Source organism: Gavia stellata, chromosome 9 (assembly GCF_030936135.1).
Source record: "Gavia stellata isolate bGavSte3 chromosome 9, bGavSte3.hap2, whole genome shotgun sequence".
NCBI lineage: Eukaryota > Metazoa > Chordata > Aves > Gaviiformes > Gaviidae > Gavia > Gavia stellata.
This window is the reverse complement of record NC_082602.1, coordinates 29,564,926-29,709,104: the sequence shown is the minus strand read 5'-3', so window position 1 is coordinate 29,709,104 and position 144,179 is coordinate 29,564,926. Positions and strand designations below refer to the sequence as shown.

The window sequence follows — 144,179 nt, the reverse complement described above, 5'->3', positions numbered from 1 at the left end:
AAAATAAAGGAAGATGACCTTGAATGCCTGGCTTTAAATAAGGATATTGGCAGCACATGTATCTGGAAAACTTTCTAGAAAGAACTAATTAGTAAAATAGTATTATATCAGGTTTAAACAGTATAAATGTCAGAACAGTTCATGCCAGAAAGGGAAAGATAAGTAAGTGACTCAAGTTCTCAGAAGATCTATATAGATCGACTGTACCAAATTAAACATTTACCTTTCAAAAGGGAAACCACATAGAAGTGAGGAAATTCGTTGAAATCAGCAGCTAAAAACAGTAAAGCACTTGTAGATGATATGAGATTGTTTAAAGACACTCTACAGCAGGCTCAGCATCAAATAAAAAATACTCAAAGGAAAAAAGTAAGCCAATGTGATTAAACCATGTAACACTTCTGAGATGTAAAAATTAATTCTTCAACAAATAGGGAGTTAAGGAAGATGAAAAAGAACATGAAGTCTGACAAAGTGGATGTGAAAGTACAAGAAAATGAAAAGCAACTTGCTAAAGGCATAAAACTGAATGATAAGACTTTTTCAAGCACAGCAAAAGCAGGAGGCTGTCAGAAAGTTCACGGGGTCCATGGATGATCCATACATAAAAGGAGCACTTGAGAGAGACAGGCCATAGTAGAAAATCAAACCAAATTCGTTGTGTTGGTGTTCCCAATGGAACTCCCACGCTGGATTACTCTTTAAGGAGGATCACTCTTAGGAGGCAGTTTCATGACACCTTCAACAGGACCAGGCTGAGGCCACTGTGACTCCTCCCTTCTCCTTGGTCAGGATCTCTTGCCCAGTTCCTTGCATCAGCGCTGGTCATTGCCTGATCCCATGGTGAGCTGGCTCAGGCAGTGAAGGCAGACCCAAGTGAGCCACCGAGGGTACAGGCAATGCTGCACACAGCCTGGGATGCCAGGTAGCAGAGACAGGCTCCAGAGCCAGGGACTCCCCGTCTCCGTGTTACCAACTACCAACTTTCCCAGGGAGAAGTTTGATGAGGGACTTCCAAGACTGGGAGACGCAGAGGGAAAAGCCACCAGCTGGAAGCTCAGCCCAGCACACAACAGCAAAAAGACATTATGAAGGAGCTGTGAGAGGGGCTGAGACCTTGGACATTAATGTAAATATGTTCCCGGGTCTCCTCCTTGCCAGAAAATGGGCATCTGTTGGAGGAATCCCAGGACTATGCCATAAACATACGGGGGTCCACTGCTGCATGCAGGAGCCAACAAATCTCACCCTGCTGAGCAGAGAGCCAGAGCAGCCCATCAGGTTTCCTCACCACCCTGTGTCTGGGTAGCACTCAGCGGGCAAGGAGGGGCAACATGTTGAGGATGTGAAAATGACATTTCTGAGCTGTATGGTTCAGAGACAAAGCAGGTGGACGTTAGTCAGCCCACTGAGATGATTCACAGAGGCTGGTAAGGAGTCTTATCCTTTACCTCGTACCGAACTGACAAAAAGCAAAGCATTCACTCTCCATCCCTCATTGAACTCCTATAGAAATTAGGATAATACCCACCTCATGAGGTTGCTTCAAGAATTAATTGATATGGCCAAAGCTTTGAGATTCTTAGATGCACGCACAAATTATTTAAACAGCTTTTAAGCAGTTCTCTTTTAAATGCGAAACAGACACGGTTACGTCAAGGTCCTTTCAATTGGATATGTGACCAAGATGAAAGTGAGGGTCTGGAGCTGATCATCTTCAAAGTGGGAGCACCTGGGATGGCTGCTTTGTGTGGATGCCAGGCACCGCACAGGCACTGGCAATTCAAAACATTCCAGCTGGTGATTTGTTACACCAACTTTTTTCATCTAAGCTAGATCAGGCTGTGAATCAACATGGCACAGACTTCCTGCGATGGACAGAACCATGCTGCAGTCATTTAAAGTAGTGGCATACTAAAGTTGTATCCTTTTCATTTCTGAGCATTTCTGCTTATCCAATAATTAAGCAATTTAAAAACTTTCAGTTTTCCCGTAAAAATCTGCCACAAGCAATTACATTTAGCCATGTCTCAGCAGGTCTTAGTTCCATGAGCGGTTTTTTTTCCAAACATTTCTGTTTTTTTAATGGTAGCTCTCCAAGACTTTATTTGGAACCATGTCGTGCTATCTGAAGGAGAAAGAGAGACTTTGTACTTTATCCAGACCCAAGAATAGGATTCTCTGAAACCAAGCACAGCCAGAAATCCAAATAGATGACTGTCACAATATCTGACATGCTAACACTAATTAAAACAAAATTAAATGAAGATAATGAGCCTTTGATGATTGCCTCTTTTCCTTAAATGCGGTTATTTGGCATTTCCTAGTCACATGGATCTTCCAAACTGAAAATTCAAGCATTCCTTTTCTTCCTCAAGTGTTGGCGTGCTCTGTCTGTGGGCACTAGAGACTTTTCAGGGAGGTGTGGTTGGAAACACTGTCTCCTATTTGTGCCAGTCAAGCTCCTGAGCCACACTGGTACGGAGGGCCCGCGAGGACAGTGTTCAGATTCTTCTGAGTGAAGCTGGAAATCTTGGCAAATACTTCGGATGCGCTGGGTGCTTTATTCCTAAGATCCCTCCCTGAAACATCACATGGTCCAGTCATGCCATATGGTCTAACAAACAAGCTTAAGGTTTAGGTTGTTGTTGCTTTTTCAATCAGACCTTAGGTCACCATCCATTAGGCCTTAGGCACTTTGAAGCTCATGCATGTAATTAAATCCAGTTAAATAAAGGCTAAAATCCATCTTGTCTTTATACCATCTTGAGTGCTGACCTGAAATAAGCTGATGTTGTGTTTGCACTTTACACCACTCTGCAGCGGAGATCAAACACATCCCATTTCTCATGCTGGGATTAATAAGTGACTCCCAGCTAATTGAACTTAGCTCCCAGCTTCCATGATACCAATACATCCAACACTCTCATTTCCAAATATTTTAGTCACTTTTGTGGTTGCCATTACTGTGGTCTCCAATCAGTCTCATAGTCCTGAATGCATATATACCCATCACATCTCTGACTGACAGCTGCTCTTTTGCCAAGAGTACAGACAGACCTCTCTGGGCCAGAGAAGAGAAAATGTGTCCCACACCATGGCAGACACCCTCCAGCTCCTTGGAGTCCTCGGCAGCCAGCACAATCACTGCACCAACTTTTCTTTCCCGTTTTCCCTCTAGCAAAAGGCATGGGCCAAATCCCACTGGCATCTATGAGCATCTTACAATGGACTTCACAGACCTTCTACTGACTTCAGCAAACTTGGCTCAAACCTAATTGCTCCTGCCAGCCTTCCTGTGTTCCTGGACTTCGCAGGGTAACTGCTAAGGACAGAAATAAATCCGTTGTTTACTCTGGTAACTGGAGAGCTGCTTTAACCTCTGGCTAAAAACAGGTGCATTTTCCTATCAGGTTCATGAGTCACTCATCCCAGTAAAGACTGGTGAACTTGGAAAGCCCAGCGCTCACTGAACAACAGGAAAGGATGACTTTTCAATTGAATGGTGGCAAATCTCATCATCTGGTTTTCCTGGGTGGCTTTTTTCTTTTTAAGTCATGTTAAGTCATTGGTTTAACACAGCTCAAGCCTGTTCTTCACAAATTCCTTTTCTGTGTGGTATTTCAGCATCCTATCCAGTTTGGGATGGAAAACACTACTGGTGTTAGACTCCTACGGGAAATAGCAGGTGTAATGTGTGACTACATAAACAGTGCAGGCAATTAATACCTCTGTAATAGATTTTGTGCTTGGTCCAGCATAATCAGACCTTTCAGCACAGGGACTTGTATTTCTTTTTTTTTTTTTTTAATGTGAAAACAAAGTGCTCCCTTTCTACAGAGCTGTTTTCACAGAAAACAATATCGCTTCTCACATACCGTCTGGCCTGGAACAGACCCGTGACCTTCAAAGGTGACTTCTTTTTGATGAATAAAAAAACCTAACCTGCAATATCTTTCCCCTCCAATTTTAACACTAGAAATTCAGGTCTCATCACCCTGCTTTTCCACAACTGAAGACTTATGATGACAGCCCGAGAAGCCGCTCTGGGGATATTTCTCCACTGCACAGTTAACTCACGTTCTGACTCAAATTAAAATCAGTGGCTCTTGTCATATACAGAGGAGAAACCTCCGACCCGGCCAGGATGTGCTCCCAGCCCAGCCCAGTTTACCTGGCTGGCTGTAGAGGGAAGAACCTGGGAGTGGATTTTACCTGTTTTGCTCTGTGACTGCAGACAGGAAAATTAAACAAAAATCACTTGAATTCTGGTGTTTCTCCAATGCACCTCCTCTAGCTCCCCTGTGGCAGCCAAGCAGCAGCAAAAGAATCCTACAGCTTCTGAGCACCGAAAAAGTCTGTCTCCGTGGCCAGATACACACAGATTAGCATAGCATCAGCAAGGTCACAGAAATATGGACAGGTCTCTGCCTGAGATTGGGCCAGGTTAACTGTGCAGTGAAAACAAAGCTTGGTGGGGGAACTGATTTTTGTGTTAAATCTCTGATGGTTTTGCTAGTGCCTCACTAAGTTAAGCATCTTTGAAATAAGGAGAAGTCACCTGGTCCCTGCATGACAGGTATGTTCAAAAGAGTCCTTTCTTCACGTCAATGATGTCCTGCGAGGAAGATCAGTGCATGAATGGTGAAGAGAAGGCTTGACATTCTTGGCACTGCAAATGAAGCACATAAGTATATCTTCAGGGTAATGGAGAAAAACACATATATAAATCCCTCTCAACAGAGCTATACAGAGGAACATGAGCAAAGCATCTCCCCCTTTATTAAAATCAAAGGCTTTCTTCTTTGTTTTATACCATAAACCACAAATATTTCCAGTTCCTGCCCACCCCTACCCAATTCCTCTCTCTCTCCCCCTGCCCTGCCCTGCTTCAGGTCGCTTTGAATGACACTGGCACTACTTACAAAAACAGAAAGTCGGTTACCCACATATATTACCGTGGGGTTAATTTTTAGCCTCTTCCAGCTGCACAGTCAGCTGGCTTGGTAAGATGTTCCTCATTCTGGAGCTACATCTATGGACTTTTCAGTTGAAAAACTCTTTTCTGCTTTCCAATTGAAGAAGAGCTATGACCAGCTCTGTGAAACACCTGTAACTGGGGAAAGCCCCAAGTGCAAATACTTTTCCCATAGATGTAGTTTGGAACATAATAGGATCAGAAAAGCATATGAAAAAAAAATTCAAAACAACCAGGTCGGTGATGCCTGCACAGGCAGCGAAGCCTCAGCCTCCAGCCCTGCTTCCAGCGGACAAGCTCATGCATGAGAGTAACCCTCCCAGATAGATAAGGCTGGAAGGGGAGATTTTAACAATTAACCTGCCTAAACAACAGCCCCAGCACTGCTAGTCCAAACTGTGTGAGAAGTCAAGAGCAAAATTCAGTAGAGTAGGTGAAACAGAAGTGGCGATGGAACCATGCTCAGACGTAAAAATGACCATGTGTTCTACTTAAAAATAATTATTCTGATCTCAGTTGTCCTTAGTACCACTAGTTAGAAAGCTGGTTACGTTATTATGTGTGTCTTTTATAAAAAAACCCCAAACTACTACTACTGAAAATATCTCTACCTCTGCAACAATTTAATCAAGGCTTCTCAATTCTCTTCCACACTCCTGAGCCGTATGGGATTAGACCACTTTTAGGGCAGCCAATGTAACATGCCATACAAGCACAAACAAAATTATTTCTAGTTGCCTGCTTTGGGGCCGATGTACTCAGAAGTCAGCTCAGCCTGCTCTGAGTCCGTCCACCCCAGACACTGTAAACCAGGTGTGAGAATCCACTTCTGCTTTCACCACCCTCCCTGTTAAACCAGCACCATCTCTCCTAATGGCAGAGAAAAGGGACCAGTCAAAAGCAGGGTGAAAGAGGATCTTTCTGCCCTTCCAGCGTTACAGATTGAAAGTGCCAGAGAATGGGAAGGTGATGGTTTGGTATGTTTTCACAGCAGAGAGGGGAAAGACGTCAATAATACAGAAAAACGCACCCTGCAGCTCTTGTGGTACCAGTGCTATAACATGCATGCATTTCTGGGCCATCTAATAATAGCAGAATATTGATAAATAGAGGGCTGGGACTAGGGAGGACAGGGAGCGGGGAAAGCAATGATGACAAAGGAAAAGCGGTGGGGGAAGAGGCAGGAATTGATTCATATGAGAAAATTAGAAGCATGTAGTTAGCTCCACTATCAGCTGTCCACATGCAGGCGAAGGACATAAGTGGGCAGGCTGGCCAAGGTGACAGCCTGGCTGCAGGAGGTATGGGGTGCTCGTCACCGTGGAGGTGACGAGTGTCAGATGAGGGACTGAAGTTTGATGGGAGGCAATGGCTTTTGTTTCTACCCTGCTCAGTTCAACCCAAACCAGGCCGAAACAGTGCAGCCCCACGCATCCATCAGCAGCTGGGCTGCACTGCAGACCAACTCAATGGTCTGTGGTCCAGCCCCCAGCAGAGAAAGAGAAAACAGCTTTCTCACTGCCACATACCACCCGCTGCCCTCCACCCTGCACGATGGCTTTTACACAAGTGCTGATTTAACAGGATTCTCCACCTTCACAGGATCTAGTCCTTCAGAGGTCCACAGGGTGAGGCCATGACATACAGGAGCACTTTGCAGTGAGAGAGAGAAAATCCAGCAATGGGGAATCCTCCCTGCCCCTGCCAAGCAGGAGAAGTGGCATGGCCTTCTCTGCATGCCCATAAGTGCTTCTTCCTGGGAAGTAAATTCCTAGTAAATAAAGCAAAACATATGTCAAGGCTTGTTTTGTGTTTTCCAAGCTTTTCAAGCACTTGGCAGCTGTGAAGAGGGATGGGAGAATCTAGTTTTGGTAAGGAATTAGTGAAATCTCACAGTTCTTGTTTATGTGTCAGGCTTTGAGGAGCCAGTGCTGAGCCTGGGCTGTGCACAGCCATCAGCAGGCCACGAGCAAGCCGTGACTTCACCACCGCAGGGGAGAGCGAGTCGGAAAAAAAATCCCTCGTGGATTCCCAAAATGGCCACCAGCTGATCTGGTCCTGAGGTGACTAATAACAGTTTGGACTGATTTGACACTCTGTGGCTTTACTGGAAAGTTAACTTTGTTTTTCTTTTTTTTTTTTTTTCCACTGCAGCCTAAAGAGGCTCCCTCCCCTTGCTGGGTTCCAGGCAAAACCAGAGGAAGCTCAAACAAAATAACAATTTACTTCAATGCTGTAAATGTCACAGCGATGCTCATGAGAGGGAAGTGGGGAATTTCGTTTGATCTGTGCTAAAATGTCCTAACTAGATCATGTTCAGATCTGGCATCTCAAACAGACCCCACAGTAAAGAAGGCCAAGAGCAGAGAACAAAAACACACATTGAAGAGGAGAAATTTAAGTCAATCTCTGTCAAAATGTAGTGCGAGTTGGGCCTCGGTACACCTTGCTCTTGTTCAGCTTTGCTAATTATCCTTCCTGGGTCGGTTGGTGCTTTAAAATATTATTTCCCTGGTCTCTGGTTGAAACCTATTACGCCTGCTCTCCAGGCTTCATGGAAGCATTATCAGCCTTCATTCCTCCTTCATGCTCCTGTTCCTGCATCACAGCATCCTCTGCCAGCCCAGAGGTGTCAATTAGAGGATGATCCCAGGGCAGTCATACGATGCCATCAAAAAGCCGCTGTGTCACCTCCTCACACCACTTCCTTGGCATTCGTTACTATGAATCCCATTTTGCTGGAAGGGAGGAGCATGAAAACAAATGTGACCTGCGCTTCTCCAGGACATAGTCACACCAGCTCTTTCTGTCAAATTAGTAAAAGGAACCGGCAGAAAGGAGCCTGTTATTCCAGTTCTGCTGGCTACCTGATGACAGAAGCAATTGATCCCAAATGCAAATAAAAATGTTACAAAATGAATAAGAGTCAGTTGTCCTTAAAAAAAATTTGCAACCAGAAAGCTGCGTTTTTTCTTTCCTTAGTAACAAGTTCAAAAACAGAAATAAATTAATCAGCTGAATCATTTGCTTAGTCTGCAGGCTTCTCGAAACAATACTGAAGAATGAGGTTTTTAAAATTTGGAGAAGAGGGATACAACCAAGTTGGCCCCTTCTTCTTCCCCTTTTCTAAGCATCCTTACTTGCATTATCAGCAGAGGTACAGAAAACGTAACAGGGGGAATTATAGAGCTCAGAAATGTTACATTTTTTCTATAAAGGTCTGAATTTTCCAACATGAGTCTTTTCAAGTGGGATGAAGAGAAATTTCTATTTTTTTCTTAAGAAATAAATAAGCAAAGCCGCCACCCACAAAGCAGAACACCGCAAGCCATCCAAGTCGTGGTTTCAAAGTGAGCATTTCATGTAAACCTAATGTCTAGTTTTCTGAAATTGCTCCTGAGAAAAGCTCTAAGCCACAAATAACTCAGTTATTTAACATTTTCAGACCTGCAGTTCTCAGGATTCATACTGCTTTGGGGCATTTGCATTTTCCCCCTCCCTCACTTCCTACTTCGCTACAGCAAATATTTCAGGGCAGTGTTTAAGTGCATGTAAAAGTCTGCTTTCAGTGCTGACTATAATTTTCAAGTACACAGTATTGAATAGGGAGGGGAGGAGAATCTATCTCGATTTTTTTGTGGCTTTTTCCTGAATCACAAGACCGGATGGGTAATTTCAAGCAGAATGATTTTTATGCCTGAATGGGAAACACACAGAACAAATGAGACCAAAAGCCAAGCCTCCTACGTAGCAGGTCTGTCCTATGGCAGTCCTCAGAATGAAACATGAAAAGCATCCCTGCCCCTGCAGACCCCTCAGAGATGGAAAGCTTCAGAGCACTGCAATGCCTTTTTAAAAGACACTTCATAGCTATGTGCACCAAATTTATAAACCTGTCTGTTCCTTCACAGATGATATAGGATGGATGAACAGTGAAAGGCAAAGCTCTTTTTCAGTCTGTTAATATAAACGTGGCCAATTCTTTTCTTCTTATGCAGAGACTCGTGTGTACGTACTTGGTGTGCAAATAAGACAGTGTAACATTATTCTGACTCGGTCTTTACCTCTTGCCAAATGGCTATAATAGAGAATAAACATTTCTATGAGTATATCTTGCTCCACTCTCTAGTATTTCTTCCCATCTCTTTGCTATGACTTACTTAAACAATTATTTCTACACTTATACAATCCTGATGTTAACTGACTCACCTGTACTGATTAAACCATTGTAAAGGGATTATCTCCATTTAATCCTTGGTGTCTTATAGATACAAATTAGAGCAGCACTTGAAATGCACACAAGCCAACTCAACCTTTGTGTTTAACTTACAGTTTCCTTGCTTGTTGAGGTGTCTGCAGCCTCCCTTGCCTTAACAAATACCTTCCTATTGCTTCCCTTTCCAAAACTCAAACATCACATCCGCACCTATACAATTCATCTGTTCTTGTACTGTGCCCCTCCATATTCCCTTCTCCATCTGTGTCTGCTCTTTTACCAGCTACTCAGACTCCAACACCCTTTCACTGTGCAAATACCTCTGAGCGTCTCATATACTGAACCTCATCTGGATTTGTACCTATCCCTTCAGTATAACCAGAAGAGCACCCCTGCTCCATGAGCTGCTGCTCTGCTGGACACCCACTCCAACCAGGGCACGGAAAGGAAGCAATCAGTCCACAATGGCAAGGCCTCTTTTGACTGTTAATTTCTTGCAAATTTGCATGTTTAGGAAATAAAGACAAGCCTGAAGCTGTATGACCACGGCCCCATCTTCTGTAGCTCTTCCTCTTTAATGTGTTACATGTCATGTATTAGATTGCAAACTCTTTGGTCTATGCAATGTCTCTGTTCCCAGTTTTGTAGTTTGACACGATGAACCTCCAACCTTGATTTCAGTCTTAGTGACATGATAATAAATAACCAGTAACAAATCGTAATAAATTTCCACATGCTTACTGAGTATATCTGAAGGATATAGATGTAGGCTGCACAACAGCATCCCTTGTGACTGGTTGAAACCGGTGGATCTAATTTTCCAAGACTTCTCTAAGCCTGGAAGTAAACAATCTCTCTATGGCACCACCCTGCACTCCACCCACCAACTCTACTTTCCAAAAATAATGGGCAGTGAGTGAAAATGAAAGGGTTAATTTCTCTCTGTCTCTGGTTAACCTTTCCAGGCTATTCAGTTTCCTTTCAGACTCCAGCCCATCGGAGGCATGCAAGGTGAAGGATAGAATTACACACTGGGCATGTTTCCTGTACTTAGTGGGTGGATAGAGCATGACTTCCGCACTAATAATGTCAAGGTAATTAGGACATCCTGCAAAACCTGTAACAAGGAAGAAATAACCATTGTTTATTGTCATTTCTATTGCTGAGGTGGTGGGCTCCTCTCCCAACTCTTCTTGCCTTTCATTTTGAGCCCATCTCTACCTTAGCAGAGACACAACTGGGACAAATACAAGAACCCCAGGATTCGCAATATGGACTTGGGATAAAACCTGATTTTTTTTCCCAGCCCCACCACTCCTCCCAGCCCTGCCTAAGGGTCTGAAGCAGTCACTGAAACAGGCACCTCTGTCCCTCATGCCGGCCCCTGAGCCACCGGGCTGCAGAAGCACATCTCTGGCTCAGCAGTGAATTAGTTTAAGCAGTATGACACACTCCCAGCAAGATGGGTCAAGAGCACGTCTCGCACACCCCCTTCTTCCACAAAACAGACTCCTGTCTGGTGGTCAGGACAACCCTCAGGCAGATGAGGCAGGGCTCTAGAAAAGCATCTCCCCTCTTGAGAAGAGCCCGGTGTGCAACAGCTTCTTACTGGAGTAATTTCTCCTCCCATCTTCTGCTGGAAAGAAATGCTTCTTGCTCAGTTCTCAAAAGAAAAGGCACCAGCACTGACCTTCAAGCATTACAAAGCCCAACAGCCCCCTCCCAGGCCACAGGGCCACAGAGTAGAGTAAGATTTTAATAACTGCTCAGTGTTTGCTACTGGCTCCCTTACAAAGCTCCTTTCTTTGATGTAGGCTTTGGTGAATGCTGTTTAGAGGAGTGGAGCTCTTCCTCTGCCCTTTGGGAAGCCAGATTCTGGAAAGAAGTAACAAACTTTCCTTGGGGCCAGTGAATGTAGCTGGAAAAAAGCAGACAAGCTTTGGGTAACTGAAACATTTTTTAGATCTCTGTTTCACAAGATTTTTAGCAACAGACAACTGACCCTACAGGTTTGCTATGAACTGCCTCTCCTCTCGCTAAAAATACACCAAGGATGATTTGGTTGCATGGGCAGGATATTGGGAACCAGTTGGATGTGCAGCCCAGGCCCACAGCCCAGGGCTCCACGTTCACTGAGGGGGATGGATGGGAAATGAGACAACTGCGAGACAATGCGCAAGCCTTTGCCTCTCAGAAAAAAAAAAAAAAGATCCTTTGCTTGTCTTTTCTGGCTGCAGTCATCACAGCCTGTGCATGCACACAGATGCCAGCACAACCCGTCCCGTATCACAGGAAGCATCTACGTGGTCAGATGCAGACAGTCATATGGTAGCTCAGCTTTGCTGGAGAGCTGGGGGCTGCTGGGTTCCTGAAGCCATTTAGATGCATTAGCAAGGACCATCTCAGTATCACTTAAGCCTTGGCAAGGGAACGTGACTGTGCAGACGTACCCTTGACCGGGGCCGCTAGGTACTAATTCGTGCGTACACTGCCCAGCTAAATGGGCCTTATGTCCATAATGGAATACAGATAATGATCTGTTAAATTACTGCTCTTTCCTTTCATAAGGTTTCCTGGCTGCTGGGTGCTGATGTTCGTAAGCACTTCAAGGAAAGCAACATTGATTTTTCCTCAGGTGGAGAATTTCAGGATGCCGCGTGTCTCTTGTTTGCTCTGCCAAATATATTTCCGAGAGTCGTGGTTTTGCACACATTGCAAGCACAGCCTGCATCAATATCCTGGAGGGCACTGTGATTCTAATTAACGACAGAGTCCTTCTAAAGGTGTCTCTATTAAGCTTGTACATAAGGGCAGTCTGCTAGGAAATTTCCCTTCCCTCTCACGTGGCACAAGCTGTTGCCACCTGCAAAAGATACTGACAATAACGCTGAGCCTGAATTGTTGAGTGCACTGCTGCTGGGCTTGTGGGGAGAGCCACATGTTGTACAAGACCTGTCTGAAGGGGCTTGTGTGTAATGAAATTCTGCACTTGTTTTTCAGAACTTCCAGGTTTTCAAATTGCACTTGTGATTGCCATCAAATTCAGCCTATAAAAGAAAGCTGTGCATTTCCTATGTGAGGGAGAGGCAGGGAAAAAGGATCTCGGGTCCTGAAGTAATTAAAGATGACTCTGAAAGACTCTGAAAAAATGAGATTGTGAGAATAAGTAATAGCATAAGTCAACATAAGATTTCTAGCAATCAGAAGACAATGGTTGTCTGTAACAATGCTTTTCACCCTACAAAATAACATCGGTGTCTAAAGACTGGTCTCCACTCAGAATTTACTAGCATAATTATACTGCTAGGAACACCAGTATAGCTCTGTTTGGACACACTTATTTCAAAACAAGAACATTCATACAGGGTGGAAATACTGGTGTAACATGAAGTATAATTATTCTGCTAAACTTCTCCTCCCTAAGGAAAAAAAAACTTGTCTGGTTCATTGTATGCACTGATTTTAGAAGCAATCTCTGACCTGCAGACAAAAGAGCACACCCACCCAAAAGACAGGTCCCACAGCCTGTGTGCTTCTCTGTTGGCCGGGCTAGAACCAAAAAGCTGAGACTTACAGAAAAATCCACCTTCCACAAAAGTCTGGAAGGAGGAGGTTGGTGGCCAAAGTGACTAAGTAACAGCGATGCTGTCTAGCTCACTGTTTCCTCTTCTCTGCTACGACGTGGGAACGAAGCTGTGGGATAACTGGGGGTGGGAAAGCTGCAATGGTTGGTCTGGGCAGTGCCTTTCCCTCAGAGACTGAGAATTTCATATACAAAGCAGCCTGTGCCTCTCAGCCTTCTGGAGGAGTGCAGGCCGGCAGAGGTTAACAACTGACCCTAACCCTTCTGCCTGGGAGTGGATTGAGCTGAGGCAGAGGCAGCAGAAATTCCTGCTGACGGGTCCAGAAGGGTCACCTAGTGATAGACTTAAGCTCTACATAAACTCTGAAGAATGTCCCTGCTTGCCAGTCTTGCTAGGCCACTGAAAAGGTGGGGATTTCATGGGGCTGCTCAGCTGCAGGATTTTCCACCCAGTTTTCTTCTGAAAAGGAAGATCTCAGCCACTGGACCTGGGCACTGTAATCCTGAAGGTCGTCTGTGAGCAGTCCATGACCATTCCCTGCCTCAGTGCTTTGCCCAACTCAGCTTGCAGTGACACAAGTTTCATGGGTTTCAACCACTTCCTTCGCAATGCTGCCTCATAGATATCCCCATGAGGAATGCCATTTCCTTTTGCTAAGCTTTTCATGCTATTTCTAGTCATGCCCAAGTAGCTATTCTGCTGGCCAACTTACTCAGCCTTTGAAGACACACAGCTCCTAAGAGAGGCAGGTGCCAGAAAGCGCTCATAGAAGGAATCCAGCATTAGGACATGAACACTTAATTGCTGCAGGCCCTCAAGTCCCAAGCATGTTGCACCAAATCCACTAGCAACTACTAATAGCAATGAAAGAAATGCTGTCTTTTGCCCTAGAGACTCTCTGCTACTTGTTTGTTGCGGAGGGCTTTTGAAACAAAGCAGAGCTGTCATGGCATGGATACAGACCAGAGTCGGTTCTGCTCATTGACTGCCTTCAGTTCCTCCCTCGGTCAACTTTCTAACAGAGAGAAGCAGCTGCCCAAGATTCAAAGTTCTTCAGATGTTGATTTAATCTGTGCTCAGAGCTGTGTCTGCCCACAGGAACTCGGAGATGTCGGATAGGTATAAGGAAGAGCTTCTGGTGAAGGAGTTTGGAGCAGCTCTGCTGTCTGCTCACAGCTGCTGGAAAACAGAGTGGGGCAGGACACAGTGAGTGACAGAGGCCTACAAAATAATACTGGTCATAGTCACTTTGAACAAAATGTTGTGAATTTACCAGTGGAAACTCTTCAGGAGGGAAATAGTCACCAGAGAGCCTCACAGCAGGCTGCAGACATCACCCAGCTCTCAGGGAGGAAACAAATTCCCTTCACTGTGCAGTGTCGTGCAACCAGCACATCTGCATCTGGGGACAAGCATCAGGTCAGGAAAGAGCATCCAGAAGGGATGACTGGTGACAAGCAAAGAAACTGAGACACCTTGCTAGGACCCTTCTTTAGAGGCCCTCTCATATTTTGCATGGTTTTATAGGACCCCGAATGGAGCACATTGCCTTACATGATGCTGTCTGATGGAGGAGACCAGCTGGAGCACTCAGAAACTACATGGGGCCTCACTGAGTGGCTGAGACCAGTGTAGATAACCTGTGCTGGAGCCTAACTGCCAGATGGCAGTGGGATTTTCATCAGACAATGAAAGGTCACACAAAACATGTACATATTTTAAAGTAATCATTTAACACCCTCAGAACAGAGGTGAAGAGTCTTTTCTACACAGCTATTACAGCTTTGTGTAGCTCCACTTGGTGAGAAAAACCTTAAAAGTGCTCTTCTCATAAAAGCAACCAGAGAAGAAATATTTCCCATCTCAGCTATCAGTCTGTGAACATCGCAGAGCTCGGACTTTGCTTATGAGATACCCTGGATGTCAGGAGTGAGGTAAGTCTACTAATTCCCCTAAATCATGGCTCCTGATTCTTCAAAGAAAACAGCAGTCTAACTAAAGACATATTGCTCAATGTCATTGAAATTTTTCACGCAGAAGAGAAGCAGAGCCATTCCCCACCAGGTGACCCTGTAAGGGACATCCTGTACAGACATGCTAACAGACCCCTACCCCAGCTCAACAGACACCTTGAGTGATCATGAACCCCACAGGCGCCTTGTCCCAAGTCCAAGTACTTGAAGGATACAGCAAATGGCAGAGATTCCCTCCTCCAGCTCTGCATGGGAGACTCATGAAGTCATGTCTGCACCGAAAAGCAGCGTCGGCTGGTTTTTTTCCTTAGTTCACCCTAAAACAATCCTTTGACTTGATCCTAAACCAGTCTCATTCCTGTCAGGACACAAGTATGTTCCAGCGCCATCTAGCCAACTTGCCTTAGAAACACACAGCAGCACCTGAAGCACGAAACCCAGTGCAGAAGTCGTCCCTAAAAGCACAAACCTCTCACCACCAAACCCAACACTGAAGGTCATACTGCCAGCTCTGGTCCCGCTGTACAGCTTGGCTTGGTAAGTTTGCCAAAGGCATCTTGAACTAAGTTGGCCAATAAGTTCAGTGCTACCCAGAGACTGAGTTTCATACGCCTTTGCTACCAAAAGAAAAAAAGATAACAAGCTTCAACTAACTTTCATTTCAGGTTTTGTAGTTCCTTTGAATGAGAAGCAAGAAGTGAAACCTTAGGGTGAGAATGCAGTGTAAAACCCCGGATAGATCTAATTAGACGAAAACTAGAGTCCCCGTTCAGCTCTATAATGTGGCTTGACGTACATCAAAGCTGGACCTTAGTGAGAGGGAAGACGTTGCAACAACTCCAAGCAGGAAACCCAGCCAGCACTCGGAGGTAGGATGGCTGTGACATGCATGGAAGGAGAACCAGTGCTAACACAAACTAGCAGCTTTCATTAAAGGATTTGTTTTCATGATCAGTTTAAGCCAATCTGAGTCTGCTTCCTCCCTGCCATACATTGCCATCAGCTCTGTTGTGTGGGTACCGGTCATCACAGGCTTAGGTGCAGTGCCAGACTGGCCTGCTGATCCAGTTGAAAACTAAAATCCTGAAAAGTCTTCAGACAGGTAGAAACTAATCCTTCTCCCCATCCCAAGTGCCAGCACCAAGAAGGGAGGTGGCAGGAAGATGTAGCCAGATGTTCAGGGGAGGACAGGACTGATTCTTGTGGCCACAGTGCAAACCTAAAGCATAAATCCACACTCTTAGAACTCTAGAGAAATCATTTAATTCATAACAGCTAGCTAGAGTACATGCTCAGTGTCCCCACTGAGTACACTTAACCTCAGAGGTGAACTTTCATGTGAAACATTAGAAGATGACATAAAGGAAACCAGAAACTGAACTGCAGTAGCAACATAATAGTACCACCTGTAAGGTGACATGTCTGAATGCTGACCTTTTCTACTGAGAGTTCATTCTGCATCCGTCACACAGAATAATAAAAATAGATATTTGCTTCATCAATTGCAAACCAACCTGCTTTGTGTGAACTGAGGATCCTCAGCATTGATATGATACAAATAAAAAAAACCCCAAGGTAGAATTGTTTATTTCTTAAAAATTAACTGAGCCAATACTATTTGGGGATTAATTATACACACACACATAAATATACATAAAAAATAAACAAATCAGTACACTGCACAATTCCTTCTGGCCTTCACCCATGTGGGTGAAGGCCACTAAATTTTAGTGGAAGAAGTTTTGTAACAGCAGATTTTTCCTTTGTAGCAAACACTATGGCGGATGTCAGCACGGGCAGTTCTGTAAAGCTGGGCTGGTGTGAAGCACTGAACATCCCAGTAATGAGTTTCAAAGATTACGGATTTGTGAATGCCTAATTTTAGAGAACGTGGGAGTGGTACCCCTACTCCACTCACCTGAGCAACATCAAATAATCTCACGAGTGTTCTGTACTTCTGAAAAGAAAGATCAGCCTCAAGTTGGTCCACCTTCGTTCACCAGTCACTGGAAACTGGCCACAGAAGACTGTAGCCTAAAGCTGCGTGTCCAAATGAGACACATTTGCTTCCCAAATGGGCAGTTCATCAACTTTAGAAGGGAAAGCTTCAAGGGAAACAGAACAGCTACTTCTGCCTTTTGAAACCATAAAGAAATATTGTAAACACTCAATTCAGGGGCTTGAGCCTGATGCCCTCTACCTATACGCTTCCCTGTCCAGCAGCATAAGCACCAGTTGAATGTGGGGTGTCCTTTTAGCAACCATCTCAACCCTGACGGGATGATCTCTCCCAGCAGAGACTTTCCTTAGGCAGGAGCCATTCAGACATTCCTCCCCAAGCCTCTAGCACAGATGCCAGTCAGTGCAAAGGGCATAGGCGGTTCCTGGCAGTGTGGAAATGCAGCTCCCAAATGCCAAGTCATGGAAGAGTGACTTGAAATGGCCAGTTTTGCTTGTCCCTAGGGCCACAATTTCCTCACTCCAGAATGTGGACGAGACTACTTTTGCTAAACCTCTCTCCAGAGAGACAAGGTAACAGTTCAACTTTCACCCATTGTCCAAATCACCCCATCCAGAAGACTCACTGGACTGGCAGAAAGCAATGGCGTGATGTTACTTACTTGGATTATAACCCATCACACATTTCAGAATTTAGCCTTTTGATTTGTAAATGTTTTTTTATTTTCATTTGAAAGGATTTTAGTGCAATTTGGAAAAGCAAAAGGCTCAAAGCTTCATTCCAGGCCTATCTCTAGGCCAGAACTTGGTGAGGAAACCACTGACAGGACCCAGTATTTCCATTTTTCAGATCTTAATGCTGACAACAAACCTTTCCCCCTCCCTGACGTTACATGAACTTTGATACAGCTGCTTCAATAGGCACAAAGAAGGCAACAGCTGAATTGCAGACCTTTCTATGTTACTCCTGCATCACCTGTGACTGCACTAACCATGGTAGGGCTGGACTCTTCTTCTCTGGATTTTCTAAATGAAAACAAGGATTCTGAGGGATGTGATTTTTAAAAAAAAAAAAAAGCCGGAAGTTATTGAGCTCAGTGCAAGGATAAGCAAGACAAAATTCTCTCTAAAAGCATGTTTCAAGTCTGAACAGTAGCGGATCATTTCTGTGTTATAAACCAGGATAATGGGAACACAAATGGGGTTGCTTCTGAGAGTGATCCAGCGAGCAGAAGTGCTGTACCCCTGATTTTGCCATGAATATTGTATCAATCTGGTCTGCAATACCAAGAGAGCCAGGAAATCTCTCCTGGTTACACATTTAGTTACCAACCTCCCCAAATCATCACTTGAGGTAGCAACATGGCAAATGAAGGAGTGATTTGGTTGTCACACCATGAATCAGGTAGAAGTTTATTTAGGAGGCACTTATGTAAAAATAGGCTATGTCCGGAGCAAGTCTGTTAGGGCCAGTTATTTGAAAGTTATTAAGATCACTGAGCTGATGTAGAGAAGGGCTGATATTTGGATAGATTCTCTCTATTTAGCAAAGACAAATACAGAAGAGTTGGCCCTGCAGCAGCCTTTTCGATATAATAACATCACAGTAACAGGAAATGCATGCTGTTTTCCAGCATTGAATTTCTAATTCTGGCATCATGCTTCCCTCAAACAATTTTTGTCATGTATGTAGCTGCACTAAAGCATTATTATCTTTTGAAAGCCTGGTTTGCAGCTTTTTGTGCTATAGTCGAACATGAGCCGGTTTTTGGCTTTGTAAAGAGTAGTGTATTATTGCTCCATCATTGGGAAAAATTGAGAAATTTATTTTGAGGCAGAGAGGAGTTGCAGAGGGAGAGAGGGAGGAAATATAAGTCTGTAGCTGGGTATGGGCTTGATGGAGATGCTCTGCTGTTTTTGTCAGTAGCTGTACAGCTCTTATATAATATTTTTGGGCAATGGCCAGCTCAGCCTCACAGAACTGTTTTGATCAATGTTTTTGGGAAAGTAGGAGAGGATTTGAATATATCTGATATTGATGGATAATGGAATGAAAACCAAAGATGATGCAGTTAAAACTGCAGCTCACATGCATGGCTTCTACACGCAATCTTTGAGAGAGGGATTTTATCAGCAACTCTTCCCTGGCTATGTATGGTAAAAGTAGAACTGAATGCTGTGATGGCTAAGAATCCTAAAAAGTACTCAGGGCAGCCCTACACAGGGAGATAATACTTTGCATTAACTGGCCTGCCAGTACCACTGGTGGAGTCCCACCTGTACCCAGCAGAGAGGCACAGTTTGCAGAGCAGGAAGGGAATAAGCATCGTGTCATACAAAGAATTCCTCTTACTAGTACAGCAGCATAAGCGTAAGAATCTTTACAACCCTCCTGGTTAAAAACAAAACAGAAGCAACCCACACACACCTAATCAGCATAGTTACACTAGTACCACATCCCCCTGCCACCTACAATGGGACACCAGGATGGGACAGATGAGCACCTTGCAGGGAGGCCTGTGATTTGACATGCCAAACAAAGTATTTGGAAATTACTGGATAGCAGGAATCCCGAGCTTAATGTATGCCAGCCACCAGAGACAAAAATACCCCAGCGTTACATAATACCTATAGCATTATTTATGGTGTACATATTTACCTAGGGGTAAAAGGGAATTACTTCTATTGTGAAATATTTTTCCTGCTTCAAAATTACCACTGTTCCAGTAAATGCTGAAAAGCCACTGGAGATGCCCCTGTTGATGCTCTACTCTGTTAAACCTGCTCTGGTGCGGTAACTGACTGCCACTGTGTCTAAAGGTGGTTAGCCCCTTTGCTTGTCCATTCAGGCAAATTAAGCATGTGGTACTGTAATTTTGGGCTTGCTGAGCAGATGACTGATTTGAATAGCCTGAAGTCTGTCTCTAATAACTGCAGCATCAGTATCAAATTACACTATTCTTGTCATTCCAGGAAACACCTAAAGCAACCAGCTGCTTTCTTGGATAGTCCCTTTCAACTGCACCTTCAACTCAATCCAGTGCACTTGCCATCACTTCAGGTCCCATATTTGAAGCTGCTGTGCTGATGCGTGCATAGGGCGCAGTGTCATCGGGGACTCCTCAGTTCCCAAAAGTACCAGCTGACATCAGGAAGGAGAAAGAAAATGGTGAAAAGTCATTACTCCTGGTGGCATTAACCTTGAGATTGATTCATGTGAACACAGAATCACACAGAATCACTAAGGTTGGAAAAGACCTGTAAGATCATCAAGTCCAACCATCAACCCAACACCACCATGCCCACTAAACCATGTCCCGCAGTGCCATGTCTACACGTTTTTTGAACACCTCCGGCAGTGGTGACTCCACCACCTCCCTGGGCAGCCTGTTCCCATGCTTGACCACTCTCTCAGTAAAGAAATTTTTCCTAATATCCAGCCTAAACCTCCCCTGGCGCAACTTGAGGCCATTTCCTCTTGACGAACAGCCTCGTGAAACCCTTTGTGCCTGCCTGGGGATTTGTGATTTCAATTTTTCATTTATGAGCTGTGGCCAAATTTAGTTTCAACCTATGACACTCCTCTGTCATATTTGTTCCCATCTATATTCTTGATTCATCCTAAATTAGCCTATGGCCCAACCTAGACTGTAACAGTCAAGGACTCAATTACAACTTGTGTTGCAATCAGGTCTGGGAACAAATTATTTCCGTTTTGTGGTGTTGATGGGAACTGTGCCCATGAAAACTTGAGCCCGGAGAAAGCCAGATGGTCCCATCAACTCCCTTGATGGGAGAGAGGAGCGGTGCTGGCAGAGCTGTTTGTGCACTGTTGTGCTGGACTATTATGAGAGCAAATTGCTTTCTCCATCCTTTAACCCAAGCTCACATAGACATTTTTGGTGGGTGGCACATCTGGCTCGCAAACTTATTGTTTCTCTGACTGACAGTTGGCAGAGGTTGGTAGGTGATTTTCATGACAAAAAGGCTTTTGTTTGGCGCTCCTTTACAGCTAGCAGATGAGAAGCAAAGACACACAGCAATATTCAATGAACACAGCGCAGCACTTTCCAGGGATGTTTTCTTTTTGAGCCTTTTCTGTAACAAAAATAGCTTTTCCACTGAAGTCCACACATTTCTGGAGAATGAAAATAGATAGATATATATATATATTATTGGTGTTACTCCTCCAGAATAAACATAGACATTTTATATTTTAGCCTATCTGCTGGGAAAACTATTCCATCTGAACAGCCTCCTCAGAAGAATCTCAAAAATTAACTGAACAGATTGAACTCAAGTCTCAACCTCAGATTCCTCTAACCAGTCTAAGCAAATTCAGCTCAGGCCTGAATCTTATAAATCTAAACCAAACAACATTCCCCATAATGCTCTGAAATAGGGAATGACTGCCTGCATTATATAAAATATTATTTCAGTCTTGCACAGCAATCGGTTTGCCCAAGGTCACAAGACTATTCTGGCAGAGGCAAGAATAAAAATCTTGATTTCTTGTCTCCCAATCTGCCCTTTAGGCAACTGAAACCAAGCAATTGCCCTGGGGAAGGAGATATGCAAGCACCATGCCAAATTGGGAAGAGGAGGGGAAGAGAACTTGACATTGTGACAGGGCAAATATTCTCTTCCTCATGGGAACTGTATCTCTAAGGCCCCTTCCAGCAGATGCTGGAGCTCAAAGAAAAGGTTGATCTTTGTTCTTGTACCTCGGAAGTGCTGGGAGCCCACAGACAAGCCGTAAAACCAGAGCACTGACATTTCCCATCCCTTTGCTGACATCCCAGGAGAGTTCACATCTGACACCAATTACTCCACTCGCGCCAGATGGTTTTCAAATACGTATCAGCAAATATTTAAGGTGTGTTTTTCCTTTTTAGCAACCGCTTTTCTCTATGGCTTAAAGAAATGCCCATTAATGAATGGATAAGAGAGAAAATCAACAGAGGAGTCAGAGGAGTGTGTGATTTGCTCCCACACCTTGCTTCCCAAATTGCTTCGAGACCTTAACTGTGAAATGATTCTTCAGCACATTAAAATGAATTAAAGCAAAGCTTGATTCCAGGCTTTAGTTGCCCAGTGGTGTCCCCTCGGGTCTCCCAGCCCGCCAACCCCAGCAGCTGGCACCCATCGCCCCAAGTTCTCCCACCATCTCTGGCTGCTGGCACCGCACTGACTCCCTGTGCTGCCTTCCCTTCCTTGCTGTACCTGACTGTGATACAGGCTGGTGGTAAAGAGGAGGCTGCCTTTGTGAGAAAGGCTGGAAGAACAGAAGAGGTGCTTCTCACCTTTCAAACCCAGGAAGGCACGCCATCCCCACAGCACACCTGGCTCTGCACTTCTGTGCAACCCAGCCATCATCTACAGTCCAGGAATCCTGCTTTGCAGTGGGGCCCTTGTGTGGCAGCAGGCTGACTCCACCGCCACGGCAGAGTCTGGAAGATTTATTTTTTTTTACCTCCCTCTGAAAAAACCTCCACAAAATGACCAAGTAGCACCTGCCTGCTGAGAGGAAGAGCAGGCTGGTAAACCTTTATAATACCGTGCTTGCTCAGAAGCACCCTTTGACAGAGGACTGACAGGCGCTGACAGCACACTGGTTTTCTAAGTCTGAATCTGGGAGGGGCTGAGGGTATGCACTGGGAGGAAACAGGTGTCTAAATGTGGAAAAGGCATGTGAACTGTTAGACACCACTCTGTCAGGTGAGTAATCAAGACTGTCCAGGGCTTGCCTGGATTACCACTGTTGCAGCAGTGCCTAGAAACACCGGTCCTGGGCTAAGCCACCCCATGCCCCTCAACATGGTGCAAACACAGAACAAAGACTGTCCTTATGCAAAGAGCTTAGCAGAGGATAAGTGCCCAACCCACGGCACCACCAAAGCCACTCACCTCCAGTCACTGTCAGTACACTGGCTTTTTCAGGTTACGAAAAAAAATCCATCTGTAAAAGCCTGTTGGGATATTTGGACAAGACCCAGAGCCCCTCCTACATGGCATCTGTAAGAAAAAATAGGTTATATTGCATTGGCCTCTGAGGATAAGTCCTCATAATAAAGCCTGGGCCTGCTTAACTTAGCAGGCATTAATACTGACAAGAGTTCAGGGTTCATCAGTCAAGCTAATTTGTTGAACATTACCCTGCTGTTGCTTATCTGGGATAATCTTTCCTGCTGGAGGAGGGCAGCACCAGGCTAACGCACTTGGTCCCCCTTTGCATGAACTAGTTTCATCTTCCAGCCAGTGTCCTGCTCTATTATAGCATTTCTGTTTAAAGGTGGCCACAGAGGGAAAAACGTGTATCAGTGTCCTTCTTCTTTCTATTTCATGATGTGCCAAGGAGACAAAGAGGGCTTATCTCATTATAAATACTGTATCTGTGCAGTTTCAGCAGCAGTACCAGAGGGCTGATATCACGATAGGGTGAAACGGAGGGTTTAGGAGCAAATCGGTTTTGAAAAGTCTTTGCGAAACTTGTTTTTGATAATCTTGATTTTCATTTATTTTCCCAAATCACACTTGGGAGAAAACGCTGTGTGGGAGATATGTCTGCCTTTTCCACCAGGAGCTGAGAAAACTTCTACTCATTGATTCACTTGCGAAATTCTCCAGCAAAAACAACTGCCTGAAACCTTTCAAAAACACAGAATGTCCAATATTAGAAGGAATCTGAAAATAACCCTTCCCTTGACAAAGCCTACAATGAAGACAGAGTAAACTGTGAGACCAGACCGCTTTAGCAGGGAACCATCAATGGAACGGAGCTGGGGAAGGGCTGAGGGACCGCGTGTTCACTAAAGCATGTGGTTACCAATTTGCTGGACAGATGTTGTATTCCCCACAGGGCACAGGAGGACTTTTGGATTAAAGGGTGTAAATCATTGGTTATCACCATAGAATTAAGTTCTATTCTAAATGTACAGAGTCTAAATATATACCTTTTTCTCCCTAGAGATCTCTTCCCCTGGTCGCAGCTCAAAAAAACCACCAATCAAGAAAGAAAATGAAAATAACTGTTCACACAGACTTTCTTCCCTTTATTATAATACTTTTTAGGGGGCAGGGAGGGACAGAAAAGGATGGGGAGAAAGTAGAAAGATAGAAAAATGTCTTGGGACATTTTATCCCATAATTTTCAGAGGGCCCATTGATCACAGATGTGCTTTTACACCACAGCAGCACCTAATTATTTTTCAGGACTGTTGCAATACATGTTTAGGAATCTCTGAATAATAGAACCATATGGTAACATTGTCAGAAGGAGAAAATAGGAACACAGTAGGCTGGGGGGAGGGAGAAGGCATTAAAATGTGCTGGCTGTAAATAGAAAACAATTTGTCAAACAAAGAATGAGGAAAAAGCAGGAATGTGAATCGTTGAAGATAAAGATTATCTTCATGTTCTCTGGAGAAGATTCCAAAAGCCTCATTCTTTGTTTGCCAGCCTTTTTGCTACAGTTGTTCCCAGAACATCTGTTCTGTGAGACTGGGCACGGTGCTGTCGCAAAATTTTTGGAAGATTGAGGAGGAGCTTGTATAGTTGCTTTACACCAGGGCAGGAGACCTGCACATGACATGCATGGGGAATTCTGGATGTGCCATCGGTTGTGCGAGGTCTGATGCTTCTGTGAAAGCTGCTCTTGGTGTCCTGAAAGGTGCTGAAGCAGCTACAGAAATATGGGAGGCTTTGCCATGAAAGCTTTTCTATTGGGACAGTGTCTGTCTGGACAGAGGTTGTCCAGGCAATCCTGGTGTCTCCAGCTTCACAGCCACACGAACACAGACTTGAGGCTCCCACACTCTTTCCTGAAGAAGTTAAGCCAGGACCCACTGAAGGGTTCATCTCTCACAGGCACAGTGAAAGAGCTCCTTTTAGGCCCAAGAACTTCCACCTCTGCCTGGAGCATCTCAGAGAGAAATAGATGTGTATATAATGGATAACACACACAGGAGGGGGTAGTCTGATATGTCCATGATGGTGTCAACTCTATTTTACATACACTATAGTTATGGTTCACCCAGAGCCTGGGACCTTCTGATGCTCCACACTTGCAGCTGGGCTGTGAGATATCCCAAAATCCCAAACAAATATCCCAAGTCCTCAAAATCCTCCCGCATAAAATGCTCACTTAGAAAGAAGATAGCTGCCTGAGGAAAACCCATGCCCAATAACTGGTAGGACCGTGCTGGAACATTACCACAGCTGAGCTCTCTTCCCCTAACTTTATCTACATCCTTACTGCAAAGTGGGCAGGTCAGAGCTCAGCTTCAGAAGCAGCCTGGGTTCTAATCTGCCTCACCAGATGGACAAGTAAACACATGCTAAAAGAGTGTGCACCCTGGCGTAAGGGCTCCCTGTCTAAGTGGTTACAGGATTGGGAGTTAAGGTAAGTTTCCAGGATAAACCTACAATGCAGCACCAAACACAGGAGACACACGCACACACGCAGCTTGAGGTGAAATGACTCCACGTGCTACTCATCTGAGTGGGCGCTGCAGTGCAGGAAATCCACCTGGCTGAAATCAAGGCATCAGAAGGTGACTGGGGCTGTGCATGGCGGTGGAAGGAGCCTCTCCTGAACAAAAGGATGCCACTGCAGTGTTCACAACGTCCCCAGCATGAGGCAGGGGCAGCTGTAATTGTGCAAAGTGCTCTTTATTCATTACCCTTCACTGAAGCTGTGTTCTTGATTGTGCCCCTCAAAAAAACTTCAGGGCCGCTTCTTTCTTGTCCTCAGCAAGATGCCATTTCCTCTCTCCTCCTGGAAAGTACACTTAATCTTTCTGCAAGGGACCAACAAGTTTAATTGGCCCAATGAGCTAATTTTAGACCTTAATTCCTGACTTCAGGTTCACTTCAAATACACTTTATGAAGAAGAAATATAAATGCTAACAATTTTAGGGTCACATTTTTCCAAGGGGCCCAGAAATCCTCACTGCAGCTATGTTCTTTTGCATATATAAATAGCTAAAGTCACAAATGATAATTGTTAATTATCTGCCTCATGTGCAGAAAGCATCAGGTAGCCAGATCTCCAGAGGGCATTCACTGCAACCACAGCTGACTGAAGGAACAAAATTGGAAACTGCTTCCCACACATAGGCCTATAACGTCACTGAAGGAGTGGAAAGGGGAAGGAAATGTGTTTTTCCCCTCAAAACTCCCCAAACCTAAAGAAACCAAAGAAAAGCCAAGAGAACTAACTAACTACCTAGCCTTTGACAAAACCAAAAATGACTACACAGTCTATTCAAAAATAGCTACAGATGACGTTAAGACATGTTGCCATCATCCTTGCTTAAATAAGTAAGTTTCAAAGAAATAAGAATAAACTCTTCATGCTTATTTCTTTTATTTTCTTTAGCTAGCTATAAAGGAACTAGTCTGGGCACAGGTAATAATCTCCCTACACACCTGGAAACTCTCTACAGGCTGGTTTACTCTGCTAAGACTCAGTTTACTGCTGATGATTAAAGCAGTGTAATGTTTTGCATCGACCTGTCATTAATCTTGGCCCATGTAAATCCCTCTGGATTGCCTCAGGTGCTGGCTAAGGAAGGTAGTGACCATGTGTTAGCCAGGCCTAGACTCAACTGTTTCTCCCCATCAAGACCCAGACCTATCACTCTTCCAAACACTTCCCAATTTGACATTATCTTTCTGCTTTTGCTTACCATTGCCAGCTTAATCTCCCTATCCTTTCTGGCTTTCTTTAGTGACTACCATTTCCTAGATTTCTCTTTTTCACAACATGAGTTTTGGATTGTTTTCTTCCCAGATTTAGAAGTCTGCCCAAGCCAAACCTCAATGTTGATTTCTGCCCAGGTTTTCAATCCTCCTAAATCAATTTGTATTGTCTTTTGTCAACACAGGTTGTCACAAAACTTGTCCTGTCTTGCCATGATCACCTTTTAAGTACACTGCTTTCAGACTAAGAGCAGAGTTTCAGTTTTCATGGCTCATTTCACCATTGACTTACCACTTACTTACTCTTTTATGAGGTGATCACAGCAAGTGCCAACAAAAAGGGTATTTTCTGTAGATGTCCATGGAAGAAGAAAAAGATCCAGAGCATCCTAGAAAAGAAAATAAAATACATGAATAAAGGCTTGTTGCTCCAGACACAATGGGGCAATAAAAAACCAATACTGTAGACTGTAAGTAGAGAACTTCATGGGGTACTTTGTCTTATTTAGGTTTCCCTATCTGCTTGCAGAGACAGCCCCATTCTCTGAGCAGCCAGTATACACAAGATCGCAATGAACTGTGCGGCTATAACACAGCCACCTTACATAAAATGCAAGGCTTTCTGGATGGAGCACAGTCAGTCAGGGGAAGCCTTTTTAATGATGATATGAATTTGAAAACACTAATTTCTTAAAACTGTGAAGGTGACAAATGGATTCAATTAATTCAGCCTGTGATCTTCTATCAGCTGTCCTTGGCCTACACCTGCTATCAAAATTTTCTGGGCAAGAATAGCCTTCATGGAGCTGAGGCTGGGGGCTTGTACACGCTCCCTTGGGATGTTGGTCTTGAAGTCCAATAGTCACTGAACCCACTCTTGTCCAGCACTCTTTGTGTCCCAAGACGATAATTTGAGGCTCAACTCTAAAAAATGGTCACATAAAACTCTGTAGATGGCACGTATTTTCAGTTTCTGCCATAATGCTAGTGAGTAGTGGGGATGCAGCAATGGATTCACATTTCCATCATGTCAGCTCTGCTTAGCATCCTTTCACAGTTTCTTTTTTGTTATACCACTGACTAACCTGACAGAGACTAACATAGCATGAAGCAAGGTAACATGATTGAAGAGTTTGTGAGATATTAAACCAAATAGATTGCAATGAAATTTGTACCACTCTAACTGCTTTCCCTCCCTCCTCTTTTTTCTTGAGAAGAACGCAGGTGGGGAGAAATGTGGTATTCAAAACCAGAAAGGGCCTTAAAAACAAATCATGTGAATCCCTCAGTCCAGTAACTTGAAAGCTGGCCTTTATTTTGAAAGTTTCCAGCAGTGCCAGTAAGCTGACAGAGAGGGGAAGAGAGGACCTCGGTCCTAACCAGGGCCTTTCCCATGCTGACGGTATAGGCACTGCCACTGTTCAGTGGAGAATCCCCACAGATGACTCAACGAGCTAGACAACACTTATTAGTTACAACCTTCATTTTCTTCCCTTTATGCTAAACCTGAATCTGCTCTCTCCCCAGAACTGGTCGGAGCTGGGCCCTTCCCTTCTTTTCATTTCCTCCCTTGACGCCTATTTTGAATATTGCTGTTAAAGTACGATGGCCTAAAAACTTCTCTTCATTTGTACCCATAAAGTCATCCACATTTCGGGGCATCAGAAGGAAAATGATGCTGCTATCCACAGCTTTCAACCCTTTCCCCCACCTGTGACTCAGGTTATCCAGTGCCATTCTCCATTTCTTTCTTGGCTCTTTGGCATCCTTGGGTGCTTTATACCCTGTGATGCAACCAAAGAACACTGTTCATGACACATTTCTGGTTTAAGTTACTCCAGTTTTCTTAGCAGGCCTTTTGCTGAGGAACTGCTAATTAGTGTCAACCTTAGTGTCACAAAGATACTGTCTTCCTGAAAGAAAGAAACAAAGGAAAGAAAGACAGAAAGGACAGAAAGAAAGAAAAAGAATACAAACAACTTGCTTAACATTACCACCAAGATATACTTCAAAACTACACGAACTCCTGCACCAAAACCTAGCTATGGTTAACGAAAACAAAGCTATTCTGTAGCATTATTAATGACAATAAGGGGTAAAATTACAATCAAGTTTCCACTGATTCCACAGTACTGCAGCTCCGCTACATAGGTATCTTAGTAAAGACACCTTAGACATCTATTTAAAATTAATCAATTTTTCCACAGAAATACTCTTATGAAATGTCCATAAAATTAGAAATAATTAACCAGGTGTGATACTGCTACTTTTTTGCTTTTCATAGAAATGGGGTCTACAATGTCTGTTGGGACACAGAAAATACCAGATTTTCTAACAAGCAAACCTTTTCATTTTTCTCTCTTTATGAAGTGGTTTTCTAACTCAAGCTAACTTAACGATATCTTTCTACTTCTTGCTTTTTAGTTTGATTAAAGTTCTCACATATGCCTTTAACTTCCTGACTTGCCCTGAACTTTACATGTCCTTTTTGAGGTTTCATTTCAACCTACTTTCCCACCTCTGATATGTCAGACTCTTTCCACAGCGTAAAAATACATCTTTTTTGGCGCTACCCGTTCAGAACATCTTCTAGTGTTCATATTGTTCATCCACCTCTTTCAGCGTTGACTCATCTCTGTGACGTCCACTATTATCTGTCCTGTCATTTCTAATTCATGCCTTACAGCATTATGATGTGTTTTCCCTTTCACACTGATGAACAGATATGGTTTGAAAGAGAGAAGTGATAGAAAATAAAGGGCTTTCCTACTGATCTCATGTCAGCTGGGTTACTCCATGATGGCACAGGTTTCATCAGAACCCCCACCAAAACCAGAGGAAATCTCTGTTCCCCCAAAATATCAGCCTTTACTTATCTAGATGTCCTTAATCACCATTTGTTAATTCGCTGCATCCCCACTCAGTACTGTTCTATGCACATTTTCGTACTTGTGTAACTTTAGCAGTTAAATTTGAGCCATTTCTCTTTGAAATTTCTATAAAACATAAGCTTTAAAAAGGTGCTTATATGTCAGGAATAAGTCATAGTGACGTAAGGACCTCTATTGCCATTTAACTGCACCTGTTACCAGAAGGCTTATGCCCTGCAGATATGCCCACATGTACACAGGTCTAGCCATATTGGCACGGATGGTGCACATAGACCGGGCACAAATGTATGGCAGACACCGCCTCTGGCCCTTGAGCCCTCCTGTGACAGGGTTGTCGAGGGTGGCTTTTGCCCCTCAGAGCTGGGGGCTTTAGGGGTAACTGACCTCATGAAAGAACACAACAAATAGCTACACTGAGATGTTTGACTGAACCTACCCATGCCAGTCATTGTCCTTGGTAGTTTCATGGTTTTTGGCAGAAATCACGTGAATGCCCATGCTTGTGTGTCTGTTATCAGAAACCAGACTAACCCAATAGGTTCTGCCTTAAGGAACAGCAATGCACTAACACAAGGAGTTTCTTTACATGAGATAGATGAGTGGATAACAGGTGGTACTCAACAGACCTGAAATGAGTACTGAGAGAGTAGGATGTGATAAAAAGGCATTATTTAGGGACACAGAAAAGAGACCAATCAAATAATTGACAACAGTAATCTGAGGACAGATAGCCTGCCCAGGAAATAACAACAGGAAAACAGCATTTTATGTTGGCACCTACTGTTGTCCTGCAATCACCTTATGGCTTCATGCCACTGCCATCAGCAGTGACCTGTGCAACTATTAGCACTGTTGCTAGCTCAGCACTCTGCTCCCCGATTTCCTGCTTCAGTGCAACAAGTACTTCATGCTCTGATCATAACTCAGCAAGGAGGTATGTTGCTCCCACCAACAATTCTGATGGAGACGTCTTTCACAGTTCTCCTGGATATCATATCTGTAAAAGATATCCCGGATATCATACCCACTGATATAATATTAGAAGAATTCCTGGTAAAAATCAAGTAAAATTGATCAAATAAAAAAAAATCAAAGCAAGCCTGAAGGCATCACCCACACTTCTCAGTGGCCTATAACACTGGGAAGGTAAATCATTGCACACTAACATCACGTTTGGCTCTTCCTGTGAACTACAGCGGTGGCAGCCTCCCAAAGCTAGGGACAAGAGCGGAGAGGAAGACCAGCAACACCCAGCCCACTCTCACATAGGCTGCAGACCCCCGTGAGAGCAGGTCTGTGACAGGGGGAGTTTCTGACCTCCCGTCTCGCACAGCCCATGGTCGGTGAGCACCACCACACAGCCCACTCTCTCCTCAGCTTGAGCTGAATTGAGGTTTCAGCCACACATTTGTGTTCTGCTCCAGGTCCGGGGAGCTGCTTGCTGTTTTGGAAATTTGAGGGCAAAGGAACCAGCAGCCTTTGGAGACTGGTTAGGAATACCGATTCATACACCCAGACAACTGGACTGATCCAAGACGGACCATGTTTGGGAAAGGGAAAGCTGCAGGGAATCAGCTTTGCTCAGCAGCAGGTGATGTAATGTCTCTGGAAAGCAAGATGGGCAGAGAGCTCTGATGCATCCCCTCTCTGTCACAAGAACAAGAACTGGGGATGGAGGATATTCATACAAACGTGGCAAAAAGCAGAACAGAGGGAGGAAGGAACAAGCAGACGGGGAGGAGGAGGTGCTGAAAACCGGCAGGGGAACAGCTCTTTCTGGGAGAGAGTAGAAAGGATTTTGTGTTGAGGAAAGCTGTCGCCAGTTATTTTTGTACAGATTTTAAAGTTCACCGAACCCAGCTCTGGAAGTTGCATGTTGTGTTTTTGGCTGGCAATATCAACATACCATATGGAGAAGCTTCAGTCTGAGCTTTACAATATTGTTTGCATTTGATATTGACGTATTTTCATTACTGAACCTGCCTTGAATTGTATGTTCTTTTCTTTTGATATATGATGGATGAAATAAACCCATAAAACAAAGACGTAAAAACTAAAAACAACAAAAGAAATGCACAGGGAAATTCCTGTATTTTGAATTAGACCTGAAATTCATTGACTTTAGCATCCTGTCTTTAACAGCATCTACCAGACACGGTAGATTCCAGACAAGAGAAAGGCAAGAAATACTATACTAGTGTAGATATCATGGATGCTGTTTCTCCATCTGTTTGTCCCATTATTATTGGACCGCTTCCCTGTTTTAGGGATTTGCTGAACTAGTGGGGTAAGGAGGGGAACAATCTAAAGATAGTTGTTACATTTACTGGTATAATAAGAAATTATTATTTCTTATAACAGCTCCCACCTTCTACGCTCTGAGAAGATCCCAAGCAGAAAATAATCTGGAACAAAAACTTGGAATGGATGAAAGCATGAAGGCTGAAGGGAGTGAAAGGTACAGGGAACAGAAGAACCAGAGGTCCCAGAGACACGGGAGCTAAAACCACTTTCTAGTTTTTCTATTTGTAAAGCTTTTCTCTTGTAATGTTTTATTCTTCTGCTGAAATTGTGCCATATGTACTTTGAAAAGCTTAGGGCTTTTGTCACTCCAGACCACTGATTGCAGCTGCCAAAGGCAAGACTGTCAGGTAATTAAATGCCACGCAGCTAACCTGCTGACCTGATCACAGCGCTTGGCTTTGGAGGCTGGGGACCCGCTCCAAGGTGAGAACAACCATGGCCTTTCAGGTCAGCCCAGCTAATGCCTGAATGGAGCTGCTGAGGAAGAGCAGGAAAAGTCAGAGGGTGGGTGCAGGTCTCCAGCCATGAGAACCACTGTCAAGAGAGAAGGGCAGCTTACTTTGCAGACCTGGCATGCTGTAAGGGTATCAGTTAATTACATGGGCTGTTGTCCACAGGGAATATGAGAATCCCAAGAAGCAGCCTCTGAGCTGCATGAAGGAGCTGCAAGAATACAGGGGAAGTCTAAGGGAGGCCAGCTTCATGAGGCCAAAACCGGCATTTGTATATCTGAACCTGGTTTTGGGTTTTTTTAATAATGTATTAAGATTACAAACCTTTTAGAATGTGAATACCATTGACTACACTCTTGTTGTGCTTAACACCTTGTGTCCTTGTCCTGGACAGGGTCTCTCATTGCTACTGTAATATGAAATCCAACATCCAACAGCATCCAGCAAATACCCTGTACTAGATTTGAACCTGACAGTGTGCAGTGAAAGATTTTGCATTTTGTAAACCTCTCTTCAGTCAGCCACTGTCCCTAGCTTTTTGCTACAACCTGCATTTTAATAAACTATACTTTCCTCTGCTAATTACCATCAGCAGCATGAAACAAGCAGTAGTAAAAGGCCCTCCTACGCATCTCTTCCTCCTCCTTGCAGCCCATGCCGCACCAAACCTCATATTTGCATTTTCAGAGACTGCTTGCCTGAAATGTAATTGAAGACATACAGATCATCTGTTTACACTAACAAATTACAGTAATTTCAGCAAGGCTTTCGTGACAATTTCACTCCTAACATGGCTATTTTTGATACGCAGTTAGAACACAAGAAAGATGATGGTGAGATGATCAGAAAGCTTGCAAAGATATTAGATGAAGAAGGAATACTGTAGTAACCTTTGCTATAGATATAAGGAAAGCTATACTGAAAAGAGAGCCTCTTTTCCCTTCCTGGAACTCCAGATGAGGAAATTACAAGTACGTAATTGCAGCACTGTACTACTGTGTGATACTACATCGCTGTAGCCAGTGTGGGTTGTGCTGTGCAAGGGAGAACCCTGCTAGGCATGATCCTGCTCCAAAACCTCTCTAGCAGCAGCTCCTGTACTCTTCTTCCCTTGACATCTCTGTCTATTCCTTAGCCTTTCTACAGACTACAGAGTATATCCATCTTCCAGGTAGGTGCAGGAGCCATGCAACACAAGTTCATGCTGCCGCTTGATTCACCTCATGAGATTTTCTACTATGGTTATGGCCGCTGGTCTGCATTTATTAGAGCCTGGTGACATGTGCCCAGCACTCTGCTGCAGAGCCAGAAACATGAGAACCTTTTTCACTGGTCTCCTGTCACCACAACTTGCAGAAAATGTGGTGTTGGTAAAGATTTAGAAAGAAGCGTGGACAGCAAAGGGAGTTATGCCACTGTGGTTGGAATCAAAGGATCCCTGAAGAAACAGCTTGTTCATTGCACTTGCAGAGAAACTTAGAAACCAGTGACCAACACAGAATGGGTCTCTGATCTCCCTGTGGATATTCACTTCAGGGAAAAGCTCCTTTGGATTCAATATTTTCAGGCTTTTCCTGTACAAGTGGGGAAAAAGGAAAAGGGAAAGGCGTAGAATCGTTTTTAATTTGCACTGAAGGTCACAATTAAAAACTGAAACTACACCTTAGGGAAAAAAGAAAAAGAAGAAAAAAAGAAACACTGCCCTTGATAATATCACTGATACCACTTACTTAGACTTTAGTTGATGTGACTGATATCCCAGTAGCCTGTCTACACTCTGCTGCTGGTGCTTCTGAAAATTTTTTCCACCTGTGCTTGTGCTGGAGTTGGAGCAGTGGGTGGAGAGAGAAAAAAAATGCTGCTGAAAACTCAACACTATCACTGTGCCCTCATTTCTACTTGTATGAGCATTTGTGCAACACTAACGCAGCTCTATCATCTCATAATCTTCAAGGGTATTTATTACCACAAGCACTGCTGAGGTAGGAAGCAGTCATATTGTTCCCATCGCAGAGCAGATCAGATAATTTGCTCAAAGACACCTTAGACAACTCAGGTCTGCCAAGCCAAGGTGCGGTGCTATGCCACCTTCTGACTGGTTCAGCTGATCTCTGTTCCTCTCCATTTTCTCCCATGCTTTCAGAATATCCACCAATCTATTCTCAGTTTTAAAAGAAATTAAACCAAAAAATTATTTCACAAAGAACAGTTTTTCTATCAGAAATCACAGCCGAGTACAAAAAATCTTGAAAATATTAAAAGTAATTCTGGAGCCCAAATACTCCCTGAATTTCACTAAATGCTTGTTTTTAAAAATGAGCCAGAGTCCAAGTCCTATTAAGAGATTACTGCTGTTAGCAAAATTCTTTCTTTTCATCACATGAGGAAGAATATGAAGCGTTAATGAAATTATGTAGATTAATAGGATATAGTATGTATTACTCAACTACTCTGACCCCATCAAAGTAACCCACTTATTTTTACAAAGCTATTGATCAAGCAGAGACAGCTGGAAAACACAGCTGACATTGAACACAAGTGGCTTCCATGTGCACAACTATTGATTAATTTAAGAGACTAAATGTCCATATAAATTAGTATTTTTTGCAGGGATGTATCTATAATGAACTGCAAAAAGTTTCTGTATAAAAGAAACAGTAACCTGACAGAACAGAAAAGCAGCATCTTCTAGGCAGAAGACAGCTCTGGAAGAAAGATACTAAGTTCTCATCAGAAAGATAAGACTTCACATCTTTTACCCCTCAAGCAACAACAGGTTATATGCAGATGAGATGTAAACAGAAAGTTTCTATCAAAAGCCTGGAATTGTCCCACTTATAAGGCAGATGAATCGACCCAGGGGAAATTCAGGTCAGCAAAAGAACAAAGCAGCCTTGCAAAACTGACTATAATTTTCAGATTGGTAGATTTCAGTTATATTTTTGAACTTCTTTTCCCCATCTCTGACCTTCTGGCCAGAAATAAAATACTGACCTTCAGGAGAAACAGCCAGGTCAACCCCCCTGCACTTATCTGAACCCTCTTGGCACATGGGAGGAAAGATGGTTCTGTGGTTAAGTCAACTGAGAGTTGGATTCTGTTCCCGGCTTACTCTGTGACTGTGGGTGCCAAAAAATTATAAATCATACCTCTGATAAAAGAGAGGCTGCAGAGGAATTTCATTCATCAGCTGTGCAAGCATGCTCGGGTACTCGAGCTTTAGCATATGACAAAGGCTGTGCAAAACATCTGCATGGTACAACTACCACTGCATTTGAGTTCACCTCATAGAATTTATGCCAGATCTCAGACACTCCTCATACTCAGGTATGCTGTTGCAAAGACAGGGTCAATGCACACAGTGGGATACAATGTGGATTGTACTGTTCTGCCACAATTAGTCCCAAAGTTTTCATTTGGCCCTCATGCAGGATTTTACTTTGGAAAAAAAGGTAATAAAAAATCACTCAAGCGAAGAGAGTGTCAAATGGAGATACTAGCCCGGCAGACAAGGCATCACTGTCTATAGCCAACAATGTCCTTTACAAACATGTGAAGCAGGAGGCTGTGAAGCATATACTGCTTCCGCTGTATCTTTACCTGTACTGCCTACAGGCATTTCAGTTTCCTATCTCTCACCTATTTATAATGTGTCTACAAGAATATGTGAGCTGGTGGCAAGCTCTGCTATCCGTCATGCTGAAGTTGAAAGGAAATCAGAGATTCTCCTACAACAAATAAATTGAGGTAGAGAAATCCTTAAGATGAGCCAGCACTTGACAGACAGAGCCAGAAAACTCCCCTTTCTCTGCCTCTATTTCTGCAGCCCACCTCTAAAGAGACAGCTCTGCTCCAGTCCACTGCAGAGTTCATTAGGAAGACACTGCATGATGCATCAGATGTAGGTGTGCTTGGGAAGCAAAGTTCATAGTTTCACAAAGCATTTTGCAAATGCTTTTCTAAGCATGTGTAGTATCATATGCCTCAGCTGTTCAAACCCTTGCATTCAGAGCTCTGCTCACTAGAGTACTTCAAGCTACACAAGAAAGATTTAATTAAAGCTTCATAAATATTTCTGTAAAGAAAGCTAAGTGAATTCTGTGCAAGCAAAAGGAACCAAACTGACTGAAATCTCTATGAGCTGAATTCTCTGGTTTACTTACAAAGCAGTCCAAGGGCAAACACAAAGCCAATTTTCCTCCTACACAATATACATCAACCTGAGTAACCTTCTAGGAAAGGCAGGAAAGAATGCATCCATTCAGTCATTCATTCATTTTCTGTCCTAAGACAACCAGCTAAGAAGATAGAGCTGGGGAGGGGGAAGGAAAATAAAAACTCTGTGTGAGGCAGACCCCTGCCTATTACAGGGGTGATGAAGGCCACTCAATTATTTTAGATGACCTCTAAAAACCAAAACATACAAAAAACAAAACCAGGAGGCATTCAAAAGCAGGCTTTCTAATAGGGAAAGGATACACACACCTACCTATCCTGCTCCTACACGCTTCCTTCAAGAAGAGAGATGGAGAACAGCACAAAGAAAACTTACATTGCTGCTAGAGCCATATGAACCTTTTCAGTAGCATGAGTGCTTCAACCTCCAGATACATTAGGAGGGAAGTGACATTTATAGCCCTATTGAAAACAGAAATAAAGAAATGCAATGAAGAGACCAGTTGTTTCCCCTGCCTGCCTTCCTTCCTCTCTCGCCTCCTCCTAACTCATATACCCTCCAGGAAGAAAGATTTGACTCTCCTTTGACTTTTCAGAAGAGCTGGTCTCTCTCTAACAAATGAGATACCCAGAAGAGGAAACGTTTAGGAGTGGTCTTGCTACTGAAGAGACCCATCTGACCTCAGGGCATCGCCTCCCCTCTATTGGAGAAACCCAACCCTTCCTAAATGCCGAAGTTGAGGCATTTCCCCACAGCAGTTCAGGGAAATCTCTGTTTTGTGGGATGTATATTGCTAATACTTCTCATCATTGCTCAAATCTTGCTCTCTGTTTCATTTGAGGAATGCAGGGACAAACCAGTCACTTCTGTTTTGACCATTACACCACTGACAACATCCGTGAGCCTTACATGCAAAAGGCTATGATTTTAGGTAGAAATTTTAGAGTCGTTTCTAGCAAGCAGTGTTTTCTTACTTCTTTAGAGATGTGTCATTTGCTTAGTTATTTAAGTGGTGTTAGGTTTCCCCTAAGCAAAGGGAAGCAAGAATTTCAGATCAGAACAAATGCTGATGCATTTCAAACCAGATTCATAAAAAGTGCTTTCATGTCAAGTGTTGCAATGAGTGGGGAGAACCCCACCATTCTGCACAGCCAAGAAGGACCTTCAGAGTTAATAGAGAGAGTAATACTGATGACAGGCTATCCACATCATTGCAATAGTACAAAATGAGAGCTACAAAAAATGCCAGGGCAAGCAGAGGGACACTGTATTCATTAAGGGTTGCAGATGGTACTTAAAACCCGTCAGCAAAATGCTGTGTACATTCCTTAAGCAGCTCAGTTCAAATAGCAAACACAAACCACTACAGGAATGGCACGTTCCTCAAGTCATTTCCAAAGCACTGGCTTCAGCTAAAACCAGCGGACCAAAAACTACTAATGAATGTGCAGATGGGTCTTTGAATGATGCTCCACACTCAGTGTCAGAGGTGATATAGGGTCTGCAGCAATACTTATCAGAAACGTTGTCCAGCCGACTGAATGACAAAGGGGGATGCTTTAATTATTATTGACAGCAGCCACTTTTTTTAAGAGCTCCTAAGTTTCTTGAAATTGTACCCAAAGCCTATAGATTGTCCAGAGAAGTCACTCTTTGAAATGCCTCACCCTGAAGCTCCCAACCATAAATCCACCTCCACTATCCCTGCATCCAGGTGGACAACGTGGACATCATTGCGTCAAGTCACTGAACTCTATACCCAGCTCCTATTAGAGATGAGTTTGAAGTGGCAAATTTAGATCTTCATGCTGCTATAAACTGGCAGATATTCAGATGCAAGATCTGAGCCCTGTCTCCTATTTCCAGCAGATGTGTGAAAAAGCTAGCTTGAGAGTTAAGTGGTGGCAATCTTTAGTTCAAGCATGTGCTGCCGTAACATACCATGAAATTATCATCTAGCAATGACTTAATCTGTGACCCGAAAAGTATCCCCTTCCCCAGGAGGGGTAAGCTACACTGTCCAAGCAAAGGCTGTCACTCACAAACCAAGAGTAATTAGCCAGAGGCATGTTGCTACTGATAATAACTATAATGAATTCCAAGCAGACACCTTCCCTGGCAGGCTGCTGTTTGGGCTTGAAAAACAGTTTCAGAATAAATAAAACAAAACCAGAAGCCATCACATTAGCTACTGATTTTTCACCTCCTACTCAAGCACTCCATAGAGATCCACTCTGGGCTCTGTTAAAAGTAAGCAATTACTCTCAATCAGAGATATCTGGCATGGAGGGAGTGACTTAGTGCATTCCTTGGGGTGGGTGGGTATTTTTTATACTAATTCAGATAATGGAGCTGGCTTGCCAAGTGGGAGAGGACTACTCATTTCCAAGACTACCTCCCAGCCCCCCTTCCACTCCATTCCTTGATTTTTAACATACTCCCACTGCTTTATGACTGATGCATTACACATAACCAGCTCCTGAGGTGACTGCTCCTGGGTAATGGGAGAGAATTGCTCACATTCCAATGTTGGGTGAGTTGATTTTCTTTTTTTTTTCTTTTTTTTTCTCATATTGCATATAACAACATAGATATTACACTGCACTGCAGCAAACACTTTTTTTCCCCCCACCTCCCCTCAAATCACACTATTTAGAAAGGTAACTGAGAATGCCAGGAACAAAGAAATCAGATGATGCCTTGTTGCAGAAAGATCTGGCCACAGCTTGTGCTCAGCTTTGCACAGCTGGTCTCAGAAGGTACCAGACTGGTGACCAGTTATCTCAGCCAAAACCAGGACAGGAAAAGAACTGATGTCTGACTTTCAGCTGACATTTCTAACGTCTTTGGCCAGGCCCTCCAAGCCGATATCCTGGGCTGACGGCTCGTCTGGGCATGTACCAACTTCTCCCCATTTTGCTAAGCCAGCATTTGTATTTCTGGTCCCTTTCACTTGTCAGAGGACAAAGTGAGTCAAGAGAAGGACTGTGCTGGCAAGTCGAGGCTGTTCCAGGCACATTCCAGGCATACTGCTGGTACAGGCAGCTTATTCCAAAAGACAGCCAAGACCTAGAGCTCCCCTTCCAACTTCCAGCTACCCCAAACCCGTTACTCCCTGCTTAGGTCCATTAGACTGTGTGTAAATTGATGTTGTATCTCTACAGTTTCGCAAGAATTTGATGGTGTTCGTAAAAAGCTTTTTTTGTTACAAAGTACTAAAGAGTAGTGCTGTACAAAGTAACTTACTTGCTGGTAAGTTCTTTTTGTAATCATGTTAGTGCAATCTGGGAAAAGAAATACAAGGGAGGTATTTTAAAGTTATTCCCTGATATGGTACTCCCCTGTTAAGCACAGTAGGTCAATTATGTCATGTTACCAGTTATAATATGTTAACCACTGTCAGCCTCATTGTCTAGATGGCATAGAGGTGCTTTCCTGGAAGATAATTTACTAGACCTTTTTTAGTTGAACCCCAAGGTTTCCCTTCCTTCCACTTTTGAGTACACATTCTCCAGAACAGAATTAAAGAAGTATTTATCCCAAATCATTGAATGACAGTATTTATTAGTGAAATGTCTTTCTAGCCTTATCTGTGCTAGACACCTGGCAACTGTGGATGTCTGTGGCATCCAGGTAGAGATGTTTTCAGGGGCTGCTATTGACAGTATGCTGCAGCACGAGAGCCTGCAACGTAACAGGGATTTTTTTTTTTTTAGTACAGAGTATCTCTCTTGCAAAAAAACCATGTCCCTTGCCAGCATAATATTGTCTGCTGTACACCAACTGCATAAGAGCAAATAAATTACAGCCGCACATCCAAATCTCAGAGTTCACTACAGGGAAACCTTGTCAGCAAATTTCCCTTATGGAATATACAATATGGTCTTCAAATACATTATCACTAATAGTAGACAACTGGAAGTCAAACAGCAGCTATAAAACCCTTTGAGATACAACAGTGGCACCTTACAAATGGGTATTGTTCAACATCTGTTATCATTTCTACCACTTTATTTTCTCCCCCATTGTGAATCACACTAGTTTCCCTGATAAAATGCACACACCGAGCGGGTAAGGTAGCTGGCCAAGGAAAGCAAATCTTAGCTCTGTATAATTCCACTATGAAGGTAATTAGTCACATCCTTGCTCTTATCATGTAAAACAATGCAGAAGAAAGGAATGACCTACCTACCACTGGAAGTTTATTCAGATTAAGATAGATGAGACTTAAAGACAATAGTAATCTTTGAGCAATTTGGTGTTCAAACTTAATCCAGAATAAAGGCAGGACTGCTGTGATTACCTTCTTCAAGGATTTGACTTACAAGTAAAAGAAGTTAAATTGAAAGAAGTACCATTTCTCTAAAATATTACGTTATTATTAAATATTAAAACATTAAATTATCATAGAATATTGTGCAGATAAATCCTCAGATTTTCAGAAAAAACAGAACTCTCTACTATGAAAAAGAGAGGAACAGTTATTTCTGAGGTAGCATGTCAGAACAAATATGCAAGAGCAGGAGAAGAGGAGAGAAATATAATGGAGAAGGAGAAAAGCTTTTAAATTTGGCTATGCATAAGAAAACAAGAATTACTCACTTCTCTCAACCTAAACTATGCTGAGTTTTTCTCTGTTATATAAATTTAGGCTTCCAATCAAGAGTCAGACCTACATTAGCATCGCAACACTGAGTCACTCAGCTAACTGACGCAGACATACTGAGTTCTCCAGCTGAAGAACTTAAGCCTTTCCCTATTAAAACCAGAAACAGTCTTCCTTTTTCTTTTTTTTTTTAAACATATCGGTCCTCTTAGGAATATCAACAACTTTAAAATGGTGTAGTCTAAGTGTTGTAACATAGAAACTAAATTCTCTTCTTGCACAATGACCAACTTGCAACCTGAAAACAAATGTTACCTTCCGTGGTAACAGCCTGGTTCATTTAAAGTTTAACACCTTTTTTACTCCTTTGTGCAACTTCCCACCAGTAAAGTAGAAGCCTATCCCATGAACTGTGGTCATGGGAAAAGCCGCTGCTAAAGTACTACGATGCCCAACCACTGCACATCAGTTTTAGCGTGAAAGATGATTAAGAAATAATCGCCATTGCGCAAGTATTCCTGGAACAATTGAGGCCTGAAAGTGAGTTAGCTGTGAAAGACTAATCAATATTGAAGGTACTAACAAAAACGCATTTTGTAACTCACTTCAAGAAGTTCTGACCACAGTAGCTGCCATAATGATGTCTCATGTTATCGTATATTTCAAATGAAGAGGATTTAAATGAAAAAATGCAACCCAATTGCGTATCTCACCACTGATTAACCCGCAGTTTGTCTTTTAAGCCACTATTAATAAGCAAGCTCTTCGTCATCGTAGCAGATGAGAGCACTTTTCCATTAAAAACTCACTTGCCCATAAATCAGAGCTTATCACAACCAACATTTGACGTGCGCAAGCAGAGGAGTAAGAGAGGAACTCAGAGAGCAAGCAGCAGACTGAACGAGCGCACAGAAGCATGCTATATGCTGGACCAAATGTGCATATCCCACAGAGATTCAGCACAGCTAATGACATCTTTTCTTGCCAGGCATTAAGATCCCATTAACTGGTGAATCATTCTACCATCTGCAAAAAGCAGGTCCTTCCTCCCCCCTCCCCTCACTCAGGACAAGTAAAGGGGAAGCTTGAAAACAACTTTCAGCTCTTTTAATTTGTCCTTATGAGCAATTTCATTGTCTCCCTTGGTGATATCATTGCTGATATCTCCAGTTCTCTCTCAATGAGCTTTTACTACAGTTTAATGTAACACAGAGACCAACAGGTCTCCAAGCTGCGTATACACCAGCATTCAAAATGACAACCAGAATTGACACCTTTGAAGACAGCTGCATAGACAAATAGATGATTTCATGTTCATTGCCATTAAGCAAAGCAGCATTCATTTCAAAGCCAGGATTAAAGAAATACAAAATATTACAAGAGAGGATTAAGTTGGGAGACTAACAAATAAAACTGAATCTAGCTACCTGCTAAGCCCCCAGTCATCTTGCAGTTTCCAGAGATCACAGGAATCTTCTGGCAGGCCAGGTACAAAGGAGGGAAGTTTCCTATGCAGGTCAGCACCTGCCACACAAGTTCTACTTGGTGGTTTGGTGCTCTGATGCCATACAAAAACCTAGACAAAGAAGGAACTCACATCACCTGTCTATCTTGAGCTGCCAGTTGATAACCACATGCCAGGACTGCTTCTCTTCTTCGTTCCAAGGAGGCCAATTAGTCACTCATCGGGATGGCCAGACCTAGGACCGTTACAGTAGTGAATTATTGGTTCAAAAGTTACTGTGAATGTGGTTCCCCAAGAATTTCCTTAGTAGTAGTCCACATCCCGCATCGTTCCCACCAGAGCTGGCATGGGTGTTTGGACACCCACACTGGCAACTAGACACGATAACTGATCCAGATGCAAAAAAAAAAAAAGGTATTTTTTCTGTGCTAGCATCATGGGGAACCTGGCATGAAAGCTGGTTAACATGACTTCAGCAGCATTGCTGTAAAAAAGCAAAACCACAGCCAAATGATCTGGTTTAGCAAGGAAGTTGTTTGACTTTGGTTTTTTTTATAGCTAATTTTCAAAATAGTTAAAGCTGCAATTCAAACTCTGCATTAGGCAGTATCTCCTCCCTCACCATCTTTTTTTTTAAACACTCATTTGACTTCCACACCAAAATGAGAGTGCCACTAATGGTCTGGAAATTAGCTTAGGGGGAAAAAAAAAAAAGCACCAACAAACCAATTCAGACAGTCTAACTGATTTCACAGGCATTTAGAGAGACTTTTTCAGACTTACAAACAAGAGCCCACAACACACCATTGCCCCTCGAGTTACCTCTAAGTCTCTAAAACCTAAGGCTGTTCCCTCCCCACACCTGGTCAAGAACAAGGGGGAATGGAGCCAGTCCAAACACCCTCCCACCGTGGTCTGTTATTCACATTCCGGCTCCAATTTCTATCAAGATAAAGACATGGAGTTGGACTAGATGACCTTTAAAGGTCCCTTCCAACCCAAACTATTCTATGATTCTAAGAGAAGAGCATCACAGTGCTTAACACCTAGTTTTTCTAGTCATTTCCCTTAAGTCCCATATTTAAATAAACAAGAATTGACACAGGAGAAGGGGGAGGCTCAAGCTGCAGTTGCACTAATTTCAAGGGCTTCACCCTGCATTGAACACTCGTAAAATTGGTGTTAGCTGCCTGGTGCACCTGAAGGATGATTTCTATCTCAAGAATGACTTTTGCAGACCTTGTGTTTTTGGGACTTACTTTGGTTTTCTGTATAGAGGCAACAACTAACTTAGCAAATGGTAGAGATTGTTCATCTAACATGCAAGCTTGCCCATGCTTCATTTTGGCATGAAGCATCTAATCTTTTCTTCACTTTACATTATAAAGAATGCATCCGTGGGTTTTTTTGTTTTGGCTTTAAAGAGAGCATCATCAAGTGCTGTGCCAAGAAACCTGATTAAGACACTATTTTAACTTGTAAGTTCTTCTAAACAAACATTCAACTGACAGCTTTAAGTAGATGACAAATGAACTCCTTTAAAAGAACATTTTAAAATCAAAGAGGTAAACCAATTCTACCCTGCAAGAAGAAGAAAAATTACCGATTCATGAAGACTAGTTTGATATACATTCACCCAACAAAGAAATGCAGATTGTCACAGCTGTCTTAAGCAGTGATTACAAATGAGTTATTCAGAAGTACAATCCATGCCTTGGTAACAGTTATTTAAGTTATTTTACTACTGTTGAGTACAACAGCAGTGCACTGACAGTCTCCTGATGGTTCCTCAACACCCGCAGCAGCTGGAAGTGCCAACTTTGCACCTTCTGACAGAAAGCTCCTGAGAATGGGCACTGTGAGCTATTCTCAGAGAAAAATGACATACTAAAACTTTACTGAACTCTCTGGGAACCTGGGGTTTCCTTTGGTTTTTTTTTTGTCTTCTTTCTATTTCCTTATTCTAAGATTCCACAAATAATCCATGAATAACTTATTCAGTGACTTAAGTTCCCTTTCTTAATCACCACTTCTATATTTCATGAAGAGTGCTGCCAGGAGCAGCTGCTCAGGCAACTTAGAAAATGCTGTTTGTGCTCTCTGATGGGATGAGCACCTCAGCACTGCACTTCATGGCAATCATCACTGAAGTCACTGATGTGCCATGGATATCACCTATTCATAGGATTTCTCCTTCCCTTCCCTGCTGTGTCCTCAATTACCTTCAGCTTTTATGCTTGCACTTCTAGTTTCCAAACGCTGCCCTCACTGTGGCCATAACAGCAGATGGAAGAATATGGGGGGAAGCAGACATCTCACTATTCTCTCTGCATGTCGGTGTTTCCCTCAAATCACTATTTTGTTAACTGCACGGCAGCTAAGCTAATGCCTCTGTATTAGACTCACGGGATATTAGAGTTATATAGGGAGAAAAGGATATGAGTAGCAAGAGAGATATTAATATAGCGTGTTTAAAGCAGGTCTTTCTGTCCTCTTGCATCAGGTAGGTGTAAGTAACCCAACAACATTTCTCATTTAAAAAGAAAAAAGCTGCAAAAAACCATTTTTTTTAGAAAATAAACTGTAAAAAACACTGCAGGGAGCAAACAAACAACTTTCTGTGCAAGTGTATGTGGCAGCTCTCCCTCTGGGAAAAGTTTTTATTTTTCTCTTCATGATTTATCCACAACTCAAACCTCACGTCCTCCTCACCCTTCAGCGGCTGCCAGTTCACATGGAGGCTTGCAATGTGATTGTCACTGATGCATCTCACGAGGCTTTATAATGCCACCTTAATTTTCCACTCTGACCAACTCTCTCCCCCTTTAAACTTCCCACAGGGCAGGAATTTGAAAGAAACAAAAGAGGAGTCAGTCACCTATCTTCACATTTGCAATGAGTGGCTGCAGCCTGAGCTGAATCAGAGCCTTTTGAAATTGAGTCATTTTGTCTAGTTTGCTCTAATGTGATAAGCTAGACGGGATAGAAATTCTATATATTATTACACAGAATTATTTCAAAACATGGAGCTAAGATAAAAGCAGAGTCCAGGGAGGGCTAATCTGTGCCTGGCAGCCCACACTTTAATCACATGCCGATTACTTTGTTAGTCATCTCTTCATCAGTGCTCTCAACCCACTCCTGCTCCTCCTGCAGTAAACTTTAATTAACCAAAGAAACACTGGAGTTACTCACTGAGAACAGAGAAGCAGAAAAATGGAGGAGCTGAATGCCTCTCATCATAGGTGAGAGTGAATCAGTTTGGAGGTAGAGGAAAGGTCAACTCTTTAAACCAAAGCAGCAGAAATACCTGTCTACGAGCGAACATTTTGAAACAATCCAAAAGGAAGATTTTTGTACCATTTCCCTTCCATGTTTCTTTCCCTGGCATATGTTTCGGGATAACTGCTGGTCTTTTACAATAAATTAAATCGATAAAAAAGCAAATAGAACAACACATGAGTCACCTGCGTGGAGAGTTCACTAAAATCACTGCTGTTCATCTGCTGTGCATTACCCTTACTCTGATGGGACAATTGTTAGCTAAAAGCCAAAACCAAGCAAGTCACATAATGGCAATGTTTGTACTTTAGGCTGAGCTTTCAGTTCTTTCTAATTTTAGCGAGCTAGCACCACCCCTACATGTCATGCCAATTACCACAACAGTAACAGCATCTGTCATGCTACTAGCAAGTAACATCCGAGGTGTTATGATTTTGTTATGCTCTTAGGGATAATAATTAACCATTGCTGGAAAAAAACCCACTACAGTAAAGGATGATCCTACTGTACAACTAGTTGAACAAGTTGTCATGACTTGCCAAAGAGAATCCGTGGCAGAGCTAAGGTTTTATCCTCCCGGATCGCCATCCTTGCACCAGCGCTAGCACTCACCCCCACCCCATTAAGCCAGGCAGCATGAGACCTGGAAGATGATTAAAGGAAAATAAGGTCCTGGCTCTTCAGTTGGGCACATTTCCATACCAGTTCTGGAGTGTGAAAAACCTACTAGATTACTTCAGCTATTAGGAAAGTATAGGAGAAACAAAACAGTCTGGCAGGTCCCAGACAATACTGGGTTTTACAATAGCAGCCAGTACTCAGTCACAAGGAAGAGCTGTGCTTTGGATGAAAGCTGCCTATTAGCCTTGCGTGCTCATAAGAGATTCTGCATAGCATCCTGCACCCAGCATGCACCTGGCACATTTGCATAATTTGCAGCATTAGAGTAGAAAGAGGATTACAAAAACAATGACTGAGGCAATAGTCAGCTCCAAATGGATGTGCTGCTACTACCCGGCCGTAACAGGCTGCTGACAGAACTAGCTTTAGATAGATTTGTCACTTCCTTGGCCTTATTGTCCCTTCACTCTTCTCCTAACCTCTGTATTACTTCATTAACGCCTCTCCCGGCTTCTTTTTCCTCCCACTTCTCACCACAATCTACATTTTGCCCATCCATAGCACTGCCACCTCACCGCTCTCTCTCTTTCTCCCACTCATGATGTGACGCCTCCCTCAGCGCCAGCATCTCTGCTTCAGCCACAACAGACCAAGATCAACTACACCAGCATCCTGCTTTTGACAGTGACTACCAGCAGATACCCGAGAAAGACAGTAAGAACCAGCTTCTTTTCCCTTCACTTGTGGAGCCTCCCCGCTTCTTCTGCCCCTCACCTTGCTGTCAGTCAGCACTTGCTCTCATGCCTGATCATGTGAGGATACAAAAGATCGTAATAACTAGGTTTGAGAAGAACAAGAGCAAAGCTTTAGAACAGCTCACCATCTGGACAGTGCTTGGTATAGAGCTGTCACTCAGTGCCACGTTCACATGCCAAGTCAGATCTATCATTAGAGAAATGCCTGTACGCATGGGCTATATTCATAGCTGAAGCAGGGCAAATGTCAAAGAATTAATCTCCATTTTTACACACTCTCTTTCATCTCAGCTAATGCTGCAGAAGCAGCGTCCCTGATCTGGCACTTCAAGATGCTATTGCTGCATCCCAAACAGCAAAACAAGCACCAAAGGTAACGAGGGCTTGCTCCTCCTAAGCACAGTGCGAGAGGCAGGAGATTCTTTCTTACCATTAAGGCTCCTGTTCCCCTTAAACAATTTCGATTTTGCTGCAGCAAACTGCTATCTCCCTCCCCTAATCCAAACCCACAGCGGTAAGTGCACTTACCCACCTCTGTATTTCACAGTCTAGAAAAAGAGAGAATGACTGTTGTGTTGGCACAGGAAGGATATGCAGGCAGCCACGCACAAACCCGCTGACCTGGCACAGCATTCAACTGTTATGCAGAACTATTTTCCCACGCAACTCATTGTTGGCGTTTAATTGCAAACACTGTAGAAGAGGCTAAGGGATTTGGAGGGAGGTTATGGGACAGAGGCAGAGGCTGCCTGGATAAATGGGGAAGGCTGAGAGAAACCAGCACCATCCAACAGCCTGTCTCCAAGCACAAATAAGACTGGATTGCCACTGAAATCAAGTTTCATAGCTGCTTTCATGCCCACTATAAAAGGTATTTAAATCACATCAGTAATAAAACAGTAATGAATCATGTAAGTATTGCATGATTTGACTCAGGGGGACCAAAGGGAAAATTCAGCATGGTGTCTGCAGGAGAAGATTGAAGTCCCTAACCACAAAGGGGTAGCTTTGGAGCTGAAGGAGCCCATGTTTTCATGAGCACTCACTTTAATTACTAACATGTAGATGTGCAAGTCATGCGATTCAATGCAAGCATATAAATCAAATGTGAATCAAATTCAAAACTGAATTTCATTAAAATCACATACCAATGTAAAATAACCAGAGTGTAAAGAACTGCTAATTTGTTGTCAATTATGTCAAGTTCAGACCCTCTTTTTGATGTAAGGTTTTCAACTCAGATACAGATATGTCTTACAGTTTGATTTATCTCAAGAGGTCTCATCTCCTCTAGATTGCTCAGAGGAATTTTGATAGTTGAATAATTACTCACACATTGAAAGAACAGACTTCATCATGCCTTCTGTCATGGTGTCTTATAACTCCTAAGTCCAAATCACTGATAAATGCTGTATCTAGTACGCTTGTAACTGCAGAAATGCAGTAATACCTGTACTCCTTTCCTGTTTCCTTTCATTCCCTTATGCTTTGATAAGAGTTCTAAAATAATAATACAGCCATCAGAGAAGTAGATCAGAGACAGAAGTTTCAAAAGCCCCTGCTCCTCCCTGTGCAAGAAGTTCTTCTAAGCACTAAGTTCTTCTGCTGGTTCCCCTTTGTACCTGTCTGAAGCCCCACTCATTTCTGAAACTCTAGTTTTCTGTTTAGCTAGCATGAGACTTCTTAATAAGGACTGAGGTTTTTTTCCTAAATCTAAGATAGCCTAAATCAATATATGATCCATAGATGGCAGAAATCTGCATCTAGGCATTTGTACCTGCCAGCTGGCAGAGAAGCTACTCTAACACTGTACAGTTAAAAAAAAAGTCTTAACTAAGCTTCACAGTCCCTTTACTACAAATAAACATCATGCTTCACTATACCATCTCGCCCATTGCAGTCCCCTTTCTTTCAGCTCAGTGGGACCCTTGAATCCTTTCTGATACCAAATTCCTACCAGGAGCTGTAACTTATCATGTCACCCAGATGGAACCCTGCTTAGGATATTAAAAAGCAAAAATATATGCTTCTCAATAGCACTCTCTTGATTACCTAATTGATTTTTAGAAATTAACAATAATAATGCTAAAACACCCAGCAGCCTAATTATCAGCTGCTTTTCATTTATACTCCCATTAAATTCACAGCTGCTTTGCAAAGTGACAGGCTGCTATATGAAGACTGCCTTGTATGCTCTCACTTAAGCCCCTTCCATTTATTCCACAGAGAATGACGACACAAATAACTCAAATGCCTGCTTGATATTTGGCAGATGCCATTCACATATGACACACTATTCAAAAAGCAAACAGCAAGAATGACGTGACATTCTGAAGGAAAAACCAGGGCATTTTCTTCTTCTCATGCAAATAAAACAGTTAATTTTCAAGTATCTGCTAATCTCTTCACTATCCAAAGGAATCTTACTTTGAGACAAATCTGCCAGCTTACCTGCCTTGTAACAAACCATAGCTGAAAACTGCTACACTGAATATGTGTCAAGTTTATGCAGTGAGATGTTTCAGCATCTTTAAAATGTATTTGCAGGTGTATTTCTAATTTGCCAGGGCATTCTCATGCCAAGCATGTGGGCACGTAACTGACAACACAAATCTACACCAAGAACAAGTCTGCATCATCTCAGCTAAGAACTTGAGTAGTTTTACTAGACAGAACTAGGCTGCTTTCAGGCTGGATGTTATAAGGAAACACAGAGAGGTGTATGATATCCATACATTACACAGGAACAGCCTTGGTGTAACTCAATCTGCCAATGTTTTGGCCCCTGAATTATTGTTGCCTATAAGGTGGTCCATCAAAACTGATGCAGTTTTTATATGCACATTCCTGTCCGCTAAGAAGCAGGCTGGGATTTGCCTACCTGTTTCAGGTTTAGCAAAAGGCTCACACCGTAAAATTTTACCTACTACGTATTCCAGTTGGAATCATCCAGATGACCTAAGGACAAATATTCCAAATAATGAACCCTGAGGCATTTTGTTTTCCAGGATCAACTAATCACAGTCCTCCTGATAGCTTAATTCAGTGTCTCCAACAAAAGTGAGAAGCACAACTGAGATATCTTCAAGGAATTACATTTTCACAGCAACCAATCTTATCACCGTATAAAATGAAGTTATTTCTATCCATTCACACTACCCATAACTAAAGCACCAGGGAAAATACAGAACATGTGAAACACTGTTTTTAAAGCAGCCATCAAAGGCCAAACACAACCTTCGGACTCAGCTGATGTTTGCCTATTCCTGATTTAAAACAGCGAGAAAATGGGACGTATTTGGTTTAAAAGTTCTCTAAAACAGACTCCTCAAAGCCAGTCACAGGCTAGAGAACAAGACATATGGACCAAAACGTTGGACATGCTCAATTTCTGTAGACACTGATTCTATTTAAAGAAGAGAAGTTTGTCATGGAAGAATGAATATGAAGAAAAGGTGCTGGACTCAAGCAGGATAAAAATTAATATACAAAAACAGTTTGGCAGTATCAGTTGACATAAAAGATGACAATTCCACATTTTAGTCGTTAAGAATTGTAAAAAAGCATCCCCATTTAGATCACAACCCCTGCACCAACAGCAATACTCCCTGTACGTTTATCTGGAGCAGAGGTTGCTACATTTTGTGCACAAAAATCTTGGGACAGGTGCAGTTTATAAACCACAAAACAACCCCAAAGTACAAGATGCAGCCTTAAACACTAATTTGCAGTAAATGCCACAACCTGAGCTGAAAAGAGGGAGAAAGAAAATTTGCACTTGTTATTTTAGGGGTTGACTCAGCCAAAAAGCACACAAAGCCACCCTGAAACTGTGATTTTTGTTAAAATTTTCTGACTAACTCATTTTTTTTCTTGTTATTTTCAAAGACCAGCTAAAAACCTGAAACAATAAAATATGGAAAAGCATAATAAACCTAACAGCCTTGAAGAAATTTGCAATAGGATCTGCATGCCTTGGTTCTCATTTTAGAATAAATCAGATGTCAAGTTTGGATTCAGCCTAGAATTTTACGTGTTTTTTTTATTATGGGGTAACCAAACTATGAATAATGTACTTATTTTAAGTTCTGTTACCAAGTTCATCAAAAAAACCTGTGTGTCTTACAGTCTCTTCTAACTACCCTCAGCCAACATACACAGCTTACCAATTATATAAACCTGATGAATTGCATCTGTTTTCATCATCATGCAGCTCATAAATCACAAAGCAGACCAAAAGCACGTTTTTACAAAATAATCTGGAGTCAATCAGGTTTCAGAGTTTTAAGATTTTGAACTTGGAAACACAGCAAGAATCAGAAGGCAAACACATGTGAATTTAAGGCAAAGGCCGTGTTTACTACAAATTATGTTCCCTCTCTTGCATAGCTATAAACATTTGCATGGCTTATTTTTGAAGGGGTAAGGAACAGATGATGAAATTAGAGTCAATGATTCTGTTTGTTACAGAAAACAAGATGAATTTATTTATTGGTGCTCTGGGACCTTTCCTGATAAATGCTTCACTAGCTGAGTCACAGCATGTGCAGGATTAGTCACGGCTGCAGAAGTGTCCTAAGGTTTCATTTACATCTGCAGATTTACCTGATGTATATTCATTTCTTCTGTAAGTTGAAACTCTCTGAAGTTGCGTGCTTCAGAAGCTCCTGACTCCATCATTTCCTCCACATCACCACACACTCCACCTGCACCATTTGAACATGACGGTCAGACTGCGATAGCACGCAAGAAAGAAGGCGATATCTGCCGGCCATGTTAGGGAAGAGGAACGGAGGGCTCACAAATTGTACATCATCGTATGTTATGTATGTGGGCCACAATAGACCACAGCATGCATCACGCTGACTTAACACTGTATTAAGTGGCAATGGGTAAACTAAATGACTTAGACGAGTGACCAAGCACCCTCCTTCCATTATATGCTCCAGCGGAGAAGTCTGAGCGTCCGGCAGTACTTCTGTGTGTATTAGCTTCTACCCTGTGGTATTCCCACTCTGCAGATGGGGAGCAAGGACAAGAGGTAAGTAACTTTGCCCAGGGTTAAACTGCAAATCTCTGGCAGAAAAAAAACCCTATCAATACCTCAGGCCTCCAGGGTTTAAGTCACCCTTTCCATGTAATCCCTAAAAATCCTCTGCCTGGAAGAGGCATCATCTGGCAAAGCCCGGCTCTTCCATGACAGGTGTCAATAACTGCCTACATCGGATCACCAAACAAACACCAGGCACCTTATCTCAGTTACCTTTCCTCACAAGCTTGAGGAAAGTCTGAACATGGTGTATGCATGAGTTAGCCACGTGTCTGTTCTGAGAGGCTTGCACGAAGCAAAAGGAAGATCAAACCTGACCAAGCATGTACAAAACCAGAAACGTAGGATTCCTAAAGCTTAAATGTGTAGCCAGTCTTTGAATCTTAAGGCTTCCCTTTGAAACCTTAGGCACCCAGCTTTTCTGCACCTTACATCCAGCTTTTACACACACCTTAAACATGGCACTATTTAAACACGGAGAGCCCTTCCACTGGTGCCCACATCCTTATACTACCTGCGTGAACAATGCTGCTTTCTCAACGGGCAGTTCACTTTCTGCCCAAGGGACATCTCAGAGACTTGTCCCCAACCAAGTGAACTACAGACACACTTGAAGTTACCTCAAATGGAAGCCTATCTTAATGGAAAAACATTTGAAAAGAGAAAATTGTAAAGTAAAAATTATTTAAACTGCACTTAAAGAGCGTTTTATTACAGGAACAGCCCCTAAATAAACTTACAATGTCTGTTAAATAAATTTTTACACAAAAGCAAATCACAGTGAAGCAGACAAAGTCTAAATGATGGCACTTAGCTGCTCTATGCTGGCTTACATTGTTTACAGCTTCAAAGACAAATACAGATGCCAATTCGCCTAATGAAAACAAGCAACTCCACAAGACTATTCTGCTTCTTGTGAGGTGAATATACATTTTATTCAGTTTAGCACATCCATGTGGTATGCACTATACATTGACTCAATTTTGCATTTCTTCCTGCAGCAGAAACCAAATTGTTAACTCTCTTCTGTAGGTTAAACCACCCTAATTTCCTTCCTTCTATTATTCTATATTCTCCTTCCTCTCTTCCTGTTTCTGTGCTAAGGATACTGACATCTACTTAAAACAAAATTTTCCTCCTCACTTTCAACAATTCTCCAATCAACAAATTGCTGTCGGTTCTTAACTGGTCTTATTAGACACACGTACTCCTTTCATACCATGTAGATGCAAATATACTATCTGAAAGCTCGACTAGCTCCAAAGAAGAAGTGAATCAATATCTACTGAATACTCTGTACTAAAAACACTTATATTATTAATACAACTGATGATAGGACTAGTCCACAGAGAATTATCTAGTGATTTAAAGTTTCAAAACTAATAGCGTTTCCCTGCTCAGATCTATACATATGCTCCAAAGAAATCTAGAAAGATTATTTCCTAAGAGGTTTCACTAAAAAAAAAAAAAAAAGTATTAATATAGCTGATCTAATATTTCAACCACTCTGCACCACAGTTCCTGACAACAGCTCCCTCAAGGTTAGCCTTAAAATTATATCACAGCCTAATTTGGCCTTGTTTTACATTAGTCTGAAACCATGTCTATATTTTATTGAACTGTGATTCTGTTACTGGTTTTCCATATTATCCAGATTAAATTTTTAAGATGGTTTCATGGTTTGAAAAGCATCATCATCTACTGGTAGGAGTTTTTAGTGCAGCAGGAAATGGAATTAGGAAAGATCTACTGACTTAATTGAAGACGCCACTAAAAGCATTTGTCAGCTGCAAATATCCTGCCCTTCTGATTTCAGCAGTGATCCTGGGAGGAGAGTGTGGAGCAAACTACTCTCCAAGCACAGGGCAACTCTACTGTAGAGAAGTCTGTGATATAGAACGGGCCTGCCTATGTACATCAAAGCTAGGGGTGTCTCTACTGCCTTTAGACCAGCTAACGTTATCAATATGATTTCTGGATGTGCAATGATTTGATATGATAATTGTGCTATGTTGTACCTGCTCTCTAGCTCCTAAGGAAACGCCATCTCTGGAAGAAAAACGTAATTCAACACCACAAAAACCTCTACCTTCTCCACTGCTGCAATGTATATTTGAAACCCCAAAGTGACTAAAAAAAGCAGAAATGTACTATGAAAACTCATCTAGAGATACGCAAATGGTATTTCCTATGCTCATTATTCTGATTTATCAGGCAGTTGCTGTCTTCATTCTATTACAATAAAAGGGAGGTGGAGATCTCAAATGAATGCCCTGAATCTAGAAATATTAACACCATGAGTGTTAGTGAAATAAGTCTGCTTGGAAATATCTCCAAAAAAAGGCAGAAGAAAAAAAACCCTATGTTTGAGTTTTGCTACCATGTTTTCTCCCTGTGGTTTAAGATATCAGTGTCATGACTCACTCCGGTGATTGAATTGCTCCCTGGGCGACACGACCTCCTCATACCAGCTTTGTTCCTCATACTAGTAAAAACTGGTCATTCACAAACACTGAATGAAGAAACTTCCTTATTAGTCATATCTGGATCTATAAAACTAATACCAGAAAATGATGTTTAAACAAGCCCACTGCCACTTCAGGTATGTGGCCTTCCAACATTTCAAAGCTAAATAGTTTTATCAGGTGTGGGAGGGAGGATAGAAAAAGGAAAAAAAAGTTAGATACATAAGATATCTGATTTGTGGCTCTAGATAAAATCTATGGATCAGCACTGCTTGCAGCAGTTTGGATCCATATTTAGCTTTTCATGTTTATTTGCTTGACTGGCAAATCCCAAGATTTTGAGACTGATGCTTAAAAAAAAGCAAACATAAAAACCCACCAAACCTTCAAACTCAGAAGGCTCAGCTCTCAGCTGCACTTCAGCTGATCAGCTGTCCATCCTTACTTATGCTGTAAAACACTGTGTCTTCCCATATTCAGTTAAAAATGACACATCAAATCCTCCTGCCGAACACAGGAAGAACAGGTGTTTGTCTACACATGCTCTTGCATGCACCTCTTCTGGAAAAGTTCAGTACATTACTGACCTGGTACAAAATTAAAAACTCACAGAAAAGCAGGCTGCATCTCAATAATTAGTGTGATTAGAGGCTCAGTTGCTTAATTCAAAAGATACTGCAATAGTATCAAATAATACCCATTATAATGGTCACTGACAATAATCATCACCTTGGTCCCGCTGATATCGGTTGCTTTTTGTTTTAAGCTCTCTCCACTCGTAACAGAAGAGGGTCAAATGCCATTAAACAGCATATTTTAGCCTCTCACCAAATTACGTGAATAGGCTTGACCAAGACGAGGACAAACATCCCCATAATTTCAGGGGACCTAATCAGAACCCATCACCTATCCCTGAATCAACAACGTATCAAGCCAAGCTGTAAATCCCTCTGCAGCTCTAAAGCTTTGGAAAGACTTTGGATCTATAACTACAGGATCTATAACTACACTGAAGTAATGAAACATTCTCACAAAGGAAGCATAGCATGGGGAATCAAAAGCCTCATGGAAAAAAATCCAGCATATGAAACAGCACAACATATAAACTATACCTTTTTTCCTTTGTAAGTAAAGGATGTAGATAGCACTGCACTTAAGAAGAGTAAGACGAAATTGCTAAAAACCTTGAAAGAAAAGTAAAAAAAGCCAACCAAACAAAAACGTTCCATAGATTTTTAGCCAAGACACAATGAGTAAATATTATCCCAGAGCCCAAACATGGTGTTGATACCTCTGTGTGAACAAGAATCATGTAGTTAGGCTTCCAGATCTCCTACATCTTAGTATACTCTTGGTAACCTGTCATCTTGGTTTCCCTGTCACACTAAGATGGATACCACAATATTTTTTATATGAAATTTAGCATTTAAAGAAATATCAACCTGTAGCTCCACATTTTTTTCCTTCTATTTCCACACATATAGAAACATTGGTAAAGAGAGTTCCAAGTGCCCATCTGATATAGTCTTCTTTTACTAGTAGCCTCTGCAAAGTGCCATTTGCTGGCTGAGGATCCAAACTGATTTCGTTTGGAGACAGCTGCAATGACATGCAAGACAATTACTGTAAGAGACATTTCAGTTTCATTTTCAGAGGAAACATCTGTAGAAGGACTTTCAGTTTCTCTACGCATTGGATCAGCTGTAGGATGTGAAACAACACTGATTACCAGGAACAGGATGCTAAAGCACATGAAAGCAGTCTTGCTGCTCAAGTAGTGACTAACATGATGTAGAAGGGAACATTTAACAAGTTCGTTCATGAAGCAGGATGAGCAGTTGCCATCTCTCACCGCTACGTGCATACTCCAGACATCTTCTTGATACAGGAAAATGTGTCTGAAAGTCTGTCAGTAAAATGAAGGATGGAAAAGTTTGGAACAGCGATGTGCATATTTTGCATTTTATGCAAACTGTACATGTTGTTTATATTGGTAAACAGGGCACATCGATGCACATGAATTCTGCAGCTACTATAGCATAGTTAATGCTTTTAATGCTTCATGTACAGTGTAGTTAGCAAAAATAACCTTATCATAGTTCAACATTAAAAATTTAACTGTGGGCAACTTCTAGGTTCACCGGATGGAAGTAGAACATGGCATGACAAAGTCAGACTTCAATAGTCCTTGATACTGCTCTGATGCCAGAGATTCACAATCTGGTTCTATGTCAGCAGAACTCACTATTTGCCATGGACTCCTCAAATTCTATTTTAAAGAGAGAATTCTTCATTTTCCTACCGGCTTTCATTTGATATTCATCAGTACTATGTCGCAGCATTTTTTAAATATTCATTTCTATAACATATGGTAGCTTTATTATTCCTTGTTCTACGGGAGGTCAAAGAAACAGAGATACAGAGGTCCAAAGGTGTCCGAATGACTAATTAAATTTCTGATGTCGTTAACTTCAGAAAAGGCAGCAAATAGTCAGAACCCTCTTTATACATAAGTACCACTGTCTCAAATTGCTTCCTTCTATTTTTGACCGCCCCCAAAGAACTACTCATAGGGCCTAAGTAACACTGATCAGGAGTGGTAGCTGTCCCAAGCCAAGATGCTATGATTTTTCAAAACTTAGGAATGTATGACAGTTTCTAAAAGCACTCTAACCATGGCCCAGTGACAGCAAAATTACCTCCTGCTGAATCAGAGCTTCTTTGGTCAGTTTTCAATGGGCAATTAGCTCTAAGTTTACGCTCCGAGCTTTCTTTTTTTCCATACACAGGTCTAACTCACTCACACTGTGTAGATACTCCTACATAAGACAGTAAATCCAGATCTTTATAGTGGCATTCAGCAGCCCTCTTGCAAAGCCCTCTTCCTCTTCTTTCAGCTCACTTTCCTTTAAAATTCAGCAGAGGTACAGGATCTACAAACAACAGCCTATTTTTAACTGCACTTCGTTGATTACTATAAATCCTGGGTTCTGAACAGCGTGCTTAGATGAGGAGTGTGCAAATCCTGTGTGGGTGGACCACCAAAGACTGACTTCCAGCACTGAGCTGCAGCTGCAGGACACAGCAGAGTGGCTCGCCAGCACAGAGCAGCCACCCAGCTCTTCATGGGTGACTGCTAACCGGCTGCCACAAACCCCAGCCAGTGCGTGGCATGTGGCTGGCAGAAACCCCATACTGGGGAAAAGGCACAAAGTCATCACTGCTGCCAGCTGCACCTAATATCCCCTTCCCTCTCCCTTCATGTACTCATTACAAGTTTCCCTCTCCCTACACATACAATACCCTTCCTTCTGTCCACCCTCACTACTGCAGGACTTAGGTCTCCTCTCCCCCATAGCAACCCCACTATCCATCACAGCAGTCTGGCTTGTTCCTTACTTCCCAGGTCCTTTCCCACACACAAACACAAAATACCCCCACGCTGTTCCCATATTAACCTCAAGTTCCTGCTTCCCAGACCTCCCACGCTGCTGGCTCACTGCTTCAAGCTCCTCTCCTAATCCTCCCAGGCTCCTCTGCTCACTGCAACGGCTCTTGCTCCCTACTTTCCAAACTCCCCTCATCTTCTCCACTTCCCTGCCATTCAAACCCCTTCTGGATGTAAGAAGTCTCAGCGACAGACTTCCCGGCACCCCGAGAAGAAGAACCAGATCTCCAGCTGCCTTCTTCTGAAGTCCCCAGGCCTCCAGTACTGACATGCTCCCTGACGCAGATGGCAGAATGCCTCAGAGAAAAGAAGTCGCACCTTGGCTTGGCATATTGCTCCCAATCAAAGACTCATGTTAAGCTGAAAATACCATCTGACAAACTGCATGTTGTGTAGGCCTGATTAAGACCCATCAAACGGACCTGCTGCTTGTGCCAGTAAAGTAAATGATCACACTGGCAGGTTGTCATTTCCCACGTAAGCCTGCATTTTGTCAGCTCTCACAAGCCGTCAATTGCAGGGGAATGGAAATCCAAGAGTCTCAGACCTTTCTGAAGCTGATGAGGTCCTAATGGACGCAACCTTTTGGTCTGTTCTTCCCAATTCTGACATTCTCTCCTTATCTCCATGCTGCCCCACCCTGGCTCTTATTCCTCATCCAGTTCTGATTCACTTTTCCTCCTCAGTTTTAGTCACCAAGCCTTTTTCACTGATGGGGCATAACTACTGCAATCATTCAGAGCACACAACATGTTTGAGCTCTCAGTTTCTTTGCTTAGCACGACAATCCGTGTTGGCTACCAGGGTTGTAGAAAAAATATGTTTGGAAACCTGTACATGCTTACCTAACTGACTTCACTTCCACACAAACTTCTGTGTAAACAGGTATTTCAAAACCTTACAATTAGGCCAAATTTCAGGAGACTAGAAGAGCAAAAAGTGAAGCCTTAAACAAGGAGAACTTCCCTACAAAGTTTCAAGCTCGTACTTTAAAATGAAGAGACACCTGAAACTCAACAGAATAGCTGTATATTTTAATCACGTGCCTGGCCAATCAGCATTTCTTTCTATAACTTGATTTTATAAGTGTCAAACTGCTGAAGCTTTCCAAAGTTCAGCCAGAGCCAAACAGCCAGGGTGTTGTAAAATCACTAAATTTAGTTATGGTAGAAGTAGAACATTAGAATGTTGTTTGCTTTGAAACTTGCAACCGTAGGACCCTCACCAAGTAGTCACTGTTTCGAATGAAGGAACTAATGGAAACAAGACGAAACAATGAAGAATCGAATAGAGAAAGTTTTGCTGAGTTCTATACTACAGGAACTTGTTATGCACCAGTAATGCTGCTTGGAAATCCTCTTACCCTTCCCATCTTGATTGAAGAATCAAGGATGCCAATCAGTAGATATTAATGGAAATGATAATTGATTATTTTAAGTATGGATATTGATAGAATTGTATAATCAAGAGAGCAATTAATGAAAATTAAATCATGTATTTTGTGTAATGGTAACTAGGTATGATTTATCTATCTGATTTAACTATAAACTAACTGTTGAACAATGTAGCATTGTGAATAAGCAGGATTTGCTTGTCAAGAGAGTGGTAAGTTGTAGGCCTGGTCAGTAAACCGAGAAAAACTTACGAAGATTCCCAGATTAGTGAAAAATGGAGTTCTGCAACTGAGCTGAGCATGCGCAAAGATTGGGTTCAGCTAGCGAACACAATGAGGAAGACTATGGACGACCACCAGAGGACCCTGGATGACCACCTGTGTACCTGAAGGTGCATGCGTCACGAGCATTTACATATATTAATGAGTTTCTGGAAATAATATGAATATGATAAACATTTCTTGGAAATATGATGAATATGTATATTTTGATTGTATATAATTTCTGTAGTGGAGTAACTAAGCACGCACACTAGATGGGGCGTTCCCCTGTGCATCCAGCGCTGCAATAAAGAAGTGCCTGCTTTCTAAACTTCAAATTGAGTCTTAGAAAGTTTGTATCTTGCCGACTTATGGTAACAAGGGTAGAAAAAACATTCAGCCTATAGAAACAAATCTTGCAGGAGCAACAACAAAAAAATGCCTTGTAATGAGAAATATTGCATAATTGCATCTGTGGACAAAGTTGACAGCTCTGCCCATGGTCACAAATGGTACAAAAAAAAAGCCAATTTTGCTTAGAGGCACAGGTCAACTCAAAGGAAAAAAAACACACTTCAGGAAAACAACCCTCAAAACCGAAATATTAATACGGCATTTTCTTGATGGTTTGATCCAAACTAATATACCAATGACTTTCAAGCCTGACATACTGCCCTACTACCAGGGCAATGCCTGCCAGGCTGGCAGCCTACCAGAAAAGCCTAAAAAAATCCAGTGTCTCCATTTTGGCCTAGATTTGGATTGCAATTTCTGTCATGAGGACAGACTGTTTTGTTTGCAGAAGCCAATTTTTTGCTAGTGACTAGGTCCCTGTGCTGAGCACAACAATCCATCCATCCAGACAAAGTAGAGAAACAGGGATATTAAACCATTTGGATATAATAATGTCTTTATAGCACTAGTTGCTGCTGAGCACTCCAATCTCTGACCCTTAGTTGCTTCAGGATTTAACATTAAGGAATGCTGAATATTGCTGATTTAAGTGTACTTATTCACCGTAACTCATACACGTTTCAAAAGACTGTATAGTCCCAGCGATCTTCAAAAATAACTTCACGTATATGTTCCCAATAGCTCTAGCTATGAAAATAACACTGCAGACTGTAAAAAAGAGACATAATTGTGGACCTACAACCGAGTAAGTTTCCTGCCTTGCTAGTTAAACACAGCTGGTGATACGAATGTCTTGCGCAGCACCACTACCACCTCCTGGACAAGCCAAGCAGGGCTGCAGGACGCACCAGTGTCTCTTCCAACTGTCAATTAGTCTGCCTTGAAGACAGGCAGGCCCTTTATGAGCGCCAAGGCATGCCCAGCTATACTGGTTATTAGAAACCTCACCTTGCCAACAAGCTGTGCCATTCATTAAAGAGTACCACTGCTACCGCTACACTAACTGCTGCCCCACAGCACCGGTGTGGCGAGAAGGTCTCCAGTTACACCAGTTTTCCCTGGTTGTTCCCCAAGTACAGTCACGTCAATTGGACAGCTTCCGGATAGGAACCACAGCTGAAAGCCTCAATGCTAAGGGCAGCAAAGTTTGGCTTCGGTAAAAGCTGACAGAGTTGCCTTTTCTTTCTAAATTAGGGAAACAAATTCTACAGCATTTGTGATGAAGTATTGTCTTAAATTTACATGCTTTCATTTGGCAATAAACTACACTAAATTTCTATGTATCATGTATGATAAAATGTGATACATAAATTCCAGTAACATCGTATCTATTACTTTGTAATAATGATATTACTGAGGTATAACTTTATAGCCTGTAAATAACATGGCTCAATTCTATGAATACACTGTAATACTGCACTACAATGTATAAACATCTCATAAAAAGTAAGGATTTATTACGAGATACAGTTCTGGTAGCTACTCTGCTGCACATGGATAAGATGAATGTACTGGATGCAGTTAGAAACATTCAGATACGGCACAAATGTACCTGAACTTCTCCTCACAAATACAGAAAGGACAAAATCTTGACAACAACTGGATATATATTGTTTTAAATAGTCCTAATGTGCTACCATGCAGATATCCCTCCAAGCACCAACCATTTAATGAACTGTAAAACATATTGTTTAAAAATTGTAACCTGCAAGATACCAGGAAGACGTCCTGCTTATACTGTGGTTTTCCTCAATATAGTATAAAAGAGGTTCTTTCATCAGACATAGAAAAAAAAATCCTCTATTTTTAGGTGAAGACAGATCCAGTTTTAAGGATGCAATTAATGATAATTTCCCATTTTAAGAGTTAAAGATCAGCAGTTTCAAGATCTGACTTGTCTTCCTATACGTAGCAGCATGCGCTTGAATGATAGCATGTGTTTGAACGATAGAATGTGTTGAAATAGCATCTAAAAAGGCACTATCCTGAGTTGTAGAAGCCAAGAGAAAAAAACCCAAAAACTTCTTAAAGGTAATTGTACCTTTAGCATTTAGTCAACTGGGCATTACAATGTTTTTATGTTTCAAGTACTTCATACTATTTTCCTTTCAAATCAGTTACATGTTGTAATCAAGTCACCTCCCAGTCTTCCTTTATGAACTAAACAGATTAGGCATTTCAGCCTTTCACTGAGAAGTGTTTTCTCCAGCTGCCAAATAATGTTGGTGGCTCTTTTTAGAAGTTGGCAGACCCCATAAAACTCCAGACTCTAGAACCTTATATACTATTTCAGTATTAACTCTCACCAAAACCTTTATAGAAGTAAAATACTTCCTTATGCTTGCTACTGCTGATGCAACCACAGAAATGTTCTCCTTTTTGCTGTTGTTGCCTTTGGAGATAGCTGGACACTGCATGCCTCCTCAGTCCCTCTCTGTCATTTAAATCCTGCAGGTACGGCCTAGATTTCTTGTTCTCAGATGTGAAGTTGATTGTACTAGTGTGCATTTTAACTCATAGGCACACTCACAAAGTCATTAGGATTGCTCTGTATCAATAAATTTGTACTTCTTTTCAAGATCTGCTGATCTGTCCAGAGTCTTATCAGGAAATGTTTTCTGTATCTATTTCTAGATTATGAATAAAAATACTAAAAAGATGCTACTGTTGTCTTCATTGTTACACTTGGTCATCAATCAGTCTGTGAACAGCATCCAATAATTTCTGTATTTTAATTATCAAATCATACACCAAGATACAGAAATGTGTTTTATCCTCAGTCAGGATATCCTCCGAGAACATAAACCACGTGTCGTAGAACACAGTAGATGTATTTCCCCCTTAATATGTAAACAAACCCAAAGAGTCCAAGTGAAGTCATCTTCCTGTGAAGCCCTGCATGCCGATGACCAACCAGGAGGGACAGGATGTTAGCAGAAGACACCGATCCTCCTAGTAATACTAAGAAACTTTTTGGGCACTTGCTTAATTTGCTTGGCTCACAGGCTCAAGGCCAAATTAATTACTGGATTTCCGCCAGGAAATACTTTTTGCTTCCCATGACAGGCTTGAAGAAGCCACTGAGCTTTTCCTCCCCCTTTCCTCTCCTGTTGTAGGACCAAATATGGAAACTTTCTTCTAAACTCTCTTCTAAATTGTTTGGTAGTAAGTTTTGCACGGTTCTAATTATCACTTAAGCAGCCATAAAGTTTCGCGTTTGATCTTGTCAAGAACAGAGACGTGAACAAGCGTATCCATCAGAGGCACGCAGCCCCAGGTACCCTGCGGTCCCCTACAGCAGCGAGCGCTCAGACATCAGAAATCTGACATCATTCCTCTGTGAACGAAGAGCTGCGCCTCGCCCAAAAGAGGAAGATTTCGATGCCGTTGGCAGCTTCTGCTGATGTCAATCCTGTCAGGACGGCCGCAGCAGCGGGACAGCACAGTTCCCTCCCCGTCCCGCGCAGCCGCGGCAGGGAGGGCCACGGGCGCTTGCCTGAAGAGGTGCTGCCGCCCTCTCCTTACACGGGACCCGTACGCGGGCAAGGGAACTGTCAGGCCCGAAGCCGGGCCGCCGGGGCAGCGGTGGAGGCCGCACAACGCCCCGGCCCCGCGGCCGCCGCCCGCGCCGCCGCCCCCTCGGCTCAGACTCAGGCCTCGCGCGCTGCTGCGCGCACGCGCGATCGGCCTCCCCGCGCCAGCTCCCACGCGCCTGCGCCGCTCTCGAGGCCTCGCGAGACGGTGAGGGGACCTCCCCCTCCACGTGACCAGAAGGCCGCGTGAGGGGGCGGTGTTGCTCGGCCGACTACCGCCGCGCGCCGGCAGCACGTGACCGGCGGGGCGCTCTCGCGAGCGCCGACGCGCGCCGGGCCTTTGCCCCGCCCCTCCCTTCCCCCCGGCCTGCGGCGAAGGAGACGGAAGCGGCCGCGGCCCGACGGGACTCGGAGCGGCGCCACCGCGCTCGTCCCTCCCCCCGGCCCGGGCCCCGCACGCCCGTCGAGGTGAGAACCGGCGGCTGCTCGTCGCCCCCGCGCTTCCCCCTCTGCCGCACGGCGGCCTCGTCGTTCCCGCTTTGAGGGAGCCTGGGCCTGGGCCTGGGCCTGGGCCTGGGCCTAGGCCGCGGCTTAGGCCTGAGCCTGGGCCTGTCCGCTGGCGCGGGCTCTTCCTCACTGGTCCGGCTCTCCTTCCTCGCCGTTCCGCCGCGCCCCGCGTCGCCCGGCTCGGTCCGACGAGGAGCAGGTGGCCTTGGGCCGGGCTTGCTGGTGCCGGGCGGTTGGCTCCCGGGAACACCCCGGGAGGGGCCGGTTCCCGGGTGCCGCAGAGGATTTCGCTGCTGTAATCGTGAAGACTGTGGCTTGTGGCATCAGAGGGGAAAAACTGTAGTGCGCGGTAGGTTTCCAAAGATGTGGGTAATTTCGAGGCTGCCTAAAGACCCCACTGCTTACATACTGTAAGTTATGTGTTTTCCCGTGCATGCACACAGGCATGCCGTGGTTAAGCTTTGTTTTTTAGAAACTGCTCGGGAGTAGTTGAACAGTACAAAAATTAAGGTGAGCGACTATCTATAGTCAAATAATGCATTATTGAAACTTAGTGAGTTATACTTTCACTATTTTAGTAATAGTTTTTCATGTTATTTGCTTATCAGTTTCGCTGTACTTGCACCACAAGATGTCATTAAAAAGCGGCAAGCCTTGTTTTGATGTGTGGCGTGTGTATGTTTCTTGCAGATGTCAGAAGACCTTGCTAAGCAGTTAGCTAGCTACAAAGCTCAGCTTCAGCAAGTTGAGGCTGCCTTATCTGGGAATGCAGAAAATGAAGATTTACTAAAACTGAAGAAAGACTTACAGGTGAGAACTTGAGGATATGAGTAGCTGAAACTTGAGGGTCTTGAGGTGTTTCATCTTTCCTAAACATTTGCATTGCAATAAAAATATATACTTGGTGGGTTTATTACTTTCTTTTCACATAATTCAATACAATTATGGTAGGGTTAGTTTGAAAAAACCCAAAGTGTGGCCTATTTTAAGGCTATCTTGTAGATTAGTAAAAAAGATGTGCTAATTTATATAGCAACCTCTTCTGCTAAGAGCTTCAGCCAGAGTAATGAAAGATATGCCAGTGCTGTCTTTACTATCTCTTTTTCTTTATTTTTTTTTAAAGCATTTATCAGAAAGTCATTGGTTTTTGTTGCTTTTATTATGCTGAAGCCTGATGGTTGGGCTTAACATTATGCCTTTCTGCTTATTTTTAAGTTGTCAAATCATTTGATCCAGAATCTGTTTATTCATTGAGTGCATTTGCAGTGATAAAAGCTTTAGAGTGCAGTTTTGTATTCCTTGTACATCTAAGCCTCGATTGTGTTAAGGTTTTTATATAAGAAAGGAAGGGAGTTGTGTTCTTCATTTTCCACCTGCAGTTTTTTTAAACCTGTGAGAGCACAGCAAATTCTTAAAAGCTAAAAAACATTTCTGGCCCTTAGGGTATTGGCTGGTAGTCTTCCTGTCACCAAACTAATTTTAAGTTGATAAGTGGTCTCTTAGATTCTTGTGCATATAAAGACACATTGGCATATAAAAAAACCCAGGAGTACTGTTAAAATTTGTCATGAGAATGCAAGATGCTGCTTCATTTCTGTTGTGGATTGCTTTAGCCATCAGATCTAAAAATATATAAAACTACCCAGTACAAGATTCAGTAACCACTATGCTGTATGGAAATAACAGCAATAAAAATGATGCTTCAACCAAAATACGGGTAGTGCCTCAAATCAGTGATCTTTAGAATTCCTTTTAAATTACAAAGGCTTTGTGCCCACAAGGCACTTTATAGATCATCTTAATGTCCTTCGTTGTACACTGTTAAAAGCATGTGTATATTTTTATATTTTTAAAATGCACAGCAAAACCCATATGGGATGATATTTCCGATACCAACACGACCTCGGCTTTGATATGCAGAGATCATTGATGTGAAAGGACAACTTGCAAACTTTTTTATAAAAGCTTTCTGCACAGAATGGGGAAGATCTTTACACTTTCGTCCCCAAAAGGTTTGCTATCCATATGTTCCACCTTGAAAATGACATAATGTTTTGCAGACTTAATATATGCCAATCTAACAATTGTAAAAATGGGTTGGATGCTTTAGGGTCCCAACTACATAGCTTTCAAATGTGTTCAAAAAGATTGTTACAATGTACAACAATTTTCAAATTAGTTCAAAAAAGATTGTAACAATATAATTGAAACATTTTTTTCTGTCATAAATAGTGATGCAGTACTGCATTTCGTATACTCAGGTTATTCCTGAGTAACAAGATTAAAAGAAATATTACAAGGATTTTTTATAAATACTTTGCTTTTCACCTTTTGTTTCACTGAAGCGCTTCTAGGACAGTGTCCATGCACCCAAGGACCAAACTTACCTTTCATATCAAGTAAACTTGATGGCAGCTGTCGTCTCCTGTAATTGGAGATGATATCTGTGGGTGTTGCGTTCTGGAGCGTAGATCTCTAACTGGCTTTGTAAAGACCAGTTGGTCAGGAAAAATCTTGGCAAACTCTAACTAGTGTTCTCTGCGGGTCACACCTTTGTGTCACGGGGATGCGGCAGCAAGCCACATTGTTCGATCATTTGGCTGTATTGAGCTGCTGTGGTAGTCTAGCTTGTGCTCAGAAATTTTCTTTGAATGAGCTATTCTGTTAAAGACTTTAGAACTATCTCATGGGTTGCAATAAAATTAATGTTTCTCTCTTGTGGGCTTAGCGCTATGATAGGTGGATATCAGATGAAGATTTTTTTTACCAAAAGTTTGTTATGTGTAGCCTGGTGTGTAAGTGACTTTATCAAATTCAAAGAATCCTTGGTAGACTTGTCTGAAACTATTCACATTTAAGTTCTACAATAAGCCATCTATGAATGTGGCAAGAATAAGTCAACAGTTTCATATTACTGGTAGTCTGCATAGCTGAAATACTCACTTTCAGGTAGCTTGTGCCTGATGTATTTGATCTGCTGAGATAAGATACCTACTTTAAACCATGATGCCTCTTGGATTTGCAGAATACAGCTGTCTTTATGTTGAGGAACAGTTTGGGATTTTGCATCTGGGAGGAAAAATTAGGCTAATGCTGTATGTTCTGCAGAGCGCTCTCAAATTAGGTAGCTTGATAATCAAAATCTGTTGTGGTTCAGCTATAGTATTACGGAAAATGGAGACCAAAGTAGTAGAAGTAATTGTAAGCAGGTTTCTGTCCTTACAGTTGCTCCTGATTGCACTTACTGTTGCACTTACTAACTAGCAGCTCCTCTAAAACAAAGAGCAGAACTTCTGTTAGGAAGGTGTTGGAAATTCAGACATTAACAGCTGCAACAGAAACAAACTGTTAGGCCATTCATGCCAGTTGTATAGTTTATCAGATAAAAATGCATGTAAGTTTATGTTGTATTAATTTCTTATTTGGGAACTGTTTATGATCCTTTAGGTTCTTGAGGAATGAGTAACAGCTTCTTTACCACTTTTTCCTGAGCTAGTCTTTGTATGCCCATAGATGAACTAGGATGTGAAGCTGGGAGGAAAGTTCAGGCTCCACTGAGCCTCAGTTGAATATCGTTTATCTGTTTATCCCCTAAGTTAAATATTTACTGTTATTTAGGAGAGTGACAATGGTTCATGCTGAGATACTCAAAGAAATAAAGAAATTTTCTTCTTTAAGGACTGTAGACTTGCTTTGCCTTATACAGGAAGTTTAAATGGCCTTTTAGGTGCCGGCTCCTTTGACTTTTAACACTGGTGAAAACCAGTGGTCTTGATTTTGCAGAATAAGAATGTAACATTGACAGGAAGTTGGGGAGGGGTTTTCGCATGCTCCTGTCTGTGAATGAATAATATTTAAAGGAGAACTGGAAAAAATTGTTGTTATTTGTCTTGTTGCATTAGCAAGGGAAGGCCTGACCTGAATTCTTAAGGTCAGGGAATTTAGAGAAAAACAAACCCTTGCATCAAAATGACTTAAGGAAATCAATTTATTTATTATGCACCTGAGTGCTTTCTGTAAATGAGAGGGCTTTATGGAGTGACAGTCTTCGAAGGCACTCTTCCACCCCAGATCTGGGTGTTTCAGTTCAGCCAATCCACATATTTTTGAGTAAAACTAAAAAAATGTTTTGTCACATAGAAATGCTGCACTTATACTTGTAGTTGTTGTGTGTTTTATAGATTACTATATATAATGTAGCCAGCCAGTCACAAATGGGAAGGGATGAAAGAAACTGCCAGCTAGAGAGAGAATAGAAGTGTTACATCCTTTCACGCTTTGTCTTCAGAGCGCTGTCCTGCTGAATACTTGCTCTGCCACATGTTGTGTGATTTTTGATCAATAACCAACATCGCATGCAGCCATGTGTACAGACTGTTGATTTTTTTGTTTTTTCTTGAGACTGTCTAGCTGTGTCTTTGTGCCTGTGGATAAACAATTCACCTAGAAAGAAATGCTATAAAAATAATAGGCTACTACTTGAAATTTTGAGGAGGGCATGGGCAACTTTACTGCAATACAGTGAGGATCATACATCTTTTTATCTACATTTTCAATAAGTGAGTTTAGTTAAATGATTAACAAAACAGAACAAACTTGCCCACTTGACATCACCTATGAATTTAATACAGTAACTTAAAAAAACCAAACCAGTAAGCTTGGGGTAAGAATATGCATGGTAACAGAGTTTGAAAAATTATTCTTTGTGGGTTTTTTGTCTTTTATAGGAAGTCATAGAATTAACCAAAGATCTCCTTTCAACACAACCTTCGGAAACTCTTGCAAGTTCTGACAGTTCTGCTTCTGCTCTGCCCAGTCACTCCTGGAAGGTTGGGGATAGATGTATGGCGATATGGAGTGAGGATGGACAGTAAGTGTAGAAAACTTCTCTGTAACAGTTACATGAAATAGTTCAATGGTAAGAGACTTTCATTCAGTTTGAACTGCCCCTAGGGTGACTAAAAGCAACAAGAAATTTGGAAAGAAATATGTTATTAGGTATTCTTGTACCCTCTTTATTAAAGGTCAGTATTTTAGATAAAAAGCAGAGATGTGGGGTCATTTTCTAGAAATGCCCTGTTTGTCACTAACCTTGTAAAAGTAGGGTAGCTTTGGTAAATTGCCATTTGCTAATATAATAAATGGCAGACTTTCATGAACTGATCTGTCAGAGCAGTCTTTTGTAAAGGTTTCAGGATGTGTAATTCATAATTTGTCATTGCATTCATATATATGTAATTGATTGCTATCAAGAAAAATCCTTGCTTTATCTCAGTTTGTGCCACTAATTGGAAATTAATTTTTAATTGGAAATGCTGTTTCTTGGCTATGAAATAATTAGCTGTGTAATGTGACTATAGAATTAATCAATTGTTTGGATTTAGTCTCCATTACATTAGCCTGTGAAGTTCTGGGAACCCAAGCAGTTCATTCTGACTTCATAATCTTTGAAATAACTACTTTCTTCTTTCTTCCAAAACTACTTACCGTACTGCAAAATGTGTAACTGTTGCAGCTTCTTAAAAATTACTATTTGTGCAGGACTAATATCCCAACGATTACCACTTGAAGAGAAACTCTGTTGTTCAGTGTGATTCTTTCAACAATGTAGTAACCACATAGTAGAGACTTTGGTATAGCTGTTGGTGCCTTAGGTAGAAAACAAACCTAAAAGTGAACAGTTTTTCTGTCACAGGTTATTAATGAGTAAAATGCTTTTGTGCAAGTACTTAAAAATTGAATCTTACTGTCTTAGGTCACCATTGGGTCATTCTTCTTGCTCTGATCACTGGGTTAGAGGATCAGAGCTTGGGGAAGAATGTGCCAGAGTGTCCACTGGAGTAGACTTTTTTGGACTTTAATTGTATTGGGTTTTTTAACCCTCTGCCTCTGTTACAACATTTCTTAAGTGACCAGTGTTTCATGGAGAACTAGCCAGAGATTAATATTTTTTACCTCATGCAGTTTGGGTTTCTATGTATTTTCATCTAGCTCAGTTCAAGATCATGTTGGCCCACTAAAATTGCACAAGGAATTAATTTAGTAAATGTTAACTGGAATACTGTCTATGAAACATCTCATTTTATTCCTCTGTTTGCTTTAGATGTATCCTTTTGCTCTGAATTTAGACTTAATTATTTTAAATATTTTTGGAAATGTCACTTGTCTCTTTTTCATCTTTCCCATTATGAGGTCAGTTTGGTTGACCAAAATGTTTCATACACACAAATATGAAATGGACTGATTTCTGCTAAAATTTCAAAATTGCTATTTTATATCAGTAAGAAAACTTTTAACTTTGCAAGTGTCGAAGGGGGAATATTTTGAAAGCTTCAGTTTTTCTTAATTCTTTTTAATATGGAGAAAAAGGGAACTAAAGCTTTGCTCTTGTGAGCTGACGTTTTCTGAAACTCCTCAGTGAATTCCCTGAAAGCTGTGTTCTGTGAATGCAGTATTTTGTTGTGTCTTTTTTTTTTTTTTCCCAATCTCATGACCTGCCAGAACTAGAACCAAATTAGGATGTCTGATTAGACTGGCCCCATCATTAATCATTAGTTTTGATAACTCTGAGGTCATTGCTTCTTGATGCTAAAGGTCAAATACAGTAGATTCCAGTCTTTGTATGTGTGTCCCTTTGACCTTGAGAAAATAATATCTTGGTTTGATTTGGGTATTGTCCCTGAAAATGAAGGCTGATATGTGTAAATTTTTACTTAATGCCATTAGCTGGCTGACAGTGTAGGTGTGGAAGGGCTGAGTATTAAAGCTTTACTCACATGCTTACAGCCATGATATCTTTACAGGTGTTACGAAGCTGAGATTGAAGAAATAGATGAGGAGAATGGAACAGCTGCAGTCACATTTGCTGGATATGGCAATGCTGAAGTTACACCTCTGTTCAACCTCAAGCCTGTGGAAGAGGGAAGAAAAGCAAAAGAGGACAGTGGCAACAAACCCATGTCCAAGTAAGTAATACACAGGCAGAAGTCTGAAAGCGGCTTTGTCTATTTAGGTTTTTTTTCCCCAGCTATTAAAAATTGGTTAATGAAATAGAATCTCTTTTTTTAAATTTTATGGATCTTTAATATCTTCATGTTTGCTTGAAAAAGGATCTTAAATCAATCTAGCATGTAACGTTTGGTAGATTATCATGGCTGGTATCATGTCTGTTATGTATCCTGGCAAGATAACGATAGGCTTTGTTTTAGTCAGATTATGCTATCTCAAGATACCAAGTATGTAAGCAGTAGATTAGAAAGAAAAAAAAGGTTAGTACTCTTTCATTGACAACAGACAGCCTAATAGTTTCAGCCCAGATCTAGTGCAGGCTCTACTCAGATCTGTGATCTGGCTCACAACAGAGTGTACTTACCAGTATTGAAGGAGTTCTGCTTCTGCCCCATCCTTGTGTTGGGATAGCTGTGTTGACCCCATCGCTGGGGAGATGTGCTTTACCCAATATCCTACTGTGTCTAACATAGAAAGGTATTTTTAAGGGCTGAAAACTTTTTTGGGAGGAAGAAAAAAAAAAAAAGTGGTATAATTTCAGAGTTTTTATGGGCAATGATCCCTTCCCTAAGGGATCATTCTGAGGGGCGCTGCATTGTGGCATAGATCAACTCCTTGAACTTCCTTATCTTTACTGAAGTAACTTATCGTCATTCTTTTCCTTCCATCCCTGTCCAGTACTTGGTAGCATGAGAGTCCTGCAGACCTCCAAAAAAGTTTGGGCTTTTCACTTGTGTGGGCTATTTAAATTTTCCAAACCCCAGATGCTTCTGAAATGTAGAAGTGCTGATAGGTACATTTGCAGTTTCAGAAGTGAATCACACTCAGTCCCATGGGTCACTGTATTTGGCATGGTCTTAATCAGGTGGTGGTGGTGGTTGTTGTTCTTATGCCCAAATATATAAATAAGCAATATAATGCTTATGCATGGAAAGACTCGTGCGTTTTTTTCCTAGAAGTGGAGAATATTTACAAGCTTTGTTTTCTGTCATTTACTTATGGAAAACTGTTGTGCATGTCTGTCTTACAGGAGTTTTAGTTTCTTACAGGAGAAGGCACAAACATAAAATGTATTCTTTTCCTTCTCTCCAGAAAAGAGATGATAGCCCAGCAACGAGAATATAAAAAGAAGAAAGCCTTGAAAAAAGCTCAGAGAATTAAGGAACTTGAACAGGAACGAGAGGACCAGAAAGTCAAGTGGCAACAGTTTAACAACAGAGCCTATTCTAAAAACAAAAAAGGCCAGGTTGGTTTGGTTTGTCAGTATGCAAGTAACAACAGGGCATAGAATGCTGTGCAGTACTTTGGGAGAGAGGAAGAAGTGGTTTTTAAAGGGATTTAAAGGGGCTTCATCTTTAGGATTCTGAAGTGTGCATTTTGTACACTTAAAAGGCCTGGTTTTGTACTGGATGATGGAGGAGTGCTCTTCTTAAGGGGCTGAGGTTGAACTTAGCTTGGAGCGCTGGGCTCACTGTCGGTTGCCAGGTCATGTTTGTTGGGACTTAGAACCTGAGGGCCTGTCTAAACCTCCAAGCCTGACTTCTGGCTGTGTTTGTGACCTGGCAGACACAGCACTAAGTAACTGCCCTGGAATAGCAAGCATAGTGCAAAAAAGGTAGCAAGGACATTTTAAAGCGTTATTTTAGTTTTTATGATGGCTTCACCAAGAGCTGCCAGACATAGTGGTAAAACGTCAGTCTTCATTATGAACAATTCTAAGAGATCGTCTTCTGAGAGAGGTGAATTCTAGTCATTATTGGCCTGACCCAAGGTCCCGAGTACCACGATGACATCCAGTACTTAGGTACCAGGAGGTTCCCAGCTCTGTTGTCTCACCTGTGGATAATGTGCCACAGATGAGCTAGCCTTTAGAAAGCATGCCTGTCTATAGAGTAAGCAGTTGAGGATATTGAAACACTTTGAATGGTAATGATTGTTTTTTTAAGAGCAAGTTAGTAATTATTCAGAAATGGTGTTTTCTGTTTTATTTGCAGGTAAAGAGGAGTATTTTTGCTTCCCCTGAGAGCGTAACTGGCAAGGTTGGAGTTGGAACATGCGGAATTGCAGACAAACCTATGACACAGTATCAAGATACCTCTAAATATAATGTCAGGCATTTGATGCCTCAGTAACAGGGGGAAAAGGTGGAACTTCATCTCTGCAGGGCTTTACACTTACCTTTTTATCATTATATTTTTCTAAAAGTAAATTATTTGTTGGCACGTAGCAAGTAGTCCATTTTGTCACCATCACTTTGGCTTCAGCTGATACAAGCCTTAAATCTCCAGCTATTGATTTGACCCTGCTAATCATTAAACTTTTTGTAGTTGCATTAAAATACATTCTGCAGGTAAATGCTTTCATGAACTGCTGAAAGCAGTTACTCTGCTGTTACTGTTACTCTGAAAGCAGTAGTTATCTGCAGCTTTGATCTCTGGAATCTTCCATTCATACTAGTAGTGAATTTTTTTTTCCCCTTAAGAAAAGTGGTGGTATAAAAATGGCACCTTAACAGCCTCCCTTGTTTCTGTAGTCACAGTGCTGTTTTGGTGACAAGCTTAGCATTACAGAGCTACTGCAGCTCTGGGAGAGAGAGCTGGACTCCATCATAGCTTACATGTCACATGGAATTGCTAAGGAAGTTCTAAACTACTCCCTTACAAATCCACAGATGATCGATTTGTACAGCTGTAAATGAGGGCAGAACAGGGCTGATAGGATCTTTATTACTAGTGATGATTCATGTACTAGAAACAATAAATCTGACTTTAATTCCAGTCTGAATTTCCTGTGCTAGAAGTTAAGCAGAGGAGATTGTTGGTTTTTTCTTTTTAAGTACTCTTCAAGTTTTAATAGGAGGTTATTGAAAGGTTATTGAAATGTAACCAGAAAACCATAGGACGAGGTATTTAGACTCCCATTTCAGAGTAGAGAACTGCTTAAAAATACCCACCCCACCCCTCCCTAAGGATCAGAGTGTTGGAGAACATAAGTGGCTGTGCTTTGGAAAGGAGCAGTCATCTCCCCTCTCATGGATTGTGCAGGTTTGATGGTAGGGTCACAGACCTGGAATACACAGGAACTGCTTGTGGCTGGGCCTTCTCCATCCAGTCAAGTAGAACTGCAGCACAGCAGATACGAATGCCTAGGTCCCACTTAGTTGTGAGTGAGTGAAGGTTAGTCTGAAGTTTCTGTCCTTAAATAACTGACTGGCCCTAGTGTCCATTGTAACTTCAGCTGTTTTACAGTGCTGCTGCACCCCTTCAATTTTATTCAGGAAACCATGTGTAAAAGCTCTTGCTTTCTTGTATCTTATATGTGATTTGCTTTCCTCTGTTACTTGTTTCTCACTGACGGTAGTGGTGCCATCTCTGAATCCCTCATGTGTTTGTTTAAAGAAGTTAATGGGTAGCCCTGTATACAATGTAGATATTATTTTTGTAAAATCTAGGGCTGTGTTAATGGACAAGAGCACATCAGCTCTTTCCCCTGTTAAATAATTAAAGGGTGTTTCTTGTTCATTAACCCTGACCGTTATTTCCCTGTATATTATGTTAATGTAGCTCATTTTGTAATTTGTTAATTAGATCAGGTCACGTCAGCAATTGTTGATGCACTGATTGGTGGAGATATCCATCAGTTACCTGAGTCACAACTCAAGCTAAACTCTACAACTGGTAGTTTAGAATCCATACATAGAAAAAGGTTCTCCCTATAATGGGAGAAGGTGATTTTTATGAATACAAAGTGTGTTAATTTCAGTTTTGTATGTTTAACTTTTATTAAATAAAGTGTTTAAAATCTGCTGGATATATTTGACAAAGTGAAAGAAGGATACATGGGGGAGCAGTAAATGATCAAGAAAGCAGGAAACAATCTGCTGGGCAGAATGTAATACTGAGAAGTGAATCAGAAGTACTTCATGCTCACTGCAAGATGAAGTAGATGTTGCCTAATTCCTCATCTTCACTGGTAGCAGGCACAGTAAATTTTCTTTTGCACAGAAAAACTACCATGAGATAGATAATCTGATGGAAGACCTCACTCTTTTTTAGAAAGGGAGTTTGTACTACAGTGTGATATCGAATAGGTGATAATCCTGTGAGCCTTTCCTTAACTCCACATGATCAAACTTTTTAAAGGCTTTGGAGAAAGAGATTTAAACCATACCTGACATGCACTTTGGTTTGCTCAGCTTTTGATGTAATGAATATTAAGTAAGTGGTCTATCACAGGACTGTTTATTCACTCACCCTGAAGAGAACTTAGTACTTAAGTCATCAGAATGCAATGGGTATGAGAACCTCCCTTACAGTAACAGACAGTCAAGCCCAAGTTAAAACCAGCCAGTCTTGGGGGCTGCTTTGTTTTTGCTGAGTCTTAAAAAAAAAACCAAACAAAACTAGTACATAGTTGGTTGTATTGCCTTTATGTAGGAAAAGGAAAAGCACCATTTCCTTTGAGTAACTTACTTATTTATTAGTCACCTCTTAGAATCTGGGCTGCCTGATAAACCTAGCTGTCATGTTTTTCTTGGGCACTGCAATGAAATGCTGCTCTTAAATGCCTTACCTGGAATAGTTAGTGACACAGCAGGACCACTGTGGCAGGGGTGGTCTGATCCATGGAAGAGAGAACATTTTGAAGACAACTTTTTTTTCATTCAAACAACAAACCACCAAAACCACTATCGTGGCCACACAGCCATTCCTTGTGACACGTGATTTTTTTTGATGATGTTTCCTCATCTGCAGGCAGGGGTCAGTTCATGTGTAGTCTGGCTTTGGAACACTGCCTTAGTAAAGTGTCTTGAGAAATTCACATCATAGAAAAAATAAGTCAAGTCAGTCATGAGTTATGCAGTGCTGGTAATTGCCAAAACAAACAAAAAGATCCTTATTTTTACAAACACTGAAGTGATCTGAAATGTGTGAAATGGGTTGTTGGGTTTTTTTGTTGTTTTTTAAATTTATTTCCCAGTTTTATTAGCTGGTCTACACAAAAAGAGATCTGATTTTTCAGGACTCATGCTCTGCATTGACTTCTAGGCCTCTCAGCAAGCAGAGTAAGTACCTACCCCAGTGCTAGCAAATCCTACTATCAAGCAGACAGTACTTAGAAATACTGAAATGAAGGTGGAAAAGTTAGTTAAGTGCAGAAGTAAAAAGTGCAAAACCACTAAGCTAGAGCCGTTACAGAAAATACATTTGTCAGAGAACAGAGATTTGTTCCTTTCAGATGAGGATACTGTGCAAGATGAGTGGTATGGCATGCACGTTTCCTCTTAAAAGTTACTAGAAATGGTTTCTCTAGCACAGCCTGTATTTTGTACAACTTGTAATCTATTGGGGAAATTAAACCAGCACTTGCATCTCTTGCAACAGATACACTAAACCTGGGATAATGGAAAATGTTCTTGGGCCAGGCCCAAGAGAAGTATCATTACCTTGCAGCTGGTGTTGCTCTTTGCATTGCAGTTTGTCCAAAGTGTCCATCTGCACTCTGAAAAGTTTCACTTACTTTGCAAAATAAGGAGGGACGTTTGTATCAGGACTATGGTAAACATCCATGCCACATACCCAGGCTAGCAACCTGTTAACATACAACCCAATTAAGCAACTTCACTGACATGTCAAAACTCCAGCCTTGAGCTGAAGGCTCTCCTACACAAAAGCACTCACATTATTTCCCTCTGTAAAGCAATTAATTACCCTTATATGCTGAACTCACCTTGCAACGATTCCTTGGTCTGTACAGAAGCGCAAAGCTTTCCCATGGTGGAAGCTGACAGAAAATGTCTTGCTCTCACCTAGACTGAAAGGTGATGTTACTTCCCACAGAGAAGTTCTCTGTGAGGGATACAAGGGGTGCTAAGTTTTAAACCTTACATTTTTAGCAGACCTGCTGAACAGGTATTCCCTAGGGCGATGAGTGCTATTTTGTACAGTTGTCCACCACTCCAGGAGAAAAAAGAGCTTTTATATTTCCCCATCAAGCCTTCCAGGAGGAGAGCCAAAATTGTTCCAAGACAAGTATTTTCGCAAAAGGGTTAAATGGTTAAGAATTTTGGGCCTTAGCTGAACTGAGTACTAGCTAGAGTACTGTTAGCCCCAGTCAAGTAATGAACTAGGTCTGTGTATGTTCTGACTAGCAATCACAATGTTAAACCCACCATAAAATGCTTTAAATTCCTTTGATGGTTTATTCTGCTTTGCCATAATGTCCCTCAAGATCAAAATTAATACTTGCTAAAACACAGCTCTGCTGCAACATTGATGAACCCGATGAGACTTTAAGGAAGGGGTGAATTTGGCCCAAAGCTGACTGCACGTGCACAGAATGGCTTTCTGGCTCGCTATTGTTTCTTTCAGTGGGAATCATGGGGTGGGGGGAGAACAGATGAACACTAAATCTGCCTTCTCTCAAACCAACCCTGTAACTACCACCTCGTGGAGGAGGCACACTAGAGCTATTGCTTGCTGGAAGGCAACAAGAAATGCCAGTGTCCTCCAGCCCCACCACACTACAGTCAGATCTGTGCGATGAAACATCCCAGAGGACCCTGTTGCAGAAAATCCCAACCTGGGAACATACCCTGAGATGAGATCAGCATCACTTCTAGTGCTCAGAGCCACTTACTCATCACTCCCCTCTGCCTGATTTCTCTGAACCGCCACATTACCAGTACGTGAATACCCTTCACAGCCTTAAAAGCACTGGCCGTGGCCACCCTGTGCTCCCCAGGAATGTGTGGAAGCCGGCTGCCTTCCCTTGACCCACTGAAGACCAACATCAGTCCTCCACAGCGCTTTGTTTCCTCTGAGTTAATGCCGTATTAAAATGAAGCTTCAGCACATGACTGTAGCACAGCAGAATACAAGCCAAGATGTTGAATTAAAGGCCAAATTAACCAGCTCACCCCAACAGCTTGCTCTGGGCTTCATGGGGGTACTAAGGGGCTGATTTTTTTCCAGTGTGGTAAAAATAAATTAAAATATTACCCATAGCCCTTACAGCATGGTTAACATCGAAGGTATTTCCAGAAGAAAATTACATTTCACACCTTTGACCTACATCAGTCAGGCCAGCGGCACAGTGGGACTCAATTGTTCATCTCCGTACGAGCACACTCCCTTCCCGAGGCTGCTCAGCAATGCCTGATCCTTGGTATTTTTGAAGGGACCTCGACATGAGCGTTCCTCCTTATGAAACAACTCTTTAGTTTTAGTCAAACACAGCAACACCCCAAACAGAAACCCTAAACACTACATATTTCATACCACAGCCATAGTACCGATACCCATAGACTCTTTATTTCTGCTTCTGCCTAATAATTAGAGGGATCAGTTCTCTCTTCAGGAGGAAATAAGCAGAGAAGCAGGGGTCAGTGCTGATGTACTATCCCCAATTAAACAACCTGCCTTTCTGTAACAGGTCACTCCAAAGGAAAACATTGTGTATGTAGCCAACCACTCTCCTCTCCCATGTTCGTCCTCCCAAACATCACTCAGATCTGTTGGCCAATTTCAAGCAGATTTGACAGCGCAGCAGTATTTTCTAGGTATTTTGTGCAGATTGGTGAACAGAGAGGAAGAAGGATGCACTCCTCCTCCCTGAGGGTCCCACAGGACAATTCAGAGACTGTTGTGGATGCAGAGGAGTTTCGGTCACTATCAGGTCACAGAATTTATCACTCACCAGAAAATCTGTCCACAGGACAAAGCCCCAGAAAAAAACATGAGGCTTTATTCTGTTATCTATGGACTGCTTTTTCATTATTAATATTATCACCTCCCTAACTTCAGAATGAAGTCTTGGCTTTTACCACTATCTTCCAGGAAGGGACCCCAGTTTCTGTTCCCAATGATGTATGGCTGGTGCTAGAAAATATGCAACAAGAAAAGATTACGATGCTGGGGGAAAAAAAAAACCAAACCAACCCACAAAACTATCTCCATTTAGTGCACACAACTGATCCCACTTCCCCTGAAGCCAAATGTTTCATCCATTTCAACAGGGCAACGCAGAAACACGGACTACAAACAGGGAGCAGCAAGTACAAGAGAACAAAGAGCAGAAAAGCAGGAGCTGGAGCACACCCTCCAGAAACAGATGGTAGCAAACAAAAGGAAAACACAACCACAAAACCTGGAAAATGATAGGTCTGCATAGTTAACCCCATTTCTATTGACCTACAGATTTCTTGAGACAGACGGATTTGAGACCACCTTCGTCACTGACATGCCTCTAATGGAACAGACATTAAAATGACCTTCAAGTGACAACTTGACACAGGATAACCATGACAAATGCAGCCAGATAGTCATCTCCACCTTGTCTGCAGGCACGAGATGACATACTGTAATACGCTTGTGTCAGAAGAAGGAAAATGCTGGATGGTTTTTTTAATGGGTTTGTCCGTAGCAAGAGGACCCACCGGGGATCTAATTTACAGGGGGAGGACTTGACAAAATGAGTATACGAGGGAGCTGTGCATGCGTGTGCATGTGTGTCTACTACGTGGGCAAGTTGCCTAAGAAAGGTATATCCAATTCTGTTTTTACAGGAAAAGTCACTATATTCTTGTAAAATTAAGCAGAGAATAGATTTAAGACTTCTGTTACTCTACAAACACAAAAATAAAGCAGAAAAACAATAGCACCCATAAAGCAAACCATAAAAAAACCTCACACAATTTTGCAAAGATGAAAGGAAAATGTGATTCTGTGCCCAAATTACCATGTGGTGAGAGTACGTGGATGAAACTAGAGTTTATGTGGTGGGCAGACACCTAGGGCCGCAGAGGGGAAGACTGGGAGCGAAGTATTTCACTTTACTCTCTACTTGCAGAGGAGTAAAACAAGGCCCTCAGAAGCAGCACAAACCCTACACAGTTGTGCATTAAAAAATCCTAGAGTTGGGAACCCACACAGCAACATGCTGTCAGTGTCTTTATCTTTTGGGGTGAATGAGCAATTTAGTCATCTTGAACATTTTGACACAACAGACCAGACCAACGAAGGGAGACGTGAGGAGTGTGACAGGCCGTGAGGTGCAAGCATACAGAAAAGGCCAGAGTCGACAATACAGTAATAAAGCAGTGCAGGACAACCTCAAAAAGCCAGAGAAATGTTTCCATCACATAACAAACTACCCACACTCTAGCTGAAATCTGCTAAGACCTGCCACAAAGAACCCCCTAGCACCAGAGCAACCAACCCCATGTCTTTAGCAGTTTTTGTAAAAGCTCTTCATTTTTTTTTTATCCCTGGTTGTCTTCCTGGCTGGACCACTGTTGCCAGCTGAGTGGTCAGGCAGGTGGCTGGAGCTGGAAGCTCATCTCCTGCTACGATTTTCCCCATTGTATTTGCACTTGAGAGCAAGACCCCTTTGAGTTCACAATGCTAGAAAAGGTAGGAGATACCAAACTAGCCCTGGAGCATACAAGCAAACATTTCAGACACGTTTATTCCAACCAGAGACATGTCACTGTTTTATACCAACCAGGAGAGCAAAGCCATTCCCCACCCCTTGAACTTCAGTATTTCTCAGCTGTGGTATTTCTTCCCCAAGTGGCCCTTTAAAACAAACAGGAATAACAGGAATTAGGTGGTGCTGGGACAGCTACAGAAAAAGGGTCATAAATAAAGAAATCCCATGGGTATTCAACTGCTCAGCACCAGGGCTGCTCGTGGTCAACACTTTCAAGGAGAATAATAATGAATAAATAAAACAGGCCTTGCTAGAGCTAAAGTTTCCCACTTTTCACCACTCAGAAGACTGCCCCAAACCTTGTGTCATCCAGAGATTACATGGACCCCAAACATAAATCCAAGCAGCATTTCTTCTTTGAACACCCCCGGGACCCATTTGTTAACCTAGAGCTCAGTTCAGTCTGTGGCAGACTCCTGCTCCTGCCAGGTCACCTCCCAGAAGGAAGAACAGATGTACTGAGCCACTGGATTATATACACACAAATGAAAACAGATTTAACAGCAGCAACCTGATCCAGACTTAGTAAGCAAATTAATTTAAAAAACCCAAAACAAGCAGAAATCATTCATTACAGCCATGGAAAGATTACTGTGTGTTGTGCCTCTTGCAGGGGATGACACATTCTGGAGGTGAGTGGGGGAAACATCAGAATAATTAAACACAGGCAACTTATGATAAAGCAAAAATCTACAGCAGACTTGCACAGGATCTTCTCATCACAGGATCGAAGGGCATAAGAAGAACAAAGAGTCAGCTAAAGTGATACGAATGACCAAGATGGAAGAACACAACTCATTTCAGATACAGAAATGTTTAATGGTGTTAAAGTGCTACTTTAATGGGGACCATATGCTAACATTTAAACACAATTCCACTGCACTGCTAAATATGGTTGTCTTTATTTTTTTATTTTATTTTATCTCTTTTTGCCCATCCCTACCTAAAACAATAAAATAAAAGCTAAAGGACTGAAATTAACAACCCATTCAAATCAGCAATAAGTTATGAATTTTATAAAGCATTTTTTCCTCTTTTTTTCTTAGTAATGAGGGGTAGTTAAATTACTTAAGGATATACAAAGTTTCAAACAATGCCATAGGTGAGGATTCTATTAAGGTTTTTAAAACTTGGAAAACAAAATAATCCTGGCCATTAAAAAGACAAAAATAAAAAAAGCAAAGCCCTCAAAGTGCAGGTTAGAATGCTCGTCTCTGAGAAAATTAGAAAAGATTCGCTATAATAGCTCTTAACAGCACCTGCACAGATAAGATGGCAAGGCCCTTGGGAACAGGACGTGCAGTCAAAACATTACATTAACATGAGAGACGTGCTGAGCTTAACTAGGTTAACTACTGGACTGGAACTTCCAAAGTCAGCAAAGGGAATGATTCTAAAAAGAAAATCGAAGAAACCCCCACCAAACCTGGCCTCTTCCAGCTAGCACAGCCTTCATCCGTTGTGTGCATGGCAAAAAGCATCTTTGCATTTCATTGGGTCAAGTGCTTCATCAAAACAGAGATCTTTTCATGGCATAAATTCATATAAAAGACATCTAAGGTTTCATACGGACAAGCTCTAAAAAGACGCATCAGACTTGGGGTGTTTTCCCTCCCAACACATTTACAAATGTTTATCAAAAAATCTCTTCAAATAAAAAGGTCATAGTGGCTCAGTATCTCGGCATGACTTTCTGGCATATCACCTCTCATATGTGCTGGTTTCTTTCTGTCCTCAGCTGGTTGTGTGCCTGCGTATGAGCACGTATCTACCGGGAGATCTGCTGTCGGTGTCATAGCCTGAGGCATGACACAGCCCATGATGTGCTGGTAGATTACAAGTGTGTACCTCTTGCTTTAGGCACGCATCAGAGGTACTTGCTTTTTAAATGATGTCCAACAGAAAGCTGAGCTGGATGGTGTTCTCTCCTGAACATCTCTCTTTGCTGCCCCTCTCTCTGTGGGTACAAAATGAGACCTTAATCATTATCATCGTTGTTACTCCTAGGCTACGTAAGCCTTTTTAGATTTCCTAGTACATTATGACAGCATTGGATTGTGATAAACTGTAGGACACGGTCCTTTTAGGACCACAAAAGCTCTTCAGAAGGGCCTAAACTAGGTTGTTCAACCTGAATGCAATATAAGAAATTCTGACATTTCTCAGATCTCATGACAGAGAGGGATGAGTCTCTAGTATCCTCTTTCAAACAAATAAATTCAAAACAAAGTGTTTCATCACTAAGGTCTAGATCCAGGTCCCACAGAAACAAACGGATTTCACTGACTTCAAAGGGGCTAGGGTTTGGTCTAACTTTTTGCCAGCAAGAATTGGGATTGGTAACATGACCAAATGAACACGTGTGGGTTTCTGTGGAGGCTTCCTTTACCCAAAAAGCTTTATATACAGGTCTCTCCAGGACTAGCAGTCAACATGTCATTTCTGAAAGAGGATACTGGCATCTAGGACCCAGTTTGATCACCCCAGTGAAATCATTCGCCCTGCGCTGTTGTCTCACTTGGTTCTAGGAAGCAAAAGAGAGCTTGACACTGGCGCTGGAGTAACCCTCGTCACTCCCAATACTCTGCAAGCTGCTGTGATCATCAATGTCACTGATGCTGGTTGTGCTGATATTGTCCACTTCTCCATGGGAGAACTCTGTGCTTTCAACATCCACTTCAATCTCTTCTAAAAAGAAAAATGAGAGAAACACACACAGGTTAGCACCACAGACCCAACGGCTCCCTTCAACCCAGCGAGCTGCTGGGACTCCCCTAGTCAGGGATGAAGCAGCAGTCTGGCAGGAAGACTTTCAGTGTTCTCCCTGGAATGGGACAGGCTGTGGACATGATTTATAAAAAGACTAGATATCAGCTTGGAGTTTTTCTTAGCGACTTGGCAAAGGGGGTTGACTCCTCTTGCATACAGGCCACACTATCAGCATAGGTGGGCCATCCCATACACTGAACTTACTGCACTACCTCTTTCTTTGGCGCTCTACTACCCCAGTGTTGGAAACAAAAAGAAAAAACACAGGGCAACAGAGAAAACTGAGCATGAAGTTACCCTGAAACATGCTACTTGCTTGATATCACATTGCCAAAGCCAGGACTACTCATATAAGGCACTACAATGCATTACTGTGGGGATCTGGGTTACTCTCAGAGATGCTCAGTGGACTTTAGAACATAAAGCTGATTTTTAAGACAGACCTAGAAAGCAGAGATCTAGTTAATCAGATATCTTGGTTCCCATGCCATTTAGGAATTTTCCAAAAGGATTTTTTTTTAAACTACAGACTAACACCAAAACTATACAGCATCTTTGGGTCTGCCAGTAAATATCAAAACACCTACTGTGCCTAAGTATCTCTCCACAGCAGAGATATTTAAAAAAAGAAAGTTATCTGAAGTCAGTTAGCCATTCAGTTCATCTCTATCCAGTTTTAACTGAGGAGATGAACTCTATGGGAAGCTTGGAAAAAAAGAGGGGGGGTTGTGTAGAATGACTCCAGGAATTTTAAGAGGCAATTTGCTTGGTTCTGTTTGCTTGGTTATACCATGGTACCGAGGTTATACCATGGCCCAAACACACAATGAGGAGCTGGATGTTGCTTTGCAATGTCCGCTCCAGGCCCACTAATATCTTCTTAGATTTTCCTCTTTGTGTTGCCGAGAGATTCAGTAGACCAAAGAGCACAATGGATATCTCAACTTTACCATCAGGTATTTAGATACCATCTTGTGATCACATTATTTTTCCTAACTAATGCTTTGGCATTTTAGAGAGCTTTTCAGAGAAACAGGTCACTTTAAATGCCACAGAAATCAGCTCAAGTTGACAATAACAACACTCCTTCCAGACTTAATTAGAACTCATGCAAAATACTAAACTCTTCATATATATATGTGCTGGTTTTGGCTGGGATGGGGTTAACTTTCTTCATAGCAGCTAGTATGGGGCTGTGTTTTGGATTGTATGGGGCTGTGTTTTGGATTTGGGCTGGAAACAATGTTGATAAAGCAGGAATGTTTTAGTTACTGCTGAGCAGGGCTCACACAGCACCAAGGCCTTTTCTGCTCCTCACCCCACCCCACCAGCGAGTGGGCTGGGGGTGCACGGGAAGTTGGGAGGGAACACAGCCAGGACAGCTGACCCCAACTGATCAAAGGGATATTCCATACCATATGACATCATGCTCAGTATATAAAGCCGGGGGAGGAAGAAGAAAGGTGGGGACATTCGGAGTAATGGCGTTTGTCTTCCCGAGCAACCGCTACGCGTGATAGAGCCCTGCTTCCCTGCAGATAGCTGAACACCTGCCTGCCGACGGGAAGTGGTGAATTAATTCCTTCTTTCGCTTTGCTTCTCCGCGCAGTGTTCTTTTGCTCTACCTATTAAACTGTTTTTATCTCAGCCCACGAGTTTTCTCACTTTTACTCTTCTGGTTCTCTCCCCCACCCCACCTGGGGGGAGTGAGTGAGCGGCTGTGTGGTGATTAGTTGCCAGCTGGGCTTAAACCACGACAGTCCTTTTTGGCGCCCAACGTGGGGCTCGAAGGGTTTGAGATAATAACAGATTCAACAGAACTTCTATCCTTTAAAAGTTATAGGTCAACATTAGTCTGTTTAATTTGCACCATGATCTTCTTTTTGCTATATCTGTTAAAGATTGGCCTGCGCTTTTTCAGTATGCTCTGCTCTGCAGTAATTAGTGACATTTTGCCTGGAAGATTTGTTTTCAAAACGCTGACCTTGAGCTGGATAATCTGGTGTTTGGTCTCTGGGCTGAAGCCCGTTACACTCCAACTGAAAAAGAAATATTAGCAGCATATGAAGGAATTCGAGCTGCTTCGGAAGTAGTTGGTACTGAAAGCCATTCAGCTGGCTTTAGATGTTGCTGAACGAGGGAAATGGCCAGTACTTTATCTCTATACGGAGTCATGGATGGTGGCAAATGCCCTGTGGGGGTGGCTACAGCAATGGAAGCAGAGCAACTGGCAGCGCAGAGGTAAGCCCATCTGGGCTGCTGAATTATGGCAAGATATTGCTGCTCGGGTAGAGAACCTGGTTGTAAAAGTACGTCATGTAGATGCTCATATACCCAAGAGTCGTGCCACTGAAGAACATCGAAACAATGAGCGGGTGGACCAAGCTGCTAGAATTGAAGTGGCTCAGGTGGATCTGGATTGGGAACATAAGGGTGAGCTATTTATAGCTCGATGGGCCCATGACACATCAGGACATTTAGGAAGGGATGCAACATACAAATGGGCTCGTGATCGAGGGGTGGACTTGACTATTGATGCCATTGCACAGGTTATCCATGAATGTGAAACATGTGCCATAATCAAACAAGCTAAGCGGCTGAAGCCTTTTTGGTATAGAGGACGATGGCTGAAATATCAATACGGGGAAGCCTGGCAGGTTGATTATATCACACTACCACGAACCCGCCACGGGAAGCAGCATGTGCTTACAATGGTGGAAGCAACTACCGGATGGATGGAAACATACCCCGTGACCCATGCCACTGCCCGGAACACTATCTTGGGCCTTGAAAAGCAAATTTTATGGCGACACGGCACCCCTGAAAGAATTGAATCAGACAACGGGACTCATTTCCGAAACAACCTCATTAACACCTGGGCCAAGGAGCATGGCATTGACTGGGTGTATCACATCCCCTACCATGCACCAGCCTCCGGGAAAATTGAACGATACAACGCAATATTAAAAACTACACTGAAAGCAATGGGTGCTGGGACATTTAAGCATTGGGATACACATTTAGCAGAAGCCACTTGGCTAGTTAACACTAGAGGCTCTGCCAGTCGACCTGGCCCTGCCCAATCAAAACCCCTGCGCACTGTGGAAGGAGATAAGATTCCCGTAGTACATATAAGGAACTTGCTGGGAAAAACAGTCTGGGTTATTCCTTCCTCAGGAAAAGGTAAACCTATTCGCGGGGTTGTTTTTGCTCAAGGACCTGAGTGCACTTGGTGGGTAATGCAGAAGAATGGGGAAGTCCAGTGTGTACCTCAAGGTAATTTAATTCTGGGTGAAACTAATCCATGATTTGAGTTATATGTTACAGGAACTACTATAGCAGGAACCACCTGAACCAATTGAGGACAAGCCTTACAAGAAGCAGTGCAAGTGCAGCAGTGACCCGACCTGAACTAGCTGTGGTGCCCAATAACTCCATGCAATACAACACCTCTTCTCTCCTGAGTGACCACCATAACAGATGGAGCCCAAAGTTATGGACTACATGAACTCAATGGACATTTATGGACATTTTACAAATATTTCACCGGGGTGGTCCATAGACTAAGGGAAGGATATCTGTGTACTATATCAAAAGATGGGAAGGGCGATGATAGGGAATGAGAACGTTTTGGATGGTGTGAGACCTGAGCATGATGTAAATGGTATGGAATAAGGGGTGGAGAATGTGCTGGTTTTGGCTGGGATGGGGTTAACTTTCTTCATAGCAGCTAGTATGGGGCTGTGTTTTGGATTGTATGGGGCTGTGTTTTGGATTTGGGCTGGAAACAATGTTGATAAAGCAGGAATGTTTTAGTTACTGCTGAGCAGGGCTCACACAGCACCAAGGCCTTTTCTGCTCCTCACCCCACCCCACCAGCGAGTGGGCTGGGGGTGCACGGGAAGTTGGGAGGGAACACAGCCGGGACAGCTGACCCCAACTGATCAAAGGGATATTCCATACCATATGACATCATGCTCAGTATATAAAGCCGGGGGAGGAAGAAGAAAGGTGGGGACATTCGGAGTAATGGCGTTTGTCTTCCCGAGCAACCGCTACGCGTGATAGAGCCCTGCTTCCCTGCAGATAGCTGAACACCTGCCTGCCGACGGGAAGTGGTGAATTAATTCCTTCTTTCGCTTTGCTTCTCCGCGCAGTGTTCTTTTGCTCTACCTATTAAACTGTTTTTATCTCAGCCCACGAGTTTTCTCACTTTTACTCTTCTGGTTCTCTCCCCCACCCCACCTGGGGGGAGTGAGTGAGCGGCTGTGTGGTGCTTAGTTGCCAGCTGGGCTTAAACCACGACAATATATAAGTGTGTGTGCATCTGTGTGTATGTATGTGCATGTGTGCGAGCAAAATCAGTAGCCTAAATACCAAAGGCCATAAGAAGGGGATAGCTGAGAGACAAGAAATGGATTATTCCCATGCCCTTGCTTCGCAGAGTCCTGGGGATTCAGTGCTAATTCAGTGACACCCACCTCGCTCTGAGTCTGAGCGATCTGAGGAAATGGTAGATCCAATGCTGTCCATTCGTATTCGCTCTATCTCCTGAGGACCCTGTAGTTGTTCCAGTCTTCTCTTTAGGAATCTTTGTTCCCGTTCCAGGTTCTCAAGCTGGTGTTGGCTTCTCCTCTCAGCCTCTTCAAGTTTCTGACATGATCAAATACGACTCAATAATTAATTTCATCCTTTGCTCCTTCCCTCCCACCTCCACTGCTCAGCCATCTGCTTTGCTTAGACCTTCCCAGATCCCAGAAGGATTTAAACTGCAAGAGAGTCCTGAACCAAGCTGCCTTGCAGTCTCCAAGAACAATGCCATCTCCTCACATCTTTTCCATCTCCCAAGTCCTGATAAATCATACACATTACTATAAGAAGTCTCTGAGGACTGAGCCTTTCCAGGGGAAACGATTTGAATTGTAGCAGTTTGTGGGTCATTCCACATGGGTTCAGCCACTTGCATTACCAAATCTGTCCACGAAGGGGCCTCAATTCCCTTAATCAAACCAATTCATGGTTTGTTATGATCCACTGTGACATAAAAACGTGCCCTGGGAGTTCTGTGTTCCTTGCTGCATGGTTTAGTAGGATTTCTCAGAAACAGTTTTCTATTCAGTAAGCGATTTACATAACCTACTACAGATTTCTTTGATCACAGCTGGGAAATCTACCAGGGCACTGTTCTTTGTTTCCTACAACAAGCACATTGCATAAGGAGGAGTCATTTCAGGCTAACTCTGTCCCTTCGGCAATGCTTTTTCTCCTTCACCACCCATCCTCCCTCCCGCTATCCTGACCTGTGACAAAGTATTTCAGCCTCTTCCAGATACTGACAATGCTGCATTTTCTTTTCATGCTTCACTTTGCCAAAAGTGAATCCAGAAGAGTGCTGGGCTAGCTGGCAGGTTCACACATGAAACCCCAGCAAGCCAACCCTGTCTCACGCTCTTGTGGTTCACGCTAATGCTTCGGCAGTGGAAACTCACTAGCACATCAGAAGAAAAGCTGCATTTCCCATCAAAATGCAGTCATTCAACGGTAGGTATGTTTTTCTTTGAAGAAATGCAGCTGTCAACGAACGATCACAATACAGAACAAGACCCCTGCTTTCCAAATCAATCATTTCCATAGTTAATGGAGTTCATTATGGACTATTCTAACAATGTGGCTTGTAGCAATGACAAATGATTAATCAAGGGGGCAAGGATTGCCTTTTTTTTTTTTCTTTGAAAAAAGGTGTTGGTTTCCTTCAACAGAGTTACCTCTAGGCAGCAAGAATGAGCGATTGAATTGCACTTCCCAACAGCCCAGACTGAAAGTAGCTGGGAAAAGCAGCTCTTACCTTGATATGTGCTTTGGCTTTGTTGAGCAGCCCAAGCGTTGTGTGCCTGGTGCAGTCTGGTCCTAGCGGTATCAGAACTTTTAAGCGTTCTAGACACAGGCGGAGGTGAGCTCGGCTGCAAGGGGAGAAGAGGAGGATTAGAGCTATGCTTTCAGAAAGGGAATGTAATTTCCTTCTCTACTTCCCTCCTACAAGGAAGTTTTCATGTTTCCCTCTTTCCACACATCACAAGATTCCCCACAGGTACCAGGACAGACCACCACTAAATGATTTACACTACAAACATCAGCTGCTCACCAATACTTGCATTATTGCTAACCTCTGACAGACACTGTTTATTTTCTTGCTGTCTGAACTGATAATATGACCCATCTGGATGAACTTTGTGCAGGGGCAAGGCACACAGGCAAATAGTACAAGAGCCTTGTTGGTTTCCTCTCTCTCAGGTTTTTGCTGTCTGTTTTGCTGAGAAGAACTTTTGTGAAAGCAGTTTTGAATGACTGCTACCCCCTGCACACTTGTGCACTGCTGGCTTGGGGACATTTGCTATGAACTAATTTAAGCACTGTCTTTTTGCACAAAAGTAAGAAGATCAATGAGAAAAATGGTCAGCCCAAAATACCTAAACAATCCCTGCTGGCAGTTTAAGGAGCTAGAGGGATGGTAGTTCCCAAGAACTGCACTCTTACTCCTTCCTGGGCCCAGGTCTGAAATGCTGCTGGGGTGCAAGGTCTGTGAGAACAAGAGAACCCAAGACCTTCCCCTGGGCAGTCTTCTGACCTTGGCTCACATCTACAATGACAGGCTCAAGCACGACAGTGTTGCTGATGATATGAGCCGTTTTCTGCAGAATATGGAAACATGTTCTGGAGAAAATGGTTCAGACAGCAGTGGCAAAGCACATCGTCCTCAGGCTGCACAGGATAACGGTTCCCACTGTCTCCTCCTCTGTATCACATATGCAGGAATGAACAGCAGATTTATGGAAAACTATCAAGTGTGGGTTGCCTTTTTCTCCTCCTTCTCTCTTTCCCAGACATTAATGATTTATGTCCAAACTTGTCATCCCAATCAATAACACAATGACATCAGCTCCACCATTCACATGCGAGAAACACTGGTGCAAAAGAGTCCTGAAAGCCTATCCCAGCCCCTGCTCATGCACAAAGAAACTGAATCTTAGCCTGATCCATCTCAATGCAGGGGAAGGGGAAAAAAAAAAAAAGAAAAAAGAGCATGGACAGTTCATTTTAATTTGTTTTTCAAATTCACTATTGCGCCCAGTTTGAAAGGGGTGGGGGAAAGGAGTCTGTAATCAGGCAATTATGTCAGTGACAAGCAAGGATGATTAAGGGTGGAAGGGTCAGGGGTTTTGCTGATGAACTGTCAGCACAGGGGAGTGTTCACTAGTGGTGCTGTAGCTGTGAGCTCCTCACTGTTTCTATTATAAATCTCTTTACAAAGGGTCCATCATTCTGTCTCAAGAACAGCCACAGGGCTGCATATGACCAGCAAGGGCCTTGAAGAACAAGTTTTTCATTAAATATTAACAACTGGAGGGGTGGGGAAAGGGAAATCATAATCCAAAAATCAAACTGAAAAAATAGTAATCACATCAATCTCATCTTTTACTTCTCAGCTTGCTCTAGGGCAAACCCCACTGACATTAACCCCATATGGCTGACATGGGGGATTTTTTCTACCTGGAAGCCCATTTTCAACTTAGAGTTTGATCAGCAGGAGTTGTGTGCACCCACTATAGGTGTTTGCCCAATGTCCCATGGTGACTTGTAGGGCGAGCAATGAAAAAGCATTGCTGGTTCACACAGGCGCTATAGTTCATATCAACCCATGGGAGACTCCACACTGACTTCTTGCAGCTAGAGAAAGGAAGAGGACGAGGTTCTTGTGGTTAAAGACATTCTGGGTTTTGAACCCACTTTTGGCTATGCCACAGACACAGAGGCAAGTCACCAAGTCAGAGCTGTCAGAGCACAGCTATCACGCTGCAGCATAGAGCAGCACATGTCTCTTCACAGCATGAGTATGAGCACCAGCCATACACTTCACCTACAGGATCAGCCCAAGTTAAAAAATGCAACTCGAGTAGAGCAAAATATGTGTGCACAGGTCTGGGGGCTGAGGAGCAGGGCCAGTTCCACCTAACAGGGGACTTGCTACTTGGGCAGCTTCCAGCCCATAGTGAAAAACAAATTATTTGTGCAACAGAAAACAAAAAGTTTGGTGAATCTACATCTAGCCAGTGTTAAACGTATCACAGTCCACTCCTGAACACAGAGAGAAATAGACAACACATCTACAGCCTGAGCTTTGGGCTGAGTCTTTGCACTGGAGGTTTTACCAGGAACCGGGGAAGGTGCTGCATCAGGAACTGCGATTCCTGGAACCAGCGATCAGCTTTGGGCATGAGTGAGCACTGGCTGGACTGCTGAGACAGCGGTTAAAAGGATGGCACTGTGATCTGCCACGTCAAAAGCTATGTTATGTGCAGACTTAATGACATTAACCATGTTAAGCACCTGAAAGCTATATGCAAAGATCCAGCCACATAATAAACCCCCGGACACTGAAACACTTCCCACTGTGCCCCAGGACCACGGTGGATCGAAGGTTACTGTGCTCTGTGGGCCCCGACAAGGGCAGGGAGACGACAAAGCAGTCAGAGGGTCTGTCCTCATGAGGACTCTGGGAAAGCTGGCAGAGACTTACTTCCCCAGCACATGTAGCCCCAAAGGGGACATTCCCCCAGTTCTGGATCCCCACATGGGCTCTCAAAGCCCAGAAGATTGGCCCAGGCTCACCCAGACGGTTTTCAGAGAAGCCACTCCTGCCAGCGGCTCTGCTGGCTGTCCACCAAAGGCTGTGGTCCACAGCAGGGGTGAGGGCCTCTACCCGCACAGCAGGCATCAGGAGGGGACACCTGCCTGCGACAGAGGGTGTGAGTGTGAGCTGATAAGCTCATGATGGTGCACAGCATGGCTCAGGCAACAAGCACACTGCAGGGGCAGGTGGTGTTGGCTGAGCCAAGGCAGGTTTGGAAGAGGTTTGACCAAAGCAATCACTTTTGTGCTGCTGGTGGATTTTCCCCTTGTTTTGCACTCAAGAGCTGAGCCACACTGGGTTTTGACACCACTGCAAATGGAAGTGCATTTGTATCTCCAACCACAGCCTAACCAAGGCAAATGCACAGGGCTTTACATTAGCACACAGCAGCGGGCCGGCCTTGGTGTGCAGGCTGGTGCAGAGCAGGGACAGCCAGACCCTTCAGCCCCAGCAGTCACCTCCCATGCTGGGGACAACACTGGTGGAGCTGCTTGGGAGCTCCCTGGCCCGACGCAGCTGGGATAGCGAAGAAGAACAAAGCCCACAAACCGTCCTGGCATGCAAGTGCGTTGCTTTCCTTCAGACAGATCAAATCAAACAGCTTCCCCAGCTCTCTCCCCTCTGTGGTGTTCAATACCTTGCCTTTTTACTTTTAAAATCTGACCTGGTCACAGTCCCTGACGCCTCTCAACTTCCAACAGCCCGAGCGGACCACAATGGGTTCTTAACCCTTGGAGCACACAGGCAAGTCTGATGCACTGATGGGTGGCTTCAGTAAAACCCAGAAATAAAACTCCAGAGCTCAAAAGCATCGCAGCAAACTTAGCTAAAAGACCATTTCAGAGAAAAAGCAATCACAAACCTATTAATCTTTCTTATCTACTCCTGGAGCTGGACCTGGGCAGCTGTAATCCCACAGGTCAGGCCAAAATACAAATGTCTTCTCCGCTTGTTTACCTGGACTCTGTTGCAACGTGGCTTTGACAACGCTGCAGGCTCTTGTATTCAATGAAAATACCAGCATTGTGCAGGCTCCAGACAGAGCCAGACGGCTTTCCATGTAAACCACTGGCTTATGCCAATATTTGACGCATCTGCCAATATCTGGAAAAACAAGTCTAAATGCCCATATTGTTATATAACAGAGAAACAACTCGGGCTTGGAGCGAAGGGCTGCTGCCTCTCACTGCCTTGATGCTGGGGAAGACAGAGGATGACAGAAGGAGAATTCCAGCTTCAGCCAAGGCTGAAGCCTTTGCACTCTAGCTGCAAGGGAGATGGGAGAAACTGGAGCCCTTTCTCCTGCCTAAGTGGCCTTGTAAAAAATAAGGCTCTCAGAGCATCTTGAGCATGCAGTAGGTGCTAGATGTGCTGAAAAGGGAATGCATAGAGGACTTGAAAGAAGGGGGCTCTCCTCTTTCCCAAGAGATCAGCCCGGTGCCCCCTCCTGCTCAGCCCAGAGAGGGGAGAGAATCCTGTTTGAGATTCCCACATGGGACATCAGGGTGGCCAGAAATGGAGTGAAGCAACCGAGAGGCTTTGGAAAACCAGAGACTGACATGCACCTTTCTGTCCCAAAGAGCTGAGCACAACCTTTTACCCTGTTCCACCTAGCAACTCTGGCTGGGATAAAGCCCCTCTGCCTTTGCTGCTTCCTCCCCCATGCAGTGCCAGGAGAAGCCTAGAAGCAAGTCCCTCTTGGACATGGAAGGTAAGCAGTGTGAGGATGCCCTCTGCTCTCTGCCAGGAGCTGCTATGGGAAAAGCTATGCCAGCCCCTAAACAGACAGGCCAGGAGACTGAAGCAGAAGAGTGACAAGCCCAGCAGCCCCACAGCCCTGCCAGCTGATCTGCAACAAGCTATAGGTGGCTGCATGTGGAAGAGGGGGCTGCCAGCCTGTGAAATGGCAGCCCTACTGCTGCCTGCTGGACCCATGCTGTTCTCCTCCTTTCACTGTGTGCCTGTGTGAGAACTTCTGACTGTATTTGCATTATCTAATTCAACCCCACCAGCTCCCCTCCAAGCCTGAGCTCCCAGGCCCTCTGTCCTGAGCCTCCATCATAGAGGAGCTTGGCCCTTGCTCCATGCAGCCTCTCCTTGCACTTGGCTCTGCCTGGCTGCAGAGGGCTGTAACTTCACAGCCTGCTCTCCTCTCCGGCTCCCAATGACATCATCCGCTCCGATTATATAAAGCACAGGGAGGAAGCGTTTATTTATGCATGCTTTTTGCTCATAGCTTCAGCTGTCTCACTGTACAACACGCACCCAAATCCCACTGCAGGAACTGGGCTCCCTTTTGCCTGGCTCAACACTGCAGTGCAAGAAAAAGGTGTGGGTGCAAAAAAAATTCCTCATTTCCTTCCCTCTCTCCTCCGAGGTCATTTTTGAGAGGTTTGGGTAGGAATCAACCTGCCCCACCACTCTGCACCACAGCAAGCTGGGCACAAAGCCACCAGCCTCTTCCCTGCCTGGGAAGTCCCCAGAGAGCTGAGGGACCTGTGGTGGCAGCTCCAAGCCTTGTGTCTGCTGGTCACAAAGGGGCTACACAGGGTCTAGAAACCTACCTACCTTCAACGCCCAAGGAGCCCCTTGCGAGGGCCAGCCAGGGGCTGGAAGACCATTGTTGCAACAATGGCTGTGGGCACAACCGTCAGGGAGCCACCCCTGAATGTAAACATCCCTGGAGAGACCGCAGCTTCTTTGCTAGGACAGGTTTTGGGTTTGTGTTGGTTTTTTTTTTTCCCCCCAGCTTCCACCATGGGCAGAAGCGATGGAAACTGAGACAAGAAACTTCCTCTGCTGAGGAGTCAGTCAAACACACGTGCATACTCAGCTCTGAAGCGGCAAGTTTACCAGATTCAGCACTATCCCCTAGACAGACACTACTGATAGACTTTGCCAAATCAAGGCCTGAACATCTGCAAAACACACACACACAGACACACACACACACACACACTCTTCCCATCTTTAAAAGATCAAGCCTCTCTCCCAGCAGGAAATGACCAACTCGCCTCCAGCAGCATTTCAAAATGCTGAAATCTGATTTTTGTATGTTGAAAGAAGGGAGCATCTGAGGGAAAAGAAATGCATTTCCCAAATACTTTTGTAGTATGCCTGCAGGTCTATAGGGCTTGGATTTAAGCACGTGCTTAACATTAGGAATATCCTCAAGTCCCACTGAGGCTAAATTAGACACTTGATCTCCACAAGATGTTAAAAAAACATAATGAAACCAAACAAGAACCATCAAAAGAACCAGCAGAAGAAGATCCTAACATGGAAAAGGACATTATCATCCTTCCCCTCTACCCTCCTCCTCTTGCCTGTACACCTTTTCAAAGTCGAGTCTAATTTAACCTGGAAATTAGAAACCACCAACTTTGTTTGGATTTCAGAGCTAACAGATTGCTTAAAAAATTCAGGAGGGACCACTAAAAGAAAGCAATTCCTGGAGAAACGCAAGTGACCCCACATCAATAATTCATTGGACGAGAATGATTCTGAGATAAAAGTAATGAGAAACACATGGAAAAACCACAGGGCAAAGGAAAATGGGGAAAAATATGGTTTCCTTCTAAAAGCAATTCACAGGTCAGAGGCGTGCTTATCTCTAACAGCCATCATACAACTTGATGTTTTTTCCTTACTCTTGCCTCTAACCCCCAGCCTGGCCCTCTCTGCAATGGTATCTACCCCCTGCTTTACTGAACACTTGTCTTCAGCGAAGGAAGAGGTTTTGCCAAGCACCTGGATCAGGAATGGCAAGGCAGCTGGGCACTGGGGGCCGAGCCTGTGCTTTCTCTGCTGCAGAGCGTTATGCAATTGCTGCAAGCCCTCCAGCCACGCGCAATAAAGCTGCGGTGGCGTCCAGCCAGCCTGCAATAAACACACTCACACCCGCTCACCCCAATTCCACAGGACACCAGAGACAAGACACATGTTTTAGAAGGAAATCTGGCTCAGAAATATACAGTTAAAAGTCAATATTCTCCACCTGAGCTGTGAAATCATTCAGAACAAGCCTTGCTTTCTGATTTTAAATCAGGTCTCTCCTCTGATTATTTATTTTCCTGCGCATGCTCCCAGTTGAAGGAGATGCTTGCTCATTTGCCTTTCTGTTTCCAGTCAATTTCTACTGATGGCTCCCTGGCATGTAGGCGTATTTGTATTCCAAATGCTAATAAAATGTACCATGAAAAAGTAATTGAAAAAAAAAAGCCTTTAGATCTTTGCATTTTTTAAGCCTTTCTAGCATTTAAAATAAAGAAAGAAATGAAAATTTAGGACCAACAATAAAAAGACTTGACAACGTATTATAAATAGGTATTTAAAGGAACAAAAAAGTTCCATGGGCAACATTTTCAGCCTGATCTTAACCATACCAGATCTGCCTGGAAAAGTTAAAGATGACCACGCACCCAACTGTATTCTCAAATCAAGGGCAGATGAAAAACAAGCCACAAATGAGAAGACCCATGATTAAACAATAGTAAGAAAAATAACAGTAATAAAAACAAAAAAACAAGGCAATGCAGCTTTTCAAAGTCACACAAATCAATGCACTTCTGCCTGGTGGCAAGCTGCATAGCAGGGAGATAACTGGTGGTACTGTGCTCAAGAAAGCAGCATCCTGATTCAAGCCCATAAGCAGAAATGAAATACAAACAGCAATGTATTGACAGACTCTGCAACAGCAGCGTTTTGTCCAAAGGCCACCTCAGTAACAAAACCAAGACAAGGTACACTGGGAAAGGAAGCATCTTACCAACTACTGAAATACTTGGAAAAAATGGCCAGTTTTGTAGCACACAAACCCTTCTCCACATCTGCAACAGAAGCTGCAAGCCTTAAGGTAAGCATAATGCAAGGATTTTAACTTAAAATACACTGCCCACACTCTCCATTGTAAACTTTGAAAGAGGCTGTGCTACAACCCTGCCTTGACTGTCCCTCGGCCCTGCATGGCCTTCCACCACAGAGCTAGCATATGGTCAAGCACACTCTCATAGGCACACAGAAATTACTTCTACCCACCCAACTCTTTAGATGTGAAGACTCATCACTGATTTCAATTTTGGAAGAGCTTCAGGCTCTTGGCAAACAGAGGCTGCAAGACCAACAAACCTTGTGCCAAGTGGTCTGTTGCCACTACTGGTCCGTTCCAACACAGGTCTTTCTAGCCTACTACTGCAGTCTGGAGGGAGACATGCTCTCCCCACGTCACACAACTGTCAAGGTCTCTCCCATTCCCGAGATCCTTCTAGGTATAAAACTGAATATTATTGAGAAGGCTTTCCTAATTTCCTTATGATTTTGAAGGCAAATGAGTTACTTCAGGGCTTTCCAAAATAAAAAAGGGGAAGAGAGGGATGGAGGGAGGGGAAATCAGGCTGTCTCCAATCCCTTGGTGAAATATGGGGGATCTGGCTGAAACATTTGGCTTTCCTGCAGGACAGGTGTCTCCTGGGCTGCAATATGGAGGGATAATAGATACTTTTGGCTGTATCTCTCAAAGGCTGATCAGTCTGTCCCCACTCTGCAGATATTAAGCGTAAATCATGTTGTTCAATGGGTGCAGGGGTTGGCCTACAAACACCTTGAGTTATGCAGACAAGTGAGAGAGCTTCCACTTCCCAGATTCAAGGCCACAGCACTGCAGACAGGGCTGTGAACAGGACACGTCTGGAAGACTCAGGGTCCTACTCTCATCTCAGAGGGCACTTCAGGAGTAGGACTGCTCTCATCTTGCACTGAGTCTTTATTACCTTCCTTTTCACTCTGACCTCTGACCAGCACTGCAAAGGCTGGACTGTTTGCTCCACTCTTATCACTAGCCTTCATCCTTCATTTTACCCATGTTTTTGTTTCTATCCTCCTCTCCAACACTGTATTGCAAACTCTTTGGAACAAGAGTACAGCTGCCAAAAGCACTGAGGTCTAAACAGGATCCTGTGACTGCACTCAGAAATCAAGCAGGTCCCAAACAATTAGACTAAAGCCACATTATGATTCTGAAGCTGAAGTGATATTTCTGGGGCTATTTTTATTCTCACAGTAACTTCTTGGCCTTTGGGTCCTATCTGTTGTATATCTTCAAGTTTTTCTCTTTAATCTAGAGGGCTAGAATACAGAAGCTTCACTTAAATGAATAAAATAATAAAAAAGAGAGACCATCTGTAATACCATGACTTCCAAAACTAGGATGCTTAAAGGAATGGCAAAAACATTTGAATACTGATGCTCACAGTAATAAAAATGATACCATTTTGGAAGGTGCCTCCTCCAGAATGAACTCACAGCTGTTCGGTAACATGATTCCTCATCATTTCCTAACCCCTTTGATCTTCAGAGGCACCAATGAGACAAACTACTTCAACTTCGTAGAAAAAGATCAAATATAACAGCCTGTGCTTCACAATGAAAAGGTGATGAGAGCAGCATAGGTGGCCATCTGCCCAGCAGAGGAATGGAGTCAATCAATGCCTGGCATTTTCTCTTGCCCCTTCATTTTCACCCAGATCTAGCACCGAGCCTTCAGTGCCTGTTCATCAGTCTCTCTCACCTCCTCCCAGCTCCTCTATGGGTTTCTGCCTTTCTTTGAAAGCAATTTGGACAGTTGTTAAGAGATGTCAAATAGCAACAGATGCTCTGGAGTGGAGTCTATTATTATTTAACAAAGTTATTCCCCTCTAAAATTATATATTGAGGATCTACTGTTATTGATCTTGGCCATTAGCCATAAAATATTTTAATCCCTAGTGAATATAATTAACTGAACTTTACTGTAGCACAAAACACAATGTTATCAGCTAAACCCCTTTTAGGCTGAGCTGTGCTTACAACAGCATGCTAAACCCTATAGCCATCACAGGCCATAAATGCTCCACATCACATTCTCCTTCTGACCTAAAACCACAGCCTAGTTGCTGCCGATATGGCCACATCTAGGTACCTCTCACGCAAGATCATTTGGCACCAACTCTTCCATCATGCTCACTGCCCACCACGCCAGCATCACAGTTTTGCTACCCTGGCAGTAAGATACGGTTACAATCCTGCGTTTGACTATCAGGGAACATACAAAGCAAGCCATAAACCTCAACGTGTAACCCAGGCCAGTTAATTACAAAACCCCGACTAGCCCAGTCTAATGAAAACTCCATCTTTGTTAAAAGGTGGTTAAAAATAGACCTGCTCTTTAAATAGCCAATGGTGTCCTGTGCCCTCATTCTCACTAATACCATTATAATTATCCTTCTAGGGATATACAGTGTTCTCATAGCCTCAAAGTCTGGTGACGCTGCTCCAACCATGCAGCATCCTCCTCCATGCCACCAACATGCCTGCAAAGCAGCTGTGCCATTCATCAGAAACCTGTCTCGCTGAAGAGGAGGCAGCAACCTGCTTTGCTGCAACCTACAGATTTACAGCTTTACTGCTAGAATTAGGTCACTGGCAAAGATAGCAAAGATTTTCCAAACTCACCAGCTATTCTTGATTATTCTGTTCAGAGGTTTCCTGGCTAAGCACCATGCCTTTGAAAAGAAATGATGAGGTATTTCAGGCTCCTGCAAAGTTTCTGCAGTCAGAGAAGCAGGGATGCTCTCACCCCGTAATCCTTAACTGCCTCTAAAACTGCCAGGCAACGGGAAGAGCTCTCCAGTTCGGATCTACTACCATTGAGTCCTTGCAGCCTCTTAAGGAGAAATCAAAGATGGCGCACACCAGAAAACAGATGAATTAGCAGGGATCTGCAGAGATCCTTGAAGGCTACCTGCCTGCACTGATGCTGGAAGAACCTGAGATATTAGGCAGCTTCCCACCAGGCAGCCCAAGAGTGCCCCTGGACCGCTCAACTGGCTACAGCAGAAAAGCGACCCAGGGTCCACAGGGTGTCATAGCAATAAAGCCATAGACAGTACCTCAAATCAGAGCCTCTGTTTCTTCATAATACTACTGAAAGAGACCCTGGACTTTGGTGCCTACTAAATATAGTCAGGTTTTAAACCAGTAACGCCACTAACCAATCAAAAGAAGCAACCACTTGCTTTGTAAGATGGACCATCAATGAAAGAGTAAAGGATGCTACGAACTTCTTATTTGGGAAAACATATTTCCTGTTTTCAAAATAATGAGCAGGGAATATGCTGATATCAAGAATACATTTTGATCTGGCACTGGATGTTATTTTTGTCATTAATGTAATTTTTAAATTACACAGATAAGCTATTGCTACTAAAAGATATTTTTACTATTCATTAAGATAGGACAGAGTTTTTCCACCCCATACATTTCTTTTCTGAAGCTATATCCCAGTTTCCTCACGCGATGGAAGAAAACCGTAATTCCTAATGAAAAAATATTCTAAGAATGTGACCATTTGGAATACTTGTTTACACAAAATCTTTTATGCCAGAAGGAAAGCATGTGCTCTTCATCTAATACGTCTTCACACTGTCAGAAATATTTAAGGAATCATCAAATACCTTCTGTACCTTTCAGGTATGGAGGGCATACATCTGGAACACAGGAAGCAATACATGTAATTTCACCTTGCAAAATTATTTTAAATTTAACCTCAAACTTCCCAGGAGAAAGGAATTACCAGCCAAGGTCACTATTGTATGTATGTTTGGAAAAAAGCACTAGGAAGTAGAACTTAAGAGATCCTAACACTATTAGGAGTTAGCTAATGTTAAATGACAAACAGTTTTAATTCAAGTTAACTATATATGTTACTCAGCAGGGGAACCTGAACAGAGAAGCACAGCTCCCAGCACTATGACAGCAGATGAGTCATGTCCTGATCTCATACATACAGAGGTACCAGAAAAGAAAAGAGATTTTGAAAGGAGGTACCAGAGAGCGTGAAAACACACCTTGTTTCTGCTTAACTGGTGTGATGTGCTAATACAAACTCATTGTCAATACAGTTCTTCCAAAGAGGAGTGGGGTTTATCACCTAGAAAATTAAAACAATGTAAACTTCACGGGGGGGGGGTGAGGGGGATGGGGGGTGTCGAGGGTGTTGAGGGGGTGGGTGTGAGGAACCACCACCACCAAAACAAACCCCCTGTCTTGCCCTTTCCCTTTAACTACCCTTGACACTTTCCTTGCATTTTCTTTCTCTCCTCTGGGCATGTGTGAAGGCCAAGAGGTGTAAGACTGCTCAAACAGGGAAAATGCATGAAGCCAGCCACTTGGAAACCGCTTCCTTGGGCAGGAAGCAAGACAAAAATGTATCCATAAGACAGGAAAATTGCTTGACTTTTTTCAGCTCAACTACAAAACTCCTAGTGCTTCCAACAGGGCTCAAAAAGTCATTATATTAAGCACAGGACATTCCACCTAGTGAGCTCTTGATCAGCTGGAGAAGATCATTACAACCCCTGCCTGGGTCAGCAATGACACAAATGGATACAATTCTAATTTCCTCAAACCAAGAACAGCTGTACTTGAGTAAACTAACATTTGTGGGAGGATTAGCTGCCTTACCCTTGCTTGCTCTGTATTATCCCAGCAGGAAAAGGGTTAGGATCCCACCTGTGAACAAACCAAACACTGAAAGGTTCGTGGTTTGTTTTGGAAAGAAAAATAATTAAAAAAAAAGGGGAAGGAGCTGAAACACCTAGTCCTCTAGTTTGGTGGAAGCTGGTTTCCATTTGCTCAACTACCAGAACAATATTAAAAAAACAACCACACAAGCTTACAGAAATGCCTGCAGTGGCACTGCATTATAACAATCACAATCACACCCCTCCTTCCCTGTTGTTTTATAGTGCTTATGTCCTTCACAGAGCCTCATGAATTTAGGCAAGATAAATTACTGCTTCACGGTCAGATATTTTCTATACAGCATCCCATCCTGGGATCACTCCTTGTTGGTTTCAAAAATCACTGGTGTTAAAAATAATAATAATAATGAAAAAACAAGAAAAACCAACAATAACAAAAATTTTAACCACAAACCATTCACCTGGGGAGAGGCTGCAGTGGGTCTCCTCATCAGGAGAGCCAAATGGCAAACCAGAAGCACAGATTTCTTGACTTTCCCAGTGCTGTGCTAGCCAGGAGCTTGCAGAGTTTGCATGCGCTTTCGGGAAGGGTGAAGTAGCAACCAAATGGGGCCAGCGTTTCAGCTCTCTCCAAAAGCAGGAAAGGGTTATGCAGCAGGCAAGACCTTTAAGTGAGAGTCAGGAGACCTGTCTGCAGACAGCTTGCATGACCTCAGGTAAATCCCTTGAGGAACTGAAGCATGCACTGCTCATCCACAAAATGGAGCTAATCCTAATTCCTTCACAGAGTACTGCACAGCTAAATCCACTCTTGGTTTTCAGGTGCTCATGTAGCTCAGCAACAACACTGGTATGTGAAGTGCCTAGAGAGCAGGACACTTCAGGAAGCTAATTCATTCAGCATTCTCTACTAGTTAACAATGCCCAGAGTACAAGATGACCACATTTTTTCAAAATGGATCAATAACTCCTCACTGCTCACCCTCCCATATATGCAGCAAAAACTATCCGAGGTCCCTTCTTACCGCTGTCCCAAGAAACTCCCAAGATGGAATTTCAGTGAAGTTCAAAGGAGTTTAGTCTGAATCAGGACCAAACAATGAAGGCTGTATTGTTGACTGTGCAATCAAGCAGTCATAAAACTTTTTATTTCTTTAAAACTTTTCATTTCTGATGTTAAACCCATGTGTCCAAATCATTATGACATAGGCACCACAAAAAAAAAATAAAATACACCAGAGTAGCTCAGACAGCACATAAGTTAAAAAACCAAACAAACACCTGCATAGGAAGGTTCGTCTCCTTTCCGCTTTTTAAATATGTAGGTTACACTGGCTCATACCCTGGTTTTATGTGGGGGATAGAAAACACTTCATTCTGGGTGCTAGGATTTGAGAACCACAGAATATCACCAGAATTGCAGTGGAGATTACAAGAGCTGGCAAGATCCATCATCTTTTTCACTTTAAATAACAGAACAGTTCTAACAGATGCGCCTTTAAAAAGAAAAAAAAAAGTCTTTAAGACACTTATGCCATTTGCTCTTCCTGGATGGCTGAGGGGAAGTGCAAGGCAGCCCTGTCTGCACAGACCCGAGAACCAGCTTGGAGTCCCCTACTTTGGTGCATCTTTCCACTCCGACTACTGCTAACCATTTACAATATACCCACAGTATAACCCCTCTCCCCCTTTGCTCTTTCCCCACCACATGTATTTTTCTCAGAGATCACTAAGAAAAAAAAACACAACTCAAAGAAATTCCAAGAGACACTCATTACTCCAGAGGGCCTTCACATGTTTTTCTGAAGTATATGACATCAGATACAAGACTTGACTTCTCCTCCTTTGCCATCCCTTCACTGAAACACATCCTCATATGTGCTTTGTCGAGTGAACACCAAGCCTGTAAGCTGCTTTTCCAAGCCAAGAAAAGTTTAAAAGAGGTCACGCCACAGAGAACAGGCTCTGCGCATTTCCTAAGAGGGTCATATTACGTAGAATATCCACCGGAGACAAAGTGTTCCCATCCGGTTTCCCACTTCTTTTGGCATCAAAGTTGCTTTTTTGGGTAGGTGAAGTGGCAAACGCATGCATTGGGAAAAGGAAAGATGAATTTTTTTTTCCCCCTATTTCCTTATCTCAGCCAGAATTCCTCAACATACTTTCTGGGTCTAACAGAACGATCCTTGCTGTGAAAGCTGATTACTATATTCAGCGTTTGGGACCCTCTTCTTCACACACACAGAGGCACTCAACTTTGGATGGCTTTTTTTCTCCCCTAGAACAACGCTGAAATAATTTTCTTATTGGTTAGACGTTAGGAAAAACTTTCTAACCGTAACAATTACGGTTAATCAGGGCAATAGGTTGCACTGCCTCCCTGGGAAATCCTGCTGTCAAAGGCTTTTAAGGCCATACTAGATAGGCAACTGTCAGGAAATGTTTAGATAGAGCTTATCCTGCCTTGGGGCGAGGGGACAGACCAAACGAGCGGTGCAGGCCCCTCTCAGCCCCATCTTTGACAGCTTCACAAAACACCATGTAAGTCTGAAAAGTGCAGTTTCTTGCCCTCCCTTAGGCACAGGGCCCGAGCCAGCTGCAGGGGCAGCATGCTGAGTCTCTGGAAAGCCAAGGGGAATTTTGCCTCTGAGCTATGACCCTGGTGACAGAGCAAAAGATCTGCTCCAGGCTCCAGAGTGGCAGTTGTAGCTGCTGCATGCAGCTGGAGAAGGGCAGTAATGCTACGTGTGTGGGAGCAGGTAGGCAAAATGAAAGGGAGGATCCTGAGGCATCTGCAAGGCACAGTTTCCACTACCAGAATGAGACAATCCCCTGCCCTGCGGGTTGGCGGGGAAAGGACAGGAGCAAAGCAAACAACAGGAGGGGCTGCAGGGAAGAGGAACCCCCACCCCAAGCTGCTGAAACCAGTTACACCCCAGTCATCCCAGCAAGCTTCTCTGTACGCAGTTACGCAGCTGCAAACATGGAAAAGAGCAGCCAGCTCTGAGGAGCGCCAGGATCCAGTCTATGAGAAATACTGGAAACAAACAGAGATCAAAGGGAAACACCAAGCTGTATACACAGCTGGGGCTGTCTTCCCCTGTTAAAAAGAGACAGGCACATAGATTTTAACTGCAAGCTCTTTGTGTGTGCTTGCACGTAACTGTGTGCATCTGTGCAAATGCGAGTACTCACCCCACGTTGGGCCTCTTAACATTACCGAAGTGTAGCTAATGAATGGTATTTTCCGAGCTGTGTGGAAGATTCCCATACAGCTGGGCGAGATCAGACTGGGCAACCCACCCCATGGAACAAGGCCAAAAAGATGGAAATGCAAAACCTGGGAGATACAAAGCAACTTCTTTTTAACCTTTGATTTCCACAGTAAACCTGATACACAGCTTCCCCTTTCAGAATAACTCATTTGAAGAATTTCCCTGAGTTTCCAGAAGGAGCAGAACACTTCCCATTTAAGGGCTGGACTTCGGCCATGTGAAATTACAGTGAATTACCCCAAGTGTTCAACAGGTTGTGTGTTTAAGTAGCATTGGAAAGTCCCTCCTGGGAAGAAAACATGGAGGACACATCAACCAGAACTGCCTCAAGGTCTGGGATAGCTGGAGCAATCCCTCCTGCACAATCCAGCTCTGAGTGGAAAGAGCAAAGGAATGCACTGTGGTAGCAGATGGAAATGCTGGCAGCTGTCTGTTCTCAGGTCCTGAGACACTCTTGGCTGAACAGGCTCTTCTTCAAGGCTGGGGACAGCCATGGTGAGCTCCTCAGGGCTGATCTCACCTCTGAACCCTCCTGTTCTGTTCCTTTTCTCTCCTGGGCTGCTCACAGGGAGACCTACCCATACACAAACAAGCAGCAAAATCAAGCCTGGCATCAATTTCCTTTGCCTTTCCACATATCCCCTCTGATGGGCGGGTGGCTTTGCCAGCTTTCATGCTCATAGAATGGTCCTTGCCTTTTCTCTACAAACAAATATACCTGCTTATTCACATGAAGAGTGGTGTCTATCAAATGCCCTCCTTTCATTTTTGCATTATTCACTGTCCTGGACAGTAAGCCGTTTGGTGCAGGAAGCCTTGGCACTGTTCTCCAAATGACTAGGCACAACTACAGCACTGTAGAGACAAGGAGGGCAAGCAACAAGTGCCCAAGTGAAGGAGCAAGGATTCATTTGAGAGTCATTAAGAGCTGTGCTTCTAAATAATTCAGATGCTTTTAGATATTCCACCCTAGCTCAGCAACCAGTCAACTCAGAGATAGCAGGCTGCACTTGACTTTATAAGCATGACTAAGTTTTGTGCAGCTGTTTACTACCTACCATGATAAAAACCACACCCTTATCATAGGAACTGTTATCAGCCTGGACCATGCGTGAACCCACTGATACCATTCACAGAGTCTATTTCTATGAAAGTAACACTGCATTTCAAGCTCACGTCCTGTTTCCACTGGAGGTTTCAGTGTGTAAGCTTTTTTGTATCCATTTCTGTTATGCCTCCTTCTTTCCCTCAGCCCCTCCTGGGCAGAAACCCTTGTACCGGCAGTTACAAGATCACTATGCAACTGCTACATCCCCTTTCCTGCCTCATCTTTAACGAGCTGAACATGCTCATTTGCAAAATCTCCCATTCACGGCAATGCATTCTTCATCGTGGGTTGAACTAGGTAATATTTAAAGGTCCCTTCCAACCCAAACCGTTCTATAATCTTGCGTCTTAAGGTACTCTACTTAAACCCCTGGGCAAAAAAAGACAAGCAAATGCATGCATCCTTTGCAGAAGCTTTTCGTTTTTCCCTAAATAACTCATGTTGCTTTAAGAATGCACTCTCAAAGGTAAATAATTAACAGGCAAGAGAGAAAGAAAATCTTATTACACAGTTAATGTGAAGTGATGCTCAGGCAACAGTGTACACATAAAGGATACCTTCAAAAGACAGCCCTTTTTTTTTTTTTATGGAACAGTGGGCAGAAGACCTGCCTCATCCCATTGTTCTGGGATCCAGGGACGACTGCTCCTCCAGACTCAGACAAATCCAAAACTTTTACATGAGATTCAGCCTGCATCTGACAGACTCAAGTGCCACCTCTGAACAAGGGGGTACTCCAATTTCGCAAAGGTACTGTAAGGATTTACCAAAGAGCAAACACAAAGAGCACTAGGCAGAGATGATCTGTATTTCTACACAAATTCAAACTCCCAAGGCATAGAAAGGCAGGCAGGTAGATGACACCATCTAACACTATGTTCTGCCATGGCTCTGACTTAGCCCTGTCCACATTATTCAATGGTTTCATGATGTAGAATTCCTGACCCTTGGTTGCACATTGCCCATTTAATTGTTTTATGGTTGTCACATGCACTGTTTGGGAGCAAACTTGCCTGGTCTGTTTGCCCACAGCTATGCAAACTGCTCAGGGTGACCAGCACCATTTGCAGCCAGGCAACAAACACAGCAACTGCAAGATGAAGCCCTTTGCTTTCATTTCCCAGACAAGGCTATGAACGCCTGTTACACACTTGCACTACCCACCAAGGCACGCAAAACAAGGGGCTAGACCATACTATGCCAAGCCCCACCAGCTGCCCACAGCAGCAAAGGTACCTTCACTTTGTGTCCCTCTTCTCTTTTCAGATGGGAGAAGGCATGAGGGCAGCAAGACAGCATCATGCAGCACCTCATAGCCCTGGGCAACACTGCCAGGGAGGACACTGAGAGGGACACAAGGAGTGAGGATGAAGTTTTGAAGGAAGCAACAGTGGGAAAGGGGAAACTTTTGTGAAGAAGAGAAAAAGCAAGCAACTGGCTGGAGATGTGGATCAATGAAGCAAAGGAGTGGGTCGATGCAAACTTGTTCGCACATGCCCATTACTCCAGGCACTGGATCCATGTATGTTTCTGCTCCTCACCTGTTAAATGTCCGATTCTTTCCACCCCTCCTTGACATGTCATAAGGTTATAGGTTCTCAAAGTTCACAGAATCATTAAGGTTGGAAAAGACCTGTAAGATCATCAGGTCCAACCATCAACCCAACACCACCATGCCCACTAAACCATGTCCCACAATGCCACGTTCACACGTTCCTTCAACACCTCCAGTGAGGGTGACTCCACCACCTCCCTGGTCAGCCTGTTCCAATGCTTCACCACTCTCTCAGGAAAGAAATTTTTCCTAATATCCAGCCAAAACCGCCCCTGGTGCAACTTGAGGCCATTTCCTCTTGTCCTGTCGCTAGTCACTTGGGAGAAGAGACCAACACCCACCTCTCTGCAACCCCCTCTCAGGTAGTTGTAGAGAGGGATAAGGTCTCCCCTCAGCCTCCTCTTCTCCAGACTGAACAACCCCAGTTCCCTCAGCTGCTCCTCATCAGACTTGTGCTCCAGACCCCTCACCACCTTCGTCGCCCTTCTCTGGACACACTCCAGCACCTCAGTGTCCTTCTTGTAGTGAGGGACCCAAAACTGAACACAGTATTCGAGGTGTGGCCTCATCAGTGCTGAGTACAGGGGCACGATCACCTCCCTGCTCCTGCTGGCCACACTATTTCTGATATAGGCCAGGATGCCGTTGGCCTTCTTGGCCACCTGGGCACACTGCTGGCTCATACTCAGCCGGCTGTCAACCAACACCCCCAGGTCCTTTTCAGCAGGGGAGCTTTCCAGCCACTCTTCCCCAAGCCTGTAGCATTGCCTGGGGGTTGTTGTGACCCAAGTGCAAGACCCGGCCCTTGGCCTTGTTGAACCTCATACAATTGGCCTTGGCCCATCGATCCAGCCTGTCCAGATCCCTCTGCAGAGCCTTCCTACCCTCGAGCAGATCAACAGTCCCACCCAATTTGGTGTCGTCTGCAAACTTGCTGAGGGAGCACTCAATCCCCTCATCCAGATCATCGATAAATATATTAAACAAGACCAGACCCAAGCCTGAGCTCTGGGGGACACCGCTCGTGACCGGCTGCCAGCTGGATTTAACTCCGTTTACCATGACGCTCTGGGCTCGGCTGTCCAGACAGTTTTTCACCCAGCAAAGAGTGCACCTGTCCAAGCCACGAGCCGCCAGAGTCTCCAGGAGAATACTACAGGAGACAGTGTCGAAGGCTTTACTAAAGTCCAAGTAGACAACGTTGACAGCCTTTCCCTCATCCCCTAGATGGGTCACCTGGTCATAGAAGGAGATCAGGTTGGTCAAACAGGACCTGCCTTTCATGAACCTGTGCTGGCTGGGCCTGATCCCTTGGTTGTCCTGCATGTGCCCTGTGAGCGCCCTCAAGATGAACCTCTCCATAATCTTCCCTGGCACCGAGGCCAGGCTGACAGGCCTGTAGTTCCCCGGATCCTCCTTCCAGCCCTTCTTGTAGATGGATGTCACATTGGCAAACCTCCAGTCGTCTGGGACCTCCCCTGTTAACCAAGTTGCGATAAATTGGTAAAAATGGGCCACATACAGAATGGAGAATGAGGAAGTTTCTACATTTCCTATGCCATGCTGAATTTCCTTTGGTTATCACAAGTCTGCATGGGCTATGTTGCTATAGTACCCTCAACACATGTACCAGATATAGATATAAATCAGCTCACAGAACTCCAGTTTCTGCCCCAAGAGTACAAAGTCCTGAAACTTATAGTTAACAGGTAATCTGTCTCAAAAATTATATACCTATTACCTCATCTTCTCTAAGGCAGCAACTTCCTAAGTGGCTTTTAGCTAGTAAGGCTTTCAGGCCCATGAGCGATGTTAGTCACTTGAACAAGAAAAGTTGTTGCATCAGAATTTCTGGCTCTCAGCACTTCAACAAACAGCACCACAGGAAAAACAAAAAAAAAAAAAGAAAAAAAAAAGCCTGCAAAGTCTCCAGAGATGCATTTGGGAGAGAGATGGCAAGTACAGAGCCCTGACACGGTTGAAAACTGAGCCAGGAAAGCTGAATGCTTGACTTCCTACCTGGGGCCAGACTCTTCCCTGGTCCAAGCTCACTGATTACAGAGGGGATTTGCCTTTAATTTTTTCAGGACAGCCATAAACATAGCTAAGTGTAGAAGGGTCAGCCTGAAAGAAAACTGCAGCAACACACCCAAGCAGAAATTCAAGGATGCAAGTTTGGGAAGAGGTTCAAGAGCCAAAGCTGGTAATGATGCACTCCAAATCAGATACCATCTAAGTACACAGGACTGCTTTCATTACACACCCACAGCAGCTACCAGACCCTCTCCTGGCTCTCTGAAAGCAGTAAATAACCACAACGCACCATTTGATATATCTTCTATTCACTACTCTGGAAATCTTAAGTACAGGATGCTGAATGCAAGAACACAGCCTGTAAGTGGGGAGACCTGACTGCAGAGCATGTTTCTTCCTAAGATGGGGATTTTCTCTAAAGTCTCCCTTCTGGGAGGCAAAATGATGAAAGAAGTCTCAGCATCAGGCCACTATGGCAAGGCCAAGCAGATTGTGCTGACATTTCTTTCTACACTATGGGAGGAAAACACATCACAAATTGTCCCTAAAACACATCTCAGTTGAGAAGGGTTTTGTGGTAAGTATCTGTTTCCAAAAATTGGCTTATAAGGGTGATTTTATTGTGCAACATTGTTGAAACAGAAACATTTTGCTTTGCAACAGTTTATCCAAAAGAGTAGTGTTGTTTTTTTTACTCTTCCTTCTCCAACATTGGACTCATAGGGGAGGTGCAGAGATTTTTCTGCAGGGTAGAAAGGCAGGCAGGCATGCATTCATTCTTTACTGCATCACTTTGCATAAAATGCTGTCCCTTCTCAGCAGCTTTACTCGGAGTTCAAAACGTTCTGCTGCCCAGCCAACGTGAAACAAAGCCTTTGCAGACTTTCAATTGTAAGTGAATCGAAACACTCCTTTTGCGCAAGGAGGCACTTCACATGAACAAGTGTGGTGGTCAGACAAAGAGACTGGATCACAGTTTTACAGCATCTGACTGGTGAGTTCCTGGAGCAATGCAAAGAAATAACCAAAATACAGCAAAAGGCAGACTAACAGTAAACAACGACGATTGAGCCTAAATGTATCCAGAAAGAACATCTCTCTCATAGCCTTACTCCACAAACTACAGACTTCACTCTCTCCAGGTTAAGCAAAACCAGGCACAGCAGATTTCCTGAACTAGAGGAACATGCTTCAGCTCTGCTGAAAATTGTTAGTCCCAGCTGAAAATGGAGGCATCTGTCATCCAAGCGACAGAGTCGAAGACAGCTAGCTGCCTCCAGCTCTTGTTCCATACTGGCCACAGAGACAGGAGAGTTTTGCTACAGTTCCCACGAGGAGCAAGTTGCATGCTCTGACCTTTGGATGTGTCAAAGAAAGATGCATGCTCAGCTGTGTTGGCCATGATTTGACTGCTGCAGGGAACATGACAGGTTCCAAGTTTTATTAATGAGGAAAACAATATGTACTGTCAATGTTTGCTACATGAAGTTAACATGAAAACAAAGCCCACTCCAGAGAACAAATGAAATTTACTGGATTAGTTTCTTGTTCCAGCTCTCCTGATAAATAGCATTGAACTCAACACCACATTGATTAGCTGGTTCAAGACAAACACTGATCAGATTGCCTTGGCAAGTATATATAGCACTACAAAAGCACAATCATCCAAGTCTATTCAGAGTAGCAAGGACTCACTATACTTTCATTTCCCTTCCCTCTATCTTTCCCAGCCTAGACAGCATGTCTGCATTATTTAATACCAGAACTATTTAAATGTCCTGTGTTAAATGCTTTCCCATCCTTCTCCTCTTGCATTTTGCTAATAGACATGCTCAAGCCCCTGTTCTAGAGAAACAGAACCAAACTGTGCTTTCTGCAGAGCCTCAGAAGGCCCCACGTTTCATGACCCAGGTCATGGTTTTCTCCTAAACGTTCAGTAGGGTTTTTCCTTTACCTCATCTGCTACCTCAAATATGCAACCTAGCATAACGGTCAGTTCTGTGTGAGAAACCGCTTTGGAGAAACACTCTGCAATAAACAGTCTCTCACATTAAAGACAGAATGGGTGGGGAATCATAGAAAAAGTATCCTGATAAGAGTCAGAAAGGCTAAAAAGCACAGTACTTGATCATTGCTATGTGTCTGTCTTCACTTTGTTTCTGATCATCTCAAAAGATACCAGAGAGCAAAGGCTCTCACACCACTTCATTCTGTGCTTTTTCACTAAACGCAACTCTTGAGCAACTTGGTTTAGAAGTAGTTTTGTCTCCTTTAGACTTTGACCTTTTTCATTTTAAAAAAGGGTTTTTTTGCAGAGCCACAAATTCTGCGAGATCTTCAGAAAATTCTGATTTCAGTGATTCTCCCAAGGTCTCTGTCCCTCCTCGGATCTATCTTTTGTTTGAGCTAAATTACTGTTAACAGAAGAAAAATCTGCCCTAATAACTCATTCCTTACTCAATTACTCAGCTTTGTTTTCCTTCCTTCTGCTGTAATACAATGGAATAATCACTAAAAACAAATAGATCAATTTAGGATATACAGAAAGACTTTTTTTAAAAATAAATCTGATCAATAGCTTTACAAACATCTTTCTTGTTCTATCAGGAGATGTAACTTAGCCAGACATCACCACCACGTTGGTCTACCAGAACTGCCACTTCACAGAGCAGCAGGAAAGTCATCTCAGTGCTGTGTACCTTCTCCTCATACCACACTGACCACATCCTTCCAAAACTAGCATGTGTCTAAAATGTTCACAGACAACAGTTAATTCTGCTATCTGTATAACACACACCACTTAAGCCTGAATTTTATTTATTATCCTTTTTTGAGAAAATATTACACTACCAAAGGTCATCTTTAAGTCACTTGCTTTACCGTGTTTTCTTTTAGAAAATGATGGGGTGTTGCTTACAATTCTGCTTTTTGGTAGGCGTGTTAAAGGACTAAAAAGTATTATTTTAGTTACGCCTTGCAGCAGACCAGAAGCCGAATACTGGTTTCTTGTTTAAATGCAAGCTATGACTCATCCTGGGCAAAGATAAACTGAAACACATACCCATTGAATAAAAAACACAAACAATTTTCCAACATGAGGATTAATGACAGATAATAACTATAAATTAACCTTAATCTTTTATAAATCAAACAAAGCTCCTTATATAAATGTCACTGCAATCTTTTCAGATAAAAAAAAACAAATCAAAGCAGAAAGTGAAGTCACTTAAATATTACAGTTAATATTCGGTACCAGATCAAACAGCTCCTTAGCAGAACCACCAGAGTGTTCATGAAATATTTCAAGACTAAGAAAAGGAGTGGAGCTTAAAACATTGCTTTAATTTTTTTAATATATTTTTAGTTACTTTTTGACATCAAAGGGGTACAAGATTCTTAATCCTGATACATTGAAATATCATCAGCTCTGCAATGTTGAGTCCAAGTTAAATCGCATATTCAAAAAGGAGGAGGCCTGCTTTTTGTTTTTCTACTATTCTCTTGCTACTGCTTGAAAGAAACTGTGTAATTGTTGAATGGGTTAAAACAAAATTTAACTGAGCATAAGAAGGCTGCTGTTCGCAGACAAGAAGGGAAAAACCAGAGTCAGAGACCTAATAGTGGACAATTTTGAAAATTATAGTGTGTGTCAATAATGGAGATAACAGTGAGATTCAAAAGGAATAATGTCAAATAATAGGGAAAATGAGCACCTGCCAGCCACAAAGCCATTAGTATCAGGGCTTTTATCTTTGCAACAGTTAAGTCTGGAGACACTGACAAACTTAAGGACACAGCAAATAAAACATGTTGAAAATCTAACTGGGAAGCAATCCCCATCACGCAGAAAACACTGCTGTGGAGTTTGAAAATAAATGCTTCCAATATGAAACTCACTGTAACAAACACTGCGAACCCAGCTTAGCCGCTACACGGTCTAGCTGGGTTTACAGCTGTGTGTAGCTGATCAGGCCATAGCATCTGCATTAAGGCACAGATAATCCCAAACCAGAAGCAGCACGCTCCTGACCAAAGATCCCAGATATACGAGTTTGCCTGTACAGACCACCCAATGTGATTAAACATGTGTCCTTCCCAGAAAGATGAAAACCAAGGGTTTGTAAAACCATGTCTGAGACACAGATCTGGAATACAGTGGAACCTGGAATGGGAAGCCCTGGAGGAACAACCTTGCCGACAAGGCTGATGGTTAGGAGTCTTCAACCTGGAACAGGTGGGGACTAGGGCGCATAACTGAGACAGAAGGACAGGAAGAGACAGAGATAATATTACACCAACTGGGAATGGGAAGACAAATTCTGTAGCAAGCAAACAGCTCGTCAACATTCAGAAAAAGGTGGCATAAAGGGGAAGCACAGATAATAATACTCCTCTCACAAGTAACATATATAACAAAGTGCTGGACAGTAGTCAATCCTGATGATATCCCCACCCCAGGTAGTATTACTGTCCTCAGTTAAAGACAGGGAATCAAGGCAGAAACTTTCTTGACTCACACAGCTGGTATGAGGCATATCCTAAACCCATCAATCCTTGCCAGTCCTTAGCTTGACAATAAGTAACACTAACTGCTGAGATCTCACCCACAGAGAGTTTGAAGCTTCACTGCCTGCCCCACAAGCCTAAGGGTAGACAAAGATGGTCACAGATCCACACAAACTTGGCCAATGTGAGAGGCCCAGGTTGGTACAGGGGAAGATGGAGACAGCTCTGCTCTAAAGCTGTACTGAGGGCAAGCAGTGTTTGCAGTAACAATCAGATATGCAAATAAGCACATTGAAAATTAGTGATGGTTCACTGTTGTCATGGAGGAAAAAAGCACCCTCTGTTCTGGGTCAGACCCAAGCACTGCATTTTCTTTCCCCTACTGGTAGAGAGCACTGGAAAACCCAGGAGGCAACACTTCTCAACACAGCTCAACCTGGGACCGGAAAGGTTGAGACTCAGGGGGACAGGTACATAACCCAAATAAAAAAACCTCTCTGCATCACCCCAGAAAGGCAGGACCAGGACAACTCTGTAGACCCTCAAAGCTACCAGGAGGCAGAAGCACAGCCTGGAAGAAAACACCTGCACCATGCAAAGGCCAAGCTGCTTCCCAGCACTGCTGCTGCCGGGGGAGGCAGATGTGGGGTAAACTGAGGGCAACGTGATGCATAAGGTACTCAGCTCCGATTCCCTTGAAGCTACATGGGAAGATCTTGTCTGAATGGAAATACACACTTGGCTTGAAGCCTCTGTGTATCTTTGGCCATCCTTATAGTGCTCCAATCCCTTATTAAATGATACCTGCTAAGAGGGAAGAGAAGGCAATCAACCCATTTAAACTCAGCTTTCCCACCCCAGAGGTTTCTTCATAAGATCAGCTGGCCAGAGCACTGCCTTTGTTCCAGCAGCCACAAAAAACATAGACACCCCCCTCAGCCCTCCTAAAACCCCACAGAAGAGCCAAGGTAAGTTTATAATGGAAACCCTGACACAACCTTAACTATAGCACCCTGAATGGAAGGCGATAATCTGATCTGTGTGTGAACTAGCTCCCCTTGTCTCAGTGGTATTTATCTTACTTTAACTCCTGTTACAAAAGGGTTGAGTCATATAGCAGAGCTAGCCAAGTAACAGAACTGCAAGGCTTGCTGAAACTTCAGATTCAACGATAAACAGGCACAATCCTAAAACAGGTTAGAAGAGAGAGTCTCCACAGGACTGCTGGTAGCCAGACCTCTGAGCCTCTGGACAATGGTATTTTCTTCTGTGCCGCGGAGATTATCACAACCCAGTGGAGGGGTGGGAGGGAGAGGGTGTAGAGCACAGGGCTCTACCCTTCGGTTCATGGTAACACATATTACCCAGGGCCCAAGAAACCTGATCCCGTAGCAACTTCATGTATGGAAAGTGCCCCAATCAGATTTCTCTGTGTCAGAGGAAGAATAGTATTTACTCTGCATACAGATTAGTCACAAAACTGGGTCACTTCTTGCCTTTTCAGAGAGAGGAAAACAACCAGCCAAAAACAAGGCTTCTTTTTCAGATCTTTTTGTGTCTTCCGCCCCCAACTTTTAAAACTACGTGATGCAGTGTGGTCATTCACGGCTGTCTAAGCTGATCAAACGGCACCTGCATGTGTAAGGTTAAAGCACATTACACTTACTAGGCTTGCATTTCTTAGAATTCAGCTCATTAGCTACTTACCGGTTCTTTTCTAGTTCGTTGTGCGTAGACCTGGAAGATAAACAAAAATTTGGATTAGCCACCTTTGACCTCTCAGCACCAAAGTTCAATTGCTGCAAGCTGCACACATCCCCAGCAGCATATCATAGCATAAAGCCAACCAACTACATACCTGAAAATCTATAGCTATAACCTCAGCCTCCCTGTTGACAAGAGATTCCTCCCCTCCTAAGTTTGTATTTACCTGCTATGTGCAAAGCTGGTACTCTTACTGGTGCTACAGAAAATCGTTCCCTAGAGACTTAAAATGCACACAAAATCCCAAAAAGAGGCAATGATTAGAACAGGGGACCAGAGTCAGCCATTTCCAGACTACTTCTGGTTCTGCCACCAACTCAGTACAGGACTGCAGTTACGTTTCTTTGTGGTTTAGTTTCTCCATCCACCCTGTAAAAATATTGGTATCATCTGCACAGGAGCTCATGCAGTGTTAATTTATGCATATCAAATACATGGAAACATTCCAGCAGAATTGGCTCTGTAAGGACAACCCCTGGAGCCCTTCAGCAGTCACATGCTAGATTTAGCAAACTTAGTAGAAACCCAGATATGGCCAGTATCTGGGCATGAGATGGCCAGTAGTGCCATGTTTGCAAACATCAGCGGCGCTGAACAGCACTTTTAGGATCCCTGGAAACCCCTCGGGGATTGAAACAGCACCGCCACAGCACTAGCTTGCAGCTAAGCAAATGACCCATAAAGTAGCACTGTGACCACTTGACAAAGGAGGGGGCTTTGCCTTTATACCTGCCCGCCACGCTAAGCATGCTGCCAGCACTCCCTAATTTAGAGCCCGCAGCTTGAAAATGAGACCAACTAGAAACAAAAGGGAAACAGGCAAGTTCATCCTCCTTGTCTGTGATGACAGCACGAGTGGCAAAAAAAGCTTAAACCCTTTCAGGATTTCTAATCTAACGGTGTTATTAGTAACCCAGGTAAGGTTGGTGAGGATTATTTAAAAAGGATAGCCATTTATCCGACATTTCTCTTTAATGGAAGGTCACCTTAAAATAAGAGTAAAGGAGCCCAAGAGCTTAATAAAAAGGATCTATTTTCTGTAATTTGGAATCACATTTCTTCCGGAGCTCTGAGAAGATTATCCTCTATCCCCCATCTGGAGAATCCCACAGAGAATTCTACAATTAGGGAACTGAACAGAGGATGTGCTCCAAGGGAAGCCCTGTCATAATTAAATGCTTCTCCAAAAAAGGGAGGAGGAGTGCTTAACAGGTGTTAGCACCTCATTGAAGATGACGAGTAAACCGCTGATGTCTGGAAAAACATGGTAAATGAGTCTTAGCTAGCTGTGGCTGAGAGCTGCGGGTGGCCAGAGGAAAAACAAAACTTTACCGTATGTACTCTGCGCAGTAGGATATGGGATACCCTAAAGGCAAGCCACACTACAGCCAAACTCCTAAAGTGGAGGAGACTCCCAAAGCAAATCCTTCCCTCCTGAAAAGAGAGGATCCCTAAAGTCTGGCTCCCAGGAATCAGAGACATGAACATAATATTTAGTCCGGAAAATCTCCCAAATCAAACCCACATCCCCCACAGAGTCTAAACCAGCAAAATCCATTTGTCCAGGCAACGTGGATGCAAATTAACCCACCAGGGCTGAGCTGAGGCCCTTTAAAACCACTGCCTGTATGTTCTTTGGAACATGCTTATTGTTCTTATTTACTGTATGTTCCTGCAGGAGACCTTCCACTCTTCTTGGTTATGACATTAGCAGTTATAAAGCCAGAGATATGCAATGGCTTGAATTCCTGTATTATATCGAGCCAATTATCAAGGCCAGCACTGAAAGAACAGAGTTTGGCCCACTGCTGTGAACAAAATTAAAACAGCAGGCTCTCCCTACTCCTCACATGCAGGAGACTCTTTATTACCTATCTGCCTTTTGATGAACAAGACAACTGAGAGGGGTCACAGGCTTTTCACCAAGTCAGGAAATTTATGCTGTGACTTTTAACCATATCGGTAGCAAGGAAAAAAACAAACCCCAACCTTCCCCAACACTTTCCCACTGAAGCCGAATGCAAAGGAAAGAATCTCAGCAATGTTGAATGAATCCTATGGGGATGTTACTTCTCTTACCTGCCTATGCTTTGCTTAGTCTTACAGGGACCTTTGGAAATCTTTTAATTTTTTCTTTCATCTAAATTTAGGAAAAACCCCAGCACCCCACTACCACCATTCACTAACTGATTTTCTGTATCAGTTTCCCTTTGCTTGGACATCGGATACAGAAGAAAACCCCCCTCTCTTCTGTTCATAATTCATTTCATTTTCCATAGCTCCTGATCTAGAGATTAGCTTTCTCCTCTCGTCTTTGGGCTGCGCATGTTACTAAGATATCTCTGGAGTTAAATAAGGAGAGTGCTGTCAGTGAAGTGGAAAAAAGTACAGGAACCTCTATTGATACTACATTCAGAAAAAAAAAATCTTTTAAATAGGTACAGAAGCAAATGTAACTGGACCTCTTTAACAGAGCTGGTCTTATCATCAACTGAAAACCTAGAGTGTATCACCAGATTGAAACCAAAGCTCCATCCTTCTACACCATCACCAGCTTTTTGACAGGTACAGGATGAACACACCACAGCTGTAAACTATTGCAGCACTGGGGGAATGTTTCAGGGTTACTTGTAACACTCTGCGTTTACAGAAGCACAACAGCAAGGAACTGGTGCATTCAGTGTGATATTACTTTGCCACTGTTGATAGTCAGTTACAGCCTGTGTCACCCAGTGAAATAAGGACACTATGTTGAGCATGGACCACAAACCAGAGAAGCTCACATCCCCGCTGTCAGGTGGACAGGGCAAGCAGGACCTTGCCCCCACCTACAAAGCTGAAACCACAGTCATGCAGGTATGGACATGTTCAGAGAGAAAAACAAAAGCTCAAGCACATGTACCCGCACTGCTCAAAACCTCAGCTGCAATTTGAAAGTAGCTCAAGCACAAACCATCTGCAGGGTTTTCACTTAAAAGTCAGGTTTCTATAGCAGTCAGTTCTTTAACAATAAATTTAAAACATCCAAACGGATAACTACCCCTGAAAACTGAGGGAATGTTATATAAGGAGGAGGAGCCTGATGACTACATTTTGAAAACAGCTTAGGAAAAGATCAAGAAAGAGTTTTAGAAGCTTAACATAAAGGAGCCAAGCAAACAACAACAAAAACTAGCAGAGCAGTCCCCATCGTGATTTTGAACAACAAAAAGCTGGAAGAGGAGAAACTGAAGTTTATCCCTCTTTACCCCAGATACCTGAAACTGCATACAAAATAGGAAGAAACAGGGAAGCAGCAATTGTCAGCCACTCTAATTTAAGGTCAGATGCAACAACCGTTTTGCACCAGTTACTGTGATTCTGCCTGCAACCTTGCTATCCAACACTGTAACAAGGTGTTGCTGAAACATTAAGCTACACTGAATTCCTCCAGTGAAGGAGATGTTGTAAATAATTTATTACTTCATCCCATTTTCCTTATTTAAATAAAATCCCTCCTACCGTGGTAGAGGCAGCCAAACTTTCCCTGAACACAGGTAAGCCAACAAAAGAAACTGCGTCAAGGAGGAACAAGCTCTAAAGAGCACTGAATTCATTTGTCATTGAGGTTTTTTTACTGTAATTAAAATCACAAAGCTGCCACATGACATTAAACACAGCTGACCTTTCTGGTTAACACATTTAATATTGATAAATAGCCCAATGAATGCATTTGCAGCATATCTGCGTTTTGGTTTGACTTCTTAGTAAGGTAACTATTGTCTTTCGGGAAAACACAACAATTGAGAGTCCTTGTCCTATACGATACACAGGTGGCATTTAGACCCAGTGACCCTGTCATCTCCTTGTACCTGGTCACCCTCCTGTCTGTGTCTGGCACCAGCTCCTAGCTCCAGAGGAGTCCAGGACTCCAAGAGCTCTATCTCCATCACAACAGAGATACCAGTGGCTCAGGAGATGCTGCTGGTCATAAGTACTGCCGGGTAAAGGGGGCAAGGGGAATAAAAATGACCTCTTTCAATACATATCCTTAATGCAAACACAGAGCCAGTACTTCTCCTCCAAATTCACTCACTCCACTCTGCTTTAGCAAAAGATTAATCAGGAAAGAAGTATTCGGTTAGCTTGTGCAAACTCAGGCACAGTTACCTGAATCATGTTTAGCAAAACAGCAAGAACATCCATCCACAGACCAGGCCAACTGCTTTCTGTCTTACTTCACCTATGTTCAGCCACCTCTGCTGCTTATGCATCATCACACCACATACAATCTCATTCTTCTTCATTTTACAGACCTTTCCCACCTTCTGGTTCTGTTGACACCCATTTACTTGGTCACCAAATTCCCCTGCAGGAAATGCCTTCTTCCATTCTCCAAGCCAAGATCAACCACCCTCCTGGAAACAGTGAACTACATTACTGCCTTCTTTTATGCAAGTTCTTCCTCAGAAATTACTCCTATTGGAAAGAGCCAAATGACAAAACAAACGAAAAGGAAGGGTGATCAACAACTTTTTTCAATTTTAAAACCACCTGTGTCCACAAAACAAAACTTACTGGCTGAAGAACCCCAGTGTTTTGCCAGGGTTTCAAGTAGCAGTGGATCAACATTGTAAGTAGTCTGTGAAACCAACTGCACAAGCCATAGTCTGGGAAGCCTACAGAGAAGCTCCACCAGTAGCAGCGGGTGAGGCTTTCAGCCCAACGGTAAGACAAATGATAGCTGTGCAAGACTCAAATCTTCCTGCCCAGATGGAGATGCTCAAGGTCTGAGTTTCTCCCCTCTGGGAGGCTCAGGAACATGACTCTTGGAGGCCTGCATGGGAGCCTCAGGAACACACCAGCTTATGGTACTCAATGCTGTCAAGAGCTCCTTGGAGAGGAGCGGGATGCAGCTGAACAGGAGACGGCATAGCTGGAGCAAAAGTCCTTCTGCTGCCATCCTTATACCCTTTGCAAGTACCAGCCTCAAGTCCAACAAGAGCCTCACCTCAGCCTTGCATAACAGCAAATCTAACAAAACATTTCCTTCCAAGCAATACTAGAGACAAAAGTTATCTTAGCCATTACTGTCCCATGATCCCCCTACACTCTCTGGCCTTGAGGTCCAGAATAAATGCTTCTCCGTGAGGAACCGAAATGAGGAGACACAACAGACTGTTTCACCTTCTCACTGATGTCAGTGGAGATGCACCAGATTAACCTGGCCCCAAACTCTGGCTAGTTTTTCTGTCGCTCTTAGATGGACATGGTATCAGATTCCTCCCAAGGCTCTGATCAAAGCTGTTTTCCCAGGATCAAGCCAGACCCTTTCCAAAGTTCACATTCTCCATCTCCAACAGAGAAGGGGATGCAGCCATACTGGCATCTGTTTGTGTTTATTCGTCTTTGGAAAAGGAGAAATGGCCCCACAGTCTGTTTTCATCTCAACAAGGGGAAAGAGCTCCTTCGTGTGGCTCACAATTGCAGGAAGTCACCTACCCCTGGGTTTCTACACAGTGTCCTGAAAGCCTCCTGCAACACTCAGTCAAAAAAAACCTTTAAAAGGTACACTGCACACATCCCTTGAAGATGTAAATGTCTTCAAGCCACCTACAGTATTTACACAGCCCCTCTCAGTTTGGTACCTGCTTCTCAAAATCATTATTTGTTTGCAACACTTGAGAAATTAACTCTTCCCTAACAGTTCTTATGCAGGGGGGACAACAGTAACACACAGAAAAGCTAAATGATTTTCCCAAGGTCACACAAGAAGCCTGTGTCAGAGCACAGATTCCCTAAACGCCAGGATAAGGCTCACATCATTTGGTTGCTGTTCTCAGGCATCCCAGAGAGACATTTAACAAGCACATTTGTGCCATCTGATTCTTGGGCCAAAGACAAAAAAATGACACAATCATTGTAAGCTGCAAGTGGGAAAGTAGAAAAAAAAACCCAACCAATAACAACCCAAACCTAAACCAGTCCTCACGTCTCACCCACCGGCTGCCAAGTGAGCCAACCCTACTCTCAGACACCATTGTACAAGGTGCTAGAGAAGAATCTAAAATGGGAGCCAAGAGCAAAGTAATATTAGTTTACGAATACAACTCATCTGACAGACACGTCAGGCATAACCCTCAGGTGGGGAAGGAACTGCAGCCGCAGTCCCAAACAAAACACACTATTCTGTTGGTGTGTGTTCTGCTTTTTCAGCACAAGGGAAGAAAGAGCAGGTAGACAGCTCTTCCCTGCTGAGCACCACAAGTCTCTTCCAGTCCCAGAGCTGAGCTCCCCAAAACCAGAGCAACACCCCAATAAGTAGCACTCCACAGGGAAAGAGTTTTCCAAGCTAGGCCACACAACAGCAAGAATGCTGTTTTGCATTCACTGCTGCAAACTGGGGCCAGCAAAGTCGTCCCCAGCTGGCTTCCCTCCAGCAAGGAGGGAAGAAACTTCCCTGGGAGCAAATGTGCTGGTGTGGGCCTTCTCCTGTACCACCTGAGACTCTGCGTGCAGAGGTTGGTCCTAGCCCCAAGTGCTACGAGAAAACTGCCCCATCTCATACACTCCCCCACACAGGGCCCTGCATAGCCAAGAGGAACTGGGTTTGCTGAACAAGCAGCTATTCAATATTTTGTTTTCTACTCATTGTTCAACGCATGGCCTCAAGCCAAGCCCTGCTCTGAATATAGAACTGGTGGTTTCCTTACAGGCTTTTCGACAGGCTCACCGAGAACACTGGCTAGGCAGTTCACAAGCATGTCTATTGTCAAGCATCTTCGCTTTCCAGATTGGAAGCTAAGGAACAGGGAAATCAGAGTTGCAGCTTCTCGGCCCTCTGGGTGCCTCTACAAACACTCCCAAGGGCCTGGTTTTCTGGGCCACTTTACACGTTCAAAGCACAACTCCGACTGATGGTCCTTGCAGCTGTGCATCACCAGCACTTCCACAGCTCAGACCCCAGGCTCATACCTTGGAAAAATCACAACATGAGGAACAGACTATTTGGGGGTCTCCTATGACAAGCTGGGCTAAAAGGGACTTGCTGAATGTACACAGGGCTGCTGACAGGGGCCAGGAATGAAATGAGTTCTCCAATGTGCTGTTCACTGCACCATTCATTTACCTTCTAAATTCTGTGACAAGTACGCAAAGGTCCTACAGAAACCACCTCCTTCCCTTCCCAGCCCACAGTTAACCACATCAGAAGAGGCTGGTGCACACAGATCAGACAAAAGCTGACACATGTTCATTTGGGGAGGTTTCTTAGCCGTTTCAGTAGAGAAACCCCAGCCCACCTCCCTTGGACATGCAGCAGTCAACATCTTCTATAATGATTTAGAACTTGGCCAAATTCAGATACATTCTCACAGGTCAGGAAAAAGTATATTCCTTGTCTTCACCAAGGCAAGATTCCTGTCTATGATCCATGATGCAAGGGAGTTTGAGCTTCTTGTAGACAGATTCTTGACTTTTTTTTTTTTAATACAATGACAAGCCCATGTTTTTCAGGACCTGGTGAGGAGAAATGTCAGGTGGTTTCACCATGGCACCTCCAAACTCCCCCATGAACAGATAAGAGCATGGCACAGAATGAGGACAGCAAAATACAGACACTTCCTCACACTAGTGTCAGGTGCACGCTGTCCTCCAGGTCTCTCCCAAGTGCTACCTGGGAAGGACAACCTCCCTAGACAATCATCATAAACAGATAATTCAAAGCAAAATTAATTATTTAAGTAGAATGAGGCACAGACTTCATCCATCCCCTGCTAACACCTCACTATCTCTGTTAACAAAATTTTCTCTGTGAATATTCAAGTGCATTACAGAGCAGGGTAAGGCCTGACACTGCAGAAAGCTCTGTGCAGTCCCTGCCCTGCTGACTTCCTGCAGGCTCCATGAGTTTCACTGCATGGTCAGGGTCTCTTCCAAGGCCGCAACAGAACCAGTATCATAGTTGCTGGTACTTGCATGGCAGAGAGATTGCAGTGATTCATAGAAAGAGTATAAAGACACAGAAGGCAATTTTCAAATCTACCTAGAAAAGTTAGGATCCTAAGTCTCATCTTCTCTCAAACAGCCACAAAGCTCCAAAACACCGATTCTGCTTCCTGAAAACTGGATTAGAAAAGTGTGCGCATTACCCCAATGTACAGATGGTGGGAACCATATAATGTACAGATGGTAGGACCCATGTAGGTCATCTGACGTGCACAGATCTTGCAGTCTTTCAGCAGCAGACTCAGGAAACAATCCAAGGGCCCAGCATGCCAGCCCTTTGCCCTATACCATGCTTCTTCCCACACATAACGTTACCCTTTCAAGGAAGATGGTCATATCCAAAAATAGCCTCAGCAATGTCATCTGCAGAGCAACAGCCTGTTTGGGGAACACGTACTTCTCTGCAACACACACCTTCTGACCTAAAGAAACTGCCTTCAGATGCGCTGGGGAAAATGAGGCTTTCTGAGTAAACGCCACCTGACTGAAACACACTTTGTTTGAAAAGAAACTGATGGCATTTGTATGGCTGTGGGCCAGGCCAGACTTTCTTCACTTTTATTTAGGCTTGTTAGTTATCTCTCATGTTACAACTATATTGCTGCAATACTGTGCCTGGAGATGAAGGGAGGGGAAATATACTTGAAAACAGGAAAATACATTAACACTACTGTTAGCTACACATTGTATTAGGGAAATTGAGGCACAAAGACTTACAAAGGCTGTAAGAAAATCATGAAGAGAACCCAGATGTCCTAATGTCTGGAGTTGTATTCTATCAACAGGGACATACTCATCTATCATCTGGGAGATCCATGAAAAAGGAAGGCTGAGCAAAGCGGAAGAGCTCCGATTTCTTCTGTTCTTACAGTTCTGGCTCACAAGCAGCAGCAACTAACATGAAGGCAGCGAGGTGGCTGCCTCCCACTGCTCCCAGATGGCCAAGCTACTTGTGAAGCAGTTCATGAACTGCTGCAGTTTGTAGCCTAACTGTTAAAGGCAAATCAGAACTGGTGCCATGTTACCTTACCATATCTATACACTGCTTTACAGCTGCCCAAGCACCTGGGCAATGACGACTGGGGTAACAGTCTCAACAGCAATCCCACTGTCATCTGTCCCTTCTCGTAACTTCTCCCTTCTTGACGGTGTAACAAATGGAAGGAGATAAACGAGAAGTCTTCAGAAAACAATCTACTTATTTATGCAGAGGAACTTTAATCAAAACTGAGGCAAAAGAATTGTTCTCAGTCCACATGCCTGCTTGTCACAGAGCAAGCAGCAAAGTATAAACAAGTAATTAAGATAACGTTGGAAATCACCTAGGCTACTTCAAACTGGATTCATAAAGCAACAGAACTGAAGTGAAATCACTTTCATATCAGACAACGGAAGTACAGTAGGGAGCACAGAAATGAGAGACGGGACTATATCCAGCAGGATGGAAAAAGCAGGCCTGTTCCCTCTGAGCTGATCAACAAGGCAGTGTCTCATACTGAAGAGATCCAGGCAAAGGCCACCCAAGTGCACAGCGCCAGAGACCCACAGCCTCTGATCAAGAGAGCCCAAAACAGTCAACAAAAACAAATCCTATCTTGTTGGTTCAAAGGGGGTAGGGAGCAGGAGCCAACACTCTCAAGAGGAGAACAAACAGAAGCCAGTCTTTGAATTTGGGCAGAAGTTTGTCAGGAGGGATTGGGAGATCATCAACAGCAGGAATTCCAACAAGCAAGACAATTAACTCAGTGGTATGACACGGACTGGTCTGTTTGGGTCAGAAAGAGAAAGGGATTTGAAAGCTCAACCAAGAGTAAGAAACAAAAAAGTCAGTCTTACCTACAAACAGAAGAGTAGATGAAAACAACGCTACAGGTGACAACCAATTCACTGTCAAGCAAAGGATCAGGTCAGGTTAAACAAAAGCATGAAGGATAAATCCCTGCATGTGTTGTGGATGAGGCATTACACAGAGAAGACACAAAAAAGGTACAAACACGGTGAGAGGGGAAAAAAACCCAAAACACCTGACAAACAAGGAATACTACTTAAACCAGGAATTGACTGTACACTGAATGTAACGGGAAAAGAAAATGAGGGAATTCCAGGAACAGATGACCACGTTTGGCCCAAATATCCTCCCTGCCATCCTGGGGCACCAGATCTCTCTAGGAGCTGAGGCTAACTACCTTCACATTTCAAAAGACCCTAAGCACCAAAACCTGCAGTTTCTCGTCACTGCGCCAGCACTGCTATCAGTGATGCAAACCAGCCCGCAGCAGTTGCAGCACAGCTCTACCTGGGTAGAGTGCTGCAACATGAACAGCATGAGCCCTGACTAACAGTCCCACCGCTGCAAAACAGCATGCTCCTGTAGAGGCTTCCCCCAAATCTGCGAGGACGAAGGGATCATGAGCCTCCATCCACAGAGAGCAACAATTCACGACAGACAGATGCTGCAGCAGTGAATTACAGCTAAGTTGCAGATAAGATCAACAACTGGGCCTGCTTCTGGTTTACACAAAGGCCTCTTCACACAACTCTGGACAGTCTAAAGAGACCACAAATTACATTTTACACCTACTGAAGGTATCAAAGTATCAATTCAGCCCAGAATCATGGGTTTCTGCATAGAGTCCCTGCCACACAGATCTCCCTATGCATGGCTACATTACTAATACACAAAGGAAAGCAGGAACTGCAGTTCTGCAGGATCATCCCACTTGGAAGGCTATAAAATAAACACGGTGACAAAAGGGGAACACAGCGGTTTTCCCCATGGAAACTGCTATATCAGCCCTAGCACTTTTGGAGGCCTCATTCCTCAGTAAGGAGTGGGGTTTCTGCTTCTCATGCCATTTGCTGGGTTCACCCTCACCTTCTGTATTTTGCCTGGTAACCTGCCAGCTGTACTGCAAAGCCAAGCATCGCTGAGAAGACACCGCATACAAAACCTCACCTACATGTTTTGGGTTCCCCCCCCCCACCCCAAATTGTTGGCAGGATCTCAGCTTCTGATGTAGATGAACAGAGACAAGGAAAGGCACAACTTAGTGCCAGCAGGTTCAGAAACTCCAGCATCACTACAACTTGCTTGTCTACACTCGCAGACTGCGTTAGGGCAAATTACATCAAATGGGCAGATGGGGTGTGCTGAGGCTGAACTGAGCTATTTGAGTACAACCCTACCTGCCAACCTGCTCTGATCAAATGTCCTCTAGTTCAAACCTACAGGAAATAGTGGGATTTTAACAAGGGCTGCTTCCGCCTCTTGTGCATGGACCAGCAATCCATTTTCCCAGTCTAACACTCGAACTGTCATTATGCTTTCTCAAAAAGCAGTCATGCTCACACCTAACTGCTGTCAACACTGCTGGCCAGTCCCTCTCAACATCTTTAACAGAGAAGCAATCCTTAATAACTTAGCCTTGTCCAGTTTTCCTTTCTTCAAAAATTAGCTAGCATATTCATGTACACTCTCTAGTGGAAGATCTCATCTCCATTTCTAGACAAAATTTCAACAGCAGCATTAGGATTCCAGATAGTAATCACACTGTTTGTAGGTTATTAAAATGTGGCATAAATCAAAACAAGGCACAGCAAATCTCATCCATTCTCTGGCTTACACATGTGGATCTGTACTATATAAAGCAAAGCCAAGTCCTGAGCCATGAATAGAGCTCCCTGGCACTACAAGGCTTGAGACAGAAAGCACAGTCTCTAGCCCCAGCATATTACACAAGGGCCAGATTCTAACCCACCTACACACAGCGAGTCAAAACTCAACTCCCACTAGCTGTGGAGTAAGGTGTGATTCAGTGCGAGCGCAAGCGGCTAAAAAATAAGAAGCCCCCAAACAAATAAACAAAGTATCATCCAGAAACAACTAACAACTGATAGAAGCTAGGAAGCCGCAAAGCTGTCAACAAAAAGCCTCAGAGACCAGCTCCCTGGGATGTGAGGAAAGGGGTAGGGGCTTTGTGCAGAAAAGTAGAACAACACGGGCTGACACAGCAATCTACTCTTTCAGGAATTTCTTACACAAGATAGGCAAACCAGTCAGTCCCCTGCGCCTCCTCTCTCCCAATAAAATCAGAATTACAGCACTGTCCTAACTCCAGAGACTGTAGGAAGGACAGAAAATTGCCAGGTACTCAGTCATCAGTGCAATGGGGGGGGGGGGGCAGTGAACCTCCTCTGACAGAAAGATATATTTAAAACTGTGCTTAAGCAAGTGTTCACCAACCCCCCTACTCCTCCCCTGCACAGCAAGGTACAGCTGCACAGCACTGCTGTTCTGGTAAATAAGGCTTTCCTGCGCACTAGACAGCCAAGGTTGACTTGCAGCTACACATGCCACATCCTTTTAGCTTCTGCACCCATGTTTGTGAACCTGTGGCACACAAAGCCATCACCTGAGGCACATGAGGTACTTAATGCACACCTACCTGCCTCCCCCCCCCCAAGTCCTTACTCAGGGACACTGTGAGCAAATCGAGCTTAAAGCCAGGAGTACCTGAGGGTTTCAATAATACAGCCCCCATCCCTACCCTCAAAAAACAGCTTTAAAGGTTATGAGAGTGGAGGGCTACAGAGAAGATTCAGCACAAAACCAAGTGATGGGATTTAGAAGTGTGGGAAACAAAGTTTCAGATGGGGCAGAGGAGAGAATGAGAAGCTGCATCACTAGAATAGCCAGAAGGGCAAAGAAACCCAAACACCCAGATTTTCAAGACACCATGTCCAAAATGCCTTACCATACCCATTACAGCTGCTGATTCCAAGCTCTGCAGGCAACCTGCTACCGGACTGTAGATGTCTGAAAGGCCCTTGGGAAGCAGCCTCAGACACAAGGGAGTATAATGGGAAGAGAGGAAAATGAAAGGAAAAAGAAACTGGACAGAGATCAAACCCTCCCCCATGGAACTGAGCAATAGATTCTTTGAGCGCCCTTAACAACATGGGCCTCCCGGGAGAGCTGAGGGCTCCTAGCGCTGCTGGAAGGGTGCTTGGCATTTCCACAGGATCAGACCTAAAAATAGCAGGCTTTTCTACATGCCTGAGAGTCTAAATAAAAACAAAACACAAATGACAATCTAATATTGTAACATAATTTCAGATTCCATTATAAATCTTAACTTCATTAAACTGATTGCATTATGGGGGGGGATCATTTAGCATCCCTGCTGTTTATTTTATTTCCTGCTGACACAACGATTTAAATTGATTAAAAAGTCTTCTCAATTATTTTCCAAAATGTATAAATATCAAACCAGTCTAATCCTAACTAACTACAATGAACCTTTCAAATAACTGGGTCTATTTAGAACTGCGTATGTAGGATCCATAAAAGCAGTTTACAGTGACATCAAATGCAAGTTAGTGTACCCACAAAACTGTACTTCCAACATGGACTACTTCACTTCTCTAGCAAGTTTTTAGAACTCAACTTCTGTCCCAGAAACATCTTCAGAAGGAACGAACATTAAATGATACTGTATGTTACAATAGATCTCTGCTCATTTTTCATCCCAGTCCAAAAACCAACGATACTTTTGTCAAAAGCAAATTAAAAAAGAGGCAAAACTAAATTCTAATTTAATATGGGTTGACTAATTATTTTCCTTGGTTTTGGTTTTTTTTTTTTGCTTTTAGCTATGTGTTAAATGGGATTTTTTAAAAAAAAAGTTTCCCTTGTTTATTATGAACTCCAGGTCACAATGATGTGATTCTCCACATATTTTTGCAGATGGGTAATTTTCAGTACCTAAATATCCCTGACTAAAGCAAGACTGCATATTTTTAAGTATATTCAGGTTTTAACTCACAGCATGCAATACTAGGCCTTTAAAATACCCATGCAAAACACTACACATACACATAGACAATGTCCTGAGGATTGCAGAGGGGAACGAACCCGAACCCATCTGCAGCAATCTGCATGCTGTTGGTTGCGCAGCTGAGACAAATGAAGGAAGACAGATCTGAGCCAAAACATCCTTTTTTAAAAATGCATCATGTAAATTCAAAATAATGAAGCAATGTTTTCCCTCTCATCTGCACACCCCTGTTTGGGGTAGAAAAAAATTATTTTGCTGGGGCTGGGAGACCATTGTAGTTCTGTAAGAATAAGATTTGCTCCACAATTGCCATCCAGAGCTGGGCTGCCTGTTCCTCAGAACTTTCTGGGTGTTTGTGCCATGACAGCACAGAGCCTGTTGGGAAGAAATAGCTGTCATGTCTGGGCTGCAAATGCTTAAGGGAAATACTTGGATTTCAACTATGAATTAAAGAGCATCTAGGCTCTGTAAATACCCTGCACCACGTAACCATGGATTATTTGGTTCAATAAAGACCAGCAACAATGCACATGGTCAATTTCTAAAATTGTATAAATAAAGACAAAAAAGAAAACAACCGTGCTTTGCCAAACGTTGCTTGAGAGACATTTTTACAGGAGGCTTTTAAATGACAAGATCTGCACAAGATCTAAATGCATAATTTCTCTACACTAATTAAACATTTTGAGACAAAAGCAATCTAAGAAAATCTCTTGTCCACACATAATATGTAAGTTTTGCCCCTCATCAAGGGCTTGATATTTAATTCAAAGTCCATTCAAAATCCACTAGACAGAACTTACTGAATTGTCCCTTTGATTTTAACAGGAAGGGATGATACAGAGCCTTCTTTAAACAAGGCTGATGCTATACTCAGCATCACACAAAACACACTGCAGAGAATTTGGAGGCACCCTGAACTTCACAGTTGTCACTTCCCGGCACTGCAGCCATCTGGAAGGCCTGCCATCTCCTACAGCAAGTGCAAGCTGCTACGACTTGCGCTAAAAGAAACTTCCATTTCCAACTGTGTGTGTTATGTCTGAGGTCCCCAAAAGAACCGCTCTGGTCTCTGCCTGGAGCAGACATGACACTGGTCACTCCCTGAGGCCGAAACAAGCATGGGAGGCAACACACTGGGTAATGCTTTCACTCTAAAGATTCAATTTGGCCTCAGTATTCCTTGCATAATGAAGGTTTTAAGTAAGTCTAGAAAGTATCTTTTCTGCTTCTCTGTTGCCTTTCCTCCCACATCAATATATTCAGACTGTCATGCTAAACGGCCCAGCGGGCTGGTCTCAGCACAGAAAGGTGCCCCATGAGACCTGTGCCTCGGGGCTCTGTGCCGGCAGGGCACACTGAGCACCCAGGCCCCAGGGACGGGGAGTGCTCTGCATCCCTCTCTAGCCTACAGGCTGCGGGATTCAGTGCTAAGGAGCTCCTGAGGGGGATGTGCTTCCAGCCCTCCTCTGGAGAAGGGCAGGTTGCCATGACAAAGGCCTTTGAGAGAAAGAGGTGTGGGATGGAAAAATAGTATGTGAGAAACCTAGAGGGAAAAATACAGAACTCAATTCAGCATTTGCCATAGTTTCCCAAGACAAAGTCACTGGGATTTGGGACTTTGGTTCATGGGAAACAGTAAAGGGCTACAACTGCCTTGAAATCAGGAGAGGCTGGATGAAGGAGGGAAGCAAATATAAACATGCAGCACACAAAGAGCTCAGGACATGCTGATCCTGATGAAGAAAACTTCCCCACAGCAAGGTGTCCTAACATCACTTCAAACAACCTTTATTATCAAATGCTGCCGAAGCAGGATCACTGCAAAGGCACCTTTGCCCTAGGCCTTTACAGGTCCTTCCCAATGGCCATAAGAAAGCTTTAATCACCTGAGCCACCTGCCACCATTTTAGGGATTGCACAGGCCTTACTGCAGTAAAAGCAAGCTTGCAATTGCCTCTTCAAAATTATGCTTCTAAAGTTTCCCTATTCCAGAAGGTCTCAACAAGGTCTGAACAATTCTACAGAAGGGAGCAAAAGAAAACAAAGAGAAAAGGAGCGAGGGGGGAGAGAGATTCTACCACAGCACCAAGTGATAGGCTTAATCCTGTTGTCTCTTCTGGATTTAAGAAACCAAGAAATACAGCACTGCATAATAAGAGAAGTGTCAAAACCATGGAGTTCTACAATTACCAAGCAATCAGAAAGCTGGGAAATCCCAATGCCCTGAAAGGCAGAGTGAAAGATAGCTTCATTTTCCTGAACTGAATTTTTAACACGTTGTACATATCAGCCAGTAATCTCCCTCTCTCTCATTTGTTGTAGGGGATCCATTTCAAAACATCATTTCCTTGCTTCAAATCATGCCTGTCATTACAATCCCAAAGCACTCAGGCTGCACAGACGCTATCCCTTAAAAGCAGTGACTTCTGGGTTGGAAAGACATCAGCTGCATATAATGGGAATAGCTATTGCCTGCCTCCTCCCCGAACCCTATGAACAGATCTCCCTATTTCCCTTCCCTCTGCAGCATCTGAGCCTTGGCACAGAGTCAGCTGGCACTGCTGCTTCAGATACAGCTCCCCTGTGTCCCCTCTGCTCTCAACGCTATGGATCCAAAAGGGACGCTGTACTTGTGTGTCCCAGCTCTGAAGCCCCCTGCACTCAGACTCTTCCCATTTTCCTTGCAGGGTAAGTTTCTCTCCTCTGCCTCCAGCTTTCCTTCCCAGCTTCATCCTCCCAGCCAGCCCTGCACCCCCCACTTTCCTGCCCACATCGTACCTGTTGGCAATACTTGCATTGCTGCCACTGCCGCTGTGTTTCCTTGCCCTGCTCAGCCTCCGCGTGGGCTTTGGGTCTTGTAGTCCAGGACTTGGAACTGAGGGGAAGGTCGAGGCATAGCCATGTTCACATTCTGCACGAGAATCAACAGGCAGGGCATTAAAAAAAAGGGTCATTAAAAAAAAAGAGAAAAAAGAAGTCAGCAGGCAGGCCTCACCACTAACCCGTCAGCCTAGTTGGGGAGGCCCTTAACTACAACAGCTCAGGGAAATGACTGATGATGTGTTCAGAGGGAAGTGGACTGGGAGGTGGAGAAAAGAGAGGAAGGGGAGTGTAAAGGCTCTGCCAACCTTGGAGGAAGGACACCACCACTGAAACACCTGAAAACACCAAAAGAAAATATGACTGCCCAGAGACTGCCTCGGCTCTCTCCTCCTGTCCAAGCTATCTGAACCGGGCAAACCAGGCATATTTCACTGTGCCATCGAGGTCTCTGCAAAGCCAGAGCCACCCATCGCCATCCTTCCTGCCCAGTGGGAAACCTTCACACCAGTCCCCACTTTTCCTTCCAGAAATCATATTAACCTCAATCTCCCCTCCTCTGCAAAAACCTTCCACCTCAGCCACCACCTCCAGGAGGACCTGTCAGCCCTGTCCCTCGGCAAACCCTTCACTGTTCAGTGATTTACCACCAGCCCACCAGCAAACACCGGCTCCGATCCCCTTTGCCAGGGCCGCTCTCAGCCCTCTGTGGGGATCTCTGACCCCAACCCCGCTCCCCCCACGGAGGGCTGTTACCCCAGCACCCCTCCTCCCCCCATTACCTCTCTCCCTTCGCTCCAGATACTCGGCCGCCTCCAGCAGCCGCTGGATGTTGATCATCTGGACCTGCTCCATGGCCCCCAGGCCGGCAGCCGGGGGACTCCGCCGCCCCGGGCCCCCCTCCGCCCCCGCGCTCCCAGCTCCCCCGCTGGAAACGGGGGCGGCTGCGGCGGGGAGGAGCGCGGGATCGCCGTCTCTCCCCAGTCTCTGGGCCTCCGCACACCGACAGCCCTCTCGTCCCGGGGGGGGGGGCGGCTCTCCTGGGAGGGCGAGGGGTGGGCGCACGGAGGTGGCAAGGGAACACGCGAGGAAATGCTGGGGGAAGGACCGGGACCGGGATCCTCCCCCCCGGCGGAGGCAGCGAGGCGAGAGCTATTCCTGACCCACGCCCGTCCCCACCGCCCGGCCGAGCGCTGCCCCCACCCGCAACCCCCGCTCCGGCCCGGCCCGGCCCGCAGCCCGCCCCCCCGCGCCGGTCCCGGCCCGGATTTACCCCCACTTCGGCCCTGCCAGGATCCAACCCCCTCGGCCCCCGCCTGGGCTCTCCCCCCGCCCGGATCGGCCCCTCAGCCCCGCGGCGGGACCGGCCCCTCAGGCCGCCCCGCCCCGCCCCGCCCCGCGCGCCCGCCGCCCCCGCCGCCTCGCACCACTTTGTTTACCTCTGCCCAGCGCTCACGGGAGAGGGAGGGGCGCCGCGCGCCGCCGCGGGGCTGCCTGGGAAACGTAGTTCCGCCGCTGCCGCCGAGCACTGTGGGACGGTGGCTGTCTGGGGTCACGACCCGGCCCCACGCAGCCCCCCTTTCCCCGGCCGGGGCTGGGAGCGCCCTCCGGGCCCCACGCGGGGGGCCCCGAAGCCTCCCGGGGCGATGGCTGTGCGCCCTCGCGCCCGAGGTGATGGCTCCGTGCCCGCCCTGGCCCTGAGGCGATGGTGGCCAGGCCCTGAGGCGATAGCAGCCAGGCCCTGAGGCGATGGCTGGGCGCCCACCCAGGCCCTGAGGTAGCAGTGGTTTGCCCTGTCCTTCCTCCCTTGCTGCTGGCTCACAGCCCGTGGTGCATCAGCGGCACAAACCCAGCGGCGCTCAGTCCTTAACACCCAGCTCTAAACGGTGGGGTGATGAGTGGGCACGGCTTCTCCCCGGGCCACCGCAGGCTGGGCAAGCCACCGGCGGGCAGCAGCCGCTGCCACACCACAGCAGCCTGCAGTCCAGAGCTCCACGCTCCACCAACATGCTAAGGGTGAGATGGACATCGCCTAGGAGGCAGGAGGGACCTGCAGCCACTCCATCCCGCTCCTTGCAAACACCGGCGCTTTCTGCACACGGAAGTGCCAGGACTGTGGCAAGAATAAAGCAGAGAGGCTACAAAAGAAAAAGCAGCAGCCACACAGCACGAGCTTTCCACATCTCACCTGTGGAGAGGTAACTGAATACAAGGTGCCAGGCTCTGGGAATTCACACCTGGAGTAATTGATACAGTGTTTCTGATGGGAGACAGAGGTGCAAGGCCCGTTTTTTAATGTGAACACAGCCCTTTGAGATCACAGACAAAAGATGTCACAGACAGCAATCTCACTTTTTGAAGCAGCACGTAAACAAGTAACAACAGTGACCACCTCAACATTTTAACGAATACTGTGGGTTTAGAGGTTTACTGTGTTTAGTGACAGACTTAGCAGGGTTAGGTTTACGGTTGGACTTGATGACCTTAAAGGTCTTTTCCAACCTAAACGATTCCATAATTCTACTGTCACACCTATACCTTGCAGTCTGGTGACTCTTCTCAGCATCTTAATAATGCATTTACATCCTGATTTTCATACAGGCACAAACCCTCGAGATCACTTATGTGACTCTGAATTTTACCAACCTCAGCGTTTGCTGGAATGGAGCTTAAAAGCCTGTTAACATTTAATTGTATGATACCAGACTCTAAAATATTTGATCTACTCTCAAAAAGGGCACAACCAGAGAACATTCAAAATCAGAATCAGAACATTCAGAGTACAAATCCGAATCTCAAACTGATATTGAGTTAGAATCCCTCCAAGGATTGTTTTGTAGTTCTAATTGGGGTTATTTTCATGGGTCTGAACCTTTAGGCTGTGACTGGTTACATTTGCAAGCATTCCTCCATCAGAACGGGAGCTGGAAAAGTACCTTGAAAAAAACCCAGAAAAGCTGAGATTCTCAATTAATGCCTTGTGTCTGCTAGCAAGAGCTTTAAGCAGAGCACAAAGTATCAGGAGACTCGTGATGAAGTTGCAAGAGTTGGCAGCACTCAACTTGCGAAGGTCTGAAAAAAAGTGGATTCAGGGTAGCTTACTTTTCTTCAAACACATTTTGCTGATTCACCATTTCTGAGGTTTCCTCAGAAAACTGCAGGTTTGCAGCTGATGGAGGTAAAAATACTACCACTCTTCAGTTCTTACATAGCCCTTTTCATCTCCGAATCTCAAAGGGTTGATTTGTTTTGTTTCTCTCAAGATGGGATAGTTGAAGAACAAAGAAAGCTGAGACACCTTCAGGGACATACCTCCCTCATTCTGTGCTGTGGAGAAGCAAGCCCCAGCCCTCGCTCAGGCAGGACAGCTTCCATCCACGTACCTACTACACTGAGCCAGACCACAGCACTTGTAAAGATTGGCTTTTTTCTGGGGGAGAAGTCAGGGAAGTAAGCATTATCTCTCTCCCCACCTCTTTTTTCTACACTGGAAACTGCCGACAGAGCAGATTGTTAAAAGCACATGGAAAGTTTCAAATCTGAGCAGTCTCAGGGACTACTTATAGGACCTTGTATTACTCACAAAGGGAAAAGCACACAGGTGCACACACCTCTGCACAACAGCGGGGTTAACGCAAGAGCATTTCTGGGCTCTAACTTCGCTTCCTCTAACCTGTGTGCAAAACCAGGGAGCCATTTGCTTCTCAGGATTAGCAATACTAAACATTAGAAAAAAACCCCACAACCCCCCAAAAAAACCCACGATGAAGCCCCAATATCACTGCAAGACAGGCTCTTGTCAGCATTCACTGCCACTAGCTTTTCTGATGGCACATTCGGAGATATGTGGTGCCACTCTAGGGGTTAAACAGGGAAGCCACAGCTGGAAAATGAAGGGGTAGTTTAGGAGCATATCAAAGTATCAGCCTCCTGAAGCTAAAGTTCAAGATACAAAATAAGAGAGTATGAAGGAGTGGGACACTGATACACATGGTGAATTAAATCAGCACTGGACTGAAGTAACAGCAGGATCAGTTCTGTGTGAAATGATGTAGGATCAGCTCTTCCATTTACACATCAGCTCAGCTTCCAAGTCTTTGTTTCTGAAGTAAACAATGTACAATTAGAAAAAAAATTCTGTGTGAAACAAAGACAAATTTGAGAGTAAGCTGTGGGACATCTTCTCAAAGAAGGAGCCCTGAAGAGGCAGGCAAGCCAACCGCAAAGCCACAGCGAAATCTTTCAGTTGCCATCCCAAGTGCTTGTGTGGGCAGGTCAGCCTGCAAAATGCCAGAGTTGTATGTGACAGAAACAAAAGTGGGTGGGAAGTGAATGGCACGAAGAGGCCCGATGCTATTCAACTGCTGACCAAAAACCCCCCAAAGTCACATTTAAAATGGGGTTGAGCAATCCACAGGCAACGCTGGGGAGGGGCTAAGGGAAGAGTATTTTAGGGGAGAATGAGATCATTTAATTTAGTGGCTCCGAATGATCTGTAAGTACAGTTTTCTGATTATAAGTGCTTGCTGCTTGGCATCCCTTCTGGCAGCTGTGATTCACTTTCATTGTGTGTTCTGCTGCTTCGCCCTTTAGAAAAGGGCTTTTTACATTTTATTAAATGGCACTTCGGCAGCCCTCCATTTCCAGCCTTAATAATGGATTTGTTAATCTCCCTGATAGCCTTTCCCTCCTCCTTAGCAACAATTTAAATATCCAAGAAGAAATCTGCAGTGCAGAAATCAATTAATATTTACATCTGAAACGCTGCTGTACTATTTTAATCTAATAGAACAGATGAGGTCTGTTTTTTACCAACACCACCATCACTTGCATTAAACTAGCATCTTCCATCAGGGAAATCTTCTAAGAGCTTTCCAGAAAGTAATGTTTTAAGCTTCTCAAACCTGCAATGACTTTACCTCTTTTCTTTCCACTCTGCAGGAAGGGAAACTGAGGTGTATGCAGCATAATCACTCGCATGAAGGCACACCCTAAGCTAGAGGTGGAACAGGAACACAGCTCACGAATCAAGATGCCCAACCCTCTGCCTTGAACACAAGGCTTAGAAATAACACAATGCTTTGCAACGTGGAAGTTGTTTTCAATAAGGGCAATCCCTTTGGCTAAACTGCCTAGTGTTTCATCCCTTTTCCGGCTTTTTCTAAAATCTTCCCATCCCCAACTCTTCGCAACCTCTGGGAGGAACATGAAGGTGGCAACAGTTGCAAGAGCTTCCTTTGCCCACTTTCACACAAACCCTGCAAATTCTCATATTGCTTTCAAAGCCTTGAAACCTAATGCTCCTGCAGCCAAGGCATGAACAGAGATCCCCAGTAGGAACCATTCTCTGTTGCTCTCAAAGCAGTGAAAAGAGTCACCAATTCCCCAAATTTCCATGGACAGCAGTCCATAGAACTCTTGTTTCTTTAACCAGGGGAACAACATCTTTGGTACACCTGAATATCCCACCTACCAGCACACGCTGTAACAACCAGGTCTCCATTCTCATACTTGTGACTGCAACAGCTCAGTATCGGAGGACTTGTAGTAGAGGGCTGGAGAACATCCCAAGTCCCACCTACTCAACACCCTTCCAATGCTTGCAATACCTTCAGTAAGGGACCTACACCGCCTATAGGACATGGCCTCATTTCTCATCCAGGAGCCTCATTCTTTCGCAAGGCATCAGATAATCCCTTTCAGCACTCCCACTGGTGCCTAGAACCCATCCACTGGTGAGGACAGGTGTTTCTCAGAGCCAAGCCACCTGGATATCCAAGAGTCTGAACAGGAATAAAGCACATGCTGTGCACCTGACTCTGATTCAAAGATCAAGCTCTGCCAATCAATAAGGCAAAAGCCACAGGTGCACCAGCTCTTCGGGCTACTTGCTCCTCTCTTCTGGGAGACATGTTGCTCTGTTTTCAGACCTGTGCTGTGCCCCAGTTTATTCTGAGTCAATGACTTATTCTGTGACTTTGGTCAAGTCACTTGACTGGCCCAGCTGCAAAATTAAGTAAGAGGACCTTCCATGAGAAAAAAATACATCATATACAGGATGGGGTCCCTCAGATAAATAATAAGAAGGATTCTCCAGCCAACAGCAGAAGGTCCTTCTCCGCCAGCTCTCAGGATGCTCTGCTGACAAAAGATGTGATCGGTTCTCAGCAGCGCTTCTGGCACAGTCACACGGTTTTACCTCTGCCCTGTCATTTCTCCTGCTGTGACTTCCTTCTGAATTTTATGCTGAGGTCCAAACAGCGTGAGTCAAAACAACCCAACCTGGAAGTGGCTAACACGTGAATCACTGTGGCCAGGTCATGAACCAGGAGGAATGAAAGGGGTTTATTGTGAGCTGGATGAAAAATACATAAATAAAGGAGCCCTGTACCACTCCATATATCACATCACCGTAAGATCCAAGACCATCTATACTGACCTTGAGCCACATGTTCAGCTTTCATTGATTCAATGGGGGCTCTGCACACAGACTGAAGGCAGTCTTGTCTCTTTCTGCCCTCTGCTAATTACAGGTTTCTGATACATCTTTACTTTGGCTTGTCAAAAAAAGACCCCAAACAGCGCATAAACAATGGAAGGAGCCACATGATGAAGATACTGTTGGCTCACCCTCAAGGCTCAGTCTTACTCTCCTTCAGAGAGGATTATTCAGGAGCAAAGGACAAATCTAAGGTCACCCATTTGTTATTCCTGGTCAGAAGGTCAATAAACATAGCCAGCACTTGAAGAAGATCTAGCTATCTTCTGTGAGGGGCCAAAGTCCACCATCCCATGCGTGCACACCTCTACTAGACTTGTGAATAAGGACACTGCTGTTACAGTGGCTTGCTTGCCTTTGTGCTCTTAGAAGAGGGTATGGCAACATACGTCTGTATCTGTAGTGAGATCAGTATATATTACATACCCTTGTCTGTTACAGACAAGTCATCATATCTGAGGAATGCATCACGTGTTTACGCAACTCCTACTGACAAAGTGTGAGTTCACACACACAAAGAGGATGCTTGGCACATACTAAACCTCAGCTGAGTTTACTCCAGGTCCCTCTAACAACATCTTCCAAACTCCAGCATTTCAGCTGCTACAAATTTCCAGCCATGCTTATTCAGGAAGTGGCATTTCCAGAGGTTATAGATACACCAACAGAGCTGCCCTCAGCACAACTTTCATTTCTGAAAACAGCCTCTGTAATTTTTTTCATGTGATGTTTCTATTCCTTAGATACCAAGCTTAAATTTCTAGAAACAGGTCATTTGGAAACCTGTACATGACAGTTAGCAAGGTGTGCTGGGATTGGGTTCTCATGGTCTTGCCATGAGAACTGCAGCAAGCAGGCAGGCAGCGCTGTTTCTCATTTCCAGAGGCTCAACTGGAAAAATAATTCAGTTATATTTCAGTAGCTAAAATACTCCAGTTTACCCAAGCAGTCTCATAACGGGACTCTAGCCTCCCCACTCACCGTACTGTAATACAGATAATTTTTATTCCCATTGTTTTTAAAGGTGAGTGAACACTAAAAGGGTGGTTTCACTGCTGGGCAGAGGTGCTGAAAGGGCACTGCTGAAGTGTAGTCTCCCACTGCCATAGTCCTGTCGGTACATCCTACTCTGCTCCATGGCTCTCAGCCCTGTGGTTCTGTTTCCACGCCATCCAGCCAACCCATGGCCCCTCTGCTATTATTCACGACCACGGCGATGGGATGTGGGACCTATAAATGTAAAAAAATAATCTCCTTATTTCTGCCTGGGCACCAAGCAGCTAGGAAACTCCTGCCTTAACTGAAAGTCCTGCCCTAGACACGGAAGGCTCCACCACCCACCTCGCACCACTGACCTGCAGGCAGAGGTGGGAAACTGGTGTGTTTTGGGGGCTGAAAAGGGCCTGGTAGCTGCTGCTCTACCACCAGAATATGTGACATGTACAGTCTGGGATATCCAAGAGTTTGGACCCACACAAGATAGGGTCGCCTCCACCTCTCAGGGCGCTCCTCCATCAAATAGCATCCACTCCTGCTTGGGACAGTGTTTTAAAAAGGTGAATAACCTGGTACGGCCACCAAGGGCTTGGAAGAACGAATGCTGACACTGAGCGTGGTTTATCAGAAACTCTGTAGAACTACTAGGAAAACAACTTGAGCTCACCCAGCCATAACAGCCCTTCCTTAAATTCCTGCCTTTGGCTCCCGAAGTCCTTCAGCTTCCACACAGCTGTGATGCTGATCCCAGCCAGCACCCTGGCGCTTCACCCAGCCCCATCCCCATCACCTGTCCTGGCCAGGAGGAGACAAACATCTACCTGTTACCTCTGTTTTTTTAAGACTGTTTCCTTGGGGCAGGGCACTGTCATTCCCCTACGTGTACAGCACCTAGCACAACAGGGCTGTGACTCAGCCACCTTCCTGATGGGAGTAACACCAAAATAGCGTGTTACAGCCCTGCGTAACACCGCGGTCAAATGACCTGGGCATCCTGCAGGAAGCAGGTGAGCACCGAGTCTGCCTCTGACCAAGTTTGGCCGCAGCCTCCATCACCAAACCTTTTTGAGCTGGTCTCCTCTGTTATTGCTAATTGCCAGGTCAGAGACTGTAACGAGGAGTGACCAGCCATTACCAATGTGTCTGCCCGGCTGCCAGCACGGGGTGCGCTAAGCAATCACTCCTGCGCTAGCAAACGAAAGGGCATAGTATCCTCTTGGTGCAATAACCTGAGCTCCGCAGGCAAATCTCTTCCCAGTAAGACTATGTATATACGTTAGGATGTAACCCCCCTGCTTCTGCAGCTATTCCTTAGTTTAGATAGGGCCCGTAATGCTCAGAGGTTGTTTTCCAATCCCAGCAGCATTTTTCTTTGTTTGGAAGCAACACATAAAAGCTGCCTGGTTTACGACGGTCACGTTCTGAACAGCACGCTGAATAGTTAAGCCTTTGGTTAAACAGGACTTTTCAACCTAAAATGTCCTGATTGCAAATTAAAATATTGAAAGGTTTTGCAGAATTGCCTAATAAAAGTGAGGATTTTCAGCACTATGACCATGATGATTGTTAGTGAAAGCTTCAGTGAAAACAAGTGCTCAGGAATGGAGTTGTTTGGATGCAAACACCTCTTTTCAAAATTTAGCAATAAAAAATCCTGTAACCTGCTGTCCTGCTCGTTTTCCAGTTCCAAACAAGGAACTGCATAAAATGATGCAATTTTAAATGGAGCATATAAAAGATCAGATCCTATCCACCTCTACGGCAAGAAAAATTCTATCCCCCACCCCACCCCCCAAACCCCACGATTTTGACAGTTCCCCTTCAAGAAAGGAGCACTCTTAAAAGAAAAAAACAAACCCAAAGCAGCGCTCTCACACTTCATTTCCAAAGCAGCGGTGCTGCTGCCTTCACGTGCAAACCCGATTTTTGCTGGTAACTCCTGTCATTTTCCTGCTCGCAGCCGCCAGCCGCGGTGCTGCTTAGCTCCTCCGATGCACGGCTTTGCAGATTCATTACGAAACAACAATTAGCACGTGAGGAAAAAAAACCCCACCCCAATATTAATTCAACTTTCGGAAACAGAAAAGCAGCCTGGATTTGTTCTGGGCGAGCGGAGAACAAGGGTTTTCGGCCCATCGCCACCACGGCTTTAGCGGCAGAGAAGCTTCTCCGCAGCGGGATCCCTTTCCCTGGAAGCCTGCGTGTGCGCAGCTGTTCCCGCAGAACAAGGGCACCCTACATCGTCACCTGCGTGGGACCTATAGGTGCCATAGGGGGGTGAGCGGCAAGGAGAGGGTGACGGTGCGATGGAGACGCGCAGTGAGGGACTCGCTGATTCCTTTGTAAAGTTCAACGACAGAGAAAACGTAGCACACGCTCCATTAAGAGGAGGAAAAAAAGGGAAAAAAGAAAACTGGGGAATAAAGAGGAAAAATAAAAGAGAAAAAAATGAAATAGAGAAAGAAATAGAAAATGAAACAAATCAAAATAAAGAGTGAAGGAAAGAAGAAGAGAGAAACCCGAGGAAAACAAGGGCAAAGCGCCGCTGAGGGAGCAGAGTCCGGGGCTCCCGGCGACGTTTCCATCTGACACCCCCCGGAGGAACAGGGGCGCCCGGAGCCCCGGGCCGCCCCCCCCCCGCCGCTCTGCTCCGCGCCCCGCTCGGCAACGCGTGACGTCACACGGGGGACCCCGGCGCCGCGCATTGGCGGAGAGGGACGCGCGGCCCCGCCCCTCGGGAGGCCGCCGCCAATGAGCGCGGCGGGCTGCCTCCATGTGCGAACCATGTGGCTGCGGGGGCGGGGCGTCGGGGGGCGCAGCGCCGCGGGTGTCCAGCTCCGCGCGTGGGGCACCGCGGGCGCGCACCGCCGCGGGGGGCACGGCGGCCCCTTTGTTCCCAACGCGTGTGTTCCCGACGGTGCCGCCGTCCCTCGCGGCCCGCGCTCCGCTCGGGAGACCGCTCCGCAGGGGAAAGGCGCAGGCTACGCGCACCCTCCGCGCCCGCGGAGCAGGAGGCCGGCGGCGCGGCTGGCCGCCGCCCCGCACCGGGCGCTCGCCCTGCCCTGCCCTGCCCTCCCCGCCGGCTACCTGGCGAGCGCTGCCGCTTGCCTACGTGACTCTGCCCATGCCCCGGCGGGGGGAGCGGGGACGTGTCACCGCCTCCTCCCCCGCCGCTCCGGCTCTGCCACCGGCTCCAGCTCCGCGCGGGGCCCGCCGCCCCCCCCGGCCCCTCTCCGCGCTCCCTGCCCCGCCGAGCCCGACCCCCCGAGGGGCGGAGATGCGCCCCCCTCCCGCGCTGTGCCGCTCCGCTCTCCATCCCAAACTTTCCCCCCGGGCCCGGCCTCCGTAGTCGCGGGGGGGGGGGGGTGTCCCACGCGTGCCTCCGCCGCGGGGGCGGCAGGCCGGCCCCGGCGCTCTTTGTCACGGTGCCCCCGGCCCCTGCAGCCAGCCAAAAGTTTGGGTTATTATTTTTCCATCCCTCCACGCCCCCCCGCCGGTCACGCACACGCGCGGCCACGGCCACAAGCCCACACTTACTTTTATTCTCCTTCTCGATCCGCTCCAGGTAGCTGGCGGCCTCCAGCAGCACCTGCACGTTGTAGAGGAAGGTGTCCATGCCCGCCGCGGGGCTCGTGTTGCAGATGTCCCCGAGGGGGCACCGGGCCCCGCCGGCCGCCCCCACGCCCCGCGGCTCCCTCCGCGGCCGGCCGCGCTTCCCCATGCCCCGCCGCACCGCCGCCTCCCTGTGCGGCGCTGCGTGCGCGCCTGTCCGTCTGTCCGTCTGCCGGCGAGCCCGGCGCGGTCCTAGCGCTGCCGCCGCCGCCCGCCCCGGCGCTGTGTCGCCCCACGGGCCGCCGCCGTCCCGCCCCCCCCCGCGCCCCGGCGGGGCGGCCCGGCCCGGCCGCGCCTGCGGAGTGCGAGCGCCGGCGGCTGCGCGGCTCTCGGCGCGCCGGGGCAGGGGGGGAGCGGCCGGCGGGGCTGCGGCGGGCTCGTCCCGGGGTGGGGGGGGCCGGCGGGTCGCCCCCCAGCAGCCCCGGGATGTCCCGCACCCCCGCAGCGGCAAATGACCCCCTGGAAACGGGGGGGCTGTGGCGCTGGCGGTGGTGGCACCGCACCCCCGGGGACGGTGGGGGGGGACGGTGTGGCAGTGGGGGCCCCGTTGCACGTGCACCCGGGACGCGGAGGCACAGCCCGGCCCGCCGTGCCCCTTGTCGCCTCTTGTCACCTCCCATCACTGCCCGAGGGTCCTTCCCTGCTCCGGGACCCAGGGTGACAGCCGGGCT

The 144,179-nt window shown here is 44.2% G+C and overlaps 2 protein-coding genes across 2 annotated transcripts; one reads left to right on the top strand and one right to left on the bottom strand.

The window, feature by feature from the left end:
- The first annotated feature begins 63,943 nt into the window (after window positions 1-63,943).
- SMNDC1 (survival motor neuron domain containing 1) lies at window positions 63,944-73,755 on the top strand. Its single transcript, XM_059821212.1, has 6 exons — window positions 63,944-63,998; window positions 64,728-64,847; window positions 68,765-68,907; window positions 70,841-71,002; window positions 72,138-72,291; window positions 73,040-73,755. Exons 2-6 carry the CDS (start codon window positions 64,728-64,730, stop codon window positions 73,175-73,177), a joined length of 717 nt encoding a protein of 238 aa, XP_059677195.1. The 5' UTR covers window positions 63,944-63,998; the 3' UTR covers window positions 73,178-73,755.
- A 7,534-nt stretch (window positions 73,756-81,289) lies between these two features.
- On the bottom strand, window positions 81,290-133,271 carry MXI1 (MAX interactor 1, dimerization protein). The gene is made up of 6 exons (XM_059821078.1): window positions 133,184-133,271; window positions 132,360-132,492; window positions 115,699-115,728; window positions 89,152-89,266; window positions 87,788-87,959; window positions 81,290-83,225 (listed from the first exon to the last, which is right to left on the bottom strand). The coding sequence occupies exons 1-6, from the start codon at window positions 133,254-133,256 to the stop codon at window positions 83,062-83,064; spliced, it is 687 nt and encodes a 228-aa protein (XP_059677061.1). The 5' UTR covers window positions 133,257-133,271; the 3' UTR covers window positions 81,290-83,061.
- Window positions 133,272-144,179: the final 10,908 nt, after the last annotated feature.

Excerpts from the sequence above, each read along its gene's own strand:
- SMNDC1 (XM_059821212.1), top strand. The coding sequence starts at position 64,728 with ATGTCAGAAGACCTTGCTAAGCAGTTAGCTAGCTACAAAGCTCAGCTT. Across the intron at positions 64,848-68,764 it reads AACTGAAGAAAGACTTACAG|GAAGTCATAGAATTAACCAA; the intron begins GTGAGAACTTGA and ends TGTCTTTTATAG. Across the intron at positions 68,908-70,840 it reads ATATGGAGTGAGGATGGACA|GTGTTACGAAGCTGAGATTG; the intron begins GTAAGTGTAGAA and ends ATATCTTTACAG.
- MXI1 (XM_059821078.1), bottom strand. The coding sequence starts at position 133,256 with ATGGAGCAGGTCCAGATGATCAACATCCAGCGGCTGCTGGAGGCGGCC. Across the intron at positions 89,267-115,698 it reads AACGAACTAGAAAAGAACCG|CCGAGCTCACCTCCGCCTGT; the intron begins GTAAGTAGCTAA and ends CTCCCCTTGCAG. Across the intron at positions 87,960-89,151 it reads AAGCCAAAGCACATATCAAG|AAACTTGAAGAGGCTGAGAG; the intron begins GTAAGAGCTGCT and ends TGATCATGTCAG.